This window comes from Pseudophryne corroboree, chromosome 5 (assembly GCF_028390025.1).
Source record: "Pseudophryne corroboree isolate aPseCor3 chromosome 5, aPseCor3.hap2, whole genome shotgun sequence".
Classification (NCBI taxonomy): Eukaryota; Metazoa; Chordata; class Amphibia; order Anura; family Myobatrachidae; genus Pseudophryne; species Pseudophryne corroboree.
In genome coordinates this window covers 290,254,143-290,398,321 of record NC_086448.1, presented here as the reverse complement: position 1 = coordinate 290,398,321, position 144,179 = coordinate 290,254,143, and the positions used below count along the sequence as shown (strand labels likewise).

The 144,179-nt window shown below is 43.9% G+C and overlaps 1 long non-coding RNA gene and 2 pseudogenes across 1 annotated transcript; 1 reads left to right on the top strand and 2 right to left on the bottom strand.

The window, feature by feature from the left end:
• Nucleotides 1-85,464: 85,464 nt before the first annotated feature.
• Nucleotides 85,465-121,976, bottom strand: LOC134928996 (uncharacterized). The gene is made up of 4 exons (XR_010178193.1): nt 121,904-121,976; nt 116,926-117,138; nt 105,222-105,355; nt 85,465-85,746 (listed from the first exon to the last, which is right to left on the bottom strand). It is a non-coding gene; the product is annotated as an uncharacterized LOC134928996 (long non-coding RNA).
• Nucleotides 93,653-93,771, bottom strand: LOC134930299 (5S ribosomal RNA; annotated as a pseudogene).
• On the top strand, nt 95,732-95,850 carry LOC134930544 (5S ribosomal RNA; annotated as a pseudogene).
• Nucleotides 121,977-144,179: the final 22,203 nt, after the last annotated feature.

Below are 144,179 nucleotides of genomic sequence, written 5' to 3'. Positions count from 1 at the left end.
GGCAGGTCTCCCACATCCTGATCGCACCCTAGTGATGCGAGCAGGATGGAGAGATAACCTCCCGCATTCGCGGGTCCGTTGGGTGGAGAAGGGGTTAAAATGATGCTAATCGCGTCATTTTAGCCCCACCCCCTTCCCGCGGACCCACGAATCGCGGCATTTCCCGATATGGGGCGGGGCTTAGTGATGTCACAGCCCGCCCCCCGAAGGCCCCTTCAGCGTCTCCTCTCCGGGCTTCTCCCGGAGAGGAGAAAAACAATGTAGGTAAGTATGCTCTAGCCACACCCACACAGCACTATATCGATCTATCTATCTGTCTATCTATCTATCATTTAGGTTAAAATAAGATTACATATGGGCATCATGCCTGAGCTGCTCAGAGACATGTAGTGTATCATATTTTTCTTATAATGTTGTGTCTTTTTCACATAACAGACACAGCGAAACACCACTCAAAGTGTATTCCAGGAGCCAAGATGCAACTTTAACAATACAGAAATGAGTTTTAAACACATACAAACTCGCAGATGAAGTCATGGCTGCTGCATCATAGCACTTCGTATACAGATTCAAAATGAACAGCACACAGACGTATAAACAGAGCCGGCCCTAACCAATATGATGCCCTAGGCAAGATTTTGGCTGGTGCCCCCCTAGCACCACCGCTGGTTCCGCCTCTGACCTTGCACCTCTTTCCCAGCACCATCACCCCTCACCCATAGCAGTCCTTATTTTGGGGTTTGTACCCCCTATATTTTAAATAGGAACAGTTCGCACATTTGGCGCACAGCCCAAAAAGGGGTGTGATTTTGATGGCAAGGGGCATGGCCACACAATAGTAACCCCAATTCCAATTACGCCACATAGTACTGCGACTTTATTTACAGTTGATCATGCAATAGTGTCCATAATTCATATTACATCCCACAGTAGTATCACTTTACCTTATAAACGTTACTCCTCACAGTAGAGCCCCTTATTCACATTACATCACACTGAATTGCTCCTTATTCACATTACACCACACCCTATTGCTCTTTATTCACATTAGATGAAACAGTAGTGTCCTTTCTATACGCAACGCCACATAGTAGAGCACCTTATACACATAATGCCTCACATTAGTAATTTATTTATACACATAATTCCACACAGTAATGCCCCTTACACATATGAGACACATTATTAATGTCCTTATAAACATAATTCGCCTTAAACATTATGACAACCTTTATTAATGCCCTTTTACACATAATGTCCCTTACACATATGCCGCACATTATTAATGCCCTTATACACATAATGACATGTATAGTGCCCCCTACACATTTGCTGCACATTAATAGTGCCCCTATACACATGACACACATACAGTAGTACCCTGTTACACATATGCCGCACATTATTAATGCCCTTATACACGTAATGACATGTATAGTGCCCCCTACACATTTGCTGCATATTATTAGTGCCCCTATACACATAATGACACACATACAGTAGTACCCTGTTACACATATGCTGCACATTATTAATGCCCTTATACACGTAATGACACACAGTGCCCCTTACACATATGTTGCACATTATTAATGCATTTTTACATGACACACATAATGCTCCTTACACATATTCCGAACACTACTGCACAACCAACCCATTCACATGCACACAGCACTCACACTGCCACTAACACTGTGACCTCTGCCTCTGCTTGGATACAGATGTGTCCTTACAAATCTTGCATCAATGCTAACGTCGGGCACCTTTTTTTATGAAAATGCATCTTATTTGCAATGCATTGGTATGTGGCTAGGATGCACAAGCAGCTTCTGCTGATTAAAATGATATGCTGCATGCCTATATACTGTGTGAGACTGTGGCTGTATCTGCAGATGAAATACTACACACAGAATATAGGCATGCCGCATATCATTTTAATCAGCAGAAGCTGCTGATGCCCCTAGACATATCAAATGCCCTAGGCAATTGCCTAGTTTGCCTATAGCTATGGCCGGCTCTGCGTATAAACGTCACACATCAAATTGATCAGTGCAATTAGCAAAGTAGCTTTATTGCTCATGGCTATTTTATTTGTGAGAAAAATACGCTCAGTGCTGCTGAGTGAGTCAGGACCAGGTGCGCCTAGAGGGGCTGTTTGGCACAACTGAAGCCACAGTGTATGAGGACACATCTGTATTAATAGAGAGTTCTACTTGCATTTCACCATTGCTATTTAGATATTTTTCTCATACGTCCTAGAGGATGCTGGGGTCACTATTAGAACCATGGGGTATAGACGGGATCCGCAGGAGACATGGGCACTTTAAGACTTTCAAAGGGTGTGAACTGGCTCCTCCCTCTATGCCCCTCCTCCAGACTCCAGTTTTAGAATTGTGCCCAGTGAGACTGGATGCACTACAGGGGAGCTCTACTGAGTTTCTATGAAAAAGACTTATGTTAGGTTTTTTATTTTCAGGGAGGCTGCTGGCAACGATCTCCCTGCTTTGTGGGACTTAGTGGAGCGAAGTATGACCAACTTCTAGTGAGTTCAATGGCTCTGCTTCCGGATGATAGGACACCATTAGCTCCTGAGGGTGCTGATCGCTGGGTACGCCTAGATGCTCACTCAAAACAGCCTGCCGTCACCCCCTTACAGAGCCAGAAGTCAGAAGACAGGTGAGTAGCAGAATAAAAGAAGACTTCTTCTTCAGTGATGGCATTCTGAGGTACCACGCAGCGAATGGAACGCTGCGCGCCATGCTCCCACACACATAGCACTGCAGGGTGCAGGGCGCGGGGGGGGGAGCGCCCTGGGCAGCAAAAATCCTCAATTTCCACTGGCAAGAGGGGACATTAGGAATCACCCCCTATATGTATAAGGAAAAGAAACCTGAGATAACGTTTCCTCCCTCTCATGAACTGAACACTCTGGGGGTGATTCCGAGTTGTTCGCTCGCTAGCAGATTTTAGCAGCAATGCACACGCTAGGCCGCCGCCCTCTGGGAGTGTATCTTAGCAGAATAGCGAATGAAAGATTAGCAGAATTGCGAATAGAACATTTTTTGCAGTTTCTGAGTAGCTCCAGACCTACGCACAGATTGCGATCAGCTCAGGCCGTTTCGTTCCTGGTTTGACGTCACACACACGCCCAGCGTACGGCCAGCCACTCCCCCGTTTCTCCAGACACTCCCGCGTTTTTCCCTGACACGCCTGCGTTTTTCCGCACACTCCCAGAAAAGGGCAGTTTCCGCCCAGAAACACCCACTTCCTGTCAATCACACTCCAATCACTTCAACGATGAAAATTCTTCGTTCGGACGTGAGTAAATCTACTAAGATTTGTGCTAAAATCATTTTTCCTTAATCGCTCCGTTGCGAAAATCGGCAATGAGCGAACAACTCGGAATGACCCCCTCTATTTGAAAAAGTCTGGGAAAGCCCTGACAGAAAGTTTCAGATTCCCAAAAGGATTCCGGTGGCTTATCCGTTTCCCTCTGAGGATAGGGAAAAATGGGAGTCACCCCCCATTGTAGACAAGGCCCTATCACGTTTGTCTAAAAAGGTGGCTCTCCCGTCACCTGGCACGGCAGCCCTTAAGGACCCTTCGGATAGTAAGCAAGAAACTACGTTAAAATCCATTTATGCGACCACAGGTACGCTACTCAGACCTGTCATTGCATCTGCGTGAGTGAGTAGTGCTATCAAAAAGTGGGCAGATAACTTGTCATCTGATACAGATACCCTAGATAGGGCTAGCATCCTCTTGACGCTGGGTTATATCAAGGACGCTGCAGCGTACCTAAAGGAAACTGCGAGAGATATTGGCCTTTTGGGATCAAAAGCCAATGCCATGGCGGTCTCAGCTAGGCGAGCATTATGGATTTACCAATGGAATGCTGATGCTGACTCCAAGAAAAATATGGAATCTCTACCATATAAAGTGGTGCCTTGTTTGGTGACGGCCTCGCTGATTTGGTATCTATGGCTGCCGCGGGTAAGTCATCCTTTTTGCCTTATGTTCCTCCACAACAAAAAAAAAAACACTATCGAATGCAGTCCTTTCGGCCCAATAAATACAGAAAAGGGCGAGGTTCTTCCTTCCTTGCTACTAGAGGAAGGGGAAGAGGTAAAAGATCACCAGCCTTGTCGGGTTCCCAGTAGCAGAAGTCCTTCCCGGCTTCTGCCAATTCCACCGCATGATGCTGGGGCTCCTCTGCGGGATTCCGCAGCGGTGGGGGCACGTCTCAAACTCTTCAGTCAGTTCTGGTTTCGTTCGGACCTGGACCCATGGGTTTTACAAATAGTATCCCAAGGGTACAAACTGGAGTTTCAAGACGTTACCCCTCGCCGATTTTTCAAATCGGCCTTACCAGCTTCTCTTCCAGACAGGGAGGTAGTATGCGACGCAATACAAAAGTTGTGTCAAAATCAGGTCATTGTCAGGGTTCCCTGTCACAACAGGGAGAAGGCTTTTATTCAAGCCTGTTCGTGGTCCCGAAGCCGGACGGCTCGGTCAGCCAATCCTAAACCTGAAATCCCTCAATTTCTACCTAAAAAAATTCAAATTGTAGATGGAGTCTCTCCGAGCAGTGATCTCCTGTCTGGAGGAATGGGATTTTATGGTGTCGGTGGACATAAAGGATGCCTACTTACATGTTCCCATGTATCCTCCGCATCAGGCTTACCTGAGGTTTGCAATTCAGGATTGTCATTGCCAATTTCAGACGTTGCCGTTTGGTCTGTCCACGGCTCCGAGGATTTTCACCAAAGTGATGGCGGAAATGATGGTTCTCCTTCGCAAGCAAGGAGTCACGATTATCCCATACTTGGACGATCTCCTGATAAAGGCGAGATCCAGAGACCAGTTGGTGCAAAACATTGCACTCTCCCTGACAGTTCTTCAACAACATAGTTGGCTCCTAAACTTGCCAAAATCACAGTTGATTCAGACGACGTGGTTGTCGCTTTTGGGAATGATACTGGACACAGAACTACAGAGAGTTTTTCTTCCAGTGGAAAAGGCTCTGGCACTTCAGAGTCTGGTCAAACAAATTCTGAAACCAGCAAGAGTGTCAATCCATCAATGCACTCGATTGCTGGGGAAGATGGTTGCGGCCTACGAGGCCATTCAGTTTGGCAGATTCCATGCCAGAGTGTTTCAGTGGGACCTGTTGGATAAGTGGTCCAGATCCCACCTGCACATGCACCGAAGGATAATCCTGTCTTCCAAGACAAGAATCTCACTCCTGTGGTGGCTGCACAGCTCTCACCTTCTAGAGGGGCGTAGGTTCGGGATCCAGGACTGGATCCTAGTAACCACGGATGCAAGTCTCCGAGGCTGGGGAGCAGTCACACAGGGGAAAAACTTCCAAGGAAGATGGTCAAGCCAGGAAACTTGTCTCCACATAAACGTTCTGGAGTTAAGGGCCATTTACAATGGCCTTCTACAAGTGGAACATCTTCTTCGCAATCTGCCCGTACTGATCCAGTCGGACAATGTAACATCAGTAGCATACATAAACCGCCAGGGCGGAACAAAAAGCAGAGCGGCAATGGCAGAAGCCACAAAGGTTCTCCGCTGGGCGGAAAAGCATACAAGTGCTCTGTCAGTGATCTTCATTCCAGGAGTGGACAACTGGGGAGCAGACTTCCTCAGCAGACACGATCTACATCCAGGAGAGTGGGGCCTCCATCAAGAGGTCTTCACAGAAGTGACAAGTCATTGGGGAATTCCTCAAATAGACATGATGGCATCTCATCTCAACAAGAAGCTTCAGAGATATTGTTTCAAGTCGAGGGACCCTCAAGCAATAGCAGTGGATGCACTGGTGACACCATGGGTGTTTCAGTCAGTGTATATATATTCCCTCCACTTCCTCTCATTCCAAAAGTTCTAAAGATCATAAGAAGAACAAAGATTCAAGCGATCCTCATTGTCCCAGACCGGCCAAGGAGGGCTTGGTACCCAGATCTTCAGGAATTACTCATAGGAGATCCCTGGCCTCTTCCTCTACGCAAGGACCTGTTACAGCAGGTGCCGTGCGTGTATCAAGACTTACCGCGGCTACATTTGACGGCATGGTGGTTGAACGCCAAATCCTAGCCCGAAAAGGTATTCCCAGTGAAGTCATTCCCACAGGCCAGGAAAGGAGTAACGTCTAAACATTACCCCCATATTTGGAGAAAATATGTTTCTTGGTGTAAATCCAAGAAGGCTCCTATGGAAGAATTTCAGCTAGGACGTTTTCTACATTTTCTACAAGCAGGTGTGGATGTGGGCCTAAAGTTGGGCTCAATTAAGGTACAGATTTCAGCCTTATCGGTTTTCTTTCAAAAACAATTGGCCTCCCTTCTAGAAGTTCAGACTTTCGTGAAAGGTGTGTTGCACATCCAACCTCCATTTGTGCCCCCAGTGGCACCATGGGATCTTAACGTGGTGTTGCAGTTCCTTCAATCACATTGGTTTGAACCTTTACAGAAGGTGGGGTTGAAATTCCTCACTTGGAAAGTGGTCATTCTGTTGGCCTTGGCATCCGCAAGGTGGGTGTCTGAGTTAGCGGCCTTGTCTCACAAGAGCCCTTATTTGATCTTCCATGAAGATAGAGCAGAGTTGAGGACTCGTCAGCAATTTCTGCTGAAGGTGGTTTCATCTTTCCACATGAACCAACCTATTGTGGTGCCAGTGGTTACTGACGCCTTAATTGAGTCAAAGTCTCTGGATGTGGTCAGAGCTTTGAAAATTTATGTCGCCAGAACGGCTCAGGTTAGGAAAACGGAGGCTCTGTTTGTCCTGTATGCTCCCGACAAGATTGAGTGTCCTGCTTCCAAGCAGACCATTGCACGCTGGATCTGTAATACGATTCAGCATGCTCATTCCACGGCTGGATTGCCGTTACCGAAATCGGTGAAGGCCCATTCTACTAGAAAGGTGGGCTCATCCTGGGCGGCTGCCCGGGGGTCTCGGCATTACAACTTTGCCAAGCAGCTACTTGGTCGGGTTCAAACACTTTTGCAAAGTTTTACACGTTTGATACCCTGGCCGATGATGACCTCAAGTTTGGTCAATCGGTGCTGCAGAGTCATCCGCACTTTCCCGCCCGTTCTAGAGCTTTGGTATAACCCCATGGTTCTAATGGTGACCCCAGCATCGTCTAGGACGTATGAGAAAATGGGATTTTAATACCTACCGGTAAATCCTTTTCTCGTAGTCCGTAGAGGATGCTGGGCACCCGTCCCAGTGCGTTCTCTATCTGCAGTTATTAGTTGTTGTTACACACATGTTGTGTTACGTTTATAGTAAGCCTGTTGCTGAAATTGTTCATGCCGTTGGCTTGTGTTCTGTTGAATGCCACGTTGTGCGGCATGCTTGAGGTGTGAGCTGGTATGAATCTCACCTTAGTTTAACAATAAATCCTTTCCTCGAAATGTCCGTCTCCATGGGCACAGTTCCTATAACTGGAGTCTGGAGGAGGGGCATAGAGGTAGGAGCCAGTTTACACCCTTTGAAAGTCTTAAAGTGCCCATGTCTCCTGCGGATCCCATCTATACCCCATGGTTCTAATGGTGACCCCAGCATCCTCTACGGACTAAGAGAAAAGGATTTACCGGTAGGTATTAAAATCCCATTATATGTCTATGTTATTATTTTCAAATACAATTTTCGTTAAAGTTAGCTTACCCTATATTTTTGGTGTTGTATCAGCAGATACAGTTGATATCTACATAGCAGTGACCTTTCTACCAAAGCTTAATGACATTACAAAGGCTTTTTGCGATGTAAGCAAGTCACACGTCTGTTTCTGAGGTGAAACATAACGTCCTGCATGCATTTTGCCATTGATATCTATCTATCTAACATTTAGGTTAAAATAAGTAAACATTACATGATCAATAGATACAGTTGATATGTGACAGTTCTGTAGCAAGAACTATTGAGGTTAAATCACTACCTTCCTGCATTTCATCTATCTATCTATCTATCTATCTATCTATCTATCGACTTAATTTTAATATAACATTTAGGTTAATGTAACATCAGCATGTACAGTTGATATCTGACAGCTTTCTAAAAATCAGTGACCTATCAAAGCTGAGTGACATCACAAAGACTGTTTATGATGTGGTAAGTCACATGATTAGCATACGGAGGTGAAAAATCATATTCTGCCTGCATTTTACCATTGATATCTATTTATTTATAATTATATATCCAGGGCCAGATTAAAAATGGGGCAAATGGGACTGCAGCTCCAGGCCTGCACATAAAAAGGCCCATCGTCATCTTAGTAAGATGATGACTAGCTGCCGGCTTGCCACATGGTCAGCCATAAATGATAATATTAAACTTGTATTTCTATTTTCTCACGGAAATTATGCAATTTTTCTGCTTTAAATATTTAGGTAGACGTTGGGGCTGATAGTGTAGGGGGAATACATGCCCACATGGTTCTGACCACACCCACACAGCACTGGTCACAGCTCCTCTGCTTCTCAGATAATTTTCAGTCCCAGGCCCATGTGGCCCTAAATCCATCACTGACCAAGAGAAAGGACTTTTGATAATGCCCTCCCACTGTACTGGTGTGACACATGCAACTTACACTGAAACCTCTCCACCTGCTATTAGAGCTCCCGTTATGCCCTTAACAATGAAAAAAAGATGAAAACCTGTGAAAGAAAATACTTTTTTAAAAGAACACATTTAAAAAAAAAATATTTTCATATATTATGATGAAAAAAACAAATACTTGTTACATAGGCTTCCCCATGCAAAGGCCGTCTAACCACTGGCGATAGTAGTGTTATTGTCGGCAGGAACCCTGAAGGGAGAAAAAGTCTGATGATTTAATAAAGGAAAATTGTACTTATCTACTATCATCAGGTTCACTTATGTAGCAATGAACATGTTTGTGCTTTTAGTCGTCCATGCCACATCTGATCAGCCACCACCAGTCTACCTGGAACACCCAGAAGAGGAGGATAGAAAGCCATGAAGAATGAGGAGAGTGGTGGAAGATGTGGGGGGAGAAGGTGTGTGGTGCAAGAAGGCAGTGAAATGTGGAGGCAGATGGGGGAGGGAGTGGAAACAGAGATAGAGAGATAGATGATATAGGGGGACAAAGAGGCAGAAAGAAAGTGGCAGAAAGGCAGAGGCACATATGGGAGGTGGGGCAAAGGCACATATGGGCATATGAGTAGGTGTGAAGAGACACCTTACTGGAAGATGGGCAGAGACATTTGGAGGGCAGAGTAATGTATTGGATGGGGTGGAGGAGGCACACATGGGGAGGATGGTCAAAGGCACACATGGGGAGAATGGGCACAGGCACATATGGGGAGGATGGGCAAAGAGACACATGGAGCACATTTATAAAACTGTAGATAAAGACAGAGGGGAGACAAAGATAGTCACGCTGCGGAAAGGAGCGGAAGGAGCGAGCAGCAGACAGACTACTCAGTTACTTACATGCTGCTTTCTTCCTGAACTGTGCAGACTACGCAGTTCACAAGAAGCCTAGTCCCAGCCAATAGAGAGCAAGCTGGGGGGTAGAGGAGTGGTGTAAAGGTTGTTGTTGGAGAAGACCCCATCAGGGGGCAGAAACACACTACAGTTCAGAAGTGCAGTTAGAGACGCTGCAGCTGTGCTCTGCGTACGACAGGTCCATCAGTTTGATTTCCCGATGGACGGGATGCCATCAATGCCTAACCCTAACCTCCCCATCTATGTGCCTAAACCTCCCTCCCTGGTCCCTAACCCTAACCTTCCCGGCCCTGCCCCCTAAACCCCCCACCCTCACAGCAGTACACCAGCATGTCCTGCTGTCAGGACAATCGGGATGCCAGCTGTCGGTATTGTGACACCAGTATCCCATGCTGCGGCAGTGTCTAGACGCCGGGATTGTGTCCTCCTATGGGATCCCGTCATTGGTATATCGATCGCTAGGTTCCCATTCATCGGGAAGCCACCTTCCCCCATCAGGTTTCCTGAACAGGAGGAACTGGATGAATGTGCTCCCACCATAATCTTAACAGCAGAGCCAGACTGGCCCATAGGGGTACAGGGGAAACCCCCGGAGGGCACCACTGCCTGGTGGCGCACCCCCTCCTCAAAAAAATCAGATTCTAGACTGTACACTTTAATTATACAATATACCGTACATATGTTACATTATACTGCACAGGACTATTTTTGTATTTTCTGCAGTGCATTGCTGTTATTAATCTGGTAGATTATCATGAATGCACTAGCAGTATTTACTATATATATATATATATTTATCAAGGAGCCCAGACTATGCATTCACTAATGGTTAGCCAAGCCTCTAAGCATGGGCCCCTATCATTGCATTCCCCAAGTGGGCCCTTCATGCCCCAGTCCAATACTGCTTTCCAGAGCAGGTGATCCTGGACAGGTCATGAACTTCAATTACAGGAATGGAGAAGCAGTTCACAGCTGGATTGTCCACAGGTATCAGGCCCTTTAATCAGCTCAGGTAAGTACATCTGCCTGTACCCAAGTGATGGCAGTTCTGCTTGCACCTGATGCATAACCTTAGAGAAATATGTGTATTAGAAGGTATAATGCACCACTGTTGTCAGTAATTACAGATGTTATAAAACATTACAAATTTCTGTGACCTGTACAAAAGCACCACTATATCATGGCTGCAACTAGGGAGTGGCTAAGGGGTCACATGACCCGGGCGCCGGAAGGAGGGGGCGCTGAGAACTCTGTGTCGCGCCTCCCGACTGGACAGTGTCTCCCATAGTCCGCCTCAACTGCCCCTTCCGATGGTGCTGACCGCGGTGGCCGGAATGACATGACGAAGCGCCACCACCATCTCTCCTGCAGCATAAAGAGGAGGAACTGCCAGCCAGAGCCCAGAGACAGAAGGACCCACGGTGAGTTTACCGCCACAAGTATAAAGATGTAAATGAGGGTGGATGATGTGTCCTGTGTCAGGAAATAAATGTGTTTGGGAGGGGGGAGAGCTGTGCAAAAGATTATATGTGCTGGGGCGAGAGCTGTGTCAGGGATTATATGTGCTGGGAGGAGAGCTGTGTAAAGGATTATATGTGCTGGGGCCGAGGGCTGTGTCAGGGATTATATGTGCTTGGGGGGAGAGCTGTGTAAAGGATTATATGTGCTGGGGGCGAGGGCTGTGTCAGGGATTATATATGCTGGGGGGGAGATCTGTAAAGGATTATATGTGCTGGGGGGGAGATCTGTGTCAGGGATTATATGTGTTGAGGGGGAGATCTATGCAAAAGATTATATGTGCTGGGGGGAGATCTGTGTCAGGGATTATATGTGCTGAGGGGGAGATCTGTGTAAAAGATTATGTGCCTGGGGGGGAGAGCTGTGTTGTGGATTATATATCCTGGGGGAGAGCTGTGTCATGGATAAAATGTTAAAATGTGCTGGGGGGTGAGCTGTGTGTTCCTACTGGCACCACACATCTTATTGCAGGGTTATGTAGAAGTGCATGCCATCCCTCTCTCTCTCTCTCTCTCTCTCTCTCTCTCATCTCTCCCTCACCCCTCTCTCTCTCATCCCCTCTCTCTCTCCCCATCTCTCCTTCCTCCCATTTCCCACCTCTCTCTCCCATTTCCCTCTCCTCTCTCTCTCTCTCTCTTTCTATCTCTCCTCTCTCTTTCACATCTCTCCCTCATCCCTCTCCCTCTTCTCTCCCCTCTCTCTCTCTTCGCCCTCCGGCTCCTCTTTCCCATCTCTCCCTCACCCATCTCTCTCTCCTCTTTCCCCTCTCTTTCCTCTTGACCCCATTTTTCTCTCATGTCTTTCTTTCTATTTCTACTCTCTCTCTCTCTCTCATCTCTCCCTCACCCCTCTCCCTCTTCTCTCCCCCCTCTCTCTCTCCCATCTCTCTCTCCTCTTTCTCTCTCCCATCTCTCTAGCTCTGCCCTCCGCCTCCTCTCTCCCATCTCTCCTTCACCCATCTCTCTCCCCTCTCTTTCCTCTTTCTCCCATTTTTCTTTCTTCTCTCTTTCTATTTCTACTCTCTCTCTCTCTCTCTCTCTCTCTCTCTCTCTCTCTCTCTCTCTCTCCCATCTCTCCATCACCCCTCTCTCCCTCCCCTCCCCTCTCTCTCCCATCCCTTTCCCCTCTCTTCCATCTCTCCCTCACCCATGTCTCTCGCCTCTCTCTCCTCTATATCTCCTATCTCTCTCTCCTCTCTCTCTCTCCCATCTCTCTCTCTCACCTCTCTCTCCCTCTCTCCCCCATGAGGCAGCGTAATGAGAGGTTCTACTGTACAGTGTAATGTGAATAAGGCTGCACTACTGCGTGGCATAGGTATAATTATATATTTTTTTTAGGAGGGGCGCCCAATTACTGCCTTGCCCTGGGTGCCGAAAAGCCTTGTTTCAGCCCTGACTATATTTTTCTATTTATTGGAATCTTTTTTCTTAAATACCATCCAAGGATCTTACACACAAAACTCGCAGAGATATACATGTCTGGTTATTTTTCATTGAGACTACATTATAATTAATGTACTGTATTTTATATTTTAAAAAACAGTTTTTCCTCATTACATAGCCTAGTACAAAGTGAGTTATATCCAATAGATGCATTTAAAAAATGAGCCCATTGTGATCTTAGACCCCTTGTCTGCTTAGCTAGTTTTGGGTGACCTCCCCACTTTGTGAGTCACATATTAAAGACTCAGTGGCTGAAACAAAAAAATAATAGAATAGTTCAGCTAGAGGCAAAACAAGACACACAGAAACAAGAGTCAGCCTTTCACAGTAAGTTAACTATGCCAGCCAGAGGAACATATCTAATGAATTGAGAGATAATGATTTAATTGTATCTGGACATTTTATTCAGTTTCCATAGAAACTACCAGAATGCCCTAAGTACCAGAATGAGTTCACCGCATTAAGACAGAAAATAGTTGGAACCACTGTATTATATGCACAATTAGACAAATATGTTTCTTCCATCAAGTATTGATACAAAGAACAGTCAATAGGATTCTTCTGCATACTATATTTTCTGTAAATAAACATGTTTCTTATTATTGGTAAATAGCCATAGTGTTTGTTCATATATGTGTCATTTGCAAACTTAATTATTACATTATTTTTTTTTACTCTGGTAAAAGTCATTTTTAAATTTGAGTGTTGGGGCCGAAAGATAACATAAGGAAATCGTTTTAACCAGACAGCATGATAAATCTATAAAACTGCATATTTATTAAGATTTTAAAAAAAAAGCCCTTTCTGATCTAAAGCTGTTTTCACTAGAGTTGTTTATTCATTAGATGCTACTGCCAGCAGTGGCTATTACCAATGATCACTGATTATTCAGTTATAACAAAGACAGATAAACAATATAAAAATGTAAGGGCCACCGCATTCTTCCCAACGTAGGTGTAACAGTCCTGATTTGAGGTCACTGAGTAACGATGAATAGGTAATGCATATGAGTTTTTCATGGAGCAAAGGGGTTTAAGGGTCATGCCAGCAGTTAGGAGTGCTAGGAGTGTGTCATGCACCCACCCCAGGAGTGTAGCATGCACCCACTGTTACAAGTTTGCACACCTATTGTGAGTTGATCATGTCCACTTTCATGTTCACCAGTTTCAATTAAAAGATTCAAATGGTGGAATATATGGGGCCATACTAAATGGGCATCTATCATGACTAAACAGCGACTCTGAATTGTTCAGATATAAAGCATGCAGTGTCCACTTGACCTTCCATTGTTCAGTGTCCACTAAACCTACCACTACAGCTCTGTTAAAAAGTAAAATTTACATCCTTACTCCATAACAGACAGCTGGAGCTCCTAACACATCTTCAGTAAAGTGTTCTGATCTGAAGTAGGGCTAAAAACTGAGATTGAGTTGCTGTGACATCACTGGCCCTGATTCTCTGTGCATCAATACATCCACATCACTCATTTCTACAGAACAAGTTTGCCAAGCTGTCAGTCACTTTCTGCTCGCTCAGTTAGAGATGCAGCTGACATTCTGCTACATAGAGAGCATTGTGAATATAAATAAAGACTAAAGTAGTGTTTTGTACTGTATAGTATTGAATTCTTGCTGAATACAGCCTTTGATATATATTACAGTGAAATAGGGGTTTTACTACCTCTTTTATCCTGAAATAATTATAACATTTTACACAAGATAACCATTCACCACCTACCTAATAAAAGAAAATGACCCAGGCACTGTAATGAGACGGCTATAAGAGTTACATAGGTATTCTCAGCTGTCATAATCTACTTGCTGTGACAAAGCTCACCTGATCTTTTGTGCATCTTGTGCTGGCTTGACCAGGTCATTTTTCTTACTTCTTTGTTGTTGTGGTCAGATGGAAGTTCCTAACATCTCATCTACAATGTGCACAGCCTTACTCTTTCTAAAGATACAATGGGGGTCATTCCGAGTTGTTCGCTCGTTATTTTTTTCTCGCAACGGAGAGATTAGTCGCGAATGCGCATGCGCAATGTCCGCAGTGCGACTGCGCCAAGTAAATTTGCTATGCAGTTAGGAATTTTACTCACGGCATTACAAGGTTTTTTCTTCGTTCTGGTGATCGTAATGTGATTGACAGGAAGTGGGTGTTTCTGGGCGGAAACTGGCCGTTTTATGGGAGTGTGTGAAAAAACGCTACCGTTTCTGTGAAAAACGCGGGAGTGGCTGGAGAAACGGAGGAGTGTCTGGGCGAACGCTGGGTGTGTTTGTGACGTCAAACCAGGAACGACAAGCACTGAACTGATCGCACTGGCAGAGTAAGTCTCGAGCTACTCAGAAACTGCACAGAGAAGTGTTTTCGCAATATTGCGAATCTTTCGTTCGCAATTTTGATAAGCTAAGATTCACTCCCAGTAGGCGGCGGCTTAGCGTGTGCAAAGCTGCTAAAAGCAGCTTGCGAGCGAACAACTCGGAATGACCCCCAATATGGATTAATTATACAGTCAGCAACTTTATGCAATGGAGAAGCATATACTGAGAGCTCAGCTGGTAGGCCTCAAAGGCAACCATGAAATGTCTGTTGGAGTCTGGAACCCACTGTAAACTCAAATAGTACATGAGGCTAATGACCCACTGTTGGACAGTATTAGTAAGTGGGTAATAGTGGCAATTTCCAGTAGTACCTGCCAGACCACATTGTTATACAGCACCAGTAGGGAATGACTAAGGCTCAGATTTATTTAGCCTTGGAGAGGGATAAATTGAACGGTGATAAAGTACCAACCAATCAGCTCCTAACTGTCATTTTTTGTTACTGACCACCGGACAAGCCACCTCGGACGCAGGTCCTCACCATTGCCAGGTAACTGGGACACTGCATCCCTACTGGACGCCCAAGTCCTCAGCTTCTATCCAGCGCCTGATGCGGCAGCCGCTCAGCCTTCTGGTAGACGCCAGGCACCTAGCAGCCAGGACGCTGGACGTAGGTGGCATTCACTTGGGGGGTTTTCCTTGTGGCAAAAAAAAGACAGCCATGCATCGATTACAGAGTCCTGCATAAGGTTACAGTTAGTTATTCGTACCCGTTACCGCTCATCTCAGTCCTGTTTAATCTGTCAAGGGAGGCCATGATCGTCTCCAAAATTGACTTACAAGGAGCATATAACCTTGTCAAGGTCAAAGAGGGGGTGAGATTGCCTTCAACTTCAACTGCCTTCGACACCCATAAGTCCCTTCAGGAACATTGTGCTCATGTCAAGGCTGTCCTCCAAAACCTGGATGCAGATGCTGTTCCCAGTTGCTAGGCAATAAGGAAATTAGCACCAGCACTAACTGTCATTTTGTTACTGACCGCTGGGTGGGCCATCTCGGACGCAGGTCCTGACCGTTGCCAGGCAACCGGGACACTTTGACCCTTCCAGACGCCTGAGTCCTCAGCCTTCTGGAAGCCTCCAGGCACCTAGCAACCGGGACGCTGGATGCAGGTGGCATTCACGGTTGCTAGGCAATCAGGAAGTTAGCGACTGCACTCAGTGGGGACATGCAGCAGTGCAGCTGCACCTCCATAGCAATCATTATTCTTTCTGGACTCCTGGGAGATGATTGGAGCAGTTACCCTATATATTCTCTCCATGCCACTCCCTCAGTGCTGGTTATAGATAACTCTTGCTGTGTAAAGCGCTGGTCCCTGTCTTGGTTGCTGTCCTGTGGATACTCTGCCAGAATCCCTGCCTGTCACTTTCCAGTACCTTGTCCTACCTGCTATCACCCAGGGTTAGCCTGACGTTCTTCATCTGTCAACTCTAGCTCCCAGCTGGGAGCTGCATACCACCTGCACTAAAGACACCTGCCCTGACAGTGGTTATTCCAGCTTGTGCCTCATAGCTCAGGCAGCTTTGTGCCTCACTCCCAGTTGCTACGCAGAGCTGCTTGGGGTCTTCTGTCTATTGGGTGAGCTCCTACTGCTGGAAATATCAAGTCCAGGGGGCCTCCTAAGTACCGCTGTGCAAGCTAAACACTAAGGGAACAGCATGGGGTTGCTATTGCTGAAAACCCTCTTGAGGGCTCTAGGAGTCTCATCCCAATAGTACTGGAAGTTCCCTACTAATGTCTATCAAGTCCAAGTACCTAAACATCTATCAAGCCCAAGTTTTTCCACTCTCATCAAGGCCAGGAACCATAATTCTAAGCAAGTCCAAGAGTCTTGACACCAAGCGAGTCCAAGGTTCTAAACTGCAAGTCCAAGCTCATAACATTTTTTTCCAACACAGCCTGCAACATGGCAGTTAGGAGCTGATTGGATGATACTTTATCACCGTGCAATTTATCACTCTCAAAGGCTTGATAAATCTGGACCTAAGAGTAAAGATTCAGATAAAAATTACGCTTATTTGACTCCTAAGATACAAGATTGTTCTTTTTTAGAAACTGTGAAGTTTCAAAATTTCATCATAGAAACATATTTACATTCTAGAAACCCACTAGTGCATCAGGACTACTCATTTCATTGATTTTATTGTTGTTTATTTATTGTTGTGTATTTTCTGTGTGATTTGTTACTAGAGAGTGACAGAGTTGCATATTTATTTTCCAGTAAGTCCTCACAGTAGCCTTATTTATTTATTTATTATTAACAGTTTCTTATATAGCGCAGTATATTCCGTTGCATCAGTTTTGTAAGCATTTTATATTGCCTGAACCTTACCATGAACCAGGAGTATTCAACATTTGGCCCTCCAGCTGCTATAGATCTCATCACATCATGCCCTGCAAAACTGTGGCAAGTCATTCTGGGATGTTGAATACCACTGCTCTAAACGTATACCTATATCATGATTTAGTCTGAACTCTTGACAAAGCAGTATCACATAGCATGTGTCTAGTACAAATCCAGCTTAGAGCTGCAGGGAGGCCCCACTCCTTCACTCCTCTAACAGCTCTCACTGGCTCCTCAGAGTTCGACAATGGAAAATGGCGGGGGGGGGGGGGGTGAATGTTACAACAAAGGGATGAGATAGAGACAATGGAAGTAAAAGAAAGAAACAGTGGTGAAGAGAGAGGGGCAGATGTACTAAGCCTTGAAGAGTGATGATGAAGTGGAAAGAGATAAATTGCCAATCAGACCCACCCTAACTGTCATTTTACAAACAGCCTGTAACTCGACAGTCAGGAGCTGATTGGTTCGAGAATGAAGGAAGAGAGAAAGAACAAGGTGGTGTGGGAAGATAGAAAAAAACAGAGAGGTAGGGGAGAGAGAACTGGGTGAACCTGGCAAACGACAGGTCTAAACTACTAGTATATTTATACTGCAATCCTTTGAACATTTTATATTTTTGAGCATACTGGAAAATTAAGCCATGCTTTTTAACAATGGTTTTTGGGGAGGGGCACTTATATGATATTAGCTCATGGGCTAATGTCCTAAGACAGAGGTTCTCAAACTCTGTCCTCAAGGCACCCTAACAGCCCAGGTTTTAAGGTTTTTTTTATCCATGGCTCAGCACAGATGGTTAAATCAAATACAGTACCCCAAGAAAGAACCTAGGGGAACATTATTGTTAATGGCAGAACATAATTTGCCCCCGCTTCATTTTTTTAAATTTTTACTAAAAGCAAACTCCTATATACAGTATACTGGAGATAACGTGATATAATGATTTTATGATAATATCTTTTATATCTTAGACTTCGTTGACTAGAAATTTTGATTAGCTGTTGTCAAATATTGACTTAAAAAATGGGTAAAGGAAAATTTATTAAAAACGCATATCAATATAATTTATTACATTTTATGTCATCAAAAATATAGCTCCATTCCTATCTTTTTTTTAAACTTGTCTACCTATGCATATGTTATCAGGAACTGCACCCTTATTGAGTTTAGTATGACAAATACAGATCAGCATATTAGCTTTTGAGAAGTTATAGGAACAGATTTGGAAAAAAAACTAGCAGAGCTGCTAGTATATATTTGGTTGCTCTAAAATCTTAGTGTAGCCCTTTACAGTGGCAGAAAAGGGGCATAATAGCTATGACCAGGGCAGGTGGAAAAATATTTCTGGAGGATTTATTGGTACTTTAGAATGGACCTTATTGTATAGAACAAATTGTATACACTTAATTCAATTGCTCTTCTCTTGTATATTATTCAAATATGGTTATTTTCTCTAAAGGTAGATCTCTATGGATCAAATTATCCTTCTTTCCAGTGATTAACTATTGAAAGCACACTGCTTCAGTCATTACTTGCCATGACTAACAGACCCTAAAACCATGGCAAGAGCTGACCTGTACTGAGGCTAATTATAAGCAATCATTTCATTGACTGTATGTTGATTAAAAGTGATCTAATATGTACGCACACTGCAAACCAGCCTTTACCACAGGGAAGCCATAGCGTCTTATCTAACCTATCTGTACTCTATTATGCTTGCAATGACCAGTGATAGAAGCAATCAGAACAGATGGAGCAATTGCGACTGATTAAGCATATTTCTAAGAGGGCTGAAGCTCGGGGGATCTCATTATATAGTACAAAAATATAATATTAATTTTATATAACCTGCTTGCAAATAATAGATTCTATAAGAAATGATATGTTTGTAAATATTAAGATGGTAGAATGGCAAGCTCTATTTGTTCATTTGTTTATATTTACAACCTATTTAAAAATTGATTTGCCATTTCTGCAGAACATAACAGTAGCAAAATGCACGTAATCAAAACAGGGGCCACAGTTATAAGCCTGAATGGTGGCACTCTAGTAAGTAATAGATTCGGTAGGTGGGATGAAAATGCCCTGTATCATAAATCATGTTATTTGTATATTATACATGGAAGTAATTTAAAGAAAATTTGGGGCATTTATCAACACAGGTAAAATGTAGTATAGTTGCTAAGTCTACATTATTTAACCCTAATTTTATAATTGCATTATTTACCAAAAGATGAAGGGACTTGTCAAAGAAATACCTAGCTCATTATAAAGGACAGGCAAATCTGCTGAAATGATCTAATTCCCCTGACAATAATATGGTGTTAGAAATGGGATCCAGGTAGTACTTAGTAAGACTAAATGTAATAAATGTTTATGCAGACCTGATGTTCCAGGTTAAATCTCAAAGAAAGAAAGTTCCAAACAAAATACCACATGTGCCGCGTTTCTCCGCCTTGACATGTCAGCAGTGTCATCAGAAAGTTACCTTCAAATACATATCATTTTATTAATTTGTTCACCTTTGTCTTTACTCTGAAACCCCTCAATATTAAGATTTATTTATATATATATATATTTATTTTTATTTTTTATTTTTATTTTTTGCAACATTTATGTGTTTTGTGTGTTATTCTTTCACTATGACATATTAGATTTTATTTCTGTTCAATTTATCCAACAAAACACATTGTTGCTTACAGGATCAGCTATATTAAACTTGTCACCAGGAAGATAGATTGAACCAGTTGCTGTATTTTTTCATCTGAATGATGAGTATCTGATAAGGTTAATATTACTTGTGCAATATTACTAATATTACAGAGGATCATTTTGTATGGTCTACTGCCCACTATGTTTTGTGCAGATATTAGCATATTTTATGGTATATTTGTTTTGTAATGAAATAACTTTGATTTATTTAGTATTTTAAGGAAACACATTTAATTATTAATCAAACTTGTTACAAAGATTTACATTACATCTCCTTCTAAGAATATATAATGCCATAGTGCACATAGTTAGTGTTATGGCTTCAGTTCCTTAATCACTCTGGGGAGGGGTCAATGTGAGAGTAGGATAAGAACTTTACATACAGCATAGGGTAATACATTCTAAACCATTTTACATAAATCCCCACCACAAATATGTATATGATGCTTAATTATGAATAGTAACCAATAAGCACAGCAAAACATCTTTCTGCACCAGCAGTGATAGTTACCCCCGAATTGACATTGGGGCCCAGAAAATAAAAAAAAACGCTGGGTCCCTCAGGACACGCTCTGGCCAGTGTGCTGTGCTGTGGCAGTTTCACTCTCTCAGCAGAGGCCAACCCTCTGCTAGTGATGGCCATCAGAAAGTTATCCATCGATGGTCACCATTGATGGATAACCTTGATGGTGTAAAACCATCTGCAAAGGAACGATTGATGGTTTTACCCATCAATGGTCACACCTGCATGACTGCTAACTGAACTGTGGGCCAATCAGAGCCAGGGGGCATGTTTTTTTGGGTGTCAGGGGGTGGGGCTAAGCTATGTGCCCTGACACTATGAGGAGGAAAAAAATCGGTAGCACTATACCATTGATGGCAAGAAACCATCTGGCTCTTGCACATCGATTGTAAAAGTATTCAACATCGGTCATAGACCATCGATTATTTTGAGTCATCGATGGTCAATGGCCATTTCTACCCTCTGCTTCGCACCGGACCAGTGGTGGATTTAACTGGGGGCGATTAGGGCGAACGCCCCCCCTACACATACCGGCACCGGGATGGAGGCCGGGTCCCGCCGCGGTGTTGGGAACAAGGTGGAGAGCGGTGCAGCGCGGTGGGGGAAGGGGAGAGAGAGAGAGCGTCCTCTTGCGCATACAGCGGCTGAGCGGCCTCTGTTCTGACCACGCCCCCTCCTTCCTGTACGCGCGTCAGGACACTCTCTCTCTCTCCCCGTCCCCCGCCGCGCTGCCCGCTCTCCACCTCGTTCCCAATGCCGCGGCGGCACCCGGCCTCCATCCGACTCCTCATGCTGCTGGCTGCAGCAGGTGTCACTGTCTGCCAGCCATGTCTCCTACCCTCCAAACTTTAAGTAAGTGTGTGTGTGTGCCCCCTCTGTGTTCCATGTCTCCCCCCTCCACTCCTAGCTAAAGTGCCTGTGTTCCATGTCTCCCCCCTCTTCGCCTAACTAAAGTGTATGTGTCCCTGCATTATTTTGGCTCATTCAGTGTACTGTAATGTGAATTTCGGCTCATACATTGTGCTATAATGTGAATTTTGGCTCATTCTGCGTGCTATTATGTGAATTTCGGCTCATTCAGTGTGCTATAACGTGAATTTTGGCTCATTCTGCGTGCTATAATGTGAATTTCGGCTCATTCAGTGTGCTATAACGTGAATTTTGGCTCATTCTGCGTGCTATAACGTGAATTTTGGCTCATTCAGTGTGCTATAATGTGCATTTCGGCTCATTCAGTGTGCTATGATGTGCATTTCGGCTCATTCTGCGTGCTATAATGTGAATTTCGGCTCATTCAGTGTGCTATAACGTGAATTTTGGCTCATTCTGCGTGCTATAATGTGAATTTCGGCTCATTCAGTGTGCTATAACGTGAATTTTGGCTCATTCAGTGTGCTATAATGTGCATTTCGGCTCATTCTGCGTGCTATGATGTGCATTTCGGCTCATTCTTCGTGCTATGATGTGCATTTCGGCTCATTCAGTGTGCTATGATGTGCATTTCGGCTCATTCAGTGTGCTATGATGTGAATTTCGGCTCATTCTGCGTGCTATAACGTGAATTTTGGCTCATTCTGCGTGCTATAATGTGAATTTTGGCTCATTCTGCGTGCTATAACGTGAATTTTGGCTCATTCTGCGTGCTATAATGTGAATTTCGGCTCATACAGTGTGCTATAATGTGAATTTTGGATCATACTTTGTGCTACAATGTGAATTTCGGCTCATTCAGTGTGCTATAATGTGAATTTTGGATCATACTGTGTGCTACAATGTGAATTTCAGCTCATACAGTGTGCTATAATGTGAATTTCGGCTCATTCTGTGTGCTGTAGAAACAGAATTTGTCGGCAGATAAGAACCACTTGGCCCATCTAGTCTGCCCCCTTTTTTTTTTTTTTTTTTTACATTATTTTTTTATCTCTAACCTTATCTGATCCTTATTTCTTTGTAAGGAGATCCTTATGTCTATCCCATGCATGTTTAAATTGCCCTACTGTCTTAGCCTCTACCACCTCTGATGGAAGGAATGGCGATTCGCCAGTCTGTATCACCAGTGCGCAGGGTTCTCTCCACTAACTGGCAACATTTTATTAGTAATGGCAACAATAGGAAATTTAGAAGCGAACGGGAAGGGCATTACTAAGCGGGAGGGGCTATGATTAGGGGGAGGGGTCATAATTCTTAAACCGCCCCCCCCCCCTAAAAGTTAAGTCTAGATCCACCACTGCACCGGACCTCGATCATCCAGCGGCAGCCTGCTGTGTGTGGCTTGGAGCTATCACCTCCGGGCAGAGGATGTGGCTGTGGCATTACTGGAGAAAGCCACAGTGCACCATTGGTGAGCTACAGGAGCAAGAAGACCAGAACAACTTGATGGTGCAATTAAAAGATCCACAACCGCTTACCCCTTTAAAACAATTTCATAGTGACAAACAAAGTCTTATTATTATTTTAAATAATCCACAGGAGTGAGGGGATTTTAGGTCTGTTTTTATTTCATTGCATAGAGGGATGCTGTGTGGTCGGCAGTTGTAAACAAGAGTTAATGAGAAGGACTGTCACAAATGTAACGGCTGTGACTAGGGGCATCTTAAGAGAGGAGGAGGCCCATGTTCACTCTTCTTCTGGGCCCCCTCCTATCTAACCAGCAGTGCTGTTGACTCTGGGTGCTAGAGGCACTAGGAGACCCTATTGCTGTCCAAAAATCTAGTGTGCATGCGCAGGTCTCTGGGAAAATGGTGCTGCGGCCATTTTCCCAGTGATTTTTCTACTGCGCATGCACGAAATGAAGGGAAAATGATCTGTTGCTGCCAACACGGGAATCCGGAGGGTAAGAATTTAAAAGAATGGGTGCATGGTGTGCAGTGTGGGACCCCAGGGACCTGTGTACACCGCACACACTATATTATATGCACCCATTATAAATACACCAGTGGCTGTGACTTATTGCTGCTCTATTAATTTTGCAAGGTAAAAGTAAAAGTAGCTGACACTGGGCTGAATTTTGTTTGGAAAGGTGGTCAGCATAGTGCATATGGGTTTTGGATCTGAGACTATACACTGCTGCTGCTGCAATTACCGAGTGATATAAGGCTGTTTTCCTGGGCATGGTTTGTAAGCAGCAGGTATGTTCATGGAATGCTGAGTAAAGTTCTTTATATGGTAGGCATAGGACTAAAATCATGCTTTTATATGCGCACACAGCTGTAATTTTGGACATGAGACTGTTATGCTGGACACAACTGTAAAAACTGTAAAAATAAGCATGTTTTTATTCAGAAATTGGAGATAGATAGATAGATAGATAGATAGATAGATAGATAGATAGATAGATAGATAGATAGATAGTATACTCCAAAAGGAAAGGTGGAAGCCAATTGGGTGGTGCAGGGCTGTGGTGCCATAATCACGTCATCGTGACTTTACCACTGGCTATACAAAGCTGTGATACTTGTCACTGAAAAGCGGGGATGGGGCAATGATGATGCAATTCAACGAAGATCACCTCATGAAGCCACCCATGAAGTGGGCAGAAGCTAGAACCATGAAGGATATTGGCCTACTATCTCTTGTGACACAGAAATTCAGCCAAGAGTTAGTACGTATGGCTGCATGTCAGCCTCCATGATTGAGGTGAGTGCATATAGATAACTGCATCGTTGAGGGGTATGTAAGGAGGTCTTAGGGCATTCAGGGAAATATCGCAGTACATGTGGGAAGTGAGTGCTTGTTAGGGTCTGAGAATATGTGGGGCATTTTGAAGCAACTGAGGGGCAATTGGTGTGCTTGTGCTAAGTTAGTTTTGGTGCTATTTTTCATCACTGAAATTTAGACTCTTAAAGGTTTAATGACTGCATGAAGCATATAAAGTTGCCCGTCATGATTCAACCTACTTCCACCTGTGAAGGAGCAAATACATTAGATAGATAATGTGGCATATAAGTGGGCATGATAGATCATAAACACAATAGAAATTCACAGCGGCACTCTGAACTCCCTGCTGCCCACCCTGATTACAAGGTTCACCTAACCTCACTAAACAATTAAAAATATGATAGATTATTTAGAGGAGTGCTGTAAAGTAATTCATAAAAGATGGGGAATACTTTTTATTTGTAGGTGATATTATTGTGCGGGAGTGATCTATGACCAAGGTACTGGAGTTTATTTACGTTTAAGTGTCTGCTTCTAAAACCCAGCACGACTCCCGTGTATATACTCGAAATTTAAAAGGGCAATGCTTTTACTAGCTGTGTTCTGCTAGTAACATCATTATTAAATAAGTTAGCTGTGTTCTGCTATTAATATTATGAAATAAACTTAATGTGGGAATGCATTGTAGTTGTTTAATTGTGGTCACAGTGTGGTTGTTAAAAGTCACATAATATAAAAGTAGGTTAACTGGATGTGCCAAAGTGTGTGGTGGCCATAGGGTGGTATTATGATAAATGGAATTGGCCGCTTATCTAGGATGAGTTATGTGTTGAAGCCGTGGACGTAGGTGTGCGACAAGCAACCAATTAGATACAGTATACACAATATTTTTCTGATTAATTGCTATGGGCAACAGGTATACATTTCCTCCTTAAAAGGTTTAATAAATCTTACCTATAGTGTTTTTATTCAGGAATTGGAGATAGATAGATAGATAGATAGATAGATAGATAGATAGATAGATAGATAGATAGATAGATAGATAGATAAGGGACGTGCAGTGAGGTAAATGGCTCAGGATGCACTGGCTAGTACCAGAGCCAGATTTATACACAATATATGAGCCAAAGGGTTCATGTCGGCATTATACACAGGTACAGCAGTATATACTATATTTGGTGAGTTTTGTTCAGAGATGTGTGGAAAATGTCTCACCTGTCACAGACTTTTTACTCCAGCGTTTTGATTATAAAAATTACTAGAATAATACAAAGAAGATATTTCTAATATATTCTTTGTATTTTTCATATACTTTATACAGTCAAAACTCTGGCATATACGTTAGTATAACAAGAAAGACTCTGTCTCACACCACCGCATGCCACTGATAGATTATATATGTGTGTATACAGGTTGAGTCTCCCTTATCCAAAATGCTTGGGACCAGAGATATTTTGGATATCGGATTTTTCCGTATTTTGGAATAATTGCATACCATAATGATATCTTATGATGATGGGACCTAAATCTAAGCACAGAATGCACTTATGTTACATATACACCTTATACACACAGCCTGAAGGTCATTTTAGCCAATATTTTTTATAACTTTGTGCATTAAACAAAGTGTGTGTACATTCACACAATTCATTTATGTTTCATATACACCTTATACACACAGCCCGAAGGTCATTTAATACAATATTTTTAATAACTTTGTGTATTAAACAAAGTTTGGGTACATTGAGCCATCAGAAAACAAAGGTTTCACTATCTCACTCAAAAAAGTCCGTATTTCGGAATATTCCGTATTTCGGAATATTTGGATATGGGATACTCAACCTGTATATATATATATATATATATATATATATATATATATTTTTTTTTTTTTTTTTAAGGCTTAATAGTTTGAGTAGAAGCTTGAAAGTTCAATGCACATGCTGCATGCTGCAAGTGTTTTAGGTTCATATATACATTCAGTTTCTAGTCTGAAGACTTTATATATGCAGCATTTACATTTAGGTATTGTATGTGCAGTCTAAGCAAAGAGGATATCATGGGCAGGTGATGACAGAAATTGTTTCTCTAGTTGTGAATGTAAATTGGGTGAAATTTTCGATAGTGTTGTTCATAATGGGTTTTCATTTCACTGCAGCTGGTGTACTCTGCACAGTACAGTCACAGTCATCAGTGTTTTCATTTTCTGATGGCAGTTTGAAGGTGGCTGAGTACCAGTTGTCCCTATTGGTCTTCTTTTCTGTGTGTTAAGTGCTGTCTGTCGGGTAGTAGGGGACTTATGTATTCATTGCATTTGATGACATACTATTATTTCCCTACTGTTTTCCTTTTTTCTTTTTAAAGCTGTTGATTATATTTTATGTAATATATCTAATTGTGTCTTCTTGTGTTCAGAAGTGAGTGGGCAATCATGTTTTAGGTTTAGAGTTCCATCTAGTATTTGTGAGCTGCACCTTCTTTCTCTCCATTGCTCTGTTGGTGCCCTGTTTATTTGCATGTGAAACAAATTGTGCTGGTTTCAGAATGCATCGTTCATAACAAATCTGCATAAACTCAGATGTTCTAAGCCAGCAATTAACCCACATTTATAGTAAATGAATCATGTGATTACTATTAGTTATCCAGTTCATCTATTATTCCGGTTTGTTTTCAATTTCAGGATCGGTGCAAAGCTCAGCGTTGATGGTGAAAAGATGCTACATTACAGCTAATTAAACAAACAGATGAGGAAAAAAATCTGATATTAGCAAACAATACAGCAGGCAAAGATGGCGCGTGCTGAACTTGTGTAAGCATAAAAAAAATGGAACAGCGCAGTCTTGTGGGGGTGTGAACATTCGGATGGTGGGGGAAGGAGAGAGATGGGGAAAATCTTTCAGGTTTTTTTTTTTGCAAAATAATAAGATGGATAAAAAAAAAGGGCATACAAAGACTAGATTTCCTCATTGTCTGTAAAATATAAACACAGATGAATTCTGTCTGTGGTTGGTTCATGCCTTTCACTCTGCACAGCGGGAACTCCCTTAAGAAGTTGCTCTGTGAGAAATTTCTCTAAATAGGAACCGTGGACCTCTCATGATGTGATTATAATCACACACTGAACACTCCGGGTCCTTTTTTTTTTTGCTTTAAATTTGGCTTTGACACAACGTTAGATTATTAGTTAAGGTATATACTAGGAAAAACGCTATCCATATGTATTGTGAAAGTATTGCTGAAGTAACCTTTAAGTGTCAGGTGCAGATGAGCATAAATCTGTCACCAACACCAGTTAATACATTTTGGCAAAGCACAAGTGACGAGCTGAATATGAACAATTTTAGCTGAACAACCATGTCAGCTATCTGCAGCCACTGCAATAGCTCACCATGTTGCCGGCAAACAAGATAAAAATTATCGATTTCATGGCACTGCAGAGTACGAAAGCCTTAAAAGGCATGCTTAACAGTTTTGTCATTAATACAGAGAATTTGGGGGAAATAGAACCATGTTTTGCTTTATGTTTCAATCTTAATCATCATCATTTACAATAATTCCATTGTTTTTGAGTTTCAGGCTTTTTGGCGACAGCAGCATGGAAATATTTTTTCCTCTGTTCCGATGAATTTTAGATTTCTACCGCAGTGTGCATCTGCAGTCCCATAATCCTCTGCTACAATAATCCGTACTGTGAGGGGGACACGCCCCTAACCTTCTTGTGAATGGCAAATGAGGAGCCATTTTGAAATATGTATAGGGTTGTGTGACAATGTAACACTACTAGCAGAGGGTATGTTGGGATAATATAATAGATAGATAGATAGATAGATAGATAGATAGATAGATAGATAGATAGATAAAATATTACATGCGTGTTATGTTTTCATTTTGTGATGCAGAATAATAAGACTTTATATGATAGAAATATTCCTAATATATGCAACATTGTGCATGCATTTAGATCACTGGCTTGGTTTAACAATGAATATACCAAATTGTATGCTACTTTTCAGCTAATTATGGTATAATGCATGCACATATAAAAATGAAAGCAGATAATCTGATTCGATGTTATGGTTTAGGGCAATATTTTGCACTTAAATGAAAGACATGAGATTTACATTTTCAAGACAGATCTCAGATTCTCAGGCTAATGGTCAAAATCTCAGATGTACACAATCAGGGACTATAAGATTTTTGCTTATCAACGGTTCCATACACAGAACCAAAACTGAAATACCCGTTTCATGCACGTTGAAATTTTTTTTATGTTTAATTTAAATATATTATAAATAAAGATTTTAAGACTGCAGTTTAAAAAATATTACTCTTTCTCTTAGGAAAGATATGATTTCCTTTTGAAGGTTTTTGCTCCTTGAGTTAGTATTTTTGCAAATTTCCCAGTCACGTTTAGCACAAGTGGCTAATTCTGCAATTCTTCCAGTTATAGCTTGGTAATGTAAATAATTGAAGAGTGCTATTGTTCCATGGATAATTAGCTCTGAACACACATGCACAACCTGCATAGGGGGAATAAATTAATATTATCATAATTACCATGATTTATATAGCGACAACATATTCCATTGAGCTTTACAATTGGGAACAATATAGTAATAAAATAAGACTTACAGTAGGTTTCTAATTTGTAGTTAAGAAACACTAGTCATGCCTCAGTTGACCTAGCCATGACAGGACAGCAAATTTACCACCACATTTAAGAGCGACCACACCCTTATATAGATAAGCTTTCCTCCTTTCATTAACAAATTTTGAAATTGTCCCATGAAAATTGGGACTCCTGGGAACATGCATGCTTCAGTTGTTTATTTTGCACAACCAATTTAATCACTAAACAACATATTGTTATTTAATACACACACAGATAATTAGAACGAAATAACCTAGGTAATTTGCCCGGCGCTGTTAAGATGATATGCTTGACCTTTAAGCTGCTGTTTAAAGGGATAGTTAGTCCCTGGAAGAACAAATGGAATAAGGGTATATACAGCGCTAAAAAACTGGATATGGAAAAACAATCACAATTTATTATAAAAATTGTTGCAACAAATAAACCATTAAATTCATATATATAAAATAATTTTTCATATAAAAATGTGTCAAACAGGGCAGGCACAGCAAATTTGTTTGGTGTATTACCACACGAGGAAGCCGGACATGATGCACTGATAAAGGTCCCTGGAATTATGCCACAGTCCTGGGTGCAGTTTTCAATGCTGGCAGATTAAAGTCCAAATGTAGAGGCAGACCTTTATTTGCTTGGTTCCGGACCAGATTCAGTCCTATTCAAAGCTGGATCTCTTGTGCCTTTGTGGACTTCTGCAAATTTCCCAATTGCTGATGGACTTCTAGGCTTGTTCCGGGTATAGATGATAAATTCAGTGAAGCACGGCTCCTCAAAACCTTTTGAGGAGCCGTGCTTCACTGAATTTATCATCTATACCCGGAACAAGCCTAGAAGTCCATCAGCAATTGGGAAATTTGCAGAAGTCCACAAAGGCACAAGAGATCCAGCTTTGAATAGGACTGAATCTGGTCCGGAACCAAGCAAATAAAGGTCTGCCTCTACATTTGGACTTTAATCTGCCAGCATTGAAAACTGCACCCAGGACTGTGGCATAATTCCAGGAACCTTTATCATGCATCATGTCCGGCTTCCTCGTGTGGTAATACACCAAACAAATTTGCTGTGCCTGCCCTGTTTGACACATTTTTATATGAAAAATTATTTTATATATATGAATTTAATGGTTTGTTGCAACAATTTTTATAATAAATTGTGATTGTTTTTCCATATCCAGTTTTTCAGCGCTGTATATACCCTTATTCCACACACAGATAATTAGGCTATTACTTATCTCTCACATACTATATTAATGGTGTAACAATAAGAGATGTAAAAAAAAACCAACCTGACATCAGTTTTCAACAATGTGTTACCAATATATGGAACAGTTTTAACATCATCTGAAATTGGAATGGATTGGATAACCAAATCAATTCACGGGTGCATATGGAAACAGATTAATTTTGAAAGGTCTCATCTATGTGAATAGGCATGTCTCCATTTGGTTGCCCCTAATACCACAAATGAACATATTATAGTATAGGTAGGATTTTAGATATATCCGTAAATATTTTCATATCAACGGCCCTAATCACACATATAAGACAAAGGAATCTCCCATCAAAAATCAATTTTGTTTTTATTTTTCTTAATTCAGTTACAGAAATATGTGCTTTGTTACAGCATTTTTGTTATCGGCCAGTGACCGTTCTAGTAGTATACACCAAACTTGAAAACAAGTTTTGTGTTCTTGGAGATGGTTTTAATAACAAATAATTGAACAGATACAAGGCGTTAATACAGCTTTCATGATACAGAAGCTCCCTTAAACCATTCCTGTGGAATAAAATGTGCAGATTAATGGAAAGTACAGCATGTCCCACTGAAACAGATGAGCATGTACTGACAATTGAACCTTGGAGACTTAACATTTTAGGAGAGCCAGGCTTCACAATCATTTAAATACAACTATACATGGCACTTAACAAGTAATGACCCATAAAAAAAAGTCAAATTACAATAAGGTTTCAGTTGATTCATAATTATAATAATCGCAAACCTATATTTTTATGTTTAATTTCAAACAGTCTATGATAGTCCTAGGACACAATTTATAAAATACTCAGTTTCCATCAAATTTGCAGTTAAATGTTCCATAAAAGATAAGCATAAAAATACATTTTAATTGTATATTAGCATTTACTAATACAACAGCTATACAGGTGTGTGAAAAAAATATATTCTGTTCACAGGGAGAAATAGAATAGTGGCGTTTAGTACACACGTTATAAGGTTAAATAAAATAAGCCATATACAGTACAGTTGCTAGCTTGGGCTCTACAATGTAAAACATTTTGAAAAGTACTGGATTGGAGGAATTTAGGACCATGCAGAAATTGTTGATGAGGTGAGGTATCATTCAAGGGAGCCTATAGTGTGATTAATCCTGCACTGGCAATGTATGGGTACCCTGGTTACCCACCATTATATAATAGCTCTGTGACACGTTTTCTAGCATTACCAATGATACTATCCTGCGAGAAGTTATATCTACACCCATCTTTTTTACTGCACTCTTGGTGAATACAGGCCATAACTCCATCTTCTTCCATTGCAAATGGTACATAGTATAATGATAATCCTGGCACTGGCAATGTGTGGCACTCAGTTTACTGACAATTTCAAAAGTGCCAAATGTTTTATAGCATTACAATCATATCACCCTGCTGAATAGGCAGATCTACACCCATATAATGCACTAAGGCCATAACTCCATACTCATCCATTATACATGGTACTTGATATAAGGATAACAAAATTAATAGAATTTGAATGTATTTTAAATGTTCACTCAGACTAAATTTGGTGTGACACAGAGGAAAACATATCCTGAGAATTGCATCCAGCACTCAGAAGACAAGTCATCTATTATTACAAAGATTGCACATATGCTGGGAAACAAACAATATTTCCAAACCACCTTATTGAGCACAGTCATATATTTCAGCTCTATTGATAAGAAAGCAAAACACATACCTACAATTTGTTAATTGTGCCCTACTGAAAGACCTCATAAGGTGGAAATGACCTGTGCTATTGCATATCATTAATAATACAATCATAAGCATACTTCGTACAGAGCACTATTTTGCATAAACATACATGCTACCATTTAAGACAATACTCACCTCCTTAAATGCTTGTATTATATGCCATTAAGTGCTTATGAAATGTCAGTGCCTACAAGTTCTGTGGGTCCTCCTTTTTCCTACAGTGCATAAGATAAAGCTTGGCTCACATTGAGTCTGGTTTGTGGAAAACTCTGCTTAGTTCCGCTAAGGATTTTTCTGTGTCCCTTTGTTTCTTTCATCACAGGACTGTCTTAGCCTCGACTTTGTTTTCACTCCTTACTGCTCAGTTTTTAACTTCTATAACTTTCCTTTCTGATCTGTTCCCATCCTCAGTAGTCTCAAACTTTAACTTTCTCCTCAGTCCCTATATACCCCCAAAACTCTAGACCTAAACTTGTGGCATCTATCCACCAATCCAAGACCACTTCTCTCCCTCATGTTTAGCTTTGTTCTGGCTACCACACTCAACAATGGCATAATCCCTGCTGCTCTAATCAGTCAGATCACACTAAATATTCCTGAAAGGCAGAACGCTGGCAGGGGAAGCTTGCCTCTTACCAACACTTTAAACTTGATAGAAATACTCCATAATCCTATAATGATGTACTGTGGCTTCACTGCAAAGAAGGTCTAATAATTTTCTCATATATTCTCTGCCCTGCAATTGAAAAACAACTTCTTAACTATATCAAAACCCTCTTTTATTCCTGAACTCAATCTGAAGTCTCACAGCAAAATACTTTCCTGCGTAGTGTATAAATGAGATTGGCAAAAAGAGACAGAAAATGTATGTGTCATGGCTTTAACAGAAAAAATGTTCATTGCCTCTTCCCATTCTATCCTTTCCTCTTCCCATTTTACCATCACTGTTCTTGACAGCTTTAGCTGTCATGTCACTTCCCTCACCTATTTTAAACAAAGAATGTAAGCAGCCTTATACAAAGCTACCATCAATATTCACACTTACTGTAGGTTGAATGTATGCCACTATCAAAGCATTTCATTGGCAATCATGTCACCCCACTCCGTGTCACACCCATTTCACTAGGTAATGGAAGCGATCTGAGAAGATGACCAACTCTTATGTGAGACCATGGGGCTCGCAAAACATTTATTCATCCCCTGGATGTCCTGGGAGAGTAGGCATATATGTTTTAATCTTTGTTAAAGGAAAAGTTCTGAAATCTTTGGATCTCTTTTTTTGCACACACTTCTTTTTCTCTTTAATTTCAGATGGTTTGTATCCCTGTGAGCAGGGCCAAATTTATGGTTTAGGAGGGAGGATGGGACCACAGCTCCAGTTCTGCACATGAAAATAGGTCCATCATCATGATGGTGGTGTAAGATGATGACCAGCTACCCAGCTTGCCACACGGTCAGCCAAAAACCATAACATTAAACTTGTTTTTCTATTTTCCTGACAAAATTATGTAATATTTCTGCTTTCAAATATTTAAGAAAACACTGGGGCCAGGCTTGGACTGGCCTACAGTGGTACAGGGGAAACCACTGGTGGGCCCCACTGCCTAGGGGCTGTTGCCTTATAGGTAATTGTCTGCACTTAGTATAATATTAGGGCAATGGATATTGTCTGAATCAAAATATAATTCATTATAAATAGGCGATGTTACCATAGTGGACAGTATACTGGATATATATAGTAAGGAATAGATATGAAATAAGTTTGAATGTATGAGGTAATGTTTAGCTGATTTAAGAGATTAGGTTTGTGTATGTGTTTATATAGATATACTGTATATTTGTGTCTTACAGCAAGATGGTAAAAAATAGTGTAGGGAACAGGTTTATTCTGCTCTAGTCATAAATAAGGCCAGAGAGGTTACAGTAAGATCAAGAGTCATTGTAGAGAAAAGGTATTAGGCCATAAATGATAATAGGTATGTGACAGAGCTCTGTTGGTCATTGGAATTCACAGGTGTGCTTACAGTAGATCAGAATCTACTGGTTTGTCTATTGTCCAGTGAAGGTTAAAAGCTAGGGAGTATAAATTAACTACTATGAAAAGAGATCACATCCATTGATAAAACATTGTGTAACCGACCCCAGGAAAACTTGTCAATACAACAGAACTTTGGATGAAAAGACATTCCAGATTTTACAATACTATACTTGCTTAAGGCAGTGTGGACACCACACTTTTATGACACCATGCCTCCGTGAACAGGACACGACAGCCCAGTTCAATGTTTGTTTTATTACACCTTGGAATCTGACAAACCTATAATTACCTATTCCATTGGAAACTATGAGAATATGATAGTTTGAATTGGTAAAATATGAGATAAAAGGACCAGACTTGTAGTTAGGAGTTAGAAGGAAGAGGGAGAGGGAGAAGAAGAAGGAGAAGGAAGGAAGTCAGTCAGGAGGAGAAGTCATGGAGAACATGCAGAAGGAATGATTCTTGGGATGGCAATCTTTAACTTGCAAGTATACATTTTATGTTAGCAATTGAAACTGTTTGTGAAACTTATGTCATGTTGTTTTATGTTATGTAACGAAGGAAGCATATATAATTATAATTAGTATATATATCACTACTGTGTATATCTTATTCTGTACGATTTGATCTGCCTGTAAATAAAGAATCATATAAAAAGAGCGGTAATATTCAAGCTTGAACTCTCTTTAAGGAATCTTAACTTAATAACTTCATAAGTCATATGTATAAGGACTGCATATATGTATCAGCCAATTAGTTTGTAAGCCTGACATAATATATTTGCAGATATATATGATAAATGCATATTAATTGAAATATATCCATATATTAAATACCATATATGATATATTAAATATTAATATTCATAAATATGATTCCATAAATCAATATTGGCGACCACGAATTGGACTTGTTATTACTGAATCTGATTATCTGATCTATAATATTTATGAGGAGTAGCAGATGCTATAAGCTGGCTACCAAATCTGCAGAATCACGGTGGGGATGTATCTATGAAAATTTATTACCATTGTGTAATGTCAATTTTGTATTCTGTATAACCTAGGATAAATGTGTTAGTGCAATATACGTTATTTTAACTAACATAATATCTATTAGGAAGCAGCACCAAAGGCTATAAGCCTGCTGGCAAAATACAAGATCACAGTGGAATAGGTTACAAATGAGAATAAAGAATTTAAAGGCCTAGAATAGAAAATGTGCACAGTGGAAAAGAGTATTTCCAAATAAATGTATAAATGTACCAGGTATTAGAGTTTAACCTTAAGACACCGGTCAATCTTAAGGAGAGGATACCTTCAGTACTAAAAACAAAGAATATATAAATTTAGCATTGAAATGTTAAAAATGCAAAAGTTTTCTGTAGCATTTAGAAAAATGCGCAGAACTGCGGCTCTAGAAGCCAAACAGAAATGTAAAGAAGAATCAGGTTCACGTCTTCGTAAGGCGTGCCTGACCATTAATGCAAAAATGCATTCGTTATTTAAGTCCCTTAAACAGAAAAATAAACAGAAAAAGTTTGGGGCAGAAGCGAAAAGCCTGACAGTTTGTAATCAAATTGTCAAGATCTCTGATGAAGAGATAACATCCAGCAAGCAAGCTGAGATAGAAACACCAAACAGGAATATTGTTGAGGTATGTGAAACTCTGTACACAGAGTCTACAGGAGTCAGAAATGACTTAATCAGTCAAGATCCTAAAATTAAGGAAAGTTACATGTTGCAGGACTGCATCAATGTGCAGCGCATGGAGTCTGCTATGGTCACACAGACCACCAGCAGAACAGCCTCTGTGGTAAAGGAAGAAAGTAGCAATGTGCCGGATGTGTCTATCATCAGACAGCACATTAATGTAAAGGAGGTAGCAGCAATAGGAGATGTCCCCTATACTGTGTCTAGTAAGGGGGAAGATCATTGTAACTCAGATTATGAGTATTCTGCTGAATACACTCTCAGAGTTCCCAATGTAAATGAAGAATTTGTTATGCCCTTAGGCAAAGGTGAATTGTCAGCAGATTTAAACACTGATAGCAGCAGTACAGTGCACACAGGGGTGGGGAAGTTCCCCATGGTGAAAACTCCCATGGCAACCAGAGTTGCAAACCTTGAAATGTATTCACCTGGAAACATGTTTAAAGGGAAAATCCATGAAATTAATTCAGGAATGCATGTTTACAAACAAAGTTCCCAAACTTATGTAACCCCCACAGAGCACTCAGAGACTTCTAGTGATGGTGCAAATGTTTGCATGCTCTCAGAGAGACCACATGCAGAGTGTCATTCTGCAAACCACACACCAATTAACAATGACAAAAAGGATCACCAGGATGAAAATGTTTTTATGCCCTGGTGCCATAACCATTTTATTACAGGTGTGGAAAGACAGAAAGCCCTGGGACCTGCAATACATATTTGGCAAAGTTTAACAAGTTTCTCTCCCCACAAAAGTAGGTTTTTTCAGAAGCTCCAAGATTCTTCCAAACTAAGGAGCCACACCAAGCAGCAAACGCTATGGTTAAAGACAGTCTGGGACCAGGCTGCATCACAAGGGAGTATGGTCACAAGTGAATACGGTAGTATCATTCCTTTACTTGTTAGATCCAATGAAGCCATTGTTTGCTTTGATGTTCAAACAGCCACAGTTTCCAAATTAAACCTGCATCATATCTGCAGCGACAATTGTGCTGTCATTGACACACAATGTGACAGGAAAGATTGGCACAGGCCAGAAACAATTGTTTGTTTGTTATTCAATCGTTAAAAGACACATTTGTAAATTCTGTACCTGATAACATGCAGCAGATAGGACAGAATGCATAGCAAGCTATGTTAAATCACTGTATAAATATCTGTGATAGTCATTGTATGTATTTTTGTTTGATTCATAGTAATCCTGGCAACCTGTATACAGAATGGTGCAAGACTCCAAAAAGACTCCAATTTACAAGGGAAAAGGTCTTCATTAACCCTTTCATCGCTGCTATCCAGCAAAATCTACATAGCATCCCTAAAGACTGATATATGGACAAATCCTCAAGGAGTTTTCCAGTTTCACAAGAAAGGGGAAGGTTTTCATTAACCCTTTCATCACAAGTAATCATTACTTGTCTTTCAAACTACATGTACACTCCCACAACAGTGTACAGCACATCTCATCACTGTGATTATACAGAACTGTCTCATCCCTTCATATACCTTAATCACATATATGTAAACATTTGTCTGAGATATATTTTATATCATTGCATATATACCTTGTAAATATTTTATGTTTTTTTTATATATTACACAATAGATACTACCTATGCTTCCTTCGTAAAAGCTTCAAAAGTAATTAAATATCTAATACAGGATGGTATACCACGTTATAACAAATTGGGCCGAGATTATTAAGTGGGATGAATAATTCTCTTAATAAAGACTGTCACAAGTCTAAGATAATTATTTGTAGCATAACAGGGTCACTGTATATGCACATGGCTGCATATAAAATAATATTGGATGGAATTAGATATATTTAAAGCCATTCCTAAATGATATTTAATATCTGTTTGAAGCAAAATTATATTCATTTATTGTATTGATAGGATGTTACTATATACACATCAAAAGCATTTTAAATAATTATTAGTCAAAATATAGGTAGGATAGAAAACGCCTTTATATGGGTTAAACTGGTATAAGTTTATGTAAGATTGAGATGTATAAATAGGTACAAGGTAGAATAAGGAGATTTAAGACTGCATGGTAATTTATTCAGTGAGGAAATACAGAACAGAGTAGGTGTACTACTCACAGCCATTTGTGGTACTATTGCCCGAAGACAATTAAGACCTACTATTAACAAGCAAGGAAAGAAAAAAAAAAAAAAAAAAAAAAAAGACTGTTTCATATATGCCTGTTCTATTCAAAATCACAACCTGTTTGTGCAAAAGCAATATGGACACTGGTCACAACTGCGGCATTGGATAAACGCAAAGGAAACAGAACTGCTAAAGACTGTATAAAGACTATTACTATTACTGAGGGTCGTCACAAGTACTGAATGTTCAAGACACAGCACTCGACGTACACAGCCCTCTGCCTCAAACAGCGAAATGGCAAGCAAAGGAGCAGCTGCTACGAAGAATTCTACTTCTAGTAATGGTGCAAATGTTGCAAACGCAAGGCCATAATGCAAACGCAAGGCATCTCCAATTGCAAGCAAACCACGCAGATGACAGTCTTATCCCAGTAAATTGCTACATACAAGAACAGCAAAAATGTCCAAACGTACTGATCCAGATACAGAAAAAAGGTCTACAATTGGGCTATTGTATTCCAAATGTCTGTAGAAATTAGTTTTCCTCATGAATACTGAATAAAAACCTCAGTTTTGTCTGCTTTAGTTAAAAAGTAGAATAAGGTTAGGTAAGCTAAGAATTTTTAGAGATTTTTAAAATCATAATGGTTATTATTATTACACTTATGGTATATATTATGGTTACAACGAAAGTTATGTTTGAAGGAATATTTTGAAATGTATTTGGAAGCAATTACGCTAGTTTAATGTGTGGCCAATCAAAAGAATTTCTCATGGCCACAAGGGGGCGACTGTTGCCTTATAGGTAATTGTCTGCACTTAGTATAATATTAGGGCAATGGATATTGTCTGAATCAAAATATAATTCATTATAAATAGGCGATGTTACCATAGTGGACAGTATACTGGATATATATAGTAAGGAATAGATATGAAATAAGTTTGAATGTATGAGGTAATGTTTAGCTGATTTAAGAGATTAGGTTTGTGTATGTGTTTATATAGATATACTGTATATTTGTGTCTTACAGCAAGATGGTAAAAAATAGTGTAGGGAACAGGTTTATTCTGCTCTAGTCATAAATAAGGCCAGAGAGGTTACAGTAAGATCAAGAGTCATTGTAGAGAAAAGGTATTAGGCCATAAATGATAATAGGTATGTGACAGAGCTCTGTTGGTCATTGGAATTCACAGGTGTGCTTACAGTAGATCAGAATCTACTGGTTTGTCTATTGTCCAGTGAAGGTTAAAAGCTAGGGAGTATAAATTAACTACTATGAAAAGAGATCACATCCATTGATAAAACATTGTGTAACCGACCCCAGGAAAACTTGTCAATACAACAGAACTTTGGATGAAAAGACATTCCAGATTTTACAATACTATACTTGCTTAAGGCAGTGTGGACACCACACTTTTATGACACCATGCCTCCGTGAACAGGACACGACAGCCCAGTTCAATGTTTGTTTTATTACACCTTGGAATCTGACAAACCTATAATTACCTATTCCATTGGAAACTATGAGAATATGATAGTTTGAATTGGTAAAATATGAGATAAAAGGACCAGACTTGTAGTTAGGAGTTAGAAGGAAGAGGGAGAGGGAGAAGAAGAAGGAGAAGGAAGGAAGTCAGTCAGGAGGAGAAGTCATGGAGAACATGCAGAAGGAATGATTCTTGGGATGGCAATCTTTAACTTGCAAGTATACATTTTATGTTAGCAATTGAAACTGTTTGTGAAACTTATGTCATGTTGTTTTATGTTATGTAACGAAGGAAGCATATATAATTATAATTAGTATATATATCACTACTGTGTATATCTTATTCTGTACGATTTGATCTGCCTGTAAATAAAGAATCATATAAAAAGAGCGGTAATATTCAAGCTTGAACTCTCTTTAAGGAATCTTAACTTAATAACTTCATAAGTCATATGTATAAGGACTGCATATATGTATCAGCCAATTAGTTTGTAAGCCTGACATAATATATTTGCAGATATATATGATAAATGCATATTAATTGAAATATATCCATATATTAAATACCATATATGATATATTAAATATTAATATTCATAAATATGATTCCATTTAGCAATAGGGCCCATCAATGCTCTAAGGATCAGGTTCCAGACTGTGCACTTGAATTATACATTATGCATATGTTACCTTATACTGGACTATGGTGTATTTTCTACAATACATTGCTGTTATTAATCTGTTATTAATCTGGTACATTATCATGCATGCAGCAGCTGAATTTACTGTATATATTTATGAAGGGACCCAAAAGTTGCACTCTTTAATGGTTAGTCAAACCAATGAGGTGGCAGGCCATGCCCCCTCTGCAGAATGGCCACACCCCTAACATGGGCCCCTACAACTGCATATCCCCGGTGGACCCTACATGCCCCAGTCCGACACTGACATGAAGTAGGAAGGGACATCGACAAGATGTATTAACATCTTGTCTGCCGAACCTCCGGCAATGTCGCCCTGAGCACACAGCATATCAGCTTAGTGCTGATGTGCTGCGTTTCCTTCCTGGCCGGCTCCTGTGCGCATGCATGGGATCTCGCTACTCACGCGAGATCCCCAGCAATGTCAGGAGCCGGCACCCGCAAGGACCAGCTCTATCCCTGCTGTGGTGAATGGTCATCACCACCTGCAGCTGTCGAAATCGACTGCTGACCGTTCATACATTGTCCGTGCATATCGGCCTGTTATCTTTTAGATAGCAGCGCCAATATGGACAGGGGTGCAGCCATCATATATGGGGGAGAAGCGGTATAGCGCACGTAACATGCGCTGATACCGGTTCTCCCCCTTAGCACCCGTTCATACATGTACCCTTACATGCCACTAATCATCTTTAGCCCCAGGACAATGTGGCCCTAAATCTAGCCCTGTATCTATCTAACTATTGCGATAGATGCACTGGTAAAGTGATAAATGGGAGATATATTTGTCCCAGGTTTCTGGCCTATGTATTTTAAACCCCCAGGAAATGTCTGTTTTGCTATGGGGCAGTGCGGATGGTGTAATGGTTAGCATTACTGCCTCACAGCACTGAGGTCATGGGTTTGATTCCCACCATGGTCTACCTGTGCAGAGTTTGTATATTCTCCCCGTACTTGCGTGGGTTTCCTCCGGGTACTCCGGTTTCCTCCCACAATCCAAAAATATAGTGGTAGGTCAACTGGATCCCAACACAAATTAACCCTAGTATGAATGTATGCTCGTGTACATGTGGTAGGGAATATAGATTGTAAGCTCCACTGGGGCAGGGACCGATGTGAATGGGCAAATAGTATCTGTAAAGTGCTGCGGAATATGTGTACGCTATATAAATAACTGGTAATAAATAAATAATAATAATAAACAGACTTGATGAGAGTTTGGGCTTTTAGTAAAAGCTGGACATAGGTCCAGGGAGGGTGGATGTGAGATGGAAGGGAGGGTAATTTCCAGTCATTAGGCCAGGCATTCCCAACCACGGTCCTCAAGGCACACTAACAGTGCAGGTTTTAGTGATAGCCAGGCTTCAGCACAGGTGACTTAATTAGTAGCTTAGTTATTTTGATTTAACCATCTGTGCTGCAGCCTGGATATCACTAAAACCTGCACTGTTGGTGTGCCTTGAGGACCGTGGTTGGGAATGCCTAGATTAGGCCTTCAGTCTGAGAGCAGGCTAATTAGGACTTGCACCAGTAGGGGGCTGATATAAGCTTTGTCAGGTCTTAGCTCAGAACTCACTACCTGGAGAAGCAGGCAGCAGGCTTGTTGTGTGACTTTGTGATTTACTGACTGTAAGTATTGTGTGTGCATATGCCTATGTTTGTGGTAGGGTCATTAGGTCCTACCACTCAGAGATGAAAGAATTTATGTTCAGTTAGGGCCCAGATAGGCTAGGATTTATTTTTATGTTTTGTTTTATACTACATAATAAAACTAGCCACGACTAGATTGCATGAAAACCCTGGATTGGTGTGCTATTTTCCTAGCTGCTGTACATTTGAAGGTGCACATCAAACCCACGAGAGAGCACCCCTACCATGATCGCCTTAAACTATCTATCTAACATTTAGATTAATATAAGCTTACATTGCATGGTCAGCAAAGCTATATATACCCAGCTTCAATACACCATACACCAAGAGACACCCAACATGACTGAGCTGCTCAGAGAGGTATAGCAATGTAGTTTTAACACTTCAAGTTGTATTATTTTGCACAAGAGAGCTGTTCCAAGATGTGTTGTGTACAGACTTTTTCTTTAAATGTTGAAACTTTTTCGCATTGAAGATGCAGCGAAACACCACTCAAAGTTTACTACAGATCAGTGACGTGCGGTGTGATCAATGGCTGGGGAGGCACTGGTGAGGGAGGGAGATATGTGAGGGGCACTGGGCTGAATGAGTAGGGGCTTTGAGATGGGGGTGGAAGTAAGTAACACTAGGCTGGAGAATGGGGACACTGTAACTGTCTTGGATATGGGATTTTAGGTGGGGGGGCATGGGCAGTGAGATGGGACAGTGGGCTGGTTAGGGAGGGAAGGGGGAGACACTGGGATGGCAGGGGGTTCACTGAGAGAGTGATGGACACTGGGCTGGAGAAATGGCATGGGCAGTGAGATGAGACAGTGGGCTGGTTAGGGAGGGTGGGGGGGGAGACACTGTGATGGGGTTCAGTGAGATAGTGAGGGACACTGGGCTGGAGAAGGGGGAGACACTGGGATTGGGGTGGTCAGTGAGATAGGTAGAGGCCACTGGGCCTTGGGGAGAAGAGACACTGGGCTGAGGGGATAGGAGCACTGACATGGTGTTGTTACTGCAGTAAACAGCATGCCTCCTTAGCAGCCCCTCAGCCTCCATCTCTGCTCTGGCTGCACAGTGTTACTGCTGTTGCTAGGATCTGTGTGCTCAGCCCTCAGACTCCAGCATCAGTGAGAAGAACTATGAAGACTGGAGGTGTAGTCTCCCTCCAGCTCTCTAGCTGACATGATAGCCCCCTCAGTGAGGCAGATTCGACAATTGCCTCTCCTGGTTCCTTTTACAATGGCAGTGTCTGGACCATCAGGGTAAGCACAGCTCATCGCTGAATCACATCTCATCTCTACCAGTATTTGCAGCAGAGTGCTATAAATACATTTTCATGATAAAAATAATTTAAATAATACAACTAGATACTGTATGTATAAGTTATAAATATATTCTTTATATTATTCTATTTTCGCTTATGTCCTAGAGGATACTGGAATCCACATTAGTACCATGGGGTATAGACGGGTCCACTAGGAGCCTTGGGCACTTTAAGAAATCAATAGTGTGCACTGCCTCCTCCCTCTATGCCCCTCCTACCAGACTCCGTTTAGAAACGGTGCCCGGAGGAGCCAGTCACAGAAGATCCTCTCGAAGAGGTTGAAGCCATGGTTCCTCCAGAAGCATGTCTAGTAGATCCGCGTACCAAGCCCTTCTTGGCCAATCCGGAGCAAAGAGATTTGCCTGACCCTTTTCCCTTTTTATTCTTTTGAGAATACTTGGGATCAGTGGAAGTGGTGGAAAGACATACACCATCTGGTAGGCTCATGGAGCCACCAGAGCGTCCAACGCCACTGCCTGTGGGTGTCTCGACCTGGAACAATATTGCCTGAGTTTCTTGTTGAGACAAGAGGCCATCGTGTCGATTTGTGGAGTTACCCACCGACGTGTCACGCACCCGAACACCTGCGGGTGAAAGCCCCACTCTCCTGGGTGGAGGTCATGTCTGCTGAGGAAATCTGCTTCCCAGTTGTTCTATTCCCGGAATGAAGATCGCAGACAACACCACAGCCTGTCTTTCTGCACAGAGGAAAAGGGGTAACGTCTAAACATTACCACCGGATTTGGAGAAAATATGTGTCTTGGTGTGAAAACAGGAAAATTTCTGCGGTGGAATTTCAACTGGGTCGGTTTCTGATTTTTCTGCAGTCTGGTGTGGATGTGGGTCTACGCCTGGGCTCCATAAAAGTCCAGATTTCGACATTACTACTGGGGGCAGTACTACACAGGGGCATTACCATTAAGGGCATTACTAATGGAAGCACTACTAATGAGGGCATTGTAAAGTGGGCACTTCATAAGGGGCATCACTCCTGGGGACATAAGGGGCACTACTACTGAGGGCATTGCATAAGGGGCACCACTACTATGGACTCAATATAAAGGGCACTACCAGTACAGTGGATTTTGCATAAGGAGCACTACTACTGTGGGCATTGTAAAAGGGGCGCTACTGCTGTCGACATTGTGTATTATGGGGTGCTACTACTGTGGGCATTATTACTATTGTGTGACCATGCCCCTTTCTTTTTAGACCACTCCCCCTTTTGGGGGCACCTACGGTGTGCGCAATACCTTTATTGCATGGGCGCTGGGGGGGGGTGAGTTCCACCCCCTCTCTATGACCACTATAAGCACTGATGTGGACACACCTGTATTAACTGTAATACAGTTGATAATTGGCCATTCTATAGGCAATCAAGTGATCAGCCTATTGAGGTTATAAATCACATCCAACCTGCAATTCAAAATGGCAATCTATCTCTCTAGCTCTATTCATCTAACATTATTTTCATAGAATATATAGGTTAAAATATGCATACCTTATACTGGGGTAAATGTATTATAGCGGCATGGATCGTGCCACTATAACACTACCTGCTTTGCCTTCATTACCAAGGCGAAGCAGGAAGGGACTTCAACAAGATGTACTAACATCTTGTCTGCCGAAGTTTCGTTCCCCCCTCCGAGCACACATCGCTTCAGCTCAGTGATAAAAGCTGTCTCCCTGTCCCGGCCGGCTCCAGTGCGCCTGCACGGGATCTCACTACTCACACGAGATCCCCTGCACACTCCGGAGTCGGCACCCACCACAGCCAGGGACAGCTCAGTCCTTGCTGAGGTGAATGGGCTCCATCACCTGCAGCTGTCTAAATCGACAGCTGCACGTATCGGAACGGTCAGCCGAAATTGACAGTTGCAGGTGTCGGAACATTGCCCACGCTTATTGGCCTGCGATCTTTTAGATAGCAGCGCCAATAAGGACAGGGGCACATAGCCCCTGTTACCCTGCAGACACCGCTGCCTTCATACATGGGGGAGAAGCAGTATAGCGCATATAAAGTGCGCTGATACCGCTTCTCCCCCATAACCACGGGTAATACAATTACCCGGGTGGTCTTCAGGTTGCCGGCTGCCGGGCTCCCGACGACCACCATACCGGTGCCAGAATCCCGACTACCGGCCTACCGACAGCTTTTCTCCCTCTTGGGGGTCCACGCCCCCCCCTGGAGGGAGAATAGATGGCGTAGCGCACATAGTGAGCCCGAATGGGACTCATTTGCGCTCGCACAGCTGTCGGTATGCCGGTGGTCGGGATTCCGGCGCCGGTATGCTGGCCTGCCGGGAGCCCGACCGCCGGCATCACATACTACACCCCATTTACCCAACTGTGAGATGTCATATCAGCAGACGTAGTTGATATTTGAGTTTTTTATACAGCAGTGACCTTCAGGGCCACCATCAAGGGGGTGCTGTGGGCACAACTGTTCTGGGCCCAATCACTCTGACAGAGAGCGGAGGGCCTGGGCCACTCATACCGACTGCTGCTAATGTTGCTGCCCTGCTACGGGTACCTATTTTCCTGCCGCCTGCTGGCAGCTGCCCATGATGCCCGCCGCGCCAGTCCAGCAGACAGTATTCCGTATACTGTTAAAAATGTCCCTCCCAAAATGGCCACCGCCTCAGAGGAGACCGTCAAAGGAGACACAGTTATATAGGAGACATTAAATATGGTAGAGGCGGCAGTGACCACTTTGGGAAGAAAATTTTCAATTGATTGAAGAGGGGGCAGCTGCGAACAACGCCAGCGACGGCTGGGTAGGGGGGATACATTTTCTGCCCATCTACCTATGTCTCATTTTTAGGCTGGGTACACACCAGACAGACACGTCAGTGGACCTGCCATAATGACATCAGAGCGGCCAATTTAAGTAGGTACAGTATACACACTCAATGTATCGGTCCTCTCATCCAGCTGGGCGGGCAGTCATCGGCTGTGCTGCACAGCCAATGCGATATGTCTGTGAATGACAACGTTCACAGACATATCGGAGGTGCACACCCGCCTATATCGGCTGATATATTGCCTAGTATGTACTAGTGATGAGCGGGTTCGGTTCCTCGGAATCCGAACCCGCCCGAACTTCACCTTTTTTTTTTACACGGGTCCGAGCGACTCGGATCCTCCCGCCTTGCTCGGTTAACCCGACCGCGCCCGAACGTCATCATCCCACTGTCGGATTCTCGCGAGACTCGGATTCTATATAAGGGAGCCGCGCGTCGCCGCCATTTTCACACGTGCATTAAGATTGATAGGGAGAGGACGTGGCTGGCGTCCTCTCCGTTATAGTAGAACACAGAGTGACTTAGTTAGTTATAATTGGGGGGACGGGGAGCAGCTGTTAGGGAGTACAGTGCAGGGTTTTGATTAGTTTAATCCTTTGTTTCTCTGCCTGAAAAAAAGTCTCCACCATATCTGTGCTCACTCAGTGTGCTGCTCTGCTGCATGATATATCTGTGGTTTTTTTTTTCTTTCTTCATGCTAGTTTATTTAGCAGTCTGCTGACAGTGTCCACCAGGTCCGTTATACAGTATATTATATATATAAGCACTAAGCAGCAGTACGGTAGGCCACGGCTGTACCTACCTCTGTGTCGTCAGTGCACTCGTCGTCCATAAGTATAAGTAATACTATACTATCCATCCATCTACATTGTATACCTGTGGTGTTTTTTTTTTCTTTCTTCATACTAGTTTGTTTAGCAGTCTGCTGACAGTGTCCACCAGGTCCGTTATACAGTATATTATATATATAAGCACTAAGCAGCAGTACGGTAGGCCACGGCTGTACCTACCTCTGTGTCGTCAGTGCACTCGTCGTCCATAAGTATAAGTAATACTATACTATCCATCCATCTACATTGTATACCTGTGGTGTTTTTTTTTTTTTCTTTCTTCATACTAGTTTGTTTAGCAGTCTGCTGACAGTGTCCACCAGGTCCGTTATACAGTATATTATATATATAAGCACTAAGCAGCAGTACGGTAGGCCACGGCTGTACCTACCTCTGTGTCGTCAGTGCACTCGTCGTCCATAAGTATAAGTAATACTATACTATCCATCCATCTACATTGTATACCTGTGGTTTTTTTTTTTCTTTCTTCATACTAGTTTGTTTAGCAGTCTGCTGACAGTGTCCACCAGGTGCGTTATACAGTATATTATATATATAAGCACTAAGCAGCAGTACGGTAGGCCACGGCTGTACCTACCTCTGTGTCGTCACTCGTCGTCCATAAGTATAAGTAATAATAGTATACTATCCATCCATCTACATTGTATACCTGTGGTGGCTTTTAGTTGTGTGCAAAATATGGAGAACAAAAATGTGGAGGTTAAAAAAATAGGGAAAGATCAAGATCCACTTCCACCTCGTGCTGAAGCTGCTGCCACTAGTCATGGCCGAGACGATGAAATGCCATCAACGTCGTCTGCCAAGGCCGATGCCCAATGTCATAGTACAGAGCATGTAAAATCCAAAACACAAAAGATCAGTAAAAAAATGACCCAAAAATCAAAATTAAAAGCGTCTGAGGAGAAGCGTAAACTTGCCAATATGCCATTTACGACACGGAGTGGCAAGGAACGGCTGAGGCCCTGGCCTATGTTCATGGCTAGTGGTTCAGCTTCACATGAGGATGGAAGCACTCATCCTCTCGCTAGAAAAAAGAAAAGACTTGCGGCAAAAGCACAGCAAAGAACTGTGCGTTCTTCGAAATCCCAAATCCCAAAGGAGAGTCCAATTGTGTCGGTTGCGATGCCTGACCTTCCCAACACTGGACGGGAAGAGCTTGCGCCTTCCACCATTTGCACGCCCCCTGCAAGTGTTGAAAGGAGCACCCGCAGTCCAGTTCCTGATAGTGAAATTGAAGATGTCAGTGTTGAAGTACACCAGGATGAGGATATGGGTGTTGCTGGCGCTGGGGAGGAAATTGACAAGGAGGATTCTGATGGTGAGGTGGTTTGTTTAAGTCAGGCACCCGGGGAGACACCTGTTGTCCGTGGGAGGAATATGGCCATTGACATGCCTGGTGAAAATACCAAAAAAAATCAGCTCATCAGTGTGGAAGTATTTCAACAGAAATGCGGACAACAGGTGTCAAGCCGTGTGTTGCCTTTGTCAAGCTGTAATAAGTAGGTGTAAGGACGTTAACCACCTCGGAACATCCTCCCTTATACGTCACCTGCAGCGCATTCATAATAAGTCAGTGACAAGTTCAAAAACTTTGGGCGACAGCGGAAGCAGTCCACTGACCAGTAAATCCCTTCCTCTTGTAACCAAGCTCGCGCAAACCACACCACCAACTCCCTCAGTGTCAATTTCCTCCTTACCCAGGAAAGCCAATAGTCCTGCAGGCCATGTCACTGGCAAGTCTGACGAGTCCTCTCCTGCCTGGGATTCCTCCGATGCATCCTTGAGTGTAACGCCTACTGCTGCTGGCGCTGCTGTTGTTGCTGCTGGGAGTCGATCTTCATCCCAGAGGGGAAGTCGGAAGACCACTTGTACTACTTCCAGTAAGCAATTGACTGTCCAACAGTCTTTTGCGAGGAAGATGAAATATCACAGCAGTCATCCTGTTGCAAAGCGGATAACTGAGGCCTTGACAACTATGTTGTGTCGGCCACTAGGGTCGCTTAGCATACTCACACAGCTACCTCATTGCGCCTCTTTTTTTTCTTCTTTGCGTCATGTGCTGTTTGGGGAGTATTTTTTGGAAGGTCCATCCTGCGTGACACTGCAGTGCCACTCCTAGATGGGCCAGGTGTTTGTGTCGGCCACTAGGGTCGCTTAGCTTACTCACACAGCTACCTCATTGCGCCTCTTTTTTTTCTTCTTTGCGTCATGTGCTGTTTGGGGAGTATTTTTTGGAAGGGCCATCCTGCCTGACACTGCAGTGCCACTCCTAGATGGGCCAGGTGTTTGTGTCGGCCACTTGGGTCGCTTAGCTTAGCCATCCAGCGACCTCGGTGCAAATTTTAGGACTAAAAATAATATTGTGATGTGTGAGGTGTTCAGAATAGACTGAGAATGAGTGGAAATTATGGTTATTGAGGTTAATAATACTATGGGATCAAAATGACCCCCAAATTCAATGATTTAAGCTGTTTTTTAGGGTTTTTTGAAAAAAACACCCGAATCCAAAACACACCCGAATCCGACAAAAAAAATTCGGTGAGGTTTTGCCAAAACGCGTTCGAACCCAAAACACGTCCGCGGAACCGAACCCAAAACCAAAACCCGAAAAATTGCCGGTGCATATCTCTAGTGTGTACCCACCTTTACAAATACATCCATACACATATGCAATATGAAAATGCACATTTAATGCAAAAAAAGATGTCCAATTCTATATCAACCAATTGATATCTATGAAGCTAAACCAGTGGTTCTCAAACTTTTTTGAATAAAGGCACCCTAGTGTGTCAGAATTTTTTTTTGTGGCACCCTTAGGTCAAAGGTTTAATAAATATTAAATTAAGTAAATTGTGTTTATTAGTCATCCTTAGGTTCAATTGTGTGGTGAGGGACAAGATTTGCTTCTGTTTGTAAACGTGTACTATAATTGGCAGCCATCGGCACTAGTTTTGCTTATTACATTGACCATAAATAATTTTAATTGGTGCTGAACCACCAATCCACGGCACCCCTGCCAGTGGCCTGAGGCACCCCAGGGTGCCATGGCACATAGTTTGAGAACCATTGAGTTAAACTATCGTTTTGTAATGAAATAGTTAATAAGTACATTTTTAGCAAAAATCCTACTTACAAATTAAAATCATAAGAAAATACATATGAGGTGCACCACACATGTAACCAATGGGATCCGGTCAGGATCCCGGCTGTCAGGATCTCGGCAGTCAGAATACTGACACCGGAATCCCAATACTATTCAGAATGCTGACACTGGCATTGGCTCACGGATGGCGCTAAATTGAAGGAAGACAGTGACACCCGCACCGACTGAAGGGCAGGAGAGGCGCAGGCTGCGCTCTCCTCCCCTCACACACACACACACACACAGGATCAAAACACCAGCAGCAGCGGTGAGCAGCAGGGGAAGGGGGGCATGTATTCCTGGCACTGGGGGCACATCTGGCACTGGGGGGACATGTGCGCCTGGCACTGGGGGCATATCTGGCACTGGGGGGACATGCATCTGGCACTGGGAGGACGTGCATCTGGCACTGGGAGGACGTGCATCTGGCACTGGGAGGACGTGCATCTGGCATTGGGGGCATATCTGGCACTGCGGGGGACATGTGTATCTTGCACTGGGGGCATATCTGACACTGAGGGCACATCTGGTACTGGGGGGCATGTGTATCTGGCACTGGGGGCATATCTGGCACTGGGGGGACATGTGTATCTGGCACTGGGGGGACATGTGTATCTTGCACTGGGGGCATATCGGACACTGGGGGCACATCTGGCACTGGGGGCACATCTGGCACTGGGGGCACATCTGGCACTGGGGGGCATGTGTATCTGGCACTGTGGGCATATCTGGCACTATGGGCATATCTGGCACTGTGGGGAACATGTGTATCTGGCACTGGGGGCATATCTGACACTGAGGGCATATCTGGCACTGGGGGGACATGTGTATCTGGCACTGGGGGCATTTCTGTATCTGGCACTGTGGGGTAATGTGTATCTGGCACTGTGAAACAATGTATATCTGGCACTCTGGGGGCATTTGTGTATCTGGCACAGTGAGGCAATGTGTATCTGGCACTGTGGGGCAATGTATATCTGGCACTGTGGGGAAACGTAAATCTGGCACTATTGGGGTCATATGTGTATCTGCCCCTGCCCCCATTTTCATTGGTCACGCCCCATTTTCATTGGCCACACCCATTTTTGGCGCGCGCGCGCGCACACACAGTACCTATAAGACATTTTTTCTACTTGCACCACTGGGTTAGGGGATATGGGATAGAAGGTAGGTATATACTTACCTTCCCCTGTCGAGATTCCGTTCATTAGTATGCCACAGACAGTATTCTGACCGTTGCCAATGTGTGAGCAAGTTTTCCGCTAAAGCAATTTATCTCAGCAATAGACATACAACACTTCCCGTTTGTTTAAAAGCAAATGCTTGCAGTGGGTTTCAGTGCTACAGACTGATAAACTGAAAACCAACAGCTGGATGATTGACCTGCATACAGCAATTGTGCCGACATTAAAAGATCAGACAAACATCTGTTCTCATAACTCTATAAGAAAGTGATATTTTAAGGAAATAAATCAATGTTTTGTTATCTCTGTAACTTAACACTTAATGATGTCAGCATATAATTATATTGAATATGTGGAAGCAACCATGCAAATGGGAAGAAATAAGGTTACAGATGATAATTTTTTTATTATGTTAACTAAACCATTAACATAATAATTAGTGCAGAGCATGCGAGATGTGAGGAACATATTCTGAAGGACAGATATTGGAAACTAAGGCATAAGAGTGCTGTGTGAATGAAAGACAACAGCATTCCTGTGGGATTTCCAGCCTCTAGTACTGGGTGTGTAAACAAGTGCCCCAGTATTTTACTATCATACACTATTGTGTAAAAGACAAAAAGCTCTTTTGTCAGGATGAAGGTTTATACACATATTTTTGTAATTTGCGATTCTGCCATATGACATGACAAAGTCAAATTAGTTTCTAATAAATATTTAAAATGCCAACGCTAATATATGTTGTGGACGCCAGGCATTACCATATATGATAAAAGTGCGCTGTACGTTGCAAACACTACATCCCTTAAGAGAAAACAAGTACACACACACACATTTCTGAGTTCCAAAGCTCATTGATGTATATATTTGATATTAAAAAGGATATGTATACAATATATCACATGTACAGTATATATATAGTTACATGGTTACAATTTACACAAGAAGCAGTTATTATAAACTAATCCATTACAGCCAGCAATACATCACCATTTCCGTGTCCCTCTATGCACACTCTGCTCTCCATATCTCTCCATCCTCACAGCAGCCCAGTAACCACAAAACACCATCTCGATCAGCACCAAACAAACAAACAAACAACAGGACTTCTTGTGACTGGGATCAGCTATACACTGTGTATGTTGGGGGAGTATAGGTCTTCTGTTATTGGTCCAGGGGAGGGAACTTTCTCATTCATGAGAAGTAATTGGTCAGTTCATATGCAAGCAACGTCCAGCCTTGAAGATGACATCATAGGGGCTGGCCTCTGTTTTCCACCCACACATGCTTCAAATGGAATGTTCTTTTGGTGTCATTAGAATTGTGGCTTTATATTCCTACATTTGATCATAACTACTCATTGCAATGTGCTACAACTTAACCACAGGCATCAAATGAATCCGCACATTAATCTGATTACTTTGACACCAAGCACGACATGTCCATCTTGCTCCGCTCCAACAATACACATACATGACGTTATACTCCCATATATAATTTAAAACCTTATAATGTCTAGTGCCTGATATGTATAATTTATGTGCTGTATGAAATATGTGTTGAATATATCTTTGTGGCATGTCTGTGTAAATGCTTATGTTACCATATATTGCTGTGTTCGCTGCGCGTATTTGCAAGCATAGAGACTCATCAGTGTGGAGTTTGGATGTTCGCTCTATGTAATATGTTTGACTTTGACAGTCCACCCTTTGGCAGTAAACAATAACATAGACACACGTATGTATTCATTTCGCAAATCAGACATTTGACTATATTTGGGGAAGACAGGGAGGAGGACAAGGCATCCTCTATATCCACTCAGCGGTCACGGGACCACTGGTTGGGTGTGGGACGACATTCAACCTATAGAGTATGCTGGGACAGTGCTATGACCTATGATGTCTGATTTGAACAAACGTTTCACACATACATGTACCTACGTCTTTGTACACTGATGTTCAAATTTGGGTAGAGGGAGAAAGCACAAACAAATCGTGAAAGAGACATATAAAATTTTCATGGTATATATTCCTATCACTCTCTGAACATTGTTTCCATTTCTGGAATGTATGCTAGGTCTGTTTCATCACTGAACAAGGGTTATTATTTCAGGTTGTGTCCTTCCTAGATAACATAAACTTTCAGAGTTCGGGGAGAGCCATTCATAAACCTTTCTTCCACATATATTAATGAGCTCTTTATCTGCTAAGTGTGAATAGCCATTGTCTGATTGTTCCTGATTACCTCCCAATTTCCTGATTTCCTGAAATTGGTGAGTTTTAAACATACCAGGGATTTATCTATGGTACTGGTGGTTCTTAAGACTAGGGGGTCTAGTTATATCATATTCTTTGTCCACCGGTCCCCCCCCCCCCCCCCTCCGTGTAATTCAAGTACCTCAGCTAACTCTAAAGAATATGGCATTAATCCTGCATCATTTTGGTCTTGGAGGTACCTGTGAGCACATCCAACATTCCGTTTGGTTTAAGACCTTACCCACTAGTGAGTGGTAATCACTCAATGGATGTCTGTCAAATGCTGTCTTATTGCTAGACTGACATCTCTGGATGCACTCATCTTCAATTATGGGGTCACAATAACTACAAAATACAGTATTCCTCAGACAATAGCCTATCACATTACCTCCGAACTCCGTAACTACTAGACCTTTGATTTTCTCTGGTTTTAACAAAGTGATAGGCTGATCCTGGGATCCTATAAAGACATCACTCCTTCCTCCAGAACCAGTTCAGTCCCACACTCGACTCCTCATGAAAAACCTCACAAAAATTGAATTGCCTGAAAAAAAAGGTTTGTCAGCGGGAAAAAAGTAAGAACAAAACAAATCTTGTCCATAGCAAATCAATTACAACGACTGGTCTTTCTGTACTCCTTTAATACGCTCAGGTAGTGTTCAACAGTGCCGCCTCTCAGTCTTCACAGAACAGACTCTCTGGTGATACTTCTGCGATCTCACTCCATTTATGAGTTCCTTCCGGACAACAGACTTTCCTGCGATGGGAATAGTGGACCCAAGTCTCTCTCTTCTTGGCTACATTCACTGGGATCGTGCTGTCAACAAAACTTGGTACGGTCCTTCCCACCTGTCTATTAGGCAACCTGAGCATAGGAACAATCACACAGTCTCTTGGTTCACAATCAAGACCGTTAGTATTTGGCATATCAGGAATCAACAGTTCCAAGTTCTTTTGTCAAGTTCTCAAATGCTGGCTCATCTCGATAAGGTACTGTACTGTCACCTCATTGGTGAATTTCTGATCATTGTGCGGACCAATCATGACATGAGGTTGTCTTCCAAAAAAAAATATTTTGAAGAGGGTGATTCATTAAGCGAGGATCTAGGAGTGGTTCCGATGCTACATAACACTAGTGGCAGTGTCTATGACCACAATAGTCCAGTTTCAAGCTATCACTTTGCTCCTACTCCTAGGGGTACCATATCTACACACAAATTTCTGCACAATTTTCTTTGCGGTAAACACAGCAGTACTTGTGGAGGTAGGAAATGCCTCTACCCAGTTTGAGAAAACATCAGTGCACACCAATACATAATTCAAATTCCTAAATGGTGTTAACTGTACGAAGTCCATTTGTGTTACCTGAAAAAGGTCCATCTGCAGGAGGGATATGGGATGGCTCTGTTGGAACTACCTTACCAAATGTTCTTCCTCATGCAAGTAAGACAGGTCATTGCTTTCCTGCTTGCCTAAGAAGAGAACCCTGGTACACTCCAGTAGGCTCTAACCAATTTGCACATACCTTCCTTGCCCAGATGAGTCGGACCATGTGCAGCTTCAGCTAGGCTTGGGAGATATGCCCTGGGGGCCACTGGCTTACCTTGTCCATCTCTCCAGAGTCCAGAGGACTCCTAGCCATACCCCTTCGACTTCCAGACCTCCTTTTCCTGTAGGGAACACAAATTTGTATCTTAATTTAACTGTTGTGTGTTTCAATGTAGAGTACCATGAGCATAACTCAAAAAAAAAAATCTCTAGAGGAGAAAAAGAAGAAGAAAATATCAGGTCTGCGTTCACCAACGGGCTGTCACTTATATCTGGTCTTGTAGTAAAGGTCTGATTCAGGTATTCCATACCATCATGCATATCAGTGTCTATACAAAATCTCCCTTCATCAGTATTCTCATCATTCCTCCACCCTTTGTGCGTGACAAGGCACACTGCAGTAATATAATGGTGCCATCATGCTGATGAGACATACCGGGTTTGGGCAGAACTTTGAAGGACCAACACGGCATGTGGTGTATGAACTGTCATATCATGTACCAGTACTACGTCCCAGGTATTTGACCCTTGTCCTACACAACTGTAGTTTATCCCTTGATACCTGGTGTCCTGTTTGGAAGAGACGAAAACAGAAACTGCTTCGTATCTGCCAGAGATGACTCAAACAACAACAAGCGCACAACAAGTCATTAACATATTGCATCAGCACCGATCCATTGTCAGGCTGAATGGACTGTAAACAGTCATGTAGGGCTTGGGACACAATACTCAGGCTGTCACTCGTAATCTTGGGAGAGGCAGGTCCATTTATTGTAACACCCTGTGTGAACGCAAAGGATGAAGAGGAAAACCGTGGAGAAACAGAATAGAGGTTGGTGCCAGTAAAGTTTGTAGAGGTGGAGAGGATTTTATTAAAATGACAACTGGATTGGGCACTACAGGGAATTGATTAACTACTTGGTCTACCCCACTTAAAGCTTGTCACTACTGGGACTACCTCAGCCATCAATCCAGTGTCCTGTCCATCCTAAGTTCAAAGGGGACCCGGTATCTTGTGAGATAATTTCCTCTACCTGTGATGGACATGAATCTAGAACAGTGGAATGCAACATTAGTCTTTGAGGATATCTAACATACCTTGTACTTCCTGAGTGGGAGTACAATATATGTATTTCACATTTAACAAAATCTCTGTCGATTAAGTTAGTCAGGGGCCACTGCTGCTAGGAAAAAAAAGAAAAGGGTTTAGCATCATAGAGGCCCAATCGTAACTTCAGCAGGTTTTGTCAAAGGGTAATGTTGCACTTCTCTCGTTCCTCCCATTTGCTGAATTAGTGTTTACCAGTGATCTTATCCAAATGGAGAATTTTCTAGTACTGCAAAGGAAAAAACAAAACAACAAGCTTCTAGGTCATGCGAAGTATTCATTCAATCCTTCTCATCCCATATTAAGGGTCTGTACATGGTCCAACAAACATGTCCGAGCTCATCTTGACTAGGGGCATTACTAGAAATGAATACTTCTTATGTGGTAACTAAAAGAAATACCCGGGGGTTACCCTATCCCTGTCCGCTTTCCTACTGGCAAATACTAATGTGCGGACAGGATTATTCTCCATTCATGACGTTACTTACTTGATTTTTTTATTTTATTTTTTGGGGTTTTACTATATATGTACTCTAATGACTCCATACTTACCAGTTCCACTGGTCTCAGCCACTTCCCCTGCAGGCTACTGCTCCTCTTTTACCAGTTGGATACTCCTCTGAGTGCATGAGAAATGGCTAAAACCAGTTGGGTCACCTTCTCCTCCTAAATAAAACTTCAACATTCATTAGTACATATATAGGTTACATTCATATTTTTATTTTTATTATTTTCTATAGTTTGTATGCTGGCTGTAACTGCTTCCACATCCACATATGGTGGTGTACTTGCTTTCTCTTTTTTTCTACTTATTTATTGTTGCTACAAGCTCAAACAGTTATTAGATTTCCGTTCTTGTCTTATATGACTTTGGTTAGACATACTACCTGCAATACCTGAGGATCAAAACTCACCAATCCTAGGAAATGATCTCCTATCATTCACTGTCATTCACACCCATTCATCACAAAAAGCCTCCGTGTAGGGACCGTACTTCTTACTCACTATAAACCAAGCGGGCCCTTTTGGCCTCCGCTATCCAGCCTGAACCCTGGCTGCCAAACGTTTCCCACTTGTGCACTTGGTTCCCATCGCGGACTTTTGACACAATCCCCAAATGAACAATACGAGCAAATGGTGAAAGTCCTCAGAGTTCTCTCACTAACCCCTTCTCCGCTGATGTACCACGACTCAATCCAATAGTGACCACCGCGTACCCAGTGAGAATCCCTACCAGGCCCCTCTTTACTGTAAGTATTGACAACAATAAATCAATACACCACCTTTTTCAGTGGAGGTTAAAAATAAGCCTGATCTTTGTGGTTTCTTTCCACAGGAATTCCGCCTGGGAAACGTCACCAAGCCATCCTATGGACTTCCACCCGGAATATTTCCTGAGAGAGTCTGCGAAAATTGCGTCTACTTTACACAAATCACATCTGCGTATGCTCCACACAGCGCGTATGATGATGCAATCTGAGCTAAAGAACGCAAATGGTATTATGTTGCACCACGTATTGCACACACAGACGTGTGGTCCAATCGCACAGCCTATAGATACTTGTTATCTATATGCCCTACGATCACGGGAGTCAAATTCAACTAGCTGCGCTCCACAGCCAAAGCATAATACCAAAAAAAAACTTAACTTCAAATACTTCACAATCTGTACTCTATCATGCTCCTCCGCAAGTTTCCTCACTACTTGCGTATTTCTCTTATAACGTAAGGTCGCTAGCCTTCACGCCACTGAGCCTCTGCTAACTCAATGTCTCCACGGGATTCCTAACTTCCAGGGTTCAATACGTCCACTCCTACTTTCAGCTCACACAAATACAGTGTTTTTCTGTACAGAAAAATATCACTCCCTTTGATTGATAGCTTGCTCCAGAGGTAGTACACTTTAAACAAAATATTATAATAATCTGCTTTTAAAATTGGATAGTTATTTGCTATTGTATAACTATACCTTTTAATCTGCCTTTAAATTTATTTCTATGGTGTGGTTACACTTGCGCTCGCTACTTCATGCAACCTTGCGTAAACACGCGACCGTGCGTGTCCCTGCGCGTTCCTGTACGCTTACCTCACGTACCGTACCACGTGTACACTTAATATACCACACTTATCACTGTCAAATGTGAGCAAAAATGATATTGCCCACTTACACAATACACAGTTGTTCCTCACACCCGCCGGAAGTTACCTCCAAAGGTAATCCTCCTTCAAGTGTTTACCTAAACGTTTAGGCCGGAACTGTGTTTCGTGTTTTTATAATTACTCCCTTAACACACTATCTCAAATATATAGCAAATAAACGTATCCGATTCTTTGCAGATCTATAATGACTATTGACTATAATTTAAATGCTATGATTCAGATTGGATAGCTATCTTGCAGAACACACACGGAAATAAATATACACATAATTATAATAATATAATATATATACACCATTTACTGTACTCCTATGAGACCCTTCACCCCTTCATATGTATTCGTAAACACACTGAATGACTGTAGTTTCTCTCAGAGCCTCTATAATTTGCAAATCAAAGATATTTGCCTTGCTCTACTAGTGGTTAAACAAGTTAATTTACATTTCAGTGGCTAACTTCTCTAGCAAACAGAGAGTTACCAAATCCTGGAAAGAAAGAAAAAATACTTTTTTTTTTAATCTGTGTGTAATCAGGTATTTATTTCACTATTAACTCTCACTAGGCCCAATTGAAACTATTTGTAATTGACTATGGCATGGGTTAAATAAATTCATTGGTAGCTTATAAATGGTGTTGGATTTGTACATATATGTTGTTTATTTGTGACAAAGGAAACTGATTGCTTTAACCAGACTGAAAGTCAGCTATTTAGCTAAGTTGGATAAAGTGACCTTGCTAAAATGGCCACTGCTCCTCCCCCTTATTCCCATCCATGTGCTTGAACAAGATGGTGGATAGGCTATGTGGCTAGCCCAAAATGGAGGGCACCATGTATCCTGCCCTTTGTCACAAAGAATTCACAATCTACACAAGCACCAAAAGTTACTTTAGGCCTGGGTTTAAAAGTATGCGAATTGGCCTCAGCATGCTAACACAGCTATATTATACCTATGCTCCAGCTTTTAAATGCTCTTTTAAATTTACTTAACAGATAGACAATCCAATCTGAATCAAACACAATATGACTTATTTGAACTTTGTTTTGCAACAATAAAAATATGCTGTAGCATTTTAAATATTGTGAGAAACACATTGTCCCTTGAATTTCATATCAGTGCCTTACTGAAAACAGCAAGTGATTCGGGAGCATCAAGATGCGTCCATCGTTAGCTGGTAGACCACAGCTGCGTTTGTACAGTGAAATCATTAAGAACGTGATATCCTGGTTGCGAGCCCCCATCTGAGAAAGTCAAATTAATTTCTAATAAATATTTAAAATGCCAGCGCTAATATATGTTGTCGACGCCAGGCGCATCTTATTACCATATACGATAAAAGTGCGGTGTATGTTGCAAACACTACATCCCTTAAGAGAAAACAAGTACACGCATACATTTCTGAGTTCCAAAGCTCATTGATGTATATATTTGATATTAATAGGATATGTATACAATATATCACATGTACAGTATAATATATATATATATATATATATATATATATATATATATATATATATATACACAGACTGTCCGGACCGGCACTCCCCCTCCACAATTTTACTGCTTTGGTGCCATCTCAGGAATGGGTGAGTAGGTAAAGCATGAAATAAGCGGCACTCAAAGTCTGGTGAAGAAGTCAAATATATTTCACACACATAGGTGAACCGACGTTTCGGGGACCAAGCGCCCCTTTTTCAAGGTGAACAACAGTGTATATAAGAAAAATCATACCTTTTAAAGAAGGAGAAAAAACCCGCCAAGTGCTCCAAATCACGTCCGCCCGGCCGCTCGTGGTCCGTCTTCCGCTCCGGCTCTTCCGGATGATGTCATGTTCAATGCGCCCTGCGTGCGCGTCATTGCCATGGTTACCCGATGCTACCCTCGGCCGGGCTGCGGCGCTGATTGGGAAAATGTAAACAGTGTGAAACAGCAGAAGTTACAGAACCAACCACCACTAAAGCTAAATCAATTGCTGCAATTAGGTGATACTTGGGAGAATGTATATTATATACAAACCCTCCACAACTTTGTGTAGCATATTTGAATATTTAAAACGTAATAAATACAAAACGGTGACCCATATGGCTTGCTAGATGTTAGTCTTATTTTGACGGACTGGTACGGAATGGATGGAATGCAAAGGATCTCTAGTTTTATAAAACAGTGGGACTATTGCCGTGGGCACTGGAACACTGTAAAGATCAAAGGGGCTATTAGACTAATAGAAACGCCCACTGCTGGACCAACTCCATTGTCACCAGGTATCACCTTAATTGCTGCCAAGTGCAAATGCTCTTTAGAAAAGAAACAAATGTGCATGAGTTAAGTCACTGATTCATAAGAACGGTCACAATAACTGAACCCCTGCTCTTGTTATTAATTCTATGTTATTGTTACTAGAAAATGTTCCAATTCAATCTCTCGTTCAAGCCATGGGGATTGGTTGTGTTCAATTCAAAAATCCATTTGGTTTCTAAACGCAATAGTTTGCCATCCCTGTCTCCCCCTCTAATGTGTTTGGGAACATGATCTATGATCATGTGTTTCAAATCATTCATAGAGTGTTTAGCCAACGCAAAATGTCTTGCCACCGGTTGCTCCGACTCCTTTCCTGCCAAAGCTTGCTTAATGGCCGACCGGTGGAGGGCCATCCTTTCCCTGAATGTCCTAACTGATTTTCCCACATAGTGGAGACCACATGGGCATTTTATGAGGTAGACTATGTGAGTGGTAGTGCAGGTGAGAACATGATTGATTTTATATGATTTGTCTCGATGGGGGTTGTCAAACCTGGAGCCAACTATCATGTTTTCACACGTAGTGCATTTGATGCACTTGTAGCACCCGGGCTGTCTGGTCAGGAAAGTAGATGAGGACTGTTCCTGTCGTTGGAATCCCGTGATGTCTGTATGGACTATTACGTCCTTGATGTTTCTGCCCCTTGAAAAACACATCATTGGTCGTGTCCCCCTGAAAGTCGGTAACGACTGATCCGAAGCGATGATGGGCCACAAGGCTCTAGTCGCTCTCTGTACTACCGGACTTGTGGTGTTGAATCTGGAGATGAACGGGATGGCCAGGCTTTTTGCGCATTTGCTGGGTTGGAGAAGAGCCTCTCTGGACAATTGCATCACCTCCTGCTTATGCTTTGCAAGGAGTTGACAATTATATCCCCGTTCCCTGAATTTCAGAATCATCTTATCAAGCTCTTCTTCCAGCTTATCTCGATCGCTGATCAGGCGTGATACCCTGATCATTTGGGAGCGAGGCAGACCATTTTTGAGGGCTTTGGGGTGGTGGCTGTTGGCTCTCAACAGGGTATTCCTGTCTGTTGGTTTCGTATAGACCCCTGTCTGCAATGCACCCTCCATGATGGAAATCTGCACATCCAGGTAGTGAATGGAGCTTGTGCTAGTCTGATAGGTGTATTTGACACCTTCCGGTCTAGAGTTGGTAAGGTGCATCAGCTGGTCAAAACTTTCCATGCCCCCTGTCCACAGGAGGAAGAGGTCATCTATATATCGGGAAAAGAATAAAATATGTTGAAAGATTGATTTCTCTTGAAAAAACACCTTCTCCTCTTCCTCGAACATATAAATGTTTGCGAATGATGGGGAGACATTGCTCCCCATCGCACACCCCATCTTTTGGCGATAGAATTTGCCATTAAATAAAAAGAAATTTTTTTCTAGGGTCATGCGGAGGAGGTTCATGAACAATGGGATGTCTAGTTTGTCCATGTTTTCTTTTTTCAAGAAGGCTTCCATGGCTGTTAATCCTGCCTCATGTGGTATGTTAGTATATAGACTAACTACATCCACCACACACATGAGGGTTCCCTCCGGTACCTGCTGGATGGCTCTCAACCGATTAAGAAAACTGGTAGTGTCTTTAATAAAGTGCTTGTGCTTTAGAACCAATGGTTGCAATATATTGTCTAAAAAGACTGAAACTGGTTGAAAGATGGATTCTCTGGCAGCAATGATGGGTCTGCCTGGTGGGGAAAATTGGTTCTTGTGCAGTTTGGGTACCGTAAATAAAATGGGCACTAGGGGATTTTCCTGAAGAAGTGCTTTGTGCAGTTTTGTGGTTAATTTACCACTATCCTTGGCTGCATCTAAAGTGCTTTTTAGTGCTTTTTGATATTCAACGGTGGGATCACGGGCCAATTCCTCATACACGCTGACATCCGCAAGTTGACACTGTATGTCCTTCACATAATATTCCAAGTCAAGTATTACCACCCCTGGTAATGTTTTTGGACACTTATTATCTTCAGGTGATGGGTACGGCCATGGGGACCAGGTTTGCGCCGAGTTACGCCAACCTATACATGGGTACCTTTGAGGATACCCATGTGTGGGGCGGGGACTTTGGCGCGAATCTGGTCCTCTATGGCCGATACATAGATGATCTATTTATTATTTGGGATGGGGATCTATCATCGGCACTTCACTTTGTTACTAGTTTAAATTCTAATCACTTTAATCTTCGTTTCACTCACTCCTATCACCCTGACACCATTAATTTTTTGGATCTAACACTAGAAGCCAGGGACGGTAAAATATATACCTCCAACTTTACTAAAGAAGTGGCAACTAATGCCTATCTGCACTACCAGAGCGCTCACTACCCCCCTTGGAAGAAAAACATCCCCCGGGGGCAGTTCTTACGCTTAAGGCGTAACTGCACGGAAGATAGCAAATATCTAGAACAAGCCAACTTAATGACGGAAGCATTTCAATCAAGGGGTTACCCACATCCATCATTAAAGAAAACTATGCAAGAAGTCCTACATATAGATAGAGATACCCTTCTTAAACCTAAAACTAGCAATATTCAATCCCCAATAGAACAGGACAGTGATCACACGCATGATATCCAGCAAGAAAATTTGGCTTTCATCTCAACCTACAATAGTGAGAGTATGTTGATTAAGAGAATTATATGTAGGAATTTTGGGATGCTAAACCAGGATACATTATTAAGAGGTACTTTGCCACACAGACCTAAGTTCATTTTTAAAAAAGGACGTTCCCTCAAAAATATCCTGGCACCCAGTTATCTCAAAACAGTTCCACCAATAGACACAGAGGGAGGAATACGAGAATCTTGGATACCAGCACGCCCCCCTGGCTTCCACCGTTGTGGTGCAAATAGGTGCACCACCTGTAAACATATCCCTAAGAAAACTACTTCGATCTCTGTTGAGGGAAGTGAAGAATTCAATCTTATTAATTTTATGAATTGCGACACCAATTATGTCATATACCTGCTGACATGTGCTTGTAATAAAAGATATGTGGGACGGACGACGGATAGTGGTAAATTAACCACAAAACTGCACAAAGCACTTCTTCAGGAAAATCCCCTAGTGCCCATTTTATTTACGGTACCCAAACTGCACAAGAACCAATTTTCCCCACCAGGCAGACCCATCATTGCTGCCAGAGAATCCATCTTTCAACCAGTTTCAGTCTTTTTAGACAATATATTGCAACCATTGGTTCTAAAGCACAAGCACTTTATTAAAGACACTACCAGTTTTCTTAATCGGTTGAGAGCCATCCAGCAGGTACCGGAGGGAACCCTCATGTGTGTGGTGGATGTAGTTAGTCTATATACTAACATACCACATGAGGCAGGATTAACAGCCATGGAAGCCTTCTTGAAAAAAGAAAACATGGACAAACTAGACATCCCATTGTTCATGAACCTCCTCCGCATGACCCTAGAAAAAAATTTCTTTTTATTTAATGGCAAATTCTATCGCCAAAAGATGGGGTGTGCGATGGGGAGCAATGTCTCCCCATCATTCGCAAACATTTATATGTTCGAGGAAGAGGAGAAGGTGTTTTTTCAAGAGAAATCAATCTTTCAACATATTTTATTCTTTTCCCGATATATAGATGACCTCTTCCTCCTGTGGACAGGGGGCATGGAAAGTTTTGACCAGCTGATGCACCTTACCAACTCTAGACCGGAAGGTGTCAAATACACCTATCAGACTAGCACAAGCTCCATTCACTACCTGGATGTGCAGATTTCCATCATGGAGGGTGCATTGCAGACAGGGGTCTATACGAAACCAACAGACAGGAATACCCTGTTGAGAGCCAACAGCCACCACCCCAAAGCCCTCAAAAATGGTCTGCCTCGCTCCCAAATGATCAGGGTATCACGCCTGATCAGCGATCGAGATAAGCTGGAAGAAGAGCTTGATAAGATGATTCTGAAATTCAGGGAACGGGGATATAATTGTCAACTCCTTGCAAAGCATAAGCAGGAGGTGATGCAATTATCCAGAGAGGCCCTTCTCCAACCCAGCAAACGCGCAAAAAGCCTGGCCATCCCGTTCATCTCCAGATTCAACACCACAAGTCCGGTAGTACAGAGAGCGACTAGAGCCTTGTGGCCCATCATCGCTTCGGATCAGTCGTTACCGACTTTCAGGGGACACGACCAATGATGTGTTTTTCAAGGGGCAGAAACATCAAGGACGTAATAGTCCATACAGACATCACGGGATTCCAACGACAGGAGCAGTCTTCATCTACTTTCCTGACCAGACAGCCCGGGTGCTACAAGTGCATCAAATCCACTACGTGTGAAAACATGATAGTTGGCTCCAGGTTTGACAACCCCCATCGAGACAAATCATATAAAATCAATCATGTTCTCACCTGCACTACCACTCACATAGTCTACCTCATAAAATGCCCATGTGGTCTCCACTATGTGGGAAAATCAGTTAGGACATTCAGGGAAAGGATGGCCCTCCACCGGTCGGCCATTAAGCAAGCTTTGGCAGGAAAGGAGTCGGAGCAACCGGTGGCAAGACATTTTGCGTTGGCTAAACACTCTATGAATGATTTGAAACACATGATCATAGATCATGTTCCCAAACACATTAGAGGGGGAGACAGGGATAGCAAACTATTGCGTTTAGAAACCAAATGGATTTTTGAATTGAACACAACCAATCCCCATGGCTTGAACGAGAGATTGAATTGGAACATTTTCTAGTAACAATAACATAGAATTAATAACAAGAGCAGGGGTTCAGTTATTGTGACCGTTCTTATGAATCAGTGACTTAACTCATGCACATTTGTTTCTTTTCTAAAGAGCATTTGCACTTGGCAGCAATTAAGGTGATACCTGGTGACAATGGAGTTGGTCCAGCAGTGGGCGTTTCTATTAGTCTAATAGCCCCTTTGATCTTTACAGTGTTCCAGTGCCCACGGCAATAGTCCCACTGTTTTATAAAACTAGAGATCCTTTGCATTCCATCCATTCCGTACCAGTCCGTCAAAATAAGACTAACATCTAGCAAGCCATATGGGTCACCGTTTTGTATTTATTACGTTTTAAATATTCAAATATGCTACACAAAGTTGTGGAGGGTTTGTATATAATATACATTCTCCCAAGTATCACCTAATTGCAGCAATTGATTTAGCTTTAGTGGTGGTTGGTTCTGTAACTTCTGCTGTTTCACACTGTTTACATTTTCCCAATCAGCGCCGCAGCCCGGCCGAGGGTAGCATCGGGTAACCATGGCAATGACGCGCACGCAGGGCGCATTGAACATGACATCATCCGGAAGAGCCGGAGCGGAAGACGGACCAAGAGCGGCCGGGCGGGCGTGATTTGGAGCACTTGGCGGGTTTTTTCTCCTTCTTTAAAAGGTATGATTTTTCTTATATACACTGTTGTTCACCTTGAAAAAGGGGCGCTTGGTCCCCGAAACGTCGGTTCACCTATGTGTGTGAAATATATTTGACTTCTTCACCAGACTTTGAGTGCCGCTTATTTCATGCTTTACCTATATATATATATATATATATATATATATATATATATAGTTACATGGTTACAATTTACACAAGAAGCAGTTATTATAAACTAATCCATTACAGCCAGCCATACATCACCATTTCCCTGTCCCTCTATGCACTCTCCGTTCTCCATATCTCTCCATCCTCACAGCAGCAGAGTAACCGCAAAACACCATCTCAATCAGCACCAAACAAACAACAGGACTTCTTGTGACTGGGATCAGCTATACACTGTGTTGTTGGGGGAGTATAGGTCTTCTGTTATTGGTCCAGGGGAGGGAACTTTCTCATTCATGAGAAGTCATTGGTCAGTTCATATGAAAGCAATGTCCAGCCTTGAAGATGACATCATAGGGGCTGGCCTCTGGTTTCCGCCCACACATGCTTCAAAAGGAATGTTCTTTTGTTGTCATTAGAATTGTGGCTTTATATTCCTACATTTGATCATAACTACTCATTGCAATGTGCTACAACTTAACCACAGGCATCAAATGAATCCACACATTAATCTGATGACACCAAGCATGACATGTCCATCTTGCTCCGCTTATAACAATACACATACATGACGTTATACTCCCATTATATATTTTAAAACCTTATAATGTCTAGTGCTTGATATGTATAATTTATGTGCTGTATGAAATATGTGTTGAATATATCTTTGTGGCATGACTGTGTAAATGCATATGTTACCATATATTGCTGTGCTCGCTGCGGGTATTCGCAAGCATAGAGACTTATCAGTGTGGAGTTTGGATGTTCTCTCTATGTAATATTTTTGACTTCGACAGACAATAATTGATGCTGGAATGCAACTGAAAGCTTATCTGTGACCTTGTCCCCACTATAATAAACTTTCCTAGGACTCAGAGGAAGATGTATGAAGCAGTGAACAGTGTGTGGCAGTGGAGAGTTGCCCATGGCAACCAATCAGCTTTGAAGTAATATTTACGAAGTGCATTCTATAAAATAATAGGTAGCAGCTGGTTGGTTGCCATGGGCAACCTCTCCACTGGCCCACTTCTCCACTCTATCACTGCTTTATACATCTTCCACTCAGAGAGCAGCTGCTGGAAGTAGATTTAGGCAAATTTGTCAGGTTTTGGGTCACAGAACATTTCCGACCATCTACCTAAAACTTTAAGCCTACGGCTGACCCTTCTGACAGTGCTGGGGTGACGGCACATGCAAAGTGAAGTGTGTGTTAAACTGAAAGCCCAAACAGGACAAAGAGAAGAGTAGGACCTGACGTAGCAGTTGACCAAAATGAAAGGGTCCATCTTGCATCTTGGCACTAAGGTAGTTATACCTGGCAACAGATTGACCCCTGACCTGAGTCTAAGGCTAGGTACACATCAGAACAATGTGTTTCCGGCCGCTCCACCAGCCGATGGGCCGACATATTACACCGTGTGTACGTACACCATGCGCAATGTATACAAAAGCACAATGAATCGGATGAGGAGAATGATATCTTCCAACTTTATAGAGCAGTGGCAGTTGTGCCACTGGGCTGTAGCGCCGACCACACATTGCAAGAGAGCCGGTCAGCACATATGCAATTTTGCATGTAATCAGTAGTGCAAGTAGAAAAAATGTCTTACGGGTACTGTGTGCGCTAAAAAAATGGGTGTGGCCAAATGCCACATGGTGCGTGGCCAATGAAAATGGGGGCGTGATACACATATGGGGGAGGGGCAAATACACATATGACCCCAATAGTGCCAGATACAAGTTGCCCCACAGTGCCAGATACACATTGCTTCACAGTGCCAGATATACATTGCCCCACAGTGCCAGATTGCTTCACTGTGCCAGATACACAAATGCCCCCAGAGTGCCAGATACACATTGCTTCACAGTGCCAGATACACAAATGCCCCCTCTGTGTCTGATATACATTGCTCCCCAGTGCCAGATACAGAACTGCACCCACAGTGCCAGATATGCCCCCAGTGCCAGATACAGAAATGCCCCCAGTGCCAGATACACATGTCCCCCCAGTGCCAGATATGCCCCCAGTGCCAGATACACATGTCCCCCCAGTGCCAGATATGCCCTCAGTGTCAGATATACCCCAGTGCCAGATACACATGTCCCCCCATTGCCAGATATGCCCCCAGTGCCAGATATCCCCCAGTGCCAGATATGCCCTCAGTGTCAGATATCCCCAGTGCCAGATATGCCCTCAGTGTCAGATATGCCCCCAGTGCCAGATACACATGTCCCCCCCATTGCCAGATATGCCCCCAGTGCTATATATACATGCCCCCACGTGCCAGATACACATGTCCCCCCATTGCCAGATATGCCCCCAGTGCCAGATATCCCCCAGTGCCAGATATGCCCTCAGTGTCAGATATCCCCAGTGCCAGATATGCCCTCAGTGTCAGATATGCCCCCAGTGCCAGATACACATGTCCCCCCCATTGCCAGATATGCCCCCAGTGCTATATATACATGCCCCCACGTGCCAGATACACATATTTCCGCAGTGCCACATATGCCCCCAGTGCCAGATACATATGTCCCCGCAGTGCCACATGTCCCCAGTGACAGATACACATGTCCCCCCTTTGCCAGATATGCCCCCAGTGCCAGATATGCCCCCAGTGCCAGGTATACATGCCCCCAGTACCAGATACACATGTCTCCCCTTTGCCAGATATGCCCCCAGTGCCAGATATACATGCCCCCATTGCCAGGTATGCCCCCAGTGCCAGGTATACATGCCCCCATTGCCAGATATGCCCCCAGTGCCAGATACACATGTCCCCCCTTTGCCAGATATGCCCCCAGTGCCAGATGTCCCCCCTTTGCCAGATATGCCCCCATTGCCAGATATACATGCCCCCATTGCCAGGTATGCCCCCAGTGCCAGGTATACATGCCCCCAGTGCCAGGTATACATGCCCCCATTGCCAGATATACATGCCCCCAGTGCCAGGTATGCGCTCCCCTGCTCACCGCTGCTGTCTTGTGTGTGAGGGGAGGAGAGCGCAGCCTGCACCTCTCCTTCCCCTCAGTGTCCGGCGGGTGCGGCTGTGTCTGTTCAATTCAGCGGCGATCCGTGAGCCAATCAAAGCTCGTTGTCCGGCAGCCCTGATTGGCTCACGGGCGGCGCTGAATTAAACGAAGACACTGAGGGGCAGGAGAGGCGCAGGCTGCGCTCTCCTCCCCTCACATCAGCGGCGGTGCCCGTCGGGAAGCGGCGGTGAGCAGCAGAGGGAGGGAGCGGCGGCCCATCGGTGTGAGTACGGCGTACCCACGGCTAAATTCTTAAGGGTACGCCGTACCCACCCGTACCCGCACACTTGCACCACTGCATGTAATATATGTGCTGGTTGCCTTTCCCTCTGGATCAGCAGTGCCACTTTGTTTCTGTGACCTGCCGATCAGCCCAGCGATCAGCCTGTCTACCTTCTATAAGCTTGCCCCCATACTCCAATTGGATAGTTTCACAGGAGTCTGAGGGCGGGCTTAAATAATTCCATCTTGCATCGCTTTTATTTTCATTATAGGCTGTATTTTTGGGGGTTAATGGGGATGTCCTTTTTTTGCATAGACATTTTTATTGGTTGTTGCTAATACATTACTGATTTGCAACACATTTTAAACAGAAATAACTGCCTTGTGTTTGTGCTGCTGCTATGTTGCTTAGTTTAGCCAGCCAGCCTTTGGCCAATGCTGGTGAACAATATTGTGAGCTGTGAGGTGGTCAAATTTGACTGGAAATGACCAGACATTAATGTCATTGAGGTTAATAACACTGTATGAACAAAAACAGGGCATGATTTTAGTGGTTTTTTTAGTGGTTTTTAGTAGAGATGTGCACCGGAAATTTTACGGGTTTTGGTTTTGGATTCGGTTCCGCGGCCGTGTTTTGGATTCGGACGCGTTTTGGCAAAGCCTCCCTGAAAATTTTTTTGTCAGATTCGGGTGTGTTTTGGATTCGGGTGGGGTTTTTTCAAAAACCCCTCAAAAACAGCTTAATTTGGGGGTAATTTTGATCCTATAGAATTATCAATAACCACAATTTCCACTCATTTCCAGTCTATTCTGAACACCTCACAATATTATTTTTAGTCCTAAAATTTGCACTGAGGTCGCTGGATGACTAAGCTAAGCGACCCAAGTGGCCGGCACAAACACCTGGCCCATCTAGGAGTGGCACTGCAGTGTCAGACAGGATGGCACTTAAAAAAATTGGCCCCAAACAGCACATGATGCAAAGAAAAGAGAAAAAGAGGTGCACTGTGGTCGCTGGACGGCTAAGATAAGCGACACAAACACCTCAATATCACAGGAATTATTCGTTCTAATCAATGGTATTATTGGTCCAAATCACTGGAAGAAAATGACAAAATCACTGGAATTATTTGGCAAGATCACTGTAATTAATAATTATAAATCACTGATATTAATTGGTAAAATCTCGCTATCGCCTGCCTAGTGAAGTGGAATCTAGATGGGATTTTGTACCGGGGACACAATAACTTCATCAATTGTTTAAATCCCACTGCACTAATGGTGGAAAACAGGCACACGTCTAACAGCGCACTGATTATACGGAGAACTGATTAATCTGATCACTGATGATACTACGGAGAACTGACACTGAGCAGCGAGAACAGCACTGGACTATTGTACTGTAGTATACTGGTCACCACAATGCAGCACTGACACTGACACTGAGCACAGATATTAAACACTGATCAGGATACTAGAAGTGACACAGAGCTGCAAGATACAGCAATGGCCTACTGTACTGTACTACTATAATTATATACTGGTGGTCCCCACAATGCAGCACACTGAGCACAGATATTACCAGGTGATCTCACACATCGCTCAGTACAGGTTACAGGATGTATAATCACCAGGTGTATAACACACGTCGCACAGTACAGTATACAGTATGCAGCTCTGGAGGGATCAGTATTTGGCAGGAAGGCGAGGCCTGGTCCCTGCAGCAGAGTGACAGGCAACCGTATAGTAGCAGCCAGCTCCAAATCTGGCAGTGTGTGGAGAGGGAGGGGGTGAGGGAAGGGAACGAGCGCTGCAGTGTCTGAGCGGAGGGCTTGGAAGTTCAGGGGGAGTGAGGCGGGAGCTGCTCTTCCATAGCGGCACACAGTGGTGGTAACGGACTCTGATAAAGGAGGGAGGAGGATGATTGGGGCAACTGGCCGCAGGGGAGCACTGTGCCGCAGCCATCACCTGCAGGGGGAGTGGAGGGAAACACATACTATCTGCCCCAGATAAGTGACTTCTGATCAGAGCAATCGAGGGTCGGAGTTTTTCTGAAAGGTGGAAAGGAAGGGGTTCTTTTTCATGTAGACTGGAAGGACTACAACAAACTTGGAGTGACTACACTTTTCACCCTAGTTCGGCAGCCCTGCTGCCCTTTAATACACAGATGAATGAAGACTCCATTTGGAAAGGCGGCCGCTCAGCGATCAGGTGTTTCTGCAAATATGATGAAGAAAAGAACATCTCATAAGAAACATCGAAACAATATGGGACCAAGTAAACCAATCTCCCAGCCAAGGCGAAATATTGTAGGCTGTAGAATACAGCATGGGTTGAAAGAGGGCAGTGGGCCAATAACCCAGTGGAAAGGAACAGTTATGGATCAAGTACCAGTGAATCCCTCCCTCTATCTTATAAAGTATGATGGATTTGATTGTGTCTATTGACTTGAGCTTCGCAAGGATGAAAGGGTGTCTGCTCTTGAAGTTCTACCAGATAGAGTTGCCTCATCCCGAATCAGCGATGCCCATTTGGCTGACACAATGATTGGTAAAGCAGTGGAGCATATGTTTGAAACAGAGGATGGTTCCAAGGATGAGTGGCGAGGGATGGTATTAGCACGAGCACCTATTATGAACACATGGTTTTATATAACCTATGAAAAGGACCCAGTCTTATATATGTATCAACTTTTAGATAACTATAAAGAAGGAGATCTTCGGATCATGCCAGACTCAAATGATTCCCTTCCAGCTGAAAGAGAACCAGGGGAGGTTGTGGAAAGTCTGGTGGGCAAGCAAGTGGAATATGCCAAAGAAGATGGCTCAAAAAGGACTGGCATGGTTATTCATCAAGTTGAAGCTAAACCATCTGTGTACTTCATTAAGTTTGATGACGATTTCCATATTTATGTCTACGATTTGGTGAAGACATCCTAAATGGGATTCTGTACTTTTTTTTTTTTGCCAAACGTAATCTAATGTAAACATTTGTAGAAAGTCGCTGCTTTCTGATTACAGAAATGCTCAGATATTCCTGCAAATCCACAATCCCTTCCCAGAGGAAAAAGAAATTGAGAAACCGTTGTTTGAGGATGTTTGTTCTCTTTCCTTTACAAAGGAACAAACCACTTTCCAAGAAGACTGACGTTTTTGGGATTATGGAGACATAATGTTTTTGACTATAAATCCTAAAGCAGGTGGTGTATTAGAGTAAAAGAGTGCAAGAGACCAGCCATGCAGTTTCTGAAATATTATGATAAAATGTTACTGTATTTCATAAGCACTCATTCCTAACTCTGCTAAGTACTGTTTGGTATACTGTATCTGGCTTCCATGAGGTAGTTGTCCATTATTTCAGCTTCCATTGACCTTTTTGAAAGCGGTAGAAGTTATCAATTCTTTTTTTTCCCCCTATTTTTAATTTTCTCTTGCATAGCCCAGTAAAATGTTGCAATGTTAAGTATTGACTTGTGCCTTCTGGGGGTTCACTTCTTCATCAAACACAGCCAAATCTCATCCTAAACCTCTGTTCCACGTTCTCTATGTACCCCATCTGTGTCACCCCTGTCTGTCTACCCCTCCCCTTCAGATTGTAAGCTCTCATGAGCAGGGCCCTCTTCCCTCATGTGCTTATCCTTTGTCTTACTTTAATAATCTTCAACTGTACCACATCCAGCAGTCTTCTGCCACCTGATACTTATTCCATTCTGCTGATGTAACTATGTTTATTTACCCTGTACTTGTCCTATACTGTCATCAACTGTAAATTGCTGTTTTCCTGTTCGATTATTTATGTACTCTGTAATTGGGCGCTGCGGAACCCCTGTGGCGCCATATAAATAAAGGATAATAATAATAATAATAATAATAATATAGGGTGTATAATCCCCAGGTGTATCTCACACATCGCTCAGTACAGATTACAGGATGTATAATCACCAGGTGTATAACACACGTCGCACAGTACAGTATACAGGGTGTACAATCCCCAGGTGTATCTCACACATCGCTCATTACAGAATGTATAAAATCACCAGGTGTATAACACACGTCGCACAGTACAGTATACATACTGGTCACAACAATGCCGCAGATATTAAGTACTGATCAGGATACTAGAAGTGACACAGAGCTGCAAGATACAGCAATGGCCTACTGTACTGTACTATATGTATACTGCTGGTCACCAAAATGTTGCACTGTCGTACTATATACTGCTCACAATAATGCAGCACAGATATGGATAGTATACTTGACACAGACCTGCAAGATACAGCAATGGCCTACTGTACTGTACTACTATAATTATATACTGGTGGTCCCCACAATGCAGCACACTGAGCACAGATATTTGCAGCACACTGAGCACAGATACGGAGCTTTTCAGGGAGAGAACGCAGCCACGTCCTCTCTGTTAAATCTCCAATGCACGAGTGAAAATGGCGGCGACGCGCGGCTCTTTATATAGAATACGAATCTCGCAAGAATCAGACAGCGGGATGATGACGTTCGGGTTAACCGAGCAAGGCGGGAAGATCCGAGGCTGCCTAGGAACCATGTAAAATAGGTGAAGTTCGGGGGGGTTTGGTTCTCGACGAACCGAACCCACTCACGTCTAGTTTTTAGCAGATTATTTTAAAATCCATTTAAAACTAAAACATGTAAGGGTGGTTTTGCCAAACCAGAAGACAAAAACTAAAACACAGAGTGTGGTTTTGGTAAAATATGGGGTTCCACTCACATCTCTAATGGTAACAAAACTCATACTGGAACAGTAGTATAGGTATAAAATGTATTAAATATGAAATGGGTAAGAGTAGCAGCTGTGAAGTTGCTAAGCCAAAAAATGGATACATTTTTTATTTTAAAAAAGGTACATCACTGTTATCTGTCTTTTGTTGTTTATTTATTTATTTATGTATGTATTTATTTATTTACCTGCATCTCACTGTACCTCTTCTTCATCTTAATTTTCTACAGTCCATTATCTATGCTCTCTATCTGTCCTAAAAGCCATTAACCCCATAACTAAGCATCACCAATCCCATTTTCCATTCCTCATAATCCCCTTTTCAACATGTTTCCTTCATTATCACCATTATGGCCCAGATTTATCAAGCCTTGGAGAGTGATAAATTGCACGGTGATAAAGTACCAACCAACCAGCACCTAACCATAATTTTTCAAACACAGCCTGTGACATGGCAGTTAGGAGCTGACTTTATCGCCGTGCATTTATCACTCTCCCAGCCCCCCCCCCCCCCCCCCCTCACCTGTACTCCTCCATCCTCTTGCAGTTTCATCTTCCTCTCCAATGTGCTCCCTCTTCTCATATACAGGGCCGGCTCCAGGCATGTTCCAATAGAGCGGCCGAACAGGGCGCCGCATTTTATGGGCGCCGCTAGCTCTGGCCGCCATATTGGAGCCTGGAGCCGTCGCTACAGCTGCAGTCCGCTCCCCTCCCCGCTAACCGGCGCCGGCCCGTGAGCCAACCACAGCTCGCGGTCCGGCAGCTGAGGCTGATTGGCTGCCGGACCGCGAGCTTTGATTGGCTTGCGGACCGGCGCCTAGTTGAACCTGTACACCGCCGCCGGAGATTGAGGGCTCCTAGGAGAGGCGCTCTCCTCCCTGCCCTCAGCCAAAGAGCAGCACCTAGCAGCAGCCTCAGCAACCATCGTGGTGACCGGTGAGCAGCACGGGGGCAGGTGAGGGGGTGGATATCTGGCACTGGGAACATGTCTGTCACTGGGGGCATGAGACATGTGCATCTGGCATTGGGGGCAAATTTGGCACTGTGGGGGCATTTTTATATCTGGCACTGTGGGGACATATCTGGCACTGTGTGGGCATTTTTATATCTGGCACTGTGGGCATTTATGCATCTGGCACTGTGGGCATTTATGCATCTGGCACTGGGGGCATTTATGCATCTGGCACTGGGGGCATTTATGCATCTGGCACTGGGGGCATTTATGCATCTGGCACTGGGGGCATTTATGCATCTGGCACTGGGGGCATTTATGCATCTGGCACTGGGGGCATTTATGCATCTGGCACTGGGGGCATTTATGCATCTGGCCCTGTGGGGGGGGCATGGGACATGTGTATCTGGCATTGGGGCCATATCTGGCACTGTGGGGGCATTTTTATATCTGGCACTGTGGGGACATATCTGGCACTGGGGGCATTTATGCATCTGGCACTGGGGGCATTTATGCATCTGGCACTGGGGGCATTTATGTATCTGGCCCTGTGGGGGGGCATGGGACATGTGTATCTGGCATTGGGGCCATATCTGGCACTGTGTGGGCATTTTTATATCTGGCACTGTGGGGACATATCTGGCACTGTGGGCATTTATGCATCTGGCACTGGGGGCATTTATGCATCTGGCACTGGGGGCATTTATGCATCTGGCACTGGGGGCATTTATGTATCTGGCCCTGTGGAGGCATATCTGGCACTGTGGGGGCATTTTTATATCTGGCACTGTGGGGACATATCTGGCACTGTGTGGGCATTTTATATCTGGCACTGTGGGGACATATCTGGCACTGTGGGCACTTATGTATCTGGCACTGTGGGGGCACTTATGTATCTGGCACTGTGGGGGCACTTATGTATCTGGCACTGTGGGGGCATTTATGTATCTGAACTGTGGGTGCATATCTGGCACTGTGTGGCCATTTATGTAGCTGGCACTGCTGGGGGGCATGTCACGTGTAGCTGGCACTGCTGGGGGGCATGTCACGTGTAGCTGGCACTGCTGGGGGGCATGTCATGTAGTGTTCCTGCTAGGCGTCTGTGGCTAGGCAATGTGTCTCAGTGCTCTCCCTGGTGCAATGTGTCTCAGTGCTGTGCCTGGCGCAAAGTGTATAGGAGGTTCTACCTGGTGCAGTGTGTATTAGCTGCACTACTGTGTGGTGTAATGCAAATTGCCACTATTATGTGGCCACGTACCTTCCCCACGAAGTAACTCCCGAAGGCGCGCACTGTCCATGCTTTAGCATATAGGTATGGGAACAACAAGCATTACAGTATGTACATCATTTTGCCCTCCTAACTTAAAAATGTGCCCTCCCTGTGATCAGCACCATGCCCTAAAAAGTGAACACTATCATGTGTAGCTGGCACTGCTGGGGGGCATATTATGTGTAGCTGGCACTGCTGCGGGGCATGTCATGTGCAGCTTGCACTGCTGCGGGGCATGTCATGTGTAGCTGGCACTGCTGCGGGGCATGTCATGTGTAGCTGGCACTGCTGCGGGGCATGTCATGTGTAGCTGGCACTGCTGCGGGGCATGTCATGTGTAGCTGGCACTGCTGCGGGGCATGTCATGTGTAGCTGGCACTGCTGCGGGGCATGTCATGTGTAGCTGGCACTGCTGCGGGGCATGTCATGTCTAGCTGGCACTGCTGCGGGGCATGTCATGTGTAGCTGGCACTGCTGGGGGGCATGTCATGTCTATCTGGCACTGCACATTATGTGTATCTGGCACTATACTGGAGACATTGTGTGTAAGGAACACTACTGTGGCTATATGTAAGGCTGCTAATTGTGTGAAAATATATTTATAGTTTGATGATATGAAGTTACGAGGCCACGCCCACTTTTCCAGAGCCCACACTCACTTTTCCGGGAGCGCGCGCGCATGGGGGGGGGGGGGGGGGGGCGCTTTTACATTTTCTCGCTCAGGGTGCTAGTAGGCCTGGAGCCGGCCCTGCTCATACAGACAATACAGGTTCCAGTCATCCTGTAAAAAAGAGGGTGAGACGCAGACCTTGGCCTCGCTACTCCTGGAAAACGGGGCCGTCTCCACCCCACTTCCCGGAATGCCTCTGCCTGTCAATGAAGCACAGGCTGCTGCAAAAATGTGAGCCACATGAAGGACCCGGTCTCTGCACATGAGCAAAACGTATACTGCACCTGCACAGTTTCCCAATATTCGGGACACTGCGCAGGGGATCGTACAATCAATTCATGCTGAATGAGGGAAGATCAAGAAAGGTAAATATTAACCTCCACAATTGGGGGGGTGGGGGACCATTAAATATTAATACTGTAAAAAAATGAATAGAAGAAATTATTAGAGATGAGCGGGTTCGGTTTCTCTGAAACCGAACCCGCACGAACTTCATGTTTTTTTTACGGGTCCGAGCAGACTCGGATCCTCCCGCCTTGCTCGGTTAACCCGAGCGCGCCCGAACGTCATCATGACGCTGTCGGATTCTCGCGAGACTCGGATTCTATATAAGGAGCCGCGCGTCGCTGCCATTTTCACACGTGCATTGAGATTGATAGGGAGAGGACGTGGCTGGCGTCCTCTCCATTAGAAATTAGATTAGAAGAGAGAGAGAGAGATTGTGCAGAGTCAGACAGAGTTTACCACAGTGACCAGTGCAGTTGTTGTTAGTTAACTTTTATTTATTTTAATATAATATATCCGTTCTCTGCTATATCCGTTCTCTGCCTGAAAAAAAACGATACACAGCAGCAGCCAGTCACACAGTGTGACTCAGTCTGTGTGCACTCAGCTCAGCCCAGTGTGCTGCACATCAATGTATAAAAGGCAAAGCTTATAATAATTGTGGGGGAGACTGGGGAGCACTGCAGGTTGTTATAGCAGGAGCCCCCAGGAGTACATAATATTATATTAATTTAAAATTAAACAGTGCACACTTTTGCTGCAGGAGTGCCACTGCCAGTGTGACTAGTGGTGACCAGTGCCTGACCACCAGTATAGTAGTATATTGTTGTATGTATTGTATACTATCTCTTTATCAACCAGTCTATATTAGCAGCAGACACAGTACAGTGCGGTAGTTCACGGCTGTGGCTACCTCTGTGTCGGCAGTCGGAACTCGGCAGGCAGTCCGTCCATCCATAATTGTATTACAATATATACCACCTAACCGTGGTATTTTTTTTTCTTTCTTTATACCGTCGTCATAGTGTCATACTAGTTGTTACGAGTATACTACTATCTCTTTATCAACCAGTGTACAGTGCGGTAGTTCACGGCTGTGGCTACCTCTGTGTCGGCAGTCGGCAGGCAGTCCGTCCATCCATAATTGTATTATTATTATAATATATACCACCTAACCGTGGTTTTTTTTTCATTCTTTATACCGTCATAGTGTCATACTAGTTGTTACGAGTATACTACTATCTCTTTATCAACCAGTGTACAGTGCGGTAGTTCACGGCTGTGGCTACCTCTGTGTCGGCAGTCGGCAGGCAGTCCGTCCATCCATAATTGTATTATTATTATAATATATACCACCTAACCGTGGTTTTTTTTTTTCATTCTTTATACCGTCGTCATAGTGTCATACTAGTTGTTACGAGTATACTACTATCTCTTTATCAACCAGTGTACAGTGCGGTAGTTCACGGCTGTGGCTACCTCTGTGTCGGCAGTCGGCAGGCAGTCCGTCCATCCATAATTGTATTATTATTATAATATATACCACCTAACTGTGGTATTTTTTTTTCTTTCTTTATACCGTCGTCATAGTGTCATACTAGTTGTTACGAGTATACTACTATCTCTTTATCAACCAGTGTACAGTGCGGTAGTTCACGGCTGTGGCTACCTCTGTGTCGGCAGTCGGCAGGCAGTCCGTCCATCCATAATTGTATTATTATTATAATATATACCACCTAACCGTGGTTTTTTTTTCATTCTTTATACCGTCATAGTGTCATACTAGTTGTTACGAGTATACTACTATCTCTTTATCAACCAGTGTACAGTGCGGTAGTTCACGGCTGTGGCTACCTCTGTGTCGGCAGTCGGCAGGCAGTCCGTCCATCCATAATTGTATTATTATTATAATATATACCACCTAACCGTGGTTTTTTTTTCATTCTTTATACCGTCGTCATAGTGTCATACTAGTTGTTACGAGTATACTACTATCTCTTTATCAACCAGTGTACAGTGCGGTAGTTCACGGCTGTGGCTACCTCTGTGTCGGCAGTCGGCAGGCAGTCCGTCCATCCATAATTGTATTATTATTATAATATATACCACCTAACTGTGGTATTTTTTTTTCTTTCTTTATACCGTCGTCATAGTGTCATACTAGTTGTTACGAGTATACTACTATCTCTTTATCAACCAGTGTACAGTGCGGTAGTTCACGGCTGTGGCTACCTCTGTGTCGGCAGTCGGCAGGCAGTCCGTCCATCCATAATTGTATTATTATTATAATATATACCACCTAACCGTGGTTTTTTTTTCATTCTTTATACCGTCGTCATAGTGTCATACTAGTTGTTACGAGTATACTACTATCTCTTTATCAACCAGTGTACAGTGCGGTAGTTCACGGCTGTGGCTACCTCTGTGTCGGCACTCGGCAGGCAGTCCGTCCATAATTGTATTATTATTATAATATATACCACCTAACCGTGGTTTTTTTTTCATTCTTTATACCGTCGTCATAGTGTCATACTAGTTGTTACGAGTATACTACTATCTCTTTATCAACCAGTGTACAGTGCGGTAGTTCACGGCTGTGGCTACCTCTGTGTCGGCAGTCGGCAGGCAGTCCGTCCATCCATAATTGTATTATTATTATAATATATACCACCTAACCGTGGTTTTTTTATACCACCTAACCGTGGCAGTCCGTCCATAATTGTATACTAGTATCCAATCCATCCATCTCCATTGTTTACCTGAGGTGCCTTTTAGTTCTGCCTATAAAATATGGAGAACAAAAAAGTTGAGGTTCCAAAATTAGGGAAAGATCAAGATCCACTTCCACCTCGTGCTGAAGCTGCTGCCACTAGTCATGGCCGAGACGATGAAATGCCAGCAACGTCGTCTGCCAAGGCCGATGCCCAATGTCATAGTACAGAGCATGTCAAATCCAAAACACCAAATATCAGAAAAAAAAGGACTCCAAAACCTAAAATAAAATTGTCGGAGGAGAAGCGTAAACTTGCCAATATGCCATTTACCACACGGAGTGGCAAGGAACGGCTGAGGCCCTGGCCTATGTTCATGGCTAGTGGTTCAGCTTCACATGAGGATGGAAGCACTCAGCCTCTCGCTAGAAAACTGAAAAGACTCAAGCTGGCAAAAGCACCGCAAAGAACTGTGCGTTCTTTGAAATCCCAAATCCACAAGGAGAGTCCAATTGTGTCGTTTGCGATGCCTGACCTTCCCAACACTGGACGTGAAGAGCATGCGCCTTCCACTATTTGCATGCCCCCTGCAAGTGCTGGAAGGAGCACCCGCAGTCCAGTTCCTGATAGTCAGATTGAAGATGTCAGTGTTGAAGTACACCAGGATGAGGAGGATATGGGTGTTGCTGGCGCTGGGGAGGAAATTGACCAGGAGGATTCTGATGGTGAGGTGGTTTGTTTAAGTCAGGCACCCGGGGAGACACCTGTTGTCCGTGGGAGGAATATGGCCGTTGACATGCCAGGTGAAAATACCAAAAAAATCAGCTCTTCGGTGTGGAGGTATTTCACCAGAAATGCGGACAACAGGTGTCAAGCCGTGTGTTCCCTTTGTCAAGCTGTAATAAGTAGGGGTAAGGACGTTAACCACCTCGGAACATCCTCCCTTATACGTCACCTGCAGCGCATTCATAATAAGTCAGTGACAAGTTCAAAAACTTTGGGTGACAGCGGAAGCAGTCCACTGACCAGTAAATCCCTTCCTCTTGTAACCAAGCTCACGCAAACCACCCCACCAACTCCCTCAGTGTCAATTTCCTCCTTCCCCAGGAATGCCAATAGTCCTGCAGGCCATGTCACTGGCAAGTCTGACGAGTCCTCTCCTGCCTGTGATTCCTCCGATGCATCCTTGCGTGTAACGCCTACTGCTGCTGGCGCTGCTGTTGTTGCCGCTGGGAGTCGATGGTCATCCCAGAGGGGAAGTCGTAAGCCCACTTGTACTACTTCCAGTAAGCAATTGACTGTTCAACAGTCCTTTGCGAGGAAGATGAAATATCACAGCAGTCATCCTACTGCAAAGCGGATAACTGAGTCCTTGACAACTATGTTGGTGTTAGACGTGCGTCCGGTATCCGCCGTTAGTTCACAGGGAACTAGACAATTTATTGAGGCAGTGTGCCCCCGTTACCAAATACCATCTAGGTTCCACTTCTCTAGGCAGGCGATACCGAGAATGTACACGGACGTCAGAAAAAGACTCACCAGTGTCCTAAAAAATGCAGTTGTACCCAATGTCCACTTAACCACGGACATGTGGACAAGTGGAGCAGGGCAGGGTCAGGACTATATGACTGTGACAGCCCACTGGGTAGATGTATGGACTCCCGCCGCAAGAACAGCAGCGGCGGCACCAGTAGCAGCATCTCGCAAACGCCAACTCTTTCCTAGGCAGGCTACGCTTTGTATCACCGCTTTCCAGAATACGCACACAGCTGAAAACCTCTTACGGCAACTGAGGAAGATCATCGCGGAATGGCTTACCCCAATTGGACTCTCCTGTGGATTTGTGGCATCGGACAACGCCAGCAATATTGTGTGTGCATTAAATATGGGCAAATTCCAGCACGTCCCATGTTTTGCACATACCTTGAATTTGGTGGTGCAGAATTTTTTAAAAAACGACAGGGGCGTGCAAGAGATGCTGTCGGTGGCCAGAAAAATTGCGGGACACTTTCGGCGTACAGGCACCACGTACAGAAGACTGGAGCACCACCAAAAACTACTGAACCTGCCCTGCCATCATCTGAAGCAAGAAGTGGTAACGAGGTGGAATTCAACCCTCTATATGCTTCAGAGGTTGGAGGAGCAGCAAAAGGCCATTCAAGCCTATACAATTGAGCACGATATAGGAGATGGAATGCACCTGTCTCAAGTGCAGTGGAGAATGATTTCAACGTTGTGCAAGGTTCTGATGCCCTTTGAACTTGCCACACGTGAAGTCAGTTCAGACACTGCCAGCCTGAGTCAGGTCATTCCCCTCATCAGGCTTTTGCAGAAGAAGCTGGAGGCATTGAAGAAGGAGCTAACACGGAGCGATTCCGCTAGGCATGTGGGACTTGTGGATGCAGCCCTTAATTCGCTTAACAAGGATTCACGGGTGGTCAATCTGTTGAAATCAGAGCACTACATTTTGGCCACCGTGCTCGATCCTAGATTTAAAGCCTCCCTTGGATCTCTCTTTCCGGCAGACACAGGTCTGCTGGGGTTGAAAGACCTGCTGGTGACAAAATTGTCAAGTCAAGCGGAACGCGACCTGTCAACATCTCCTCCTTCACATTCTCCCGCAACTGGGGGTGCGAGGAAAAGGCTCAGAATTCCGAGCCCACCCGCTGGCGGTGATGCAGGGCAGTCTGGAGCGACTGCTGATGCTGACATCTGGTCCGGACTGAAGGACCTGACAACGATTACGGACATGTCGTCTACTGTCACTGCATATGATTCTCTCAACATTGATAGAATGGTGGAGGATTATATGAGTGACCGCATCCAAGTAGGCACGTCACACAGTCCGTACTTATACTGGCAGGAAAAAGAGGCAATTTGGAGGCCCTTGCACAAACTGGCTTTATTCTACCTAAGTTGCCCTCCCACAAGTGTGTACTCCGAAAGAGTGTTTAGTGCCGCCGCTCACCTTGTCAGCAATCGGCGTACGAGGTTACATCCAGAAAATGTGGAGAAGATGATGTTCATTAAAATGAATTATAATCAATTCCTCCGCGGAGACATTGACCAGCAGCAATTGCCTCCACAAAGTACACAGGGAGCTGAGATGGTGGATTCCAGTGGGGACGAATTGATAATCTGTGAGGAGGGGGATGTACACGGTGATATATCGGAGGGTGAAGATGAGGTGGACATCTTGCCTCTGTAGAGCCAGTTTGTGCAAGGAGAGATTAATTGCTTCTTTTTTGGGGGGGGTCCAAACCAACCCGTCATATCAGTCACAGTCGTGTGGCAGACCCTGTCACTGAAATGATGGGTTGGTTAAAGTGTGCATGTCCTGTTTTGTTTATACAACATAAGGGTGGGTGGGAGGGCCCAAGGATAATTCCATCTTGCACCTCTTTTTTCTTTTCTTTTTCTTTGCATCATGTGCTGATTGGGGAGGGTTTTTTGGAAGGGACATCCTGCGTGACACTGCAGTGCCACTCCTAGATGGGCCCGGTGTTTGTGTCGGCCACTAGGGTCGCTTATCTTTCTCACACAGTCAGCTACCTCATTGCGCCTCTTTTTTTCTTTGCGTCATGTGCTGTTTGGGGAGGGTTTTTTGGAAGGGACATCCTGCGTGACACTGCAGTGCCACTCCTAGATGGGCCCGGTGTTTGTGTCGGCCACTAGGGTCGCTTATCTTACTCACACAGCGACCTCGGTGCAAATTTTAGGACTAAAAATAATATTGTGAGGTGTGATGTGTTCAGAATAGGCTGAAAATGTGTAAATTATGTTTTTTGAGGTTAATAATACTTTGGGATCAAAATTACCCCCAAATTCTATGATTTAAGCTGTTTTTTAGGGTTTTTTGAAAAAAACACCCGAATCCAAAACACACCCGAATCCGACAAAAAAAATTCGGTGAGGTTTTGCCAAAACGCGGTCGAACCCAAAACACGTCCGCGGAACCGAACCCAAAACCAAAACACAAAACCCGAAAAATTTCAGGCGCTCATCTCTAGAAATTATACTAATGTTAATTTTCAATAATAAAGGTGGCAATATTATTATTATTTAAATTTACAATGCGTACAATATTATTTTTTATTATAATGGGGGCACATATATTAGTTTTAATGATAATAGGGGCACATGTTATTTTTAATGATAAATGGAGCACATATATTAATTTTTTGTAGGAAGGGGGCACAGATATAAGTATTCTTTTTCTATATGGGGCATACATTATTGTATTAACCCTTGTACCCACCAGCCAGTGGTTTGGAAAGAAAAATCATGGTGATATGTATCATTATATGGCATCTATGAACCCAGAGGGAACTTAGAAAAGGAATGAGGGGAAAAGAAGGAAACACCTAGCCTAGTTTAAAGTTCCATGGAATAGACATTACATCTATTTCCTTCGTTCTAGAATAAAGCTATGTTACCTTGGTGTCTGAAAGCGTCCCCATAATTTCTATTTGAAAGTCCAAACTTCAGTACTAACAGATGGAAATTTTCTTTGTGTAATGTCCATTCTCCTTGGTTGACTTTGGGGTCTATGTACTAAGCCTTGGAGAGAGATAAAGTTAACGGAGATAAAAGTAGCAACCAAACAGCTCCTGCAATCCAACTGGTTGAAAAAGTCCAGTCCCTTTTCACGTACGTCAGATATGAATGCCTATAGTGGTTGAGAACATTCCCAAGAGAAACAATTTCTTATTTATTATTTGCTGAGACTGAAGTTGATATGATTGTTTTCTGACAATGAATAAATTCAGCACATGCATTGTAAATGCGGCTCAACACATAACACTTCCGCATATGTCCAGGGATGTGCAGTGAAGTTAATGGGTCAGGAGGCACTAGCTATTACCAGAGCCATATTTATACTGATGGAAATTTAGTGAGTTTCAATCAGAGATATGTGGAAAAGATAAGCAGGAGAGGCACTGCAACACCCCTCATAGACTTTTTACTACAGAGTTTTGACTATAAAAAGGATTAGAATAATGCAAAGAAGATATTTTTAATATAGGGGGTCATTCCGACCCGTTCGCTCGCTGCGTTTTAATGCAGCAGAGCAATCGGGTCCCTGATGCGCATGCGCCGGTGCCGTAGTGCGCCTGCAGATGCCGGACGGCCGAATGCCGTAGCAGGACAGCGATCGCCTCTGCCTGATTGACAGGCAGAGGTGACTGATGGGCGGGAGGGGGTGAAACGGCGGCGTTTGGCCGCCGTTTCTTAGGCGCGGTCCGGCCAACGCAGGTGTGGCCGGACCGAATGGGGGGCGGGCCGCAGCGGCTGCGTGACGTCATACGCAGCGGGCCGTGGAGCAGGGAGTAGCTCCTGGCCAGCACGCTAAAGCTGCGCTGGTCGGGAGCTTCTCCTGAAGTGCAAAGGCATCGCCGCTGTGCGATGCCTTTGCACTTCTGCGGGGGGGGGGGGGCGGCACTGACATGCGGGGCGGGCTAGCCCTGTGCAGGGCATCCCCCCGCATGTCAGGGAAGATGATCGTAGCTGTGCTAAATTTAGCACAGCTACGATCAACTCGGAATGTCCCCCATATTCTTTGTATTTTTGAGATACTTTATATAGTCACAACTCTGGCGCAAATGTTAGCACGACAGGAAAGGCTCTACCTCACCTGCCTCACCTCACTGATATACAGTATATATAACAACAACAAATACCCTTCTCTCGTGCTCATCTAACAATTAGCAGCAACTCTTGACGATACCTCTGTTAGTAGGAACTAATACAGTACACAAACAAAAACACAATTCCACAGTGTGCTGGTAAATAGTGAGGTAGGTTTATACCCTTTTATCAGTATAATAGATTTTCTTATATGTATAGTTCTTATTCTGTCAATCTTAGTTTAGTAATGGTCTGGAAAGCAGTCCTGCAAGAAATACCCTCTCACCAAAAAGATCACCAAAAGAAAGAGTCAAATGGCCAATCGGTAAAAGATATCAGATATTTATTTTCAGTTTTAAAATAGGCTTTCATAAAATTGTAATTTTTACATGCATAAATATAATCAATGATCCATGACCAATACAGGAAAGTTGTCGCAATAACCTTCCTCCTCCTTATTCAGGTGTGAGCTCAGGGAAGGATCTTCGAATTGGACAAATAAACTTTTCATCCTACGCGTTTTGTCCTGATGACTTCAAGGGTAGGTATCAGAGGACATCAAAAGGGTAATTCCCAATATCACTTTGTTCAACATGTGGATTTATGTCTCCAAAGGTATGGAATCTAAAAATAGGATTTTAAATTACCTACTGGTAAATCCTTATCTCGTAGTCCATAGAGGATGCTGGGGTTCCATTTTGTACCATGGGTATAGACGGGTCCACCATGGACACTTTAAGAATTTGATAGTGTGGGCTGGCTCCCCCCTTATGCCCCCCCCCCCCACCAGACTCAGTCTAGGAAACTGTGCCCGAGGAGACGGACATACTTTGAGAGAAGGATAGTGGTGAGATTCCGAACCAGCACACACAAACCAGAGGAAAGCTACGCTAACCCAACTTTAAACAGGAACAGCAACAGCTGAACCAACAATACTTAACCAAGTAACAGTGCAGGAAGAACAAAGCACCGGGCGGGCTCCCAGTATCCTCTACGGACTACGAGAAAAGGATTTACCGGTAGGTAATTAAAATCCTATTTTCCCTTATGTCCTAGAGGATACTGGGGTTCCATTTAGTACCATGGGATGTACCAAAGCTCCCAAACCGGTTGGGAGAGTGCTGAGGTTCCTGCAGAATTGATTGACCAAACTGAAGGTCCTTAGAGGCCAAAGTATCGAACTTGTAAAACTTAGCAAACGTGTTCGAACCAGACCAAGTAGCCGCTCAGTAGAGCTGTAAAGCCTAGTGGAGTGGGCTTGTACAGATTTTGGAACCGGTAAGCCTGCCGTGGAATAAGCATGCTGGGTAGTGAGCCTGATCCAGCGTGCAATTGTCTGCTTTGAAGTAGTACACCCAATTTTATTGGGATCATAGCAAACAAACAGCGAGTTGGATTTCCTGTGACGAGCTGTCCTCTTTACGTATACCTTCAAAGCCCTCACAACATCCAAAGACTTTGAAGTAGCAGAGTTGTCGGTGACAACTGGAGCCACAATAGGCTGGTTGATGTGAAATGCAGACGAGTTCTGAGTTCAGCTCTGTCCTCATGGAAAATTAAATAAGGGCTTTTTTGAGACAAAACCCCCAGCTCCGACACACACCTTGCTGAAGCCAAGGCCAACAGTGTGACGGTCTTCAACGTAAGATATTTTATGTCCACCTCCTGTAACGGATCAAACCAGTCTGATTGGAGGAACTGCATCACCAAATTGAGATCCCAAGGTGCCGTGGGAGGTACAAATGGAGGTTGGATGTGCAGAACACCTTTCAAGAACGTCTGGACCTCAGGGAGAGAAGCCAATTGTTTTTGAAAGAAAATGGACAAGGCTGAAAGCTGGACTGTTATGGAACCCAGACGTAGGCCCACATCCATATCTGCCTGCAGAAAAAGCAGGAAACGTCCCAGATGAAATTCCACCGCAGAATAATTTCTGCTATCACACCAAGAGACATATTTCTTCCAAACCTGGTGGTAAAGTTTAGACATTACCCCCTTCCTGGCTTGCATCATAGTCAGGATAACCTTGTACGGGATCCCTCTTCTGGCTATAATCAGCTGTTTAACTTCCATGCTGTCAAACGTAGCCACGGTAGGTCCTGATAGATGAACGGGCCCTGTTGCAGAAGATCCTCGCGAAGAGGTAGAGGCCATCTCCAGAAGGTCCATGTACCAGGCCCTTATTGGCCAGTCCAGAGCAATGAGTATTGCTTGAACCTTTTCCCTTTTTATTCTTTTTAGAATTCTTGGGATCAGAGGAAGTGGAGGAAACATGTACACCATCTGATAGACCCATGGAGTTGTCAGAGCATCTACCACCACTGCCTGTGGGTCTCTCGACCTGGAACAATACCGCTTGAGCTTCTTGTTGAGACGAGAGGCCATCATGTTGATTTGTGGATATCCCCATCGACGTGTCAAGCACCTGAACACTTTCGGGTGAGGTCGTGTCTGCTAAGGAAGTCTGCTTCCCAGTTGTCTACTCCTCGAATGAAGACCGCTGACAATGCCACAGCGTTTTTTTCTACCCAGAGGTGAATTCTTGACACCTCTGACATTGCCGTCACATTGTCCGACTGGACCTGAATGGCCTGATCTTGAAGATATGAGGCCTGCAGAAGGGCATTGAAAAGGCCCCAAGTTCCAGAATGTTGATTGGAAGGATGACTTCCTGATTTGACCATCTTCCTTGAAACTGCACCCCCTGGGTGACTGCTCCCAAACCCCTGAGGCTTGCATCCGTGGTTAGCAGGACCCAGTTTTGAATTCCAAACCTCCAACCCTCAACAAGGTGAGAAGTCTGTAGCCACCACAGAAGGGAGATCCTGGCTTTCGGCGACATACGGATCCTTTGGTGCATGTGAAGATGCAATCTGGACCATTTGTCCAACAGATCGAGCTGGAAGGATCTTGCGTGAAACCTTCCGTATTGAAGCGCCTCGTAAGAGACCACCATTTTCCCCAGAAGGCAAATGCATAGATGCACCGATATCCAAGTTGGCTTCAGGACATCACGAACCATCGACTGGATTACCAATGTAATTTCCAATGGAAGCAACACTTTCTGCGACTCCGTGTCCAGTATCAATCCCATGAAAGGAAGACTCCAGGTTGGCTCTAGGTGAGATTTCTGAAGGTTAGAATCCACCCGTGATCCTGGAGAAGTTTGGTTGTGAGATCAATGCTGTCCAGCAACCTCTCCCTGGACGGCGCCTTTATCAGAAGATCGTCCAGGTACGGAATTATATTCACTCCCTGTTTACAAAATATAAACATCATCTCTGCCATCACTTTCGTGAATACCCTCGGTGCCGTGGAGAGACCAAATGGCAGGGCTTGGAACTGGTAGTGACAGTCCTGCAGTGCAAACCAAAGATAAGCCTGATGAGGCGGCCAGATAGGAATGTGAAGGTATGCATCCTTGATATACAGAGACACTAGGAATTTCCCTTCCTCCACACCTGAGATCACCGCTCTCAGAGACTCCATCTTGAACTTGAACACTCTTAAGAACGGGTTCAAGGACTTGAGGTTCAGAATCTGCTGTACCGAACCGTCCGGTTTCAGTACTACAAACAAGTTGGAATAGTACCCCTTGTTGTGCAGATGAGGTGGAACTGGAAGAATGACTTGAGTCTGTACCAGTTTTTGGATGGTCTGCTGTAAAGTTATAAGACTGATTTGAAGAATCTGTGAGGTGGGTGCTCTTGGAACTCCAGTCTGTAGCCCTGGGAAATAAGATCTATGACCTAGGGATCCCGGCACGAACTTGACCAGATGTGACTGAAGAATATTAGTCGGGCTCCCACCTGGCAGCCCTCCAGGCATCTCAGTCCACCATCATGCTGAAAGTTTTGAGGAATTAGAGCCTGAGCTCTGTTCCTGAGCACCTGCAGTTGCTGGTTTGCGTGGTTTACCTCTTGTGCCTCTGGAGGACATAGAAGCACCTCTGGATTTGCCCTTAAACTTGGCCGTCTGACTGCAAATTTGAAGATGAATAAGCTTTCCTGGCTGGGGGGAGCTGCGGAAGGAAGATACGTAGACTTACCCACAGTAGCTTTGGAGGTCCATTTGACAAGGCCTCTCCTGTGAATGGTAGGCCTTCCACGGCTTTTCTGGAGTCCGCATCAGCAGTCCACTGGCGTAGCCACAAGCCACTGCGTGCTGACACTGCCATAGCGGTGGTGCGTGCATTAAGCAAGCCTATCTCTTTTATGGCTTCCATCATAAAGTTAACAGAGTCCTGTATATGCTGCAGGAGTAAAACAACATCCCCTCTAGACAAAGAATCCAACCCATCAATTAGGTTACCTGACCATTTAGCAATGGCTTTTGTGATCCACGCACATGTAATAGTGGGTCACTGGGCCACCCCAGCAGCTGTGTACAATGATTTGAGTGTTGTCTCAATTTTACGATCAGCCATGTCTTTTAGGGAGGCTGCACCAGGGACAGGCAATACAATTTTTCGTGACAGCCTAGAGACTGATGTGTCCACTTTTGGTGGATTTTCGCATTTTTTCCTATCCTCCAGAGGAAAAGGAAAAGATGAGAGCAACCTTTTAGGGATTTGAAATTTCTTATCAGGATTAACCCACGGTTCTTCAAACAGGGTATTCAATTCCTTTGATGCAGGAAAAGTGACTGAGGACTTCTTTGTTTACATTAAAATAAGATTCCTCACAATCCTCTGACACCTTATCAGGAATTTGCAGAACATCTCTGATAGCCTCTATAAGAACCTCTATTCTCTGTGACAGAGTAGCATCCCCCCCTCCAAATCCACCTCGCCCTTCTCCATGTCTGACCCATCAGCATTACAGTCAGACTGCAGGATATGGGCCAGAGATCATTTTTGCGGCCAAATGGGAGGGGATTGAGACGCTGGTTTGGGAACTGAGTCTCTATTCATAAACTCATACACAGTCTGTCTTAAGTATTGCGTCTTTCTCATTGCGGGATAATTTAGTAGAAATATTGGAGATCATTCCTTTAATGGAATTATCCCACTCCGGTTCAGCCCCGCTATTCTGGGAAGGAACACTGCCCTGAGTACCCAGTAGTGAGCCCCCTGGTGAAGAGGAATACTCCACTGTACAAGAAACACACTCTTTGCCTGACCCAATGTAAATGTGACAGCACACACACAGGAAAAGGTTAAGCGCAATTAACCCACAAAGAGCCCTTTAGGGAGACACAGATTTGAAGCCAGCCCCCACTGCGCCCTTATCGCTAATGCCAAGCTTAGCCAGGTCACAGACTAAGTACCCTGATAGGGGACTTAGTACACTAATAATCGCTCCCCCCCTGCTATGACCCCCTGGTACCGCTGAGGTAATCTGGAGTCTCTCCGGAGGAGCTCCATGTCCCTGTCAGTCAGCGTCTGTGTTCACTGCAGAGGGAAAATGGTGCTGGTGAGCTGCTGGATCCGCTCATAGTGAAGGACACGCCCCTTTAATGGAGCACGGTCTTCCCGCTTTTTGATACTGGCTGAGGAAATCTGGTGCTTAAAATGGAGAGAAAACCGTTTTAAGGCTGTTTGTGCCAGTGTGGGTACTGTGTACAGTGTACTGAGACACAGTTGTGTACTGTGTCTGGAGACGCATTCCACCCCGGTTAAGCGCCGTGTGTCTCCGTAACCTCATGACTCCATAATGGCCGGTGCCCCACTAACCGGGAGGCTGGCTTAGTACTCACCACCCTTCATTCTTCTGGCTCTGTTAGGGGTGGCGGCGTGCTGCAGGAATATACACTCGCCGTGGTGGGTGCGAATAGTTCCCTCAGGAGCTCAGTGTCCTGTCAGCGGGGAACGGGACCAGTAACCCTTCAAGAGGTTGCCCCCCCCCCAAGTCCCACGAAGCAGGCAGGCTGGTGCCATCCAGTCCTGCCTGAAAATAAACATATCAAATAAATGCAGAAAACTCTTCAGGAGCTTCCATAAGCGTGACTGGCTCCTCCGGGTACATTTTCTAAACCGAGTCTGCTAGGAGGGGCATAGAGGGAGGAGCCACCTCACATTATCAAATTTTTATAGTGCCCATGGCTCCTAGTGGACCCGTCTATACCCATGGTACTAAATGGAAACCCAGTATCCTCTAGGACGTAAGAGAAATCAGAATTAGTTTAAAAAAAAAAAATAGGAAATGGTGTGTTTTGTCCAAAAACCAATAAATCCTTCTACAGATGTCTTTGTAAACAATATTTGCAGTTTTTCCTTCAGTGATTAACACAAAAAGATGCTTGGTTCCACTAAGTCATGAACAAGCCACATAAAGCTGCATATGGGAGAAGCAGGTGGTCCCGAGATTTATACCTGCAGCCCTGATCTTTTGTCCCTGCAACAGTACACTGAAATGCAAAAATCCCCAGTTTTCTGTTTTTTTATGTAAACAACAAAATCCATTTCAAGGGACAATCAATCTCACAGTCCACAGTCTCTATAGTAACACTGAAAGGTTGCAAGTAACATGACCAGTGAGTTTATTAGTATTTGCCTTGGTGCATCATCTACTGGATTGACATGTATACTGCAACTTCATGAGTCAAGATAAATAGATCTTGAGATATATGTAATTATATATCCATACACAGATGACTGTTTGCGTTCTGCGTGTGATGATAGATAGATAGATAGATAGATAGATAGATAGATAGATAGATAGATAGATAGATAGATAGATAGATAGATAGATAGATAGATAGATAGATAGATAGATAGATAGATAGATAGATAGATAGATAGAGTCATTTTGGACTTGAAGAGCCTGTGCAAAATCTGATAAAAAAAATTTTGCCTCCATAGTTTATAAACAGTGCCTAGAAGTACATTTGTCCCAGATTTATTTTATTTCTATACATATAGTCAGGCATGTGCAAAGTGTAAAGTGAATGATTTTTCCTTTATTGCTCCTCTCCCTGATGTCACATTGAGATAATACATACCTGTTTTTTTCTAGGTGACTAAGTTATACAATAGTGAAAATGCGATTCAAGTTCATCCCGTAGTTTTTGTGTGAATAGAGAGACAGATAAACAAACATTCAGAAAAATAAAAAATTCTCCATAGTTCATACACAGTCCCAAGGAGTACAAAAACAATGTACAGACACAACCATTACAACTTCATTATATTATAGTGAGTGTGTGTGTATATATTTTATATTATATATATATATATATATATATATATATATATATATATATATATATATATATATATATATATAGAAGCAAGGGATAATATTGCGCCACTTGTGCTAGGACATAGATATGTTGTGCAACCGGCAACCTAAAAAACACTCTAAAAAACACTCCCCTCTACTGTTAATGGGGCGTCTGCTGGGTCCCTCAAAACATACAGGGGTGGTAAGCCCCTGAAACAATGTAAAAGGAAGGGGGGATGAGGGATATATAGCGACTAATGTGTTTAATACAATGTACAGTTGCCACTTAGATATAAAAAAAATATATTTATTAATGTAGACATAAAAGAAACATAAAGGCATATATAAAAAATGGGACAACAAAACATACACAGCTGAGCTAAAAACACTTAAATGAAACCTTAAAATTGCAATAAAACCAAGTAAAATGGATTTTCCTTATCTTAGGTGAGGTAGGTGCAGGATTTACCCAACGCGTTTCGTCTCAAAAGACTTCTTCAAGGGGTAGGGACAGAGTGAACCTGTAAAGCTATTTATAGCCATATTGCTGGGTGGGAGGGTTGTGACATCACAGAAAGTCATGTGATACAATTATGTGAATAATGTTATTTGGCTGTTTAAAAATGTGGTGCCATAGGAACAGGGTCAGTAGGAACTAGTGGTATACAAAAACGAGTGAATTAGGCATTGCACAGTAACTTTAAAAGTCTCAGAAAATGTTTAAAACATGAAATTGCGGTACTTCCGCCACACTTCCGGTGACGGACGGGTTCAATGCGTCACTTCCGCCCCACTTCCGGTCGCGTCTGCGCCCGCGGCGGTTCGTGACTACAGTTCAATGTGCTGTATGGGAGTTCCTTAGTGTCTGTGATCCAGGGGAAAGTCTCTGTTTTCACATGTCCATGTGGTAGCCATATTTGATGGGAATTTCTCCATGCATATCTCAGCTGCGGCAGCCATTTTCTTGTAGTTCATTATGTATACAGGCAAAACGGTATCCATGGCAATCGGTGTACATAGGAATGAAAAGTAAATAGCATCAGGAATAGTTTTGATCAGTTGTGCATTTTACACATATTATGCACTACAAAAACGGAATATATACTCATGATAGTAATGTTTTTTAAGACAGTAATGTTTTTTAAGACATATTTAGTTTATATAGTTTTTTATACCTGGTGCTACAGGTATCTAAAATTGAAGTGCATATAGTATACTAAAAACAATATTTAAAGTGATAATGTGAGGTGTGTACGGTCCGTGCTGATATAACACCTAGTGTGATTGGAACATATTACATTGTGAAGTATTCTATCCGTGAACTTACATGGAGCGAACACCTTACCCAGGCTCCTATTTGTTCACGTACTTTACAGTACCTGATCTTCCCAGCTGGTCTCCCTTGCTGGCACTGATCAGGCCCAACGCTGCTTGGCTTCCAAGATCGAACGTATTTGGGCATTTCCAGCGTGGTGTGACTGTACCGATGTTGTGCCCTCTTGGTTATTCGCTCCGAACCCCAATAACAGTTAATATTTATATCAAGTGTTAAAAATAGATATTAATGGGTATGGGGAGGGAAGGTGGAGGGGGGTGGGGGGGTGGATGGGATTTTGGGAGTGGGGAAGGGGGACAAGGAGTGGGGAACGGTATGTGGGGAGGGATAGTGTGGGAAGGTCGGGAATAGGGAAAAAGGAAGCAGTTGTAAAGTTTTTGTACCGTATCTTATAGAAAGGGAGCGATCTCATAGTTGTCATTAAATCCCCTTGGCTGTAGCGTTTGCAGTTGAAAAATCCAAAACATTTCCCGGCGTGACAATTTATTAGCGAGATCACCACCTCTTTCTCCCAATTGTACCAGTTCGATAGCTTTAAATGTCAAGGCTTCAGGATTGGAGTTGTGTGTCATAATGAAATGTTTGGAAACAGCGTGGCTTTCTACTTTGTTCCTGATGTTCCTCACATGCTCCTGTATTCTTAGCTTCAAAGGACGCTTGGTCTTTCCGATGTACTGTTTGCCGCAGTCACATTCTAGGAGGTAAATAACCGATTGAGTGTTGCAGTTCATATAATTTTTGATTTTGTATTCCTTTTTCTTTTCACTGTCCGTAAAGGTTTTCCTGTTTGGATGTAAATGTCTGCATATGTTACATCGCCCACATTTGTAGGAGCCCACACACTTAGGCCAGGTGGATTCTTTTTCATGGTCAGTTCTAAGCATGCTCGGGGCCAAAATATCCTTAAGGTTTCTTGATTTTTTGAAGACTATTTCAGGATGAGGAGGGAGGATTTCTTTGAGGATAGGGTCCATAAGTAAAATTCTCCAATGATTTCTGAATGAATTACGGATAGATTTCTCATGTCGACTAAAGGTGGTTACGAATGCCGTGGAGTTCTTCGTTGACAAGGAGGACTGTCAATCACAGCTGGAGATGTACAGCAATAGGTTCAAGCAAAAAGCTTCCTACAGAATGGTATCTGGATACTCTATCAGCAGAACTAACGATATTGACAGGTCCAAATTGCTAGAATACAAAGTAAGGGATAAAACGAAGAACTCCATGGCATTCGTAACCACCTTTAGTCGACATGAGAAATCTATCCGTAATTCATTCAGAAATCATTGGAGAATTTTACTTATGGACCCTATCCTCAAAGAAATCCTCCCTCCTCATCCTGAATAGTCTTCAAAAAATCAAGAAACCTTAAGGATATTTTGGCCCCGAGCATGCTTAGGACTGACCATGAAAAAGAATCCACCTGGCCTAAGTGTGTGGGCTCCTACAAATGTGGGCGATGTAACATATGCAGACATTTACATCCAAACAGGAAAACCTTTACGGACAGTGAAAAGAAAAAGGAATACAAAATCAAAAATTATATGAACTGCAACACTCAATCGGTTATTTATTTCCTAGAATGTGACTGCGGCACAGTACATCGGAAAGACCAAGCGTCCTTTGAAGCTAAGAATACAGGAGCATGTGAGGAACATCAGGAACAAAGTAGAAAGCCACGCTGTTTCCAAACATTTCATTACGACACACAACTCCAATCCTGAAGCCTTGACATTTAAAGCTATCGAACTGGTACAATTGGGAGAAAGAGGTGGTGATCTCGCTAATAAATTGTCACGCCGGGAAATGTTTTGGATTTTTCAACTGCAAATGCTACAGCCAAGGGGATTTAATGACAACTATGAGATCGCTCCCTTTCTATAAGATACGGTACAAAAACTTTACAACCGCTTCCCTTTTCCCTATTCCCGACCTTCCCACACTATCCCTCCCCACATACCGTTCCCCACTCCTTGTCCCCCTTCCCCAATCCCAAAATCCCATCCACCCCCACCCCCCTCCCCATACCCATTAATATCTATTTTTAACACTTGATATAAATATTAACGGTTATTGGGGTTCGGAGCGAATAACCAAGAGGGCACAACGTCGGTACAATCACACCACACTGGAAATGCCCAAATACGTTCGATCTTGGAAGCCAAGCAGCGTTGGGCCTGATCAGTACCAGCAAGGGGGACCAGCTGGGAAGATCAGGTACTGTAAAGTACGTGAACAAATAGGAGCCTGGGTAAGGTGTTCGCTCCATGTAAGTTCACGGATAGAATACTTCACAATGTAATATTATGTTCCAATCACACTAGGTGTTATAACAGCACGACCGTACACACCTCACATTATCACTTTAAATATTGTTTTTAGTATACTATATGCACTTCAATTTTAGATACCTGTAGCACCAGGTATAAAACAGTAAGGTTATGTACACCCTTTACAATAATATGTTAAATCCAAGCACTAGCACTTTAATACTTTATTATTTACATATCTGTTAATTTATTAAGATGCCGCACTATATTATCTAAATATGTCTTAAAAAACATTACTGTCTTAAAAAACATTACTATCATGAGTATATATTCCGTTTTCATTCCGTTTTTGTAGTGCATAATGTGTAAAATGCACAACTGATCAAAACTATTCCTGATGCGATTTACTTTTCATTCCTATGTACACCGATTGCCATGGATACCGTTTTGCCTGTATACATAATGAACTACAAGAAAATGGCTGCCGCAACTGAGATATGCATGGAGAAATTCCCATCAAATATGGCTACCACATGGACATGTGAAAACAGAGACTTTCCCCTGGATCACAGACACTAAGGAACTCCCATATAGCACATTGAACTGTAGTCACGAACCGCCGCGGGCGCATGCGCAGACGCGACTGGAAGTGGGGCGGAAGTGACGCATTGAACCCGTCCGTCACCGGAAGTGTGGCGGAAGTACCACAATTTCATGTTTTAAACGTTTTCTGAGACTTTTAAAGTTACTGTGCAATGCCTAATTCACTTGTTTTTGTATACCACTAGTTCCTACTGACCCTGTTCCTATGGCACCACATTTTTAAACAGCCAAATAACAATATTCACATAATTGTATCACATGACTTTCTGTGATGTCACAACCCTCCCACCCAGCAATATGGCTATAAATAGCCTTACAGGTTCACTCTGTCCCTACCCCTTGAAGAAGTCTTTTGAGACGAAACACGTTGGGGAAATCCTGCACCTACCTCACCTAAGATAAGGAAAATCCATTTTACTTGGTTTTATTGCAATTTTAAGGTTTCATTTAAGTGTTTTTAGCTCAGCTGTGTATGTTTTGTTGTCCCATTTTATAATATATGCCTTTATGTTTCTTTTATGTCTACATTAATAAATATATTTTTTATATCTAAGTGGCAACTGTACATTGTATTAAACACATTAGTCGCTATATATCCCTCATCCCCCCTTCTATATATATATATATATATATATATTATGGTAAGAACTTACCGTTGATAACGTGATTTCTCTTATGTCCACAGGTATCCACAGGATAACATTGGGATATTGTTGAGCGACAGCGAAAATGGCACCAACACAGTCACGAGCTTTCTGGCCTCCCAGGATGCATTGGGGCCTCCACTATATAGTCCCGCCCACTGACTCAGTCAGATCAGTTCTTTCCACAGCGATTTTAGGCAGGAACATTAGGTAGAGACCTGTACAGGCGATAAGAACACACATGCACACCCTTCCATACAAGAAGGAAGAGGTTTAGTGATCGTCTAGATCCTCAAATCAGATGCGTCAGGGTGGGATCCCTGTGGATACCTGTGGACATAAGAGAAATCACGTTATCAACGGTAAGTTCTTACCATAACGTTCATTTCTCTGGCTGGGTCCACAGGATTATCCACAGGATAACATTGGGATTCCCAAAGCCATTTTAGTGGTGGGGACGCTCCTGATTGCACAGGAGGACCTTTCGCCCGAAGGTTGCGTCATGAGAGGCAAAAGTATCCAAGGCATAATGTCTGATGAATGTGTTTATGGAAGACCATGTGGCTGCCCTACATATCTGTTCTGCTGATGCACCCTGTTGTGCTGCCCAAGAAGGATCTACCTTACGTGTAGAGTGTGCAGAGACATTAGCCGGAATAGGGAGATCTGCATGAGAATAAGCTTCAGATATTACCATTCGGAGCCATCTCGCCAGCGTCTATTTACTAGCAGGCCATCCTCTTCTATGGAATCCGTAGAGGATGAAGAGGGAATCTGTTTTCCTGATAGCACTAGTACGATCTATGTAGATTTTTAAAGTCCGGCCCACGTCCAGCGACGCTTCTCCCGCAGATAGTCCCGATACCTGAAAAGCGGGGACTACAATCTCTTCATTCAGGTGAAATTTTGATACCACCTTTGGAAGATAGCTAGATCTCGTTCTGAGAACTGCTCTATCTGGAAAAAAACTTAGGAAAGAAGACTTACATGATAATGCTCCCAAATCTGACACTCTTCTGGCTGACGCCATTGCCAGTAAAAAAAGAACTTTAACCACTTAAGATCCGCTCTCTCAAGTGGTTCAAACAAAGGACCCTGGAGAAATTTAAGAACTAAATTCAAATCCCAGGGAGCTGCAGGAGGAACAAATGGAGGTTGAATATGTACTACTCCTTGGAAAAACGTACGTACATCCTGTAGGTCAGCAATCTTCGGCTGAAATTATACAGTCAATGCTGAGACTTGCACCCTCAAGGAAGCAACCTTCAACCCTTTATCCAATCCTGCCTGCAGGAAATCCAAAATTCTAGCTACTTTAAAGGATCTCGGATTGTAATTTTTTCCAGAACACCAATGAATATAGACTTGCCATATTCTATGATACACACGGGCCGAAGAAGGCTTTCTTGCTCTAAGCATGGTTTGGATTACTTGCTTTGAAAATCCTTTAGCCTCTAAGATAGAGGTTTCAACAGCCACGCCGTCAAAGACAGGCGATCCAGATGACTGACAACAAGGACCCTGCATTAACAGATCTGGACGTTGAGGGAGCAGGATTGGTGCTTCCACGGACATTCTCAACAGATCTGTGTACCAATGCCTTCTTGACCAAGCTGGAGCTATTAGAATGATTGCTCCTTTTGCCTGTTTTATCTTTCTCACTACTCTGGGTAACAGAGATATTGGAGGGAACAGATATGCCAGCCGAAACCTCCATTCTACTGACAGTGCGTCTACCAGGACCGCTCCTGGGTCCCTTGTTCTTGATCCGTACCTCGGAACTTTGTTGTTTAGACGAGACGCCATAAGGTCTATCTCTGGTAGACCCCATCTGTTCACCAGTGTCTGAAACACTTTTGAGTGTAGCGCCCATTCGGTTTCCTGAATGGTGTGCCGACTGAGAAAATCTGCTTCCCAATTTAGTACACCCGGGACAAATACTGCTGACAATGCTGGGAGATTTAGTTCTGCCCATTTTAGAATGGGGGTTACTTCCTCCATCAGATTCTTGCTGTGAGTTCCTCCTTGATGATTGAGGTATGCTACTGCCGTCGCATTGTCTGAGCGGATCTGGACTGGTCTTCCTTGTAGATTGTCCTTTGCCTGAACCAGAGCCAAGTAAATGGCTCTTATTTCTAACAGATTTATCGGCAGGCGACTTTCCCTTGCGGTCCATTTTCCCTGGAACCATAGGCTTCCGAGTACCGCCCCCCAGCCTTGCAGGCTGGCAACTGTTGTCAGGACTTGCCACTCTTTTATCCAAAAGGGTCTCCCCTTGTTTAAATGGTCTGTCTGTAGCCACCATGCTAGACACCTTTTTACATATACTGGAATCTTTATCATCGGCTTCTTTATGGTTTGATGATTTCCATTCCATTTGGTCAAAATGAGATGCTGCAACGGTCTGGAGTGGAATTGCGCATATTCCACCATGTCGAACGTTGATACCATCAGACCCAACAGTCGCATTGCTGCATGGACTGACATTGTCTGGGCTTGCAACGCTTCCTGAGCCATGACCTGCACCTTTACTATTTTTTTCTCTGGTAAGAGAACTCTCTGTAGGTCTGAATCCAATATGGCTCCCAAATGAACCATCCGCTGTGACGGATTCAGGGAAGACTTCTCCCAATTTATGAGCCACCCGTGTCTCTGTAAACAAAGTATCGTCTGTTGGAGATGGCTCAACAGTAAATCTTGCGACTGTGCTAAGATTAATAGGTCGTCTAGGTATGGGAATATTCTTATCCCTTGCTTGCGCAGACAAGCTGCCATAACCCCCATGATCTTGGTAAACACCCTGGGTGCTGTAGCTAGCCCGAAGGGCAAAGCTTGGAACTGGAAGTGTTCCTTGAGGATGGCAAACCTGAGGTAACACTGATGTTATAGTGCTATAGGCACATGCAGGTAAGCATCCCGTACATCCAGAGATACCATATAGTCTCCCGGTTCCATAGCCAACATTATGGAGCGTAACGTCTCCATGTGGAACTTCGGGATCCATATGTAGTTGTTCAACATCTTCAGATTTAGAATTGGTCGATATGACCCATTTGGTTTCTGGATTAAAAACAGATTGGAGTAATACCCCTGTCCCTTTTGTGATGGAGGTACTGGGACAATCACACCTGACTGCAGTAATTTTTGGACTGCTTCTTGCAGGGCATTGGCCTTCGACTCTATACGAGATGGGCTGGTGCAAAAAAATCTTTGAGGAGGCTGCCGCCTGAATGGGAACCCATACCCCTGAGATACTACCTTCTGCACCCAGGCATCTGCTGTTGACTGTTGCCATATGTGTGCAAATTGCAGGAGTCGGCCCCCAACCCTGGAATCCTCCAGGCGGAGGCCCGTCTCTTCAAGCTGAGGGTTTCTGTTCAGGTTTGGAAGCTGGCTTTTTGCTAGCCCACTGCTTCCTACCTCTGGATTTAAACTGGGGTTGTTTCGGTTCCTCTTTAGCTTTCGCTTTGCTTTGCCAGCGAAATGAGCGAAGTTTTAAACCCTTGGATTTAGGGTTATAGGTAGCCGGTAATCTGACCTTTTTCGATTCAGCCTCTGACTCTAGGATATCCGATAAAGGTTTTCCAAATAATATATTACCCACGAAAGGCAATGCTTCCAATTCTTTCTTGGACTCCGCATCTGCCTTCCAGGTCCGTAGCCAAACTGCTCTGCGAGCGCCTACTGCCAGGGCTGAAGCTTTAGAAGCAACAGTGCCTACATCAATAGCTGCTTCTTCTAAATACTGGGCAGATTGTCTTAAACGGCAAAGACGACCATCTTGCTCCCTAGTAGGAGAGGGGATGTCATTCTCTAGTTCCTCTATCCATTCGCCCATTGCCTTTGCTACCCAGGCCGAAGCCATAGCAGGTCTTACCACTGCACCTACAAGAGAAAAAATATTTTTCAATAGGCTCTCTACCCTTCTATCTGTGACATCATTCAAAGAGGTAGATGACAGTGGTAAAGCAGATTTATGCACGAGTCGCAGAACATGTGCATCTACTTTTGGAGGAACTTCTCTCTTCGAACAATCTCCAGCAGGAAATGGATAATAAGAATCCCATCTCCTAGGAATCTTATACTTTTTACTGGGCGCTGCCCAAGACTCATCCATCATTTCCGTCAACTCATCTGACGCTGGAAATTCAGCCTTCACTGACTTTGTTCGTTTGAATACAGGTGCTTTTGCTTTTAACGCTGTCTTGGCTGGTTCTTCCAGAGAAAGCACAGACTTCACTGCATTAATGAGTTCAGCTACATCTTCTGAACTAAAGCTCTGCGACTGATCATCATACGGAGTTGAATCTATTGTTTCTGCATCATCATCCGATGTATCATCTTGTGTAGTCTGCCATACAGACGTATCTGTCTTAGTCTTACCTGCCCCTTGGTTGCTTGTAGAAGCTACTGGAACCAAACCATAGGAAGGGAGCTGCATGTATGGGTTCATAATGTAACCTAACCCTTGAGGTGGTGCTACCGGAGCTAACCTGTCCACTATTGAAGACAGAGTCTTTGCGAACATATTCCATGGTGGCTCTACTGGAGGCTGAACTAACTCCTGTTTTTTACTTCACGGAAAAGCGAAACAGTTTGCACACAAACCCTCATAATTGACCAATTGATTCATATCAATTACCCCTGACTTACAAGATAAGCATGTTAGGGCTATGGGAGTGCTTGACAAATTCTCCTCATCACTTTTGCCGCTCACAGACATTTTATCTGATATTGACTACACAATTTTGTGACTGAAAAACACCCTATAATCAGTATATAGAGGTGAAATCAATCTGACCACAGTGCACCTGATTTGAGGGTCAGAACAGGATTGACATTACACAGAGAAGTCAGCACGCATACTAGCAGTCAGTCACATGTTAAAGCATTAGACATTGTCACATGAGAATACAACCTCCATAATAACTTAAACATAAGTAGGAAAATTGTACTTCTGTTTAACTGGTTCTTTTTTCAACATAACATGCAGAAAACACAGTAATATACAGGTCTCATATGCAATAGGTACTAAAAATTAACAATGCATACTAAGGAGTAGAAAGGAATTTTTAGTACTGTATACCCTGCCTCCAGAGAGCGGGATACAGGGAGACTCACCACACTTCCATATCCAAGCAAAGACGCTCGTAAGATGCTGAGTGGATTCAGACGCTACTAGTGTACACTGCCGCTCTTGGTAACTGATATCGGACACGAACGCTCACCAACGGACATGGACGCTGAGCGACTCCACGTGCATGCAGACGCTAAAGGCCTGCGACTCGGTCTGGGCGGGTTTATATCCAGTGTACACAACCGCAGCGTCTAAGCTGTGACCGAGTACCCTCGTGGTAGCGTCTGAGCCGGAAGTGAAGTCATTCAGTTCATGAAACGAGGGACACTCGGGAACTGGCCATGAACTCGGAGGAGTGGCGGCCAGGAGAGCGTCTGAAACCCCCTGTTGACTTAAACTCCCAGGATCGCGGCCTCAACCTAGTCCTGGCGCCTATGATCCCCAGAGCGTAGCGTTGTCACACTCGAGATATTCGGCACATCAACACACTGTTTGTAGTCTCCACCAATCAGTGTAGCTGTGTCCTGGCCCCTCTAGTAAGAGGAAGTCCATAGACTCACCGTCTCCCCATGCTCCGGCCACAGCCTGGTTACTTCTGCTGGACCTGCTAGAACATCCGACACAGACGCCCGTCGAGACAGCACTGTACCGCGGAGGTAAGCGTTGTTGCGAACCGGTTGGGAGTTGTTGGAGCGACCCTTTCTAATATGCGTTTAAGACGCTGCTAAGAGAAGTCGCTCAAAAACCAAAACAGTAAGTCTATAAAAATAAATTAATGAAAACTTAAGGCTGCTTTCACAGCAGCCCTGTGACCATGCGGCTTCCTGCCGCACCAAGCAAAAAACTGATCTGACTGAGTCAGTGGGCGGGACTATATAGTGGAGGCCCCAATGCATCCTGGGAGGCCAGAAAGCTCGTGACCGTGTTGGTGCCATTTTCGCTGTCGCTCGACAATATCCCAATGTTATCCTGTGGACCCAGCCAGAGAAATATATTATATATTATATATATATATATATATATATATATATATATATATATATATATATATATATATATATATATATATACACACACACACACACACACACACATATACACACACAGTGGGGCAAAACAGTATTTGGACAGCCACTGATTGTGCAAGTTGACCCACTTAATAAAATGAGAGGTCTGTAATTTCCATCATAGGTACACTTCAACTGTGAGAGACAGAATCTGAAAAAAGATAAACAGGAAATCACATTGTATGATTTTTAAACAATTTATTTGTATATTCTTCTCTAGATCTGTCATGTTTTGGGGCTGTCGCCGGGCAACACGGACTTCAACTCTCTCCACAGATTTTCTATTGGGTTGAGGTCTGGACTGGCTAGGCTACTCCAGGACCTTGAAATGCTGCTTACGGAGCCACTCCTTAGTTGAGTGTTTGGGGTCATTGTCATGCTGGAAGACCCAGCCACGTTCCATCTTCAGTGTTCGTACTGATGGAAGGAGGTTTTTGCCCAAAATCTCACGATACATGGCCCCATTCATCCTCTCCTTAATACGGACATAGGCGTGCGTAGACACTGACAGGCGGGTGCCGCTCCGGACTTCCCCCCCCCCCCCTCCACGGCATTATAGTGTTCTCTCACCTCCCCTGTCCTGGATATTGACTGCTTACCTGGGCCGCCCAGGTGAGCAGTCTATGACCCGCCCAGGTGAGCAGTCTACATCCAGGACAGGGGAGGTGAGAGAACACTATAATGCCATGGAGGGGAGGGGGGGGGGTCCGAAGCGGCACCCGCCTGTCAGTGTCTGCGCACGCCTGTGAATACGGATCAGCCGTCCTGTCCCCTTTGCAGAAAAGCAGCCCCAAAGCATGATGTTTCCACCCCCATGCTTCACAGAGGGTATGGTGTTCTTGGGATGCCATTCTTCTCCCTCCAAACACGGCGAATGGAGTTTATACCAAAAAGTTCGATTTTGCTCTCATCTGACCACATTACATTCTCCCAATCCTCCTCTGGATCATCCAGATGGTCACTGACAAACTTTAGAAGGGCCTAGACATGTGCTGGCTTAAGCAGGGGGAAGTTTCGGGCGCTGCAGGATTTCAATCCATGACGACGTAGTGTGTTACTAATTGTAACCTTTGTGACTGTGGTCCCAGCTCTCTTGAGGTCATTGACCAGGTCCCCCCGTATAGTTCTGGCTGATTCCTCACCGTTCTCAAGATCATTGATACCCCACAAAGTGAGATCTTGCATGGAGCCCCAGGTCGAGGGAGATTGTCAGTGATCTTGTATTTCATCCATTTTTTTTATAATTGCGCCAACAGTTGATCTCTTCTCACCAAGCTGCTTGCCTATTGTCGAGTAGCTCATCCCAGCCTGGTGCAGCTCTACAATTCTGTCCCTGATGTCCTTAGACAGCTCTCTCGTCTTGGCCATGGTGGAGAGGTAGCAGTCTGACTGTTTGAGGGTGTGGACAGGTGTCTTTTATACAGATAACCAGTTCAAATAGGTGCCATAATACAGGTAACGAGTGGAGGATAGAAGAACTTCTTAAAGTAGTAGTAACAGGTCTGTGAAAGCCAGAAATCTTCATGCTTGGCAGGTGTCCAAATATTTTCCACAAGAATATACAAGTAAATTGTTTAAAAATCATACAATATGATTTCCTGGTTTTTGTTTTGTCTCTCACAGTTGAAGTGTACCTATGATGGAAAATGACAGACCTCTCTCATCTTTTTAAGTGGGTCAACTTGCACAATCGGTGTCTGTCCAAATTTTTTGCCCCACTGTGTGTGTGTGTGTGTGTGTGTGTGTGTGTGTGTGATAGATTATATATATATATATATATATATATATATATATACCAAAGTAGAGGAACACGGCACTCATAGGACTTCATAACAAGCAGCAAGCTGATTCAAAGGAAGGCTGACAGCGCAGCATGATGTTTCATTTATTTGCTACATTTTGTCAGGACAAGGTAATAACAATAGAAAAACAATCTTACCTTAAATAGAGCCTGACACAGACCATCACGAACGCTGTGAGTGCTTCCTGGACGGGGGCTGATGACGTCACCAGGAGGCGACGTGCGCTCTCCAGCGCCATTTCCATGGCAACCCGCCGGAGGCCTGCACAGCACTGCAGGTTATACAAAAGTTGTAAACACAAGTGAAAAAAGTGCGCTAAACATAATCAGAAGTGTCAAAGTAGCATTAGAGGACAATAAAGAGCAATCTTTTAAATATTAAATAAGCTAGTAGAAACAGTCACAAAAGATATATAAGATATTAGACTGCAGACATGTATGTATAATGTAATATTAATGAACAAAAGATACATCTAATTGCCCCCAAGTTCAACCCAGAATTTTGCAGGCGGTGAGTGGCGGTTCTTAATAAATGTAGCTTTGATCTACTTTCACTTGTCATAGAGGAATCTAACCGTGAACTAACCAGGATCAAGGGCAACATTAATGTCTTTGAGACCAACTTGGATCATGCTTTTAGAGATGACCCAGACACTCAATGGATGACAAAACTACAGGAACAAATTGAGAAGTACAGACAGGAGTTGCTTAAATTTAAGCGTGACAAACTCACTGTGGTCCAGAGAGACTATCAACAAGGGACAGTATATCCCTGGGTCAATAATCCAGGCGTTTCTCTAAACCTCAAAGAACGTCCAGATGGCGACAACGACGCAACTTCGTCACTAATGATTCTTCAGGCACCCAATCCTCACAAACTGACCAGGATGGTGAACAATCGAAAGTCCCAGGTAAACCCCCTTTAGGGGTTCGTACCCGCGCTCTTCGCGGGGCTCCACCAGCAAAAAAAACCAGCGAGTAGGCCAATGGAAAAGGATCTACAAGCAAGAAGCGCGTAGCAAAGAAACGGACATAGTTTTCAACCTGTCTAAAAGAACTTTATCCAGAGATGAAACAAGTGTTCTCAACAAAGGACTTTCCTTTATGCCATCTGCCAGTTTTGATAAATTCGCCTGGACGGTTGACTTACACAAATTTTCAAGACAAATCAGATTGAAAGAGTTCTTTTAAAAACAGCCGGTGCAACTTCTGGCATCTCAGCTACAAAGATTCAGACCAAAATTAACCTTTGATCCATCTTCCTCTAACAACTCGCTTAAAGTCTTTACGAGGACTCTCAATCAATGCGTCATGGATGAATGTGACAATTTTGTTCCTCCCAGAAACAACCTCACCAGAGCAGAGAGAATAGCCTTGAAAAACCTACAAAGTTACAAGGACATTATCATCCGCCCCGCTGACAAGGGTGGGGGGGGGGGGGTAGTTTTAGACCTTGAATACTACCGGGAGGAGATCCAATCACAGTTGAATGATCCAGAAGTCTACAAAGAGCTGGGGTCATATCCCACAGGCACATTTAAAAGAGAACTCGATGCTATTCTTAAGGAAGCTGTTGCTAATGGGCTTATTGCAAAGACCGTCCGCCAGGCTTTAACCACAAATTCTCCTAAGACACCAGTCTTATATTCCATCCCAAAAATTACACAAAAATTCTATCCGCCCGCCTGGACGACCCATCATCAGTGCAAGAGAGTCCATCTATTACATCATATCTCAATACTTGGACAGTTTCCCCCAGTAATTGATCCAGGATCAACCAACATTCCTTAAGGACTCCTCCACCTTTCTTAGAAAGTTATCTTCTTTTCCAACATTACCTGAGGGATGTCACCTATGTACAGTGGACGTGGTGTCACTGTACACCAACATCCCGCATGAAAGGGGTGTTCAGGTGGTCCGCAGATTCCTTACTGGCAATTCGGCATATCGTGGTCTCGATATCAATCTTTTCTGTGAATTATTACACCTGTCCCTAACCAGGAACTATTTTCTTTTTGACCGTCGGTGGTATATCCAATTAAGAGGCTGTGCCATGGGATCTTGCGTGGGACCATCCCTGGCTAACATATTTATGTTTGATGTTGACAAAGATCTCTTCTTACTAAATCCCATGATGCAACCTAACATCTTGTACCTCCCCAGGTACATAGATTACCTATTTATCATCTGGTCTGGCACCTGTCAAAATTTCAAAATAGCTATGGACCACGTCAACACCCTGGACAATAGTATATATATTTCACCTATACCATCAGTGACACCTTTGTCTTGACAAAGGCCCCTGCTGTGGGCTGAAACGTCATCTAAACTGGATTGTTAACTGAATATTGATGAATTAATAAACAAATATTTTATCTTCTAAACTTGGTGAGTGCCCTCTTCTGACCTTACTGGTCTGAAAATATATGTATATTTTCGTTCAAGTGTTTAGTTCAAGTGACAGGTTAACCTCTGATAATTGAGACACTATCCTCTCCTGACTGGAAATAGGTTGGTTAAATATATGTGCCTGATTCAAAAGTTAGCCTCTCCCACACCCCCCCTATTGCGCCCGCCGGGGGTATTCTAATGTTACTGTCGTTGGGCGCGACATCTTCATTTCAGCTCACTACCCCTGGAGGTAGCGAGCTGAAATGCATGTAAAGAGACCCATTTGGGCGCCCAAACGGGTCTCTTCACGATCGTGCCAATTACTTTAGTCTAGAGCAGTGGTTCTCAAACTCGGTCCTCAGGACCCCACACAGTGCATGTTTTGTAGGTAACCCAGTAAGTGCACAGGTGTATTAATTACTCACTGACACATTTTAAAAGGTCCACAGGTGGAGCTAATTGTGTTACTTGTGATTCTGTGAGGAGACCTGCAAAATATGCACCGTGTGGGGTCCTGAGGACCGAGTTTTAGAACCTGTGGTCTAGAGATATACGGCGGGCACATTTCATGTTTTGGTTTTGGTTCTGGTTCCATGCTCGTGTTTTGGATCTGGATTGGTTTTGACAAAACCACCCTTTCGTGTTTTGGTTTTAGATCTGGATGATTTTTGAAAACAGCTAAAATCACAGAATTTGGGTGTAATTTTGATCCTACTGTATTATTAACATCAATAACATTCATTTCCATTCATTTCCAGTCTATTCTGAACACCTCACAATATTGTTTTTAGGCCAAAAGGTCGCTGGATGACTAAGCTAAGTGACCAAAGTGGGCGGCACAAACACCTGGCCCATCTGGGAGTGGCATGCAGTGTGAGACAGAATGGCAGTTTTAAAAACTAGGCCCCAAACAGCACATCATGCAAAGAAAGAAAAAAATAAAAAATAAAAGAGGTGCACCAAGGTCGCTGGATGGCTAAGCTAAGCGACAAAAGTGTGCTACACAAACAACATGGGACATGCTGGAATTTGCCCAGAGGTAATACACGCACAATATTGGTGGCACAGGAGAGCGTACCTCTAAACTACACACACAGCAAAGCCTGTAAAATTAATTTGGATAATAACCCTTTTATTTGGAGCTATTATAATAATATGCAGCACAGGCGAGCGTACCCCTACACCACACAGGGCAAACCCTGTAAAAATGATATGGATAATAATATAAGTAATGTGTATAACCCTTAAATTTGGAGTAAATAATATACAGCACAGGACAACACCACTGGACTTATGGCAGCACAAGACACCACCACTGGACTTATGGCAGCAAAAGACACCACCACTGTACTGATGCAGCACAAGACAGCACCACTGGACTGGCCTTATACGGCAGTACCCCTGGACTTATACGGCAGGAGGAAGTTGACGTTGAGGGAGTTGGTGGTGTGGCTTACAGGAGCTTGGATACAAGAGGAAGAAGGGATTTAGGTGTCAGTGGACTGCTTACGCTCTTACCCAAAGTTTCTGAACTTGACAATGACTTCTGTTTAATTAGCAGCAGGTGACGTATAAGGGAGGGTGTTCCTAGGTGGTTAACGTCCTTACTCCTACTTATTACGGATTGACAAAGGCAACACACGGCTTGACACCTGTTGTCCGAATTTGTGGAGAAATAATTCCACACCGAAGAGGTGGAATTTTTGGTATTTTGCCCAGGCATGACAATAGGCTTATTCATCCCACGTACAACAACTGTCTCCCCCGGTGCCTGATTTAAACAAACCACATCACCATCAGAATCCTCATTGTCAACTTCCTCCTCAGCATCAGCAACACCCATATTCTCATCCTGGTGTACTTCAACAGTGACATCTTCAATCTGAATATCAGAAACTGGACTGTGGGTGCTCCTTCCAGCACTTGCAGAGGGCGTGCAAATGGTGGAATGAGCGTCAGGCATCGCAACCGCCGACACACTTGGACTCTCCTTGGGGATTTGTGATACCATCTTAGAATGTACAGTTCTTTGCTGTGCTTTTGCCAGCTTAACTCTTCTCATTTTTCCAGCAGAAGGACGAGGGCTTCCATCGTCATGTGAAGCTGAACGACTAGTAGTAGTAATAAACATAGGCCAGGGCCTTAGATGTTTCTTGCCACTCCGTGTCGTAAATGGCATATTGGCAAGTTTACATTTCTCCTGAGACCATTTAAATTTATTTTTTAGGTCTTTTTACTGAACTTTGGCTTTTTGGATTTTACATGCCCTCTACTATCACATTGGGTATCGGCCTTGGCAGACGACGTTGATGGCATTTCATCGTCTATGTCATGACTTGTGGCAGCAGCTTCAGCACTAGGAGGAAGTGGTTCTTGATCTTTCCCTATTTTATCCTCCAAATTTTTGTTCTCCATTATTTTTCTGGAGTTATATAACACAATATGCGACACAAGAGAACGTACCCCTACACCATACAGGGCAAACCCTGAAAAAAAAATATTTGGATTAAATATTAATAACCCCTTTATTTGGAGTAAACAATATACAGCACAGGACAGTACCACTGGACTGGATTTATATGGCAGTATCACTGAATTTATACAGCAGTATCACTGGACTGGATTTATACACCAGTACCACTGGATTTATACTGCAGCACCACTGGACATATACGGCAGTTTCACTGAAATTATATTGCAGTACCACTGGACACATAATTCCAGTGATTTATATCACTGGACTGGATTTATCACTGCATTGGACTGGATTTATATGGCAGTACCACTGGACATATACGGCAGTATCAGTGGATTTATACGGCAGTATCACTGGACTGGATTGATATTCCAGTATGACTGGATTTATACGGCAGTAGCACTGGAATTATATGGCAGTACCACTAGACATATATATGGCAGTATCACTGGACTGGACATATACGGCAGTACCACTGGATTTACACGGCAGTATCACTGGACTGGATTTATACGCCAGTACCACTGGATTTATACGGCCGCACCACCGGACTTATACGGCAGCACCACCGGACTTATACGGCAGCACCACCGGACTGATGCAGGACAACACAGCACAACTGCAATGGACTGGACTTATACAGCAGCACTGGACATATGGCAGCAGAGGACACCACCACTGTGACTGCACTGATGCAGCACAAGACACTACCACTGTACTGATGCTGGACAACACAGCACCACTGCACTGGACTTATACAGCTACACTGGACATATGGCAGCAGAGGACACCACCACTGTGACTGGACTGATGCAGCATAAGACACTACACTGGACTGAGCAGCACAAGACAGCACTGGAATCGCCACCCCACTTTCCCTCCCGCACAGACACGGAGGACGGAGACACGTCCTCTCGCTACACTCTCCAATTCCGGAGTGAAAATGGTGGCGACGCGCGGCTCCTTATATGGTATCCAAAACCCATGAGAATCCGACAGCGGGATGATGATGTTTTGCCTCATTCTGGTTTCCGAGTCAGGTGGGAAAACCTGAGCTGGGCTCGGATCCGGGCTCGTATAGTGAAGTTTGGTATGATTCGGTTCTCAAGGAGCCGAACCCGCTCATCTCTACTTTAGTCGGGTTTAGGCGCTTGACATGCCTAAACCAGACTGTAGTGAGCGTGATCAGCGTGATAACGGGGTACATTTGAATACTGCCCCTCTATCTCCTGTCACTTTAGATGGGAGATAGCGGGTGTGGTATGATTTTAATCCGGCCCGTTATATATATATATATATATATATATATATATAAAATCAAGGAAAAAATAAGAATTTACTTACCGATAATTCTATTTCTCGTAGTCCATGCTGGGGACTCCGTAAGGACCATGGGGAATAACGGCTCCGCAGGAGACTGGGCACAAAAGTAAAGCTTTAGAACTACCTGGTGTGCACTGGCTCCTCCCCCTATGACCCTCCTCCAAGCCTCAGTTAGGATACTGTGCCCGGACGAGCGTACACAATAAGGAAGGATTTTGAATCCCGGGTAAGACTCATACCAGCCACACCAATCACACCGTACAACTCGTGATCTAAACCCAGTTAACAGCATGATAACAGAGGAGCCTCTAGAAAAGATGGCTCACTACAGCAATAACCCGATTTTTTTGGTAACAATAACTATGTACCAGTATTGCAGACAATCCGCACTTGGGATGGGCGCCCAGCATCCACTACGGACTACGAGAAATAGAATTAATCGGTAAGTAAATTCTTATTTTCTCTAACGTCCTAAGTGGATGCTGGGGACTCCGTAAGGACCATGGGGATTATACCAAAGCTCCCAAACGGGCGGGAGAGTGCGGATGACTCTGCAGCACCAAATGAGAGAACTCCAGGTCCTCCTCAGCCAGGGTATCAATTTTGTAGAATTTTACAAACGTATTTGCTCCTGACCAAGTAGCTGCTCGGCAAAGTTGTAAAGCCGAGACCCCTCGGGCAGCCGCCCAAGATGAGCCCACAGAATGTGCAAGCTGAATTGTACTACAAATCTAACGAGCAATAGTCTGCTTAGAAGCAGGAGCACCCAGCTTGTTGGGTGCATACAGGATAAACAGCGAGTCAGATTTTCTGACTCCAACCGTCCTGGAAACATATATTTTCAGGGCCCTGATAACGTCTAGCAACTTGGAGTCCTCCAAGTCCCTAGTAGCCGCAGGCACCACAATAGGTTGGTTCAGGTGAAACGCTGAAACCACCTTAGGGAGAAACTGAGGACGAGTCCTCAATTCCGCCCTGTCCGAATGGAAAATCAGATAAGGGCTTTTACAGGATAAAGCCGCCAATTCTGACACGCGCCTGGCCCAGGCCAGGGCCAACAGCATGACCACTTTCCATGTGAGATATTTTAACTCCACAGATTTAAGTGGTTCAACCCAATGTGACTTTTGGAACCCAAAAACTACATTGAGATCTCAAGGTGCCACTGGAGGCACAAAAGGAGGCTGTATATGCAGTACCCCTTTTACAACGTCTGAACTTCAGGGACTGAAGCTAGTTCTTTTTGGAAGAAAATTGACAGGGCCGAAATTTGAACCTTAATGGACCCCAATTTCAGGCCCATAGACACTCCTGTTTGCAGGAAATGTAGGAATCGACCCAGTTGAATTTCCTCCGTCGGGCCTTACTGGCCTCGCACCACGCAACATATTTTCGCCAAATGCGGTGATAATGTTTTGCGGTTACATCCTTCCTGGCTTTGATCAGGATAGGGATGACTTCATCCGGAATGCCTTTTTTCCTTCAGTATCCGGCGTTCAACCGCCATGCCGTCAAACGCAGCCGCGGTAAGTCTTGGAACAGACAGGGTCCTTGCTGGAGCAGGTCCCTTCTTAGAGGTAGAGGCCACGGATCCTCCGTGAGCATCTCTTGAAGTTCCGGTTACCAAGTCCTTCTTGGCCAATCCGGAGCCACGAATATAGTGCTTACTCCTCTCCATCTTATCAATCTCAGTACCTTGGGTATGAGAGGCAGATGAGGGAACACATACACTGACTGGTACACCCACGGTGTTACCAGAGCGTCTACAGCTATTGCCTGAGGGTCCCTTGACCTGGCGCAATACCGGTCGAGTTTTTCCCAACGGTTTATAATCATGTGGAAGACTTCTGGGTGAAGTCCCCACTCTCCCGGGTGGAGGTCGTGTCTGCTGAGGAAGTCTGCTTCCCAGTTGTCCACTCCCGGAATTGCTGACAGTGCTATCACATGATTTTCCGCCCAGCGAAGAATCCTTGCAGCTTCTGCCATTGCTCTCCTGCTTCTTGTGCCACCCTGTCTGTTTACGTGGGTGACTGCCGTGATGTTGTCCGACTGGATCAACACCGGCTGACCTTGAAGCAGAGGACTTGCTAAGCTTAGAGCATTGTAAATGGCCCTTAGCTTCAGGATATTTATGTGAAGTGATGTCTCCAGGCTTGACCATAAGCCCTGGAAATTCCTTCCCTGTGTGACTGCTCCCCAGCCTCGCAGGCTGGCATCCGTGGTCACCAGGACCCAGTCCTGAATGCCGAATCTGCGGCCCTCTAGAAGATGAGCACTCTGCAACCAACACAGGAGGGACACCCTTGTTCTTGGTGACAGGGTTATCCGCTGATGCATCTGAAGATGCGACCCGGACCATTTGTCCAGCAGGTCCCACTGGAAAGTTCTTGCGTGGAATCTGCCGAATGGGATTGCTTCGTAGGAAGCCACCATTTTACCCAGAACCCTTGTGCATTGATGCACTGAGACTTGGCTCGGTTTTAGGAGGTTCCTGACTAGCTCGGATAACTCCCTGGTTTTCTCCTCCGGGAGAAACACCTTTTTCTGGACTGTGTCCAGGATCATCCCTAGGAACAGAAGACGAGTCGTCGGAACCAGCTGCGATTTTGGAATATTGAGAATCCAATCGTGCTGCCGCAACACTACCTGAGATAGTGCTACACCGACCTCCAACTGTTCCCTGGATCTTACCCTTATCAGGGAATCGTCCAAGTAAGGGATAACTAAAATTCCCTTCCTTCTAAGGAATATCATAATTTCGGCCATTACCTTGGTAAAGACCCGGGGTGCCGTGGACCATCCATACGGCAGCGTCTGAACTGATAGTGACAGTTCTGTACCATAAACCTGAGGTACCCTTGGTGAGAAGGGTAAATTTGGACATGAAGGTAAGCATCCTCGATGTCCCGAAACATCATGTAGTCCCCTTCTTCCAGGTTCGCAATCACTGCTCTGAGTGACTCAATCTTGAATTTGAACCTCTGTATGTAAGTGTTCAAAGATTTTAGATTTAGAATCGGTCTCACCGAGCCGTCCGGCTTCGGTACCCCAACAGTGTGGAATAATACCCCGTTCCCTGTTGCAGGAGGGGTACCTTGATTATCACCTGCTGGGAATACAGCTTGTGAATGGCTTCCAAAACTGTCTCCCTGTCAGAAGGAGACATCGGTAAAGCCGACTTTAGGAAACGGCGAGGGGGAGACGTCTCGAATTCCAATTTGTACCCCTGAGATATCACCTGAAGGATCCAGGGGTCTACTTGCGAGTGAGCCCACTGCGCGCTGAAATTCATTGAGACGGGCCCCCCACCGTGCCTGATTCTGCTTGTAAAGCCCCAGCGTCATACTGAGGGCTTGGCAGAGGTGGGAGAGGGTTTCTGTTCCTGGGAACTGGCTGATTTCTGCATCCTTTTTCCTCTCCCTCTGTCACGGGGCAGAAATGAGGAACCTTTTGCCCGCTTGTCCACGAAAAGACTGCGCCTGATAATACGTCGTCTTCTCATGTTGCTTCCAAATGCCGTTTGAAATCCGCATCACCTGACCACTGTCGTGTCCATAACCCTCTACTGGTAGAAATAGACAACGCACTTAGACTTGATGCCAGTCGGCAAATATTCCGCTGTGCATCACGCATATATAGAAATGCATCTTTTAAATGCTCTATAGGCAAAAATATACTGTCCCTATCTAGGGTATCAATATTTTCAGTCAGGGAATCCGACCACGCCAACCCAGCACTGCACATCCAGGCTGAGGCGATTGCTGGTCGCAGTATAACACCAGTATGTGTGTAAATACATTTTAGGATACCCTCCTGCTTTCTATCAGCAGGATCCTTAAGGGCGGCCATCTCAGGAGAGGGTAGAGCCCTTACAAGCGTGTGAGCGCTTTATCCACCCTAGGGGGTGTTTCCCAATGCACCCTAACCTCTGGCGGGAAAGGATATAATGCCAATAACATTTTAGAAATTATCAGTTGTTATCGGGGGAAACCCACGCATCATCACACACCTCATTTAATTTCTCAGATTCAGGAAAACTACAGGTAGTTTTTCCTCACCGAACATAATACCCCTTTTTGGTGGTACTCGTATTATCAGAAATGTGTAAAACATTTTTCATTGCCTCCATCATGTAACGTGTGGCCCTACTGGAAGTCACATTTGTCTCTTCACCGTCGACACTGGAGTCAGTATCCGTGTCGGCGTCTATATCTGCCATCTGAGGTAACGGGCGCTTTAGAGCCCCTGACGGCCTATGAGACGTCTGGACAGGCACAAGCTGAGTAGCCGGCTGTCTCATGTCAACCACTGTCTTTTATACAGAGCTGACACTGTCACGTAATTCCTTCCAACAGTTCATCCACTCAGGTGTCGACCCCCTAGGGGGTGACATCACTATTACAGGCAATCTGCTCCGTCTCCACATCATTTTTCTCCTCATACATGTCGACACAAACGTACCGACATACAGCACACACACAGGGAATGCTCTGATAGAGGACAGGACCCCACTAGCCCTTTGGGGAGACAGAGGGAGAGTTTGCCAGCACACACCAGAGCGCTATATATATATATATATATATATATATATATATATATATATATATATATATATATATATATACATACATACAGGGATAACCTTATAAAAGTGTTTTTCCCCTTATAGCTGCTGTATCTTTAATACTGCGCGTAATTAGTGCCCCCCCCCTCTCTTTTTTAACCCTTTCTGTAGTGTAGTGACTGCAGGGGAGAGCCAGGGAGCTTCCCTCCAACGGAGCTGTGAGGGAAAATGGCGCCAGTGTGCTGAGGAGATAGGCTCCGCCCCCTTATCGGCGGCCTTATCTCCCGTTTTTCTATGTATTCTGGCAGAGGTTAAATGCATCCATATAGCCCAGGAGCTATATGTGATGCATTTTTTGCCATCCAAGGTGTTTTTATTGCGTCTCAGGGCGCCCCCCCCCAGCGCCCTGCACCCTCAGTGACCGGAGTGTGAAGTGTGCTGAGAGCAATGGCGCACAGCTGCAGTGCTGTGCGCTACCTTGTTGAAGACAGGACGTCTACTGCCGCCGATTTTCCGGACCTCTTCTGTCTTCTGGCTCTGTAAGGGGGCCGGCGGCGCGGCTCTGGGACCCATCCATGGCTGGGCCTGTGATCGTCCCTCTGGAGCTAATGTCCAGTAGCCTAAGAAGACCAATCCACTCTGCACGCAGGTGAGTTCGCTTCTTCTCCCCTTAGACCCTCGATGCAGTGAGCCTGTTGCCAGCAGGTCTCACTGAAAATAAAAAAACCTAAAACTAAACTTTTCACTAAGCAGCTCAGGAGAGCCACCTAGTGTGCACCCTTCTCGTTCGGGCACAAAATCTTAACTGAGGCTTGGAGGAGGGTCATAGGGGGAGGAGCCAGTGCACACCAGGTAGTTCTAAAGCTTTACTTTTGTGCCCAGTCTCCTGCGGAGCCGCTATTCCCCATGGTCCTTACGGAGTCCCCAGCATCCACTTAGGACGTTAGAGAAAATGGCATCACTCCAGGTCTTAGGGTGGTAAAACTTCAATCAGAAAAATGTAGAAACGTCACAAAAAAACCAACGTTTCGGGGCCCGTAGCCCCTTTGTCAAGGTGTGTGTAATGTGAACAGTGCAATCTATCTTACCTTTTAAAGATCTGTGCTGTGAGTGAGGGAAGGTGAGGAGGAGCATCGCCCGCGCCGCCGGGCACCGGGTTACTTCCGGCGTCCTGTGGACTATCGTGTCGCACCCTCCATCCGTCAGCTTCCGGTGTCCCGTGGCTGTTGCGTGACGATCGGGTCCCGGCTTGGTTGCCATGGCAACCCGTGCCGCTCGCCAATGCGCTTGCGCGCCGGGCTCTGCAAAGAAAAGTGACATAGTGCCGTGATATTCGGTGCAGGCAATCTAATACAGCATACTGAATATCCTAAATAAAGACTTGGTGGAAAATATACAACTGTAGATGTGTCATATGTCATTTTTAAAAAGCCAAGATATTTCCATTTAGAATTATAAGTTATTGGGGTTCAACTCATATATTAAAGTCTAGATTGTACATATCATATGTGGTTCTTAGTGTCAATGCAGCGAGGTAAGGAAAGATATAGATAAGGGCAAAAGGCTGGAAGAAAGGGAAAGGGAAAAAGGGAAGAAAAAAAGAGGGGGAGAGAGGGTCGAAAGGGCAACTGAAAAGGGATGTAGAGGGGCAACGGGGACGTATGAATATAGAAAAGATGAGATCAAAGGTGTCCCTCTACATCCCTTTTCAGTCGCCCTTTCGACCCTCTCTCCCCCTCTTTTCTTCCCTTTTTCCCTTTCTTCCACACCTTGACAAAGGGGCTACGGGCCCCAAAACGTTAGTTTTTTTGTGATGTTTCTACATTTTTCTGATTGAAGTTTTACCACCCTAAGACCTGTAGTGACGCCATTTTTTCCTTGATTGTTTATACCCATTGCTGTTGAGGGCACCCAGGCACCTATACACTATAGGACCAGGAGTGCTGGGCACTACATCCACTATATATATATATATATATATATATATATATATATATATATATATATATATAGCAAATACCACTGACTCATCACAAAGGGGGTCATTCCGAGTTGATCGCTCGCTAGCAGTTTTTAGCAGCCGTGCAAACGCATTGTCACCGCCCACTGGGGAGTGTATTTTCGCTTTGCAGAAGTGTGAACGCTTGTGCAGCAGAGCGCCTGCAAAATCACTTTGTGCAAAATAAGACCAGCCCTGTAGTTACTCTTCATGTGCATTGATTCTAACGATGGAGGGACGGCTTTTAACATCACACACCTGCCCAGCGTTCACCCAGCCACGCTTGTGTTTTTCCTGGCACGCCTGCATTTTTCTAAGCACTCCTTCAAAACTGTCAATTGACACTCAGAAACACCCACTTCATGTCAATCTTCCTGTATTCGGCTGTGCGACTGGAATCTTTATAAGACTCTGTGCAAACCCACGATGCTAATTGTACCCGTACGACGTGCCTGCGCATTGCGGTACATATGCATGCACAGAAATTATGATTTTTAGCCAGATTGCTGTGCTGTGAACAACGGCAGCTAGCGATCAACTCTGAATGACCGCCAAAATCTCCTGAACCATAAAGCTGGACTGCCTTGCCAGTGTCAATTGCAGAGCAGTCCATTATTCAAATAAGGGAGCAAAACCCAGCGATGTTTGACAGTGTTTTGTGGTGGCAGTTGATATGACTCCCCTATTTGAATAATGGACTGCTCTGCAACTGCCATTGTCAAGAAAGTCCAGGAACAGAGCATTGTGTCTTCCACCTTATGCAACTTGGAATAGCCAGCACCATGCATTTTTTATAGCCCTGGCTGGGTGGGCTGTCTTAATGTTCCTCTGCGAGGGGGGAATTCCCAATAATATCCTCCCTTTTAAACCTTTGTGGGTGGAATTTTGAAAAATCCATTCTTAGTGGGTGCATACGCCACAAAGGCAAGCTGCAGTCCAACTGTCAAGTTCCTAGTCCTTATGGTTGAAGAGACTTTGTGATGAGTCAGCGGCGTTTGATATATAGAGAGAGATATATATATATATATATATATATATATATATATATATAGAGAGAGAGAGAGAGAGAGAGAGAGAGAGAGAGAGATATACACACACATATATATATATATATATACATATATATACACACACACACACACAGGGTGATTCATAAGTCGCAGTACACCCTTTTAATATATATACACACACACACACAGGGTGATTCATAAGTCGCAGTACACCCTTTTGTTTCAAAAACTGTGCAGGAAATTGGAAAACTGAATACTCCAGTAAGTTATGGATGAGGTGCGCTATATTTAAGGGTATGTACCAAACATGGGTGCCATCTTGGATCTAAGTCCGTTTTCCCATTTCCTGCACAGTTTTTGAAACAAAAGGGTGTACTGCGACTATTGAATATAGAGATAGATAGATTTTATTTTATATATATATATATATATATATAATAATTTAATCCACTGATATACAGTATATATCATTAATCCACTGTTCTACTTAGGGCCAAATTATCCATAAGACTGACTAGGCTGAAGCCTAGAGGTCCTGCAGGGACTAGTCAATTAATTTTTTTTTTGCTGAGGCACTGTTACCTGCGCCCCAGGGCTCCAATGGCTACAGGCACTGTGCACTCTGCACCATAGTAAGGCACACTCGTAATCAGCTGAGGTTTGTTCTTAGACAATAGGGGGGGAATAAGACAGTGGACAAATAGCAGTTACCAGGTTTAGAATTCTGAATGATAGAGTAGGACTTGCAGCAAAATGGGGTCCCTTGATGGCTAAACCCATCCAAAATCCTCTTTAGAGCGCCCAAACCACTGGCTTTTTGCACTTTTCTGCTTGTCCCCTCAGAATTGCTAATGGGTGAACCCCCCCCAAAAAAAAAAAAAATGCCCCCCCTTAGAATGCTGCTCATTTTACAGTTTTATTGCAATGAGCTGAAAAAAAGCCTTTTTTGTTTTATGTTGCCTAGCAGTGGCGGCTACTGTCCCTGGGCTACAGTTTCATCCTAAGGCTGCAGGGGGGAGCTGTGTGTGGCATGCTGCGGCAGCTGCTGATTTCTGGGGAAGGAAGCTAGGACATATGTTACATGAATCTTCACATGTATGTTCATATGTCCTGGACATCTCCCCCTTGAAGCTTTTTGACCACGCTGCAGTCCAGGGGTTAACCCTTCCCTTACAAGTCCCTGTTTAAAACATTGACAATAATTGATTAAGCAACTTTTCAGAACTCTCGGATTATAGGTATGCCACTTCTCCAGAGAAATGAGCGGATCAGTGACTTCATGATGCACATTGTGGCACCAAATCGCCTAAACTTTTCATTCTGGGCATCTCAGGGGCCTGGGTAAAAATAATGTATTTGCTATTAACCTGCTTTTTTTCCTTTTGTCCCCTGTTCTAGGTCATTCTATGAATAGTTGAATAATTGAATATTGTTTCATAGAAAGGTGCATTACACATGTGCCACTTAGATACAAAGAAAGGTGGAAAGTGGAAACAGGTACTTGCATGGCTTCATTCAATGCAATGAATGGAGTCCTGCTGAGTTTAACAAAATGCATAGAAAACACATAAGTGATTTTGACGCAGTTTCATGTGTATATCAGGCATGCTTGAATAAGTGGATTGCAGCTGCACAAGTAAACAGAACTAAAAATGCACCAAAATGTCATATGTGCTTTTAATACATTCTTCATGTACATTAACAAAAGCTTGCTAATTGCGTCAAAACCGAATGGTCCATATGATCGCATAGCTTAAAGATCAGTACACTCCAGACATTACAAAGTTCACATTGAACACAAGACGTGTTCATCATACCTTTAAGTAACTGACCATTAAAGAGGATAAAGCTGCCCATGCATGCTTTAATAGTGCTGGCGATATCAGAGAACAGCTCCAATATAGCTGTGCAATACTTGTGTAATAGCAGAGAATGATTTTGGTCAGCTGGTAAGATATGATGGTCTCTGTTTGTGGTCATCTGAAAATGATATTTGTGGCGTCAAACTGGACACTATTCCTGATGCTTGTGACCAGCAGTGTAAAGACTATGCAAACTGACCCAAATTCACAGTATTTGCCTTTAAAATGGATAGCGCTAAGATAATTATTAGCCTTGTTGATTACCGTTGCTGAAACATTTGACAAAATGTATTACTATTTATTTCATTTATAGCCAGAGGATATTTTGTATCAGCCTATATTCCTATAGATTGTAAACTTGCCCTATAGATTGTAAGCTTGCGAGCAGGGCTCTCCTACCTCTATGTCTGTCTGTTTTCGCCCATTTCATTCAATTACTGTTGTTCTAATTGTAAAGCACAACAGAATATGCTACACTATATAAGAGCCTGATAATAAATAAATATTGCACTGTATTTGCTGTTGTGCTTATTTACTGCTTAGGAGAAGTGTACAATTTGGAATTTCTGCAATTTAGAAACCTATGGAGAGGTGTAGGAATTCCCCCCCTAAACATACACAATGTGATACATTTTCACAATAATACTAACCACTGTGCACAGTCATGTTTGCATTCCAAATGACAATAAAAGACAGTCACACCTGTTCACCATAAAAATGCAGCCTAGCACTGAGTCACTCAGCCTGAGGGAATTTAACTAAACACTGAAAGTCTATAGCAGTTTCACAATGCATGCTGTGAGTCATTAAGCCTAGACACACCAACTGATAAATGCTGATAGACTTCGCAGTTGGGAGGGGCAAATATCATTCCTGAATGAACCAGACTTGTTGGTCTCTCCAAATCTCATTAATAATTAATTGAGTTAAAGTTTACATTAAAGTACATGAAGTTGGTGGATTTAGTCATTCATACTTGCCTACCTGACCCTCTCCATGAGGGAGAAAATGCTCTGTTCCTGGACTTTCCTGGTAATGTATGATTGCCAACACCTTTCTTATCAATTAACTAGCTCACCACAGGTGATGGCAATCATACATTACCAGGAAAGTCCAAGAACAGAGCATTTTCTCCCTCATGGAGAGGGTCAGGTAGGCAAGTATGAATTTAATCCTATATCTAGGTTTACATTACCTTTAAACCACAGGTTCTCAAACTCAGTCCTCAGGAGCCCACACGGTGCATGTTTTGCAGGTCTCCTCACAGAATCACAAGTGAAATAATTAGCTCCACCTGTGGACCTTTTAAAATGTGTCAGTGAGTAATTAATACACCTGTGCACCCGCTGGGTGACCTAGAAAACATGCACTGTGTGGTCTCCTGAGGACCGAGTTTGAGAACCCCTGCTTTAAACTGTGATGCTCATGGATTACACAGATTCTGTGGCTGATTAAATCCAGGTGATATGCTGGCTTGAAGTCAGTCAGCCACAGTACCTGTATTAGTATTAGTACATACCTCCCAACATGACCCTCTCCAGGAGGGACACAATGCTCTGCTTCTGGACTTTTCTCCTAATTTATGATTGCTGGGACCTGTATTGAACAGGTGAATGGATAAGAAAGGTGTTTCTGCACAGGTGATGGCAATCAGAAATTAAGAGGGAAGTCCAGGAGCAGAGCATTCTGTCCCTCCTGGAGAGGGTCATGTTGGGAGGTATGTTAGTATTAGTGTCCTGATTTAAAGAGATAGTATGGCAAGTCTACCTATATCGGATAGAAGTTGTTGCACAGACAACAATAACCTTGTAATGTTTTCCCTAATATCACCCAAACTCAATCCCTCAAATCTAACTGCAACCCAATACATACCTCCCAACATGACCCTTTCCATGAGGGACAAAATGCTCTGTTCCTGGACTTCCCTCTTAATTTAGGAATTACCTCACTTGCTTTAAACAGATTCATTGATAAAGAAGGTGTTTCAACACAGGTGAGGACAATTTTAATTAGAGCGAAGTCCTGGAACAGAGCATTGCGTTCCTCCTGGAAAGGGTCATGTTGGGAGGTATACCAATACTAAAAGGGTGGAACATTCCCTAAACCAGGCATTCCCAACCACGGTCCTCAAGGCACACCAACAATGCAGGTTTTAGTTATATCCAGGCTTCAGCACAGATGGTTAAATCAAAATAACTGAGGTACTAATTAAGTCACCTGTGTTCAAGCCTGGATATCACTAAAACCTGCACTGTTGGTGTGCCTTGAGGACCGCGGTTGGGAATGCCTGCCCTAAACATTTAAAATGAAGGTTTTATTTGACAGTGATCGGTCAGACAGGGCATTCCTGGCAGAGGAGGCCTCATGTGTCCATGGCTCTTATCCAATCAAGTGCCGGCCTCTTTGACCATCTCCTTCCAGCTGTCTGTCATCTGATCATTTGCCAGAGGCTGTATTAATCCCTTTTTGTGGTTGTAAACTATATAGTTTGAAGCCATTTGTGATAAGGAATCTGTAGTCTCAGTTGCCTCATGCACTAGTGCAAGTGTTCTTCATAGTTAGAGAACATCATTTACAAAGTGTAAAATGGCCATGATACAGTGCAAATCCTTTTGGGAACTTCATATGATTTGATTTAGCATGGTGCATTCCTCCCAACATGACCCTCTGAAAGAGGGACAGAATGCTCTGCTCCTGGACTTCCCTCTTAATGTATTCTTGCTATCACCTGTGATGAAACACCTTTCTTATTCAGTAACCCGTTCAAAACGTGCTGGCAATGATACTTTAAGAGGGAAGTCCAGGAGCAGAGCAATTTGTCCCTCTGGAGAGGGTCATGTTGGGAGGAATGAGGACATCATGTCTCGCTCGTATGTATACACTGCTCAAAAAAATAAAGGGAACACTAAAATAACACATCCCAGATCTGAATGAATGAAATATTCTTATTAAATACTTTGTTCTTTACATAGTTGAATGTGCTGACAACAAAATCACACAAAAATTACCAATGGAAATCAAATGTATTAACCCATGGAGGTCTGGATTTGGAGTCACACTCAAAATTAAAGTGGAAAAACACACTACAGGCTGATCCAACTTTGATGTAATGTCCTTAAAACAAGTCAAAATGAGGATCAGTAGTGTGTGTGGCCTCCACGTGCCTGTATGATCTCCCTACAACGCCTGGGCATGCTCCTGATGAGGTGGCGGATGGTCTCCTGAGAGATCTCCTCCCAGACCTGGACTAAAGCATCCGCCAACTCCTGGACAGTCTGTGGTGCAACGTGGCATTGGTGGATGGAGTGAGGCATGATGTCCCAGATGTGCTCAATTGGATTCAGGTCTGGGGAACGGGCGGGCCAGTCCATAGCATCAATTCCTTCATCTTGCAGGGGGTGTAGTATGGTATGCCGGTGGCCGGGCTCCCGGCGACCAGCATACCGGCGTCGGGAGCCCGACCGCCGACATACTGACAGCGTGGCGAGCGCAAATGAGCCCCTTGCGGGCACGGTGGCGCGCCACATGTGCCACGCTATTTTACTCTCCCTCCAGGGGGGTCGTAGACCCCCACGAGGGAGAAAAAGTGTCGGTATGTTGGCTGTCGGGATTCCGGCGCCGGTATACTGTGCGCCGGGATCCCGACAGTCGGCATACTGAAGACCACCCCTTGCAAGAACTGCTGACACACTCCAGCCACATGAGGTCTAGCATTGTCTTGCATTAGGAGGAACCCAGGGCCTACTGCACCAGTATATGGTCTCACAAGGGGTCTGAGGATCTCATCTCGGTACCTAATGGCAGTCAGGCTACCTCTGGCGAGCACATGGAGGGCTGTGCGGCCCCCCAAAGAAATGCCACCCCACACCATTACTGACCCACTGCCAAACCGGCATGCTGGAGGATGTTGCAGGCAGCAGAACATTCTCCTTGGTGTCTCCAGACTCTGTCACATCTGTCACATGTGCTCAGTGAGAACCTGCTTTCATCTGTGAAGAGCACAAAGCGCCAGTGGCGAATTTGCAAATCTTGGTGTTCTCTGGCAAATGCCAAACGTCCTGCATGGTGTTGGGCTTTAAGCACAAACCCCACCTGTGGACGTAGGGCCCTCATACCACCCTCATGGAGTCTGTTTCTGATCGTTTGAGTAGACACATGCACATATGTGGCTTGCTGGAGTTCATTTTGCAGGGCTCTGGCAGTGATCCTCCTGTTCCTCCTTGCACAAAGGCGGAGGCAGCGGTCCTGCTGCTGGGTTGTTGCCCTCCTACGGCCTCCTCCATGTCTCCTGATGTACTGGCCTGTCTCCTGGTAGCGCCTCCATGCTCTGGACACTGTTACATTGTGTTAAGTGTTCCCTTTATTTTTTTGAGCAGTGTATATATATATATATATATATATATATATATATATGAAAGTTGGTGGCACTCATTGCAAAAATGAGACAGACAGCAGGAATGTTTCAACCAGCATTTCGATGCCAGCTACAACCTTTTCATTATGGTGAAAATGTCGTAACCATTAGCACTGAGTCCCACTGACCGGTCCTTATATTGGTTATCATCCTGCATCAGAGATTTACCTGGAGCGCACCTGCTTTATATACTTAATATTCCTATGAGAAGTGTTGTCCATATTGGGATATATATATATATATATATATATATATATAAATAAACCCGGCACTCCTGTCTTCTCAAATAATCAACTGCTCCGGTGCCATCCCTGGATACATACATCCGTGCTTAGTAAGGATTACAGGCGGCACTCAGGAGACTTGCAAATTCAGTTACTTTTTAATGTAAAAAGTGCATCCATCCAACGATTGTTTCGGGCAGCAGCCTGTCATCAGGGATAAACGCATCACATAACAAACAAACAATATATACAATAAGACACTTCCCCTACAACGTGTCCAAAATGGCCTCACCTGCGAGGCGTCTCCAGTGTGCAACAACAGCACTGACCGCAGCCGCTCGATCCCAGCCGCCATTCAACACAGCAGGTGACGTCATCAGGAGGTGTCCACACAGGGGTGTCGCATGTCACGTCCCGGTAAGAAAGGTGATGACTAGAAACAACAACACATTTTATTGCACTACAGTGCAACAACTTAAGTCCCAATCTGAGCATTGGGATACAGGCAAAACACACATGGTGATCCACATTTATAAACACCAACATATAACAAAGTTCAATGTCATTAAAAAGTGCATGTGAAATGGAATCTGTTAACATCCCAAATGTGACTTCCGGTGGGCGGTGCATCAAGGTGGCCGCATTTTACACTGGCTCCGTCTCCCCTCTCCACAATCTGGCTACATCCTTGGTTAACATTGCCGATTATGGGGACTTACCTCCTCCTATGCACGGAGGGGACGACGCTTTTTCATTAAAGCCGAAAATCGGGAGCTTTGGCGCTATATTCCCGCCGGAGTCTGGCCTGCAGTGTATCAGGCTTCCCCGACAACCTGTGGCGTGTCGTGGAGCCAATATCGGGAGGAACAGTGCTTCTTTGAGAAGAGCTGCCGCTCCTCTTACCTCACCCTACTGTTACTAGGGCTTGGCGTGGATGTTCCCCCAGCTCCGGGACTGCTGATGGTGAAGGGGTGCCTGTGACCGCGAGGCGCCACCGGCGATACCGTTGCCTCTCCGGGGATCCACCGCAGCCGGGACATGGCTTCCTCTCTGGGAGAACGGCGGTGGTACGGTGGGCTCAGCTTCACTCCCCCGGACCTGCTGAGACGGCGGAGCAGTGACGGAGCCGCATGGTGCCGCTTGCTGCGGATGCACTACCTTATAGCCCCGCTGCTCTTGTCTGTCTGCAGAGCTAGTGACCGGGCCACACATCCACCTGCTGGGAGACCTTACAGATCCGCCTGTGGGACAGTTGATCATCCGGAGGTGCAGGGGTCACTGCCCCGTGGATGCTGCTCCTGTGAAGTGATTTTGCCCATCTGTTCACTGCTCCTGATGTCCGGAGACCTTGACTGCTGGAGTCTGAGTGATCGGGACGAAGCCTTTCAGACCCCCCCTGGCCGTCATCTGCTTGGAGCTTGCTGAGTAGAAGCATCTGTGTTTCACCACCGTGCAGCATCATCTCCTACTAACCCGGTATTTGTCTCCCCCCTACTAATATTTCTTCCCTTCCCACCTAGTGTGTTCTCCCGCCCCCCGAACCCAAGCTTTCCCCTTTCCTTTTCTTACCCCCCCCCCTTTTTCTCTTTACATATCACTGGTGGCTACTCCCATTTCTGGTCCTGGGCCCTATAAACTGTTCCTATTGGACAAACTTATGAGGACTCTCCTGCTGGACAGCACCTGTATTACCCTGCACTCATAGAGGTTTTACGGTGTGTTTTGCTCGGTCACCTTGCACAAATTCATTCTTGGAGTGACTGCGTCTACTACACATCTTGGGCTGCAGGGACATACCCTCACTACCATTATCATTTATTTATTTTCAGTTTTATTGTGGGTGATTTGTTAATCCTTATTGCAGCAGTTTAGACGCCTGTGTATTGTCACCATTTATAATTAATGTAACACTGCCATCTAGTGGCTCAGAACCTTCTGACTGATTCTCACCTGTCCCTGATAGAGTACAGCACTGGAAATATCTTCACAGGTTCTTTGGCTGCACTTCTACATTTTCAAGTTGCCACCTAGAAATTGTGTGTAAATTTTTTTTGTTTAATCAAAAATTGTGTTGTCACACTTATTTCTCTGTATGTCCTTGCCTCTATATCTCGTATGCTACAGTTTGCTGTCAATACTCTAACAGTGCAATCACAACTGAATGTTTAGGCACCACGATCTGAACGCATCCGTGGTTCACTCATATGTGACGTTTGTTTTTTTTATTCGATAATTCCATTCTGTATTGCTTGACATTTTATATTGTTTTCAGATATGGGTTTGCGCCCCGGCTGGGGTCTCCCATAGTTTGTTGCCTGGGTCACCTCATGGGCTCCTTCGCAGGTTATGGACCATTGTAAATAATTGCAGCTTTCTTTTTCCTTTGGTGGGAAGGTTAATATACTGTAGTATGTTCTGAATAATTTGGTTGGTTTTGCACTTCCGCTCGAGCTCCATATATAATTATTTCTGTTTTAGTATCATTGCCTGTACCTGCGGGACCACTGCCCATAGGAGACGCTGATAGTTCCACATCTCATTCCCTGGGGTATGGACAAATACCTCGACAAAGCCATGCCCCCGAAACAATCCAACAATTCTTGTAAAGCGGGGAAGGGGAAGGACGCTCCCCCTAAGTCGGGACCACCCTCCCCAGCTGAACATGGGTCGGCATCCTCTAGTTTACCTAGTGATAAATCCTCTCCCCTGACAGCTAAAGAAATTTCAGATTTTCTCATGCCCTTGCTTGATAAACGATTTGACGACTTTCAAGCACGCTTGGAAACGGGCTTAGCTCGCATAGATTCAAATGCGATGCGCATAACCGCGTTGGAGACGAGGCTGAGTGACACTGAGGACTTGGTCCAGTCTTGTCGGGAGGGGGTATCAACCCAGGACAAATATATTCAACAATTGCAGGATAAGGTTGAGGATCTGGAAAATAGATCTCGTAGAAATAACATCAGATTTATAGGTATTCCAGAGTCCTTGACGGGCCCGGCTCTTTCCTCCTATCTTAGTGTAGACCTCCCGACCTCATTGGGAATCGTAGATGATATTGAAGTCCCATATATCGAAAGAGCACATAGGCTGGGAGCGATGCAGGACGGGGCGCGGAAGCGTTCTCGACCAGTCATCGCCCGCTACTTAGACTACAGGGCCAAGGAACAAATTCTCGCAGTTTACCGTAAAAACAGAGAATTGTTAGTCAAGGGCCACAAGATCCTGATATTTCAAGATTTCTCGGCAGCTGTGGCTCAGAAAAGAAAAGAATTTTCTGACGTCTGCTCCCACTTGCACAGTAAAAATATCTGATTCGCCCTGCTGTACCCAGCTAAATTGCGGGTCTTAGAGAATGGAAATCAGATGTTTTATACTGACCCAGAGGTGGCGCGGTCTCGCTTCCTGACTCACAGATCCCTGTCAAGGTTGCCTATAAGTTAGGATATCAGTCAGCGGGGCACAAAAGGTTGAACGGATCGGGTACCACCGCCTTAGGCGGATATGTGTTAACCTACCTTATAAATTTTTCTTTTCTTTTTCTCTTTCTTACTTTAGTTGATTCTGTATTTACCTATAAGTATTTATTCTTACTAATTCAGTGATTATTTTTGATAGTGTTCAGTGTGCGCACCACTAGGCCTAGCTGGTGCCCACCATAGTTTTGGTTGTTAGGAAAATGTTAGAAAATAGAGGTACGAGACATTATGATACACATTTGATATCTCAAATACTGAGACTGTGCATTGCATTTCATGTTATACTGATGTTACTGCTGTCGAAATATTTGCTACCCTGGGGATCTTGGGTTAGGAGGGGAGCTGCCAATATATGCTTACTTATGTTGTTCATCCGTCAGATAATTCACTGCCCTGAGGGGATTGGGTAGCCATGCCGTCAGCAGATTCTTCCTCATCTGAGGTAATACACCCGAAGCCACTACAATTCATCTCTTGGAATGTAGGAGGACTTAATTCCCCTGTCAAGCGACGACGTGTGGTCACGCACCTTAAACGCTCTCACCCGGATGTGATTTTCTTACAGGAAACACACTGGCTAACGGGCAAGGAAAATGTATTGAAAGCTCCATGGCTTGGTTCTTGTATCGCTGCTCCTTTTCGTATGAAATCCAGAGGGGTTGCCATACTTTTTTGAAAAAATCTCCCCGTCACTGTTTTGACAGAAATCATTGACCCCGAAGGCAGATATATCATAATGGACATAGAGCTTTTTCATTCCAAATTTACCCTTGTCAACTTATACGCCCCGAATGTTAATACACACGTTCCTTCAAGACATCACCCACATTCTTCTAGGCAGAACTAATTATTCTCTAACAGTGGGTGGAGACTATAACATGGTAGACGACCCTACAGTTGACAGGTCACCGACTATGCCAAGAACCACTGACTCCCAGAGCAGACATTTACTGACATTTAGAGATTCCCTAGACATCTCTGATCCATGGAGATTGCTACACCCAACCGACAAAACGCATACACATTTGTCACTGGCACATGGAACGTTGTCTCGTATTGACAGGTTCTTAATTGCCGATGACTTAATATCCCAGGTTGCTGGGGTGGATATACTTGACATATTGATCTCTGATCATGCCCCTGTCACGCTGGCATTAACCCACCCCCATATGCACTCGACAGATCATATCTGGAGATTCCCACAATACTTGGCAGACTCAGAGGATTTTAAATTGTATCTTACATATCATTGGACCAATTATGTAGATGAAAATATAGATTACTGGGATAGACCTGACATCTTTTGGAATGCCTCCAAGGCAGTGATGAGGGGTCACATTATTAGTTATGTCACCCGAAAAAAAAGGGAATCCAAACTGGAATACACTGCGTTAAAAGCGGCAATGTCCACAGCCTTCCAAACATACACTTCTACTCCAACAGAGCTCACCCTTACTGAGTACAAGCAGGCTAGGCGCCTGCTTGAAACTTATTTAGCCACCCAGGCGAAACACTACTTAGACTTTACCAAAAATACATTTTATAGATGGGGCAATAAGGCTGGTAGATTACTGGCGGTCATTTCCCGGCCTCCCAAAAAACGACACATTATAACCACTATACACCACCCCAGGTCCGGTCGTATTATCACCAAATCTCAAGAAATAGTGGAACAATTTCAATCCTATTTTCAATCCTTGTTTAGCTCGGCACAAATAGATACTGACATACAATCACAGCTGCTCACAGATGAGGTATTGCCCCCTCTGACTCGAGACCAGAGTAGCTCTTGTGGGAAAAATAACGACGGAGGAAATTAACACTGTTATCTCCAATTTACCTCATGGTAAATCTCCGGGTCCAGATGGCCTGTTGGGAGATTACTACCGCATGTTACAGGCCCACATTGTCCCCACCCTATTGGAATTTTTTCAAGCTATACATGAAAGGAGCTCTCCATCTCCTCTCTTTAATGAGGCATTTATTACACTTATCCCCAAACCTGGTAGGGACGCCAATTTTCTTTCCTCATATAGACCAATTAGTCTATTAAATGTTGACTACAAACTATTAGCCAAGATAATGGCGATGCGGCTTCAGTCCATTCTCCCTGATATACTCACCACAACTCAAATGGATTTTGTAACTGGTAGACATGCGGTTAAAGCAATCCGCATGGCGCTAGCGACGGTGGCGGCATCCCAATCTCCATGTACAGACTCGAATATGCTTCTCAGCCTCAATGCCAATAAGGCCTTTGACATGGTCTTGTGGCCACATTTGTTTACTGTGTTGGAGAGAAGAGGCTTTGATACAGGCTTTATTAATTATGTACGATACATCTACGACAATCCATCTGCCTCTTTATTAATAAATGGGATCAGGGGCCAACGGTTCCTTTTGGAAAGGGGTACCCGTCAAGGATGCCCTCTATCGCCGCTGCTATTTAATCTGGCCCTCGACCCGTTGTTTAGGACACTGCAGGATTGGTCGATTTTTCGGGGTATAAAAGTGGGTGGACAGGAAATTAAGCTGTCCGCTTTCGCTGACGATATCCTTCTGTATATATCTGACCCTGAGCATTCCCTTAATTTGATCCTAGACAAGATCCAATTATTTGGCCGCATTTCAGGTTTTAGTATCAATATGGATAAATCTAAAGCGCTACTGTTGTATGGTAATGTGACATGTCCGAGTTGGACCTCACACTTTCCCTTACACTGGGTGTCCACTTATATTATATATTTGGGGATTATGGTGCCACGCTATATATCTGAACTATACAAAATCAATGTAAGCAAGGCCATACACACTCTAACTGATGATATTAAGAGATGGGAACGTCTTCCACTGTCATATCTAGGCAGGGCTAACCTGCTAAAAATGGTGGCTATACCGCGCATATTATATCCACTGCAAACACTTCCCATACTGCTGACTAAACAGGACGTCCAAACGATCAACAAACTAATCAGAACCTTTATATGGAAGGGAGGCAGGGCACGTATTGCTTTGCGTAAACTTGCCCAACCTAAGTCCAATGGAGGTATCAACTTTCCAGATGTAGTAGTTTATAACCACGCTGCACTTCTGAGACACTTGAGAGATTGGCTGCAAAATAGCTCTGTATATATGAACACATCCCTTTGAACAGAATTTTTTAGCAAATGTGGGTCTGACATGTTTTCTTCACCAACATGATTGGGAGATACCGGACCATATCAGGTCTAACCCACTTTTGTGGTCTACTAGGAAAATGTGGCACATACTGCGCCACAATGCGAAATTGAATCAATACTACTCCTTACACCTGCCCTTAATTAAAAACCCAGAGTTTTTGGATGGCATGGCTGCCCATCCCTTTACAACATGGAGGGAGGCTGGTATAGCATCGATTCAGCCATTGGTATCTGTGAAGGACCACCGTTTGCTCACCTTCTCAGAGGTTTCAACGAGACATGCTGTAGTCGTTTCGTCTCCCCTTCCATTTTTGCAAACACAATTTTACGTTAGGCATATTCTTACACATTTTGCGGAGGGGGATTGGACAAATCCTCTAGATAGCCTCTTACTGCACCCAGTACCGAGACACAAGGCCATATCCATACACTATACTTTTTTGAGGACAATATTAGATCACGCTACTGTGACAGGTGGCATGTCCAAATGGTTGGTTCACTTTCCTGGACTGACCATACCAACAATGGAAAAAGCACTACTATACTCCCGAAAAGTCCTCCTAGCAAGCATGTACACTGAATTATTTCTTAATGTGTATCATAACACTTATCTATCCCCATTACGACGCTACCATATGGGAACGTCGGAAACACACTCTTGCCCAAGATGCCACCAGAGTGAGGCTGACACATATCATTGTTTGTGGGCATGTCCAATTGTACAATATTTTTGGCATCTCATTAGGAGATATGCGGAGGCTAATTTAATAACCTATGTGCTCTTTACCCCCGAATGGGCAGTTCTGGGTATCATTGATCCCACTCTTCGCATGCCATCGGAATGTAAAAAACTACTGATAGCCCTTAGTGCGGCCGGGAAAAAAACGATTCTACAAGGGTGGATAGATAGCACGCCACCACAGATATCATTATTTTTGAGTAAACTACACCATATATTCAGGATGAACTGGGTGGAGGCTATTGTTGATAGAGGTAAACAAGTAGACAGGTTTTTCAATCTCTGGGAATCTTATATCTCCACTTTGCCCCTCACTACACGGCTACACATTCATAACAACCTCAAGAACACTACATGGTACTTAACTGGACTGGCTGCGCAGGACCAGCCTCTATCTTTGGTTTAAGAACAGACAATTGTGACGGCTCCCCTTGTAGATACGTCTGTGATGTATAATACCATCAGTGTATTGACAGATTACTCAATTATAATGCAAAAGTCTTTGTGGTTTGACATATGTGAATTTGCTGTACAACCCCTATAATCCCTTTGCGTTATTGTATTTTACATTCTCTGTACATCTTTATTATGTAATGTGATATCAGTGATGTCTTAATAAAAAGTTTATTGAAAAATAAAATAACATCCCAAATGTAGTATATAAGCTAAACAAAAGCCTTAATACATCCAATAACACTGATAGGTAAAATACCAAGCATTATCATTTGTTTCAAATAGATCTGTGACCACTTAATGCATACTAGGATCCTGAGACCATACTTTAAAGAAAACAGTGCAATTCCATATACTCAATGAACCCATTGAGCCCCCGGGGCCAAGGTGTCTAATATATGTATCCAACGGCTTTCCAACTGGATAAGCCCTTTTCCCCGGTTGCCCCCACGATTTGATGCAGGGGCATGGTACAGTATGTGTGTGTGTGTGTGTGTGTGTGTGTGTGTGTGTGTATATATGTATGTATATATATATATATATAAATAATTTATTTGTATCTATTAATCTATTAGAGCTATATATACACAGTGTATATACGAGTATATGATGTGTATATGTATATATATATATATATATATATATAGATATCCGAACAAATAGAAACGGGGGCGCTCAGATATCACAATGCACTACCAGTGCACGTAATAAAGATAACAAGTGACACTGACTCTAAGGTGAGAGTGGCTGCAACCTTAAACAAAAATATGTGTTTCAAGATATGAATGAGTGAAGAAAAGGGCGCCTACTAGTGTCTAATAAAATTGTGTATAGTGTATACCAAGTGTGAGTAGGAACAGGACACTACTTATCTGGTATATACAAGACTTTTTCTTCGGTCATAGGACTAATATAGGTACATGAAAGAAATAAAAACAAGATAACATAGCGCGTACAGTTTTCACGCAATTTTCAATCAAATAAACCAGTTGTATAGAAAACTCAGTGGGTATGAGCAAATCCCACAATTTAAAATCCACAGCCAGGGATCTTTTAAAAGTTTTCACAAAGTTGAATACAACACATATAAAACACAAATGGAGAGAATGCAAGCGTACAGGATAAAAGAGTATAATAAGCTTATCTATCCGTATCAGGAGTAGGATACATCTGATTTTCCATAAGTGTCAAAATAAATGGTAAAAATTGAAACATACAAGAAATAAATATTAAAAAGGCTTATCTGTCCATTAAAAGAAGTTCAGGTGCATCAGTTCCAACGCGTTTCGTCAGTAATTAGACTTCATCGTGTGTGTGTGTGTGTGTGTGTGTGTGTGTGTGTGTGTGTGTATATATATATATATATATATAAAAATAATTTATTTATATCTATTAATCTATTAGAGCTATATATACACAGTGTATATACGAGTATATACTGTGTTATATATATACACTGCTCAAAAAAAAAAAAGGGAACACTAAAATAACACATCCTAGATCTGAATGAATGAAATATTCTTATTAAATACTTTGTTCTTTGCATAGTTGAATGTGCTGACAACAAAATCACACAAAAATTATCAATGAAAATCAAATTTATTAACCCATGGAGGTCTGGATTTGGAGTCACCCTCAAAACTAAAGTGGAAAAACTCACTACAGGCTGATCCAACTTTGATGTAATGTCCTTAAAACAAGTCAAAATGAGGCTCAGTAGTGTTTGTGGCATAGTAGCATTACTTACACACTCACCCTCTCACACATGCGCAATGTAATCCCGTGAATCCCGGAAAATAGGAACGGACCACACTGGAAAGGCATTTATTACTGTGACCTCATCTATTCATTTATCTTTTTGGATCTTAATGTGTTTTTAATGTTGTTTTAAATTTATGCGTAATTAAATTGTGAATAACCTTTTTCACTCAATCCTTCTTAGTCATTAATTTATAATCACGTTAGCGCTGCTAGTGGGCGGGTGCAGCATAACTGTGGCCACGCCCTCAGGCAGCAGCAGGGGGGGTGTCAAGAAATTAGTGCACCTGTGACCAAGGTCTACTAGTGCTCCACAACACACTCTGTGGTCTCATACTATATATCTCAGTGTAGTGTAGTGCTCAATTCACTAGCAAATGGATTGCTTTTTCCTCAGAGATTAACAAATAGTAGCACATTCTTTAAATCAGGGCAGACTACTAGGTGTAATCATGTTCTGCAGGATACAGATGTATAATATTATTTAAAATATTTACTGTACCTATGCACAAATAATATAATATTCCAATTGTCAGTAAAGCCGGGTACATGCCAGACGATATATCATCCAACATATTGTTCCAACTCGGATCAGAATGATATGTCGGGTACATCATCTAGTGTGTACCCATGAAATCACTGATCCGATGGAGCATGTTGCTAGCATTTACGGGCTGCAGAATGCCATGTCATCCATCCCCCTCCTGTCGGAAACTGACATCGGCAAGTGTGTATACACTCACTGGATGCTGGGTCCTGACGGCAGCAATGTCCGCCTGGGTACACATTGACTAGAGTGCACCTGGCTTAAGGCTGTTTCGAAGAAGTATAGATGCACGCTGATGTACAGTATGTTGATGTAGATACAGTAGCTTAGCAGCGGGATTATAGGTAGGGCAGTAAAAAGGAGGGCGGCATGTTCAAATCAACCTAATTGAAACAGTTAAAATAAAATAGCACAATTAAAACAAAGAGAGATAATGGTGCCACTACGGTGGTTTTTTCACCCCAGGGACAAACAGGAAGCAATATTCAATTTCACATGGAGAAGAAAATTCACAAGCTAGACTAGTTTACTCTCAATTTATATGCTTCTTCAGTCCAGTGGCTAACAATATTCAAGAACACAAGAAGCAAGCAAACCTGGCCTGAGAGCATCTCCACAAACATCAATAATATATTAAACCAGATAAATGGGCAGCATGGTGGCAGAATGATTAGCTTTGCTCCCTCGCAGCATGAGTTTGATTCCAACCAGGGCCTTTATGTGTGGGCCTGCAGTATGTGTGTTTGTATGCTCTCCCCATGCTTGTGTTTACTTCCTCCAAGTTCTCCAATTTCCTGTCACTCCAAAGACTGATGTAGATGATTACACTTTATAATATTTAGGTACTATTATAAATAACTGTTCTTAAATGTTTATTTGATAAGACACAAATATACATACATTCTCTCCTTGGAATGGCTATTCACAAATATAAGTTCTTACTGTAATTGCAAAATGAGAACAATTACAGAGACTTTCAACATGTAACATGTGCAGAGAGATTTAAATTTGGGAGGGGTGTGTTCAAACTGAAATCTAAATTGCAGTATACAAATAAAGCAGCCAGTATTTACCCTGCACAGAAACAATATAACCCACCCAAATCTAAGTCTCACTGCAAATGTTATATCTACCCCACCTGAAGTGCACATGGTTTTGCCCATTTGCTAACAAATTTGCTGCTGCGATCAGGTCTGAAATAGGCCCTCAATTAGATTTGATTTTTCAATTGTCCACTCCCAAACTAACATGCCCATACATACATAACATGCTTATACTACACGACATCTGTGTCTTATTAGCCAACCCCGTTACCACCTAGGAATCCTTAACACACATCTAATACACTATGGGGGTCATTCCGAGTTGATCGTAGCTGTGCTAAATTTAGCACAGCTACGATCATGTTCCAAAACATGCGGTGGGACGCCCAGCACAGGGCTAGCCCGCCCCGCATGTCTGTGTCCCCCCCCCCCTGGTCGCAGTGGCTACGTGTGACGTCACGCAGTCGCTGCGACCCGCCACCCTTCCCCCACGGTCCGTTAACGCCTGTGTCGGCTGGACCGTGCCCCCAATATGGCGGCCAAACGCTGCCGTGTCGCATCCTTCCGCCCAGCGACCGCCTCTGCCTGTCAATTTCCTGTAAAGAAAATATTTAAAAAATACAACACACATTTAAAAAAAAAAAAAGTTTATTGCACAGGGTCTTCACCTGGGGGGGTGGCGGCCTTTGGGCAGCTCTTTTCCATGGCCGCCGCCTCCCCAGGACTTCTGGAATCTTCTGTCTTCACCTGGGGGGCTGCCCTTTTCCATGGCCGCCGCGTCCTAGGACTTCCCGGCGTCTTCTGTCTTCGGGAGCTCTTGTACGCAGCGGCCATCTTAGATTTAAAAAATTAAGCTAACGGCGCCATTTTTTAAATTGGAGCCGCTTCGCTGCCGAACTCTACAAAATGACAGGTAGGGACTGGATCTTCTTGGATCCAGGCCTGCTGTCATATCAGCTATCCCCACTGGGTCCCGCCACCGCAAAGGCCAGCTCCTCCGCCTCGTTCCCACTGCCTAACCAGTGATGACAGCGGATCCATCACTGGACAGCTGTATCCAGTGACAGATCCGCTGTCCAATCACATCTGCCTGACTGTCAGAAAGCACGTCCTTGTCACCCAAGGCCTTTATACAAGTGCTGCTTCTCCTGTTATTCAGTAGGTTTTTACTGCCAATAGCTTGACCCTGCCCCCGCCCGCCCCCTGCTCCAGCGCCTTTCCTATTGTCAGTGAGAGGCACCTCTATGGGTGCCTCCCAAACCTAATTTTAAAGTAAAAATAGTTATTATAATACAAAGCAGATACTTATGACAGAATATGTGTCATAAGTATCTTCTTTGTATTATTTTAACCACTATTGACAGGGGGACTGCGTCCCCTGACTGCACGTCACTGGACTATAGTGTGCCCAATGCTGCCCAGTACTATTATGTGCCAGTGCTCAGGGCCGGCTCCGGGGTTTGTGGCGCCCCGGGCGGCTTTAGGGGGCGTGGCTTTGTACAGGGGGCGTGGTCATTTACGCCCCCTGTACAGCTGAATTGATGTGCGGTGCGCGATGACGTCATCGCGCACCGCACAGCAAAGGTCCTCTCCACGAAGGGAACTAGACGCTACGCGTCTAGTTCCCTTCGTGGAGAGGACCTTTGCTGTGCGGTGCGCGATGACGTCATCGCGCACCGCACAGTAAAGGACCTCTCCAGCAAGGGAAACTAGACGCGTACGCGTCTAGTTTCCCTTCCCAGCGGTGGCGGCCGGGGGCAGCGGGCAGCGGGCAGCAGGGGGCACACACCAGCAGCGGATCTTGCCCTGGTGCGGCGCCCTCCGGAGGGCGCCCTGCGCCCTCTGGAAGGCGGCGCCCCGGGCAAAAGTACTGCTTGCCCGTGGCAAGATCCGCTACTGCCAGTGCTGCCCAGTAGCATGGTGTGCCCAGTGCTTAATCTTACCTTCTGCCAGTGTCCCTCTTTACTGCTGTTCAGAACTGGTGGACCCAGCAGGATGAAATGTCCCTATCACTAAGGCAACAGCAACAATTCATCAGAGGAGCCCAGGGGTAGCAGGAGCCAGCAATAACAGTGCACACCAGCAAGGGAGCAAAGTGTGGAGAGCGCCTGTCTAGCCCAAAGCATCTGAAAATCCCACCGGTCAGCATGTCGACCAACAGGGACTATTCCCACACGTGGGTGTTCACGACACCCATAGAGTGAGAATAGAAACTGTGGGGAGCACAGCGAGCCACTGGGTCCGCTGCATGGTGAGCACAGAGAGCCCACAAGGGGCTTCGTTCTGCTTGCCCCCCTGCTGGCCATTCGACAGCCGGGATCCACCCCGTTGGTATTGTGGCCGACAGTCTCCTGACCACCAGTCACCAGTGGTGCAAGTAGAAATATTTTCTTAGTGGTACTGAGTGCCGAAAAATGGGCGTGGTCATGTGTTGTGAGGGTTCGTGGTCACATGCTGCTAGTGGGAGTGGCTACATGACACTAGCGGCGTGGCCACAAGGCAGACCCTTTTTTGGGGGAATCTGGAGGCATGGCTAAATATATATATATATAGAGGTACCTTCAGTATAATAGAAATAAATAGTAATGTCCCCAATTTAATAACAATATATAGTAATGACTCCATTATAATAGGAAAATACAGCCACTGTCGCACTCCCAGTAACCCTGACAAAGTGGGAGGAGCTGTCATGCTGCCAAGCACCATGGTCTTGTTGCTTTGTGGCACATTATAATTGTGGTAATGGCAAAGTGTGAGGTAGGTGGTACTGCTTACCCGCTGCCAAATTCTTAAGGGTACTCCGTACCCGAGCGTACCCACATACTTGCACCACTGCCAGTCACACATACCCAACCCTTCTGCCCATGCAGCTGAGGCAGTCGGAGGGCAGCCATCTTTTGGGTTGCAGTGGCTGCATGTGACATCACGCAGTCGCCGTGGCCCACCCCACAAACAGTCTGAACACACCTCCATTGTCTGGACTATGCCCCCCAAACGCTGCCTTGACGCCTAAAAAACCGACGCCCCGTTCCGACCCCCCAAAATATTTAGCTTGCGATCATGTGTGATTGCAGGCTCAGTAACCACGCATATGCAAAGCGGCCCGTGCGCATGCGCAGAGATGTGCGAAAATTGCCAAAGAGCAATTCTCGCATTTCTTTGTCTCTTACTGAATCGGGCCCTTTGTCCAATATTGTACCATTAAATCTGATGAAGATTAAACTGCACATAAAACCCGATTTTCAGATGCAACCTATTTCATCTGGTAAAACATGTTTGAAGGTACAAATACACTTATAAGATATCGCATGAATGAAATATTAACCAGTGGTGATTATTGTTAAGTAATTTTATGTTACTTGTACCATGCTTCTCTATGTATATTGTACTACTGCTATTCTCTTGAGCTGGCATGTACTGTACATCTTTCTAATTGTCTTCACTAAAAAAAAAAAGTTATCATGAACAAGTCAGGAATCAAAAGAATGGCCTAAGTAATGTATAGGTGTGTACCAAGGGCCTAATTCATACCTGATCGCAGCAGCAAAATCTTTCCCTAATGGGCAAAACTGCAGGGGATGGGGGGGGGGGGGGGGGGGGGGGGCAGATATAACATAGCAGAGAGAATAATGCTGGCCATACACTTGTGAGATATCAGGTACAATCACGCGATTGCGATAAATCGCAGCGACAAATCACATAGATCGCACGCCAATCGCATGTGTCCCCCAGCAATCTCGCATCTCAAGATATTATGTTCTGCACATAATATTTATCGCACTGCATGTGTGATCGCATGTGGTTTTTAAACACACGTGATTTATCGAACTACGATGTGCAATCTGTGCTGTTTTGACCTCATTTCCTGGACACTCCTTGTGCTGGAGTTTATACTGGAAGAAGGAAGACGCACGCTGCTCTGCGATCACCCTTTTTCAGGACGCAAGAGTCATGCGATTTATCGCATGATTGTATGCACACCGAATGCCAAATAAAGCACTTCATATGCGATTTATCGCAGGGGAGCTTCAAGGGAAATCGCAGCACGGACAATCGCACATATGTATGGGCACCCTAATTTAGGTGGGTTATTTTGTTTCTGTGCAGAGTAAATACTGGCTGCTTTATTTTTACACTGCAATTTAGATTTATGTTTGAACACACTACACCCAAATGTAATACTCTCTCTGCACATGATATATCTGCCCCATCTGCAGTGCATATGGTTTTGTCCATTAGAGAAAAATGTTGCTGCTGCAATCAGGTCTGAATTAGGCCCCAAGCTTTAGGAAGATATAAATATCCAATAGTTACACCGACCCAATAAGCATACTTCCCAACTGTCCTGATTTTTTGGGGGACTGTCCCGTTGTCTCACCCAAGGTCCACAGTGTCCCACAGTGTGTGCACAGCATCTATTCACAGGAGACAGAGGAACTGGGGGCATGCCAGCAGCTCATAGAGTCCTGGGCAAGCACCTACCGTGACTGAAAACAGGGGCATGGCTCGCAATCATGGCATTGCTGCAAAACCACGCCCCATTTTGCAGAGGCCACACACCCTTTTTGAGAGAGCGTGCCTTTGGTACGCAAGAAGTCCCGACTGGATTTCAAGATGTTGGGAGGTATGAATAAAGCAGGTATTCCCATTCTCAGTCCTCAAGGCACTTTAACAGTCCAGATTTTAGTGATATTCAGGCTTGAGCACATGTGACTTAATTAGTACCTCAGTTATTTTGATTTAACCATCTGCGCTGAAGTGTTGGGAATGCCTGCAATAAAGGGTTTTATCTGCTTCAAATCCAGTCAGTGCTATCTTGCCCTATTAAATCATTAGGAGATTCACATGTCCTCAGTGCACCCGGGTGATATGAGACAGTAGTATAATACCTGCAATTGAAGGGAGGAGGATAAGCAGAGTAAAATCAGAGGGGAAACGGTATCGATGGGTACAGGTAATTCAACTCACAGTATGTGTGCATTTACTTGCGGAGCAAGCTGACTCACCTTAATTTTTTGTGCATTTAGTACGGATGCATCGTTTCTGTGCATTTTGTATGAATCCAACCTTTTGGTGTATTTAGTTTGGATCCGGTCTTTTAAATTTTATATGAATCGGTATATTTTGTGTGGATTACATTTTTTTCTATGTATTTTGTATTGATTTGGCTTTTTATGTATATGGGGGGTCATTCCGAGTTAATCGCTAGCTGCATTTGTTCGCAGCGCAGCGTTCAGGCTAAAAAATGGCAGTTCTGCATATACGGCGCAATGTGCACGCGCGTCGTACGGGCACAATGAACAATGTAGTTTTGCACAGGGTCTAGCGAAGCATTTCAGTCGCACTGGTGGCCGCAGTGTGATTGACATGAAGTGGGCATTTCTGGGTGTCAACTGACCGTTTTCAGGGAGTGTTCGGAAAAACGCAGGCATGCCAGGAAAAATGCAGGCATGGCTGGGCGAACGCTGGGCAGGTTTGTGACGTCAAAACAGGAGCTGAACAGTCTGAAGTGATCGCAAGCGCTGAGTAGGTTTTGAGCTACTCTGAAACTGCACAAAAAAACTTTGTAGCCGCTCTGTGATATATTAGTTCACACTTCTGCTAAGCTACAATACACTCCCAGTGGGCGGCGGCATAGCGTTTGCACGGCTGCTAAAAACTGCTAGCGAGCGATCAACTCGGAATGACCCCCATGGATCTGGCTTCGTCTGTGTATTTAGTATGGATCCGGTTTATCTGTGTATTTTGTATGCATGTGGCTTTTCTGTGTATTTGGTATGGATACAGTTCTTTCTGTGGATTTACTATGGCTTCGAGCTTCTCGTGATTTTTTTAAAAGAAATATTAAGTATTCAGGAGAATATTTATCAAGCCTGTTTTTAAACAAAATGATGTAGAAACTGCAGTTTCAGCATATTTTATTTATCCCTCTATGTACTAATAGCAAAATGCAGGAGACTTCACAGAAATATCCTGCAAAAGGCTAATTAGCGCTGCAGACCTCTTAGGGACCTATGTATTAAAAATCGCGGAAGTGACACAAATTTTTTTTTTTATCACTTAACTGGCTTGGTCGCATATGATGCTACCAGAGCCAGGTGTCGGTTATCTGGCTCGGTCACATCACATGTAAAGCACTGCCACCACGTTTTCCGGAGCCCCCCGGCACGGCATCCACTGCTTCCCAAACTCAGCAGTCTCTGACTAGGTACATCACTGCCGGAAACGCGCCCCAGAATGCTGTGTGGGAAGGGCTTTCTGGAGCGCATGCTTTTTACATGATTATCCCCGCTATGTACTAACTGTAATTCGCAGGGAGCATGGTAACAATGGGGTAAATGTATTATAGCGGCACGATACAACACTTTCTGCTTCACCTCATTAACGAGGCGAAGCAGAAAGGGACATCGACAAGATGTATTAACATCTTGTCTCCCGAGCACACAGCGCTTCAGCTTAGTGCTGACGCGCTGTGTCTCCTTCCTGGCCGGCTCCTCTGCGCATGTGCGGGATCTTGCTACTCACGCGAGATCCCACAGACAGTCTGGAGCCAGCACCCGGGACAGCCAGAGACAGCTACTGTCAAAATCGTCAGCAGCAGTTGTCAGACCGGTCAGCGATGCTAACCATTCATACATTGCCCACGCTTATCGGCATGCTATCTTTTAGATTGCAGCACCGATAAGGAAAGGGGTCACCCTGCAGACACAGCTGCTTTCATACATGGCGAAGAAGCGGTATAGGGAACATAACGTGTGATGATACCGCTTCTCCCCTATAACAACGGGTAATACATTTACTCCAATATCTGCTGTCCCTGCAGTTTACACAGTTTACATTCGGGGGTAGCGGAAGAATCTTCCACATCTTTGATAACCTCCTCATGAGAAACTGAGCGCTCAGAAGAAGTAGATGCATCGTATAAAGTGGATTAAAACATTTTAAGCCTCTTTGTTTTTGTTTTTCATACTTGTGTCTGCTGTAGAAGTGGAAATAAATATGGACATAATTAGTAAAATATTAAAAATGCACTGTACAAGTCATCTAATGAATACTTTTATATGTATCTATTTTTTTAACAAAATGTTTTCTTTTTTTCATGTATTATTCTGTTTCTTCCATGTCCCCTATTTAAACTGCAAATGCCTGTGAACTATCATAGATAACAGAGGTTCTATGTAATTACAATTGACTACAGCTACCATCATTTCTCTGGCTGGGTCCACAGGATTATCCACAGGATAACATTGGGATATTGTCGAGTGACAGCGAAAATGGCACCAACACGGTCACGAGCTTTCTGGCCTCCCAGGATGCATTGGGGCCTCCACTATATAGTCCCGCCCACTGATTCAGTCAGATCAGTTTTTTGCTTGGTGCGGCAGGAAGCCGCATGGTCACAGGGCTGCTGTGAAAGCAGCCTCAAGTTTTCATTACTTTATTTTTATAGACTTACTGTTTTTGTTTGAGCGACTTCTCTTAACAGCGTCTTAAACGTGTATTAGAAAGAGTCACTCCAACAACTCCCCACCGGGTCGCAACAACGCTTACCTTCGCGGTACAGTGCTGTCTCGACGGGCGTCTGTGTCGGATGTTCTAGCAGGTCCAGCAGACGTTACCAGGCTGTGGCCGGAG